At 41.6% G+C, this 144,179-nt stretch overlaps 2 protein-coding genes and 1 long non-coding RNA gene across 5 annotated transcripts in view; 1 reads left to right on the top strand and 2 right to left on the bottom strand.

Annotated features, from left to right (window-relative positions):
* Positions 1 to 68,826, top strand: part of prickle2a (prickle homolog 2a) — a 105,984-nt gene extending 37,158 nt beyond the window's left edge. Inside the window, exons 1-8 of one of the 3 annotated variants that reach the window (XM_077217637.1) lie at positions 36,897 to 37,105; positions 38,540 to 38,695; positions 52,758 to 52,871; positions 56,303 to 56,440; positions 57,462 to 57,665; positions 57,875 to 58,061; positions 66,529 to 67,464; positions 67,754 to 68,826. In XM_077217637.1, the coding sequence (XP_077073752.1) occupies positions 38,564 to 38,695; positions 52,758 to 52,871; positions 56,303 to 56,440; positions 57,462 to 57,665; positions 57,875 to 58,061; positions 66,529 to 67,464; positions 67,754 to 68,655 (2,613 nt within the window). In that variant the 5' untranslated portion in view covers positions 36,897 to 37,105; positions 38,540 to 38,563 and the 3' untranslated portion in view covers positions 68,656 to 68,826. Of the gene's footprint in view, positions 1 to 36,896; positions 37,106 to 38,539; positions 38,696 to 52,757; positions 52,872 to 56,302; positions 56,441 to 57,461; positions 57,666 to 57,874; positions 58,062 to 66,528; positions 67,465 to 67,750 lie in introns of those variants that run through there. The other 2 variants (XM_077217635.1, XM_077217636.1) reach the window with 2 other exon arrangements.
* A 4,571-nt stretch (positions 68,827 to 73,397) lies between these two features.
* LOC143724533 (uncharacterized) lies at positions 73,398 to 128,673 on the bottom strand. The gene is made up of 6 exons (XM_077217649.1): positions 128,441 to 128,673; positions 123,364 to 123,455; positions 116,569 to 116,777; positions 100,104 to 100,150; positions 82,983 to 83,057; positions 73,398 to 75,136 (listed from the first exon to the last, which is right to left on the bottom strand). Exons 1-6 carry the CDS (start codon positions 128,480 to 128,482, stop codon positions 74,924 to 74,926), a joined length of 678 nt encoding a protein of 225 aa, XP_077073764.1. The 5' UTR covers positions 128,483 to 128,673; the 3' UTR covers positions 73,398 to 74,923.
* A 1,587-nt stretch (positions 128,674 to 130,260) lies between these two features.
* Positions 130,261 to 132,695, bottom strand: LOC143724513 (uncharacterized). Its single transcript, XR_013197396.1, has 4 exons — positions 132,561 to 132,695; positions 132,213 to 132,380; positions 131,854 to 132,025; positions 130,261 to 130,943 (listed from the first exon to the last, which is right to left on the bottom strand). It is a non-coding gene; the product is annotated as an uncharacterized LOC143724513 (long non-coding RNA).
* Positions 132,696 to 144,179: the final 11,484 nt, after the last annotated feature.

Raw genomic sequence — 144,179 nt, 5'->3', positions numbered from 1 at the left:
TTGGTCAGTGGGGGGAGTACTTTGTCAACTTGGAGAAAATTAAATGTTTTTAAATGTGTAGAAATAGGAATATCATTTATTAAATTAAATTTTTGTATGATTATTGTATTGAGGTAAAAGGACAAATGGTCTAATAAAGATATTGTTAAGCCTCTCTCTCTCTCTCTCTGTCTGTCTTTCTCTCCCCCCACTCTCTCTGTCTCTCCCCCCCCTCTCTCTCTCTCTCTCTCTCTCTCTCTCCCTCTCCCTCTCTCTCTCTCCCTCTCTCTCTCCCCATCTCTCCCTCCCCCCCCTTTCCCCCCCTCTCCTTCTCCCTCTCCCCCTCCCCCGTCTCTCTCTCTCTCTCTCTCTCTCTCTCTCTCTCTCTCCTCAAACACAAAACCCACTCTGTCTGTAGAGGAAATTATGATGTTTCTTTTAAAACACTCTGCACCAATCAGGATAGAGCATCAATCACTGTGCAGGAACCAATCAGATGGCGTTCCAATCACCATGCACGAACCAATCAGATGACGTTCCTTGACAGGCATACAGAGAGACTCACAAAACAACAGAGAAATAATAAAATACAAACCGTAGGGTTGAAACAATCAGCAACACATGCAACGAGACGCAGGTGCACAGACTCATCAGACTCAGACCGAGAAGAGCCGAGTCGTGACATCACGTGCAGAGAAACACACTCACGGCACAGAACTCCTGCTTCCCTGGCCTTAACTAAATCGGGAGCAAAATCAAATCACCAATAAGGCCTACAAAACACCAAATCTGCGTAGAGGATGTTGAAGCAATCAACAAAACTACCTTCTAAGACTACAGAAGACTTCCAAGAATGAGCACGAGGAGGACCTGAAGGTTTCACTCGCCTCATCCCACGCATGACTGGAGGACCAGCGGTCTCTAACAACACCCTCTGTAACAACAGACTGGGCCATCTGACCAATCAGAGCAGAGTAGACCAATCACAACAGACTGGGCCATCTGGCCAATCAGAGCAGAGAAGACCAATCACAATCCATGTCTTAAAGCTGCGTTTCCACCAAAATTACCTGGACCAATTTGTCCCAGGAACTTGTTTCCCCCAGACCTGTTGCTGTCTGTGTTTCCACCGCGGTCTAAAGTACCAGTAAGATTAGGCAAATAGTCCAGTGACATAGGACTGCGCCTGATGCTAGCACAAAAAATCACTATCCGAAATTTGTGTCTATGTATATAGTTTTGATTCTTCGATTAAAGATCTTTTTGAGTATCTTCATCGTCATGCGCTTTACTACAGCCACCCACCATGACATAATATTAATTTCTTTTCGGTTGTAAATTTTTAAGTGCAAAAATGTAATGTTTTCCTTTTTTGCTGATACTTCAAATGTTGTCCATTTCTCACCAACATTGGCACCAGTGTTCATTAGTAGGGTTGGGTATCGGTTGGGTTTTATCCGATACCAGTACCTGCTCTGTATTTTTTAAACGGTTCCGGTGCTTAAACTGTTCTTGAACCGGTACTAAAGAAAATGAAACCACACACACTTTGTCAAAAAATAATACCCTTTTATTTACAGGGCCAAACTGGACACAATATTAACTTAAATCTTTAAACAATATAAATACAAGTAACATATGGTAATAATAAATAAACCAATATAAAATAAAAATTCACATTTACACAACAATATCAAATAAAACAATATTGTATCAAACAATGTAATAATACTGGAGATTAATAGAGATTACTACCAGGGTAATCTAATCTCGACATGGCTCCAGGTTCCCATGTTTTGTCTGCTTGATCCAGTCATGTAAGTTATCTGGTCGTTGTACTAGTTACGGCAGCGCTTAGCTTGGCGAAATTGGTATTTTGTTCCCACTGCGTCTTAGTTACGCAGCGTTGAGTGAACCTATGAAAGAGAACGTCTCTGGATACTGGTGTAACCTATGTTCTCTGAATAGGGAACGAGACGCTGCATTCGCTGCCGACAAGCTTCCTTTTTCGGCAGAGAAATCTGAGGAGCAGATGGCGCGAGCACCAATATAATATGACGACGTAAGAGCGTCGGGCGGCGCCCGCGCAATCAGCCAAGAAAATGGCGTGATTCTATATGGGCTTCAGACAATCGGCACACCCAGAGGGCGTTCTGACGCGTAATTTTACACGTGAAATGCAGCCAAACCTTGGACCGTTTTGTCTTCGGCATCTTCATTAATCCCCTCGCTATCAGCAGACATCCCAAGTCTCCCGGAAGTTCCGTGAATCTCCCGCATATTGATAACAGCTCCCTGAATCCCGCAAATTAGTAAAAATCTCCCGGAATCTAGAGCGAGCAAGAGCACGCATGCGAGACAGAGGAGACGCACGCGCACGGCGGAGAGGGAGAGAGCGAGAGACCTTGCGTGTGTGCCTCATGAAGCGCATGTAAGACAGAGAGTCAGGCACCGAAATCAAGCACCGAAATTTTCGTTCTTATTCTGCCTTTTTACTACCGTTTACGTTGGAACCGGTTTCCTATTGGCACCTCGTTTCGGTACCCAACCCTATTCATTAGACAAGGTTGCATAGAGCAGACATTTGATTTCTGTCTTTCAAAAGTTGGCTGTATACACTGCCAAAAAAAGTATACACTGGCAGTCCATACGTACCACAAACTGTTCTCTGCCAAATGCACTGTCCGTGTGGCTCTGTGGAATCAGTGACCTTACTGGGGCCCTCTGGACACCGATCTGCACAACAGAGTTTTCCTCGACTGCTGCAACATCTCCTGTGTGCAGATCAGTAGAGCAAGCAACAACATCCTATCCTCAATCCAGTAATCCTGGCATATCCAGATTCTAGTCAGACAAAATCCACAAGCATGACCTTCGACCTGCCATTATTTTTAATCCCTGAAATAACCACGATGTCAGGGGCAGAGTAGTTCATTTCTCTTCAGGCAGACAGGATAACTTCAATGATGGGAAGTCTACTAGGAAGTGCTGTCTCTATCTCCATGTCTGTAATTACTCCATATGTCCTGTTTTGAAAAATGACAAAAGTTAAGATCTTAAAAAAATCTTTCCACTCCTGTCTTTATTTCTCATCTTGCTGTGAAATTATCAAACCCTGTTTCCTGTCTTGTCTCAAATATTGTTTTAAGCACCGGACTAGAGCGCCTGCCCTCCTCAAGCATTATTTGCAATAACCTACAAACTGCAATTTCCAAATCTGAAATAGTAGACAATCTCTTATGAAATAAAGTTGAATCAGGCTTTATGATTATTGCCCCCTTTCCAAATATTTCACATCAGCCCCATTGGAGTGGCAACCAGGAAATTCTCTGGGGGAAAAAGCAGATTATAATTGATCTCTCAGCCCCACATGAATCCACCTTTCTCAACATTAACAGCCTCATTCCACTCAAAGAATATTCTCTTCACTACCATAATGTTGACCATGCTATAACAATGATCAAAAGCATTGGTCGAGGTGCTTGGCTCGCCAAAACTGACATCACTTCACCGTTCAAAGTAATGTCCATCCACTCAGATTTCAGCCATCTCTTCGGAGTGTGATGGCATGACAAATTCTATTTCGTTGTGCACTTAATTTTAGGCTGCAAAAGCAGCCCCAAAATATTTGACACACTGTCTAAAGCGATCTGCTGGATCCTATTTAATAATCACGCAATCTCATCTGCTTGACGATTTTTGAATCATTGCCCCCACAATGCAATCCCAGCATCCCACCTTCGCATCATCCAAAAAGTTTTTAAAGTTTTTTCCAAACTCCTCTCTGTCATTTAAAATTCGCCATGCACATAATTACCCAAAGTTGCCTGTCTATTTTGCAGCCCGGGCTCTCTTGTTTGCATCACAGTGGGGGCTCCCCCTCTTAAGTGCTGCATGAGCCTTCCTATGTTTATGTGTGTTTTGAGCTCTCCCCTTCGAAGCACAGAGAGAACTCTCCCATCCAAATGTAGTTAGTGTCCCCGTTCGGTCGCCTGCTGAGCTCGCCCATCCAAATTTCAGTTAGCTCCCTTGGGATCGCAGTGCGAGCCCTCCTAGTTGAAAGGTGAGGCTCCTACCCAGTCTTTCCTATAAATACTAAAGAACACAATAATCTTCACTCCAATCATCTTATCCCAGCTTCCTGTCTCTGTATCCATGCATCTCTTTGATGGTACTTTGGTTTTCGGGTCAAGTCCCAAGCTCTGGCCCTCCACCAAGGACAGCGGGCCAAATATGTTTATTTCCGGTTCTATTTAAAGAACTTGTGAAATAAATCCATAAAGAGTTCATAGCACAAGTTCGGGAGGTGCAGGTTCATTTAATCGAGCCAATCAACATCCGCTTACCTATGTCCTGCAACAGTTTTCACGTTTCAATGCGTTCACAGTTTCTTTCACGGCCATCATTTGTAGTAACCTATTCACAAACTGTTTGCTCAAGCGTAGCGTTTTCTCAGAGTTCACTGTGTAGCCTGCTCCCTGAATTGTGTAGTTCAATTTTCCATATTTATTGTGTCATTATGTCAGTATCAGTATTTGCTTTCTACCATGCACAAATAAAAATGTCACTGGACTTTTGCTGTATAATTGTAACAATGAGCACTCAAACACACCAAAGCAACAATTTCTAAAAACACACACAAAAACTGATTTTGCACGGGCACTTTGCACTAGTCAATTATTAATTCTAGGAAATAAATTATCTTCCTGGCCAAGAAAGAATAACCTTTTCCAACTTAAGTAAATAAAGTACTAGCAGGGTAATAGCATAGGTATCGCTAGATCAATATGTTTAAGTGACTTCAATATTTTTGTGGGTGACAAACACAGAGACAATAAAGCGTGGATATAATGGTTCAATAAACAAAACTAAGTTAGGCTACACACACGTAAACCAAGCAAAGATTGTATACCGAATCAAGAAAGTGAAGAAAAGTGAAGAAAGAGAGAGAGAAGAAAAGAAAATGACAAGATTACAATCAGTTAACCACAACCTATGAGAAACATCAGAGAATCAGGGTCACCTTAAAGGGGCACAATAACTTAGAACGCATCTAAAGGCTGCGAACGGGTACTTGCATTGACTTCGGTTGTTGAACAAGTCCAGAAGCAGGAGATTCTTGAGATTTTTGATGATTTTGCCAGGAGTGCGCTGAAGCGTTCGTTTAGGGTTCTTGGGGTAGTCCATGTTGAATCCAACGAAGTTAACTTAAAGATGAAGTTGTTGGAAGGAGAATGGAAAATGTTGTCTCAAAGAGATTGAGCGAAGATCTGAACTAATCAGACACTCTTAAAGGTCCTATCAGTTCACACCTATTTGGTGAGGTGACCAATCAAAGATGACTGGGAGAAAGTCCTTGTTCCATCTTACAAGAATGAAACACGGGCTTAATTTTGGATAAGTGAAAGACGGGATGAATCCTCCTGTACGCCGGAGGCAGGTTGAGACGGATTGCCAACGGACTAATGATCTTGGTGACAGTGAACGGGCCAATGAATTTGGGAGCAAGTTTATTAGAAACGGAGCGGAGAGGAATGTTCTTGTTGAATGCCACACTTTTTGACCAACGACGTGTACGGGAGGCCTAGACCGGTGGCGATCGGCTTTAGCCTTGGTGCGTGCCCCTACCTGGAGTAGAGTCTCACGGGCTCTAGTCCAAGTGCTGTGACACCTCTGGACGAAGGCGTGAGTGGAGGGGACCGCGACCACGGATTCCAGACTGGTAAAAATTGGTGGCTGGTAACCTTAACTACACTAAAACGGAGATAGGCCCATGGACGACGCTGGTAACGTGTTGTGGGCGTACTCCACCATAAACAGTTGTTGGCTCCATGAGGAAGGATTATTGGAAACCAAACATCGCAACACTCTCCCTAGTGTAGTGTTACTGAAGTGTTCCTTTTTAACGGCTCTCTCGGTTTGGCCATTGCTCTGGGGATGAAACCCTGAGGACAGACTGACAGTCGCTCCCAGAAATTCTTGCCAAAATTTGGACACAAACTGGGGTCCCCTGTCAGAGACCACGCCTACCGGGAGGCCATGTAAGCGAAAGACGTGATCTACGACTGTCAACGCTGTCTCCTTATCTGAGGGTAATTTGGGTAAGGGAATAAAATGAGCCGCCTTCGAGAACCGGTCCACCACAGTCAAAACGACCGTGTTACCCTGGGATGGCGGGAGGGTGGTAATAAAATCTAGCGCGGTATGGGACCAGGATCTCGAAGGGACAGGAAGCGGTTGAAGTAACCCATCTGGGGGTCGATTGGAAGACTTACCAGTGGCACAAACCGAGCAAGCCAAAACAAAACTGTGAATGTCACGAGCCATAAGTGGCCACCAGAATCGTTGCTTGACCAAAAAGCTAGTGTGATTGACTCCTGGATGACAAGCCACATTGGAACAATGCCCCCACTGAATGACGTCAGATCGTAATCCCTCCGGCACAAATAAACGATTCAGTGGGCAACCGGGCGGAGACGTTACCCCTTCTAAGGCCGCCTTGACATTCGATTCGACCTCCCATGTGAGTGTGGAGACAAATAGGGTCTTGGGTAAAATGCACTCAGGAGGAGACCGGCGTTCGGAACGGTCAAAAATGCGTGATAAAGAGTCGGGTTTGATGTTTTTGGAACCCGGGCGGTACGAGAGAGAAAAATCAAAACGACCGAAAAAAAGTGCCCACCGAGCCGGCCTGGAGTTCAATCTTTTGGCAGTTCTGATATATTCCAGGTTATTGTGATCAGTCCAGCCAATAAAGGTACCCCCGACCCCTCCAACCAGTGACGCCATTCCTCCAACGCTAACTTGACTGCCAACAACTCCCGGTTACCAATGTCTTATTTACGTTCGGCTGGGGATAAATGATGAGACAAAAACGCGCAGGGATGCATCTTGTCATCTGCAGAAGAGTGTTGGGATAGCACTGCGCCTACCCCAACCTCTGATGCATCGACCTCCGCCACGAACTGACGTGAAGGATCAGGGGCTATAAGGATGGGGCCTGAAACAAAGCGGCCCTTCAGTTTGGTAAACACAGCCTCGGCTGTGTCCGACCACCTGAACGTAGTCCTGAGGGAGATCAAGAGGTGCGGCTAGTTGGCTGAAGTTGCGAATAAAACGCCGGTAGAAGTTGGCGAACCCCAGAAACCTCTGTAGGGCCTTACGGGAATCTGGACTTGGCCACTCTACCACAGCCTTAACCTTCTCAGGATCCATACACACTCCCTCAGACGAAATGATGTACCCTAGGAAAGGAACAGCCTGTGCATGAAAAGCGCATTTCTCCGCCTTGACAAAAAGCCCATTCTCTAGCAACCTCTAAAGCACTCGCCGGACGTGCTGCACATGTTCCTGAAGAGAAGATGAAAAAATATATATGTCATCCAGATAGACATATATGAACTGATCTACCATATCTCGCAGCACGTCATTGATGAGGGCCTGGAAGACCGCTGGGGAGTTGGACAACCCAAACGGCATGACCAAATATTCAAAATGCCCCCTGGGGGTGTTAAAAGCAGTCTTCCATTCATCCCCCTCTCTAATGTGAACCAAATGATAAGCATTACCTAAATCCAGTTTCGTGAAGATTGACGCTCCCTGCAACCTTTCGAAGGCTGCAGACATCAACGGCAAATGATAAGTATTCTTTACCGTGATGCTGTTCAGCCCCCGGTAAACGATACAAGGTCACAGAGAACCGTCCTTCTTCCCCACAAAAAAGAACCCCGCCCCCGCTGGAGAAGCGGAAGGGCAGATGAACTTGGTTGCTAGAGAATCAGAAATATATTTCTCCATAGCCTCCCTTTCTGGAACAGAAAGCGAATATAAGTTGCCCTTAGGTGGAGACTTACCTGGCAGTAAATCTAGGGCACAGTCATAGGGACGATGCGGATGAAGAGAAGCAGCACGAGACTTACTGAACACCTCCTTCAGGCCGAGGTACTCCGCGGGCACTTTAGACAAATCCACTGCTTCCTCCTGAAACACAGAGACAGAAACAGACGGACATGCAGACACAAGACAAGACTCATGACATTCCTTGCTCCACTCCAAGACAGATCTCTGTTGCCAGTCCACTCTAGGGTTGTGACGGATGAGCCAGGGGTGTCCGAGAATGATGGGTGCAAGAGGTGAGTCCAGTATGTAAAAAAAAATAGTCTCGGAGTGGTTGCCTGGCTTGATGAGGGTGATATCTCCAGTGGTGAATGAAATAGTGGGGAGTTCTGGACCATTGAGGGCATGTACAGCAATTTTGTGTGTGAGGGGCTTGATAGGAACCTGAAGTTTGTGCGCAAATGTCCATGAAATTACCTTCAGCCCCGGAGTCCAGAAGTGCTTGACAGTCGTGGGTGTTGATTGACTATCTCAGTCTTAGCGGGAGGAGCGTAGATGTGGATGAGGTCTTCTCGGCGGAGATCCCACCCAATAGTAGCCTCATACTTACTATCGGGCTCGGCCATTTACCGGACAGTTGTTAGCATAGTGGCCAGCCCCGCCGCAGCAGAGGCAGAGACCCTGGGATCTCCGCCATTCCTTCTCCTCCCGGGAAAGCCAAGCTCGCCCTACCTGCATGGGTTCGTGATCGTAGGCGGGACTGACCGCGTCCCCGCCGCTGAAACATGGACCTGTAGTGAACAGTAGTGTACTGAACTATGGAAAAGATGACACCAGTGTGCGTGGCTAGCCGTCTGCTGCTCCCGGTTGTATGGATGTTTGTCTTGTTTTTATTGACTTTTTTAAATATTAAAAACTCTCTATTAGTGTACGATCGCCAAACACTTTTTAGCATTAGATCGGCTTTGGATAATACGCCGATCTATATTGTGAACGGGGGTGGAACAAACAATTCAACCCCCACCCCCCCCCCCCCCCCCCCACACCGTTCCTCTGTGGATTACCTGCCTATCTCTGTCGAACCCCATGCTTTCTCAGGAGGAAGAAGCTGTTCAGAAGCCGTGGCAAACAAGGTGGTCTGTTAGTAAAAATAAAAACTTTGATGACCCTGTTCCCGAACGCCGATCCTCGCTTGATTTTTGGAGATCTTGGCGTGGATTGCCGTCGGTACGCGCTTCGACGGTCTGGGGATCCCGCGTACAGGTGGTTGGTACCTGCGACTGATGTGGATGTGGATAAAGAGCCTCCGGTCAGACTTTTTCGGGCATCCCGTTTTAAAAGAGGTGTGGACGCAACTCTCCATCGGCCCTTGGCCCGTGAATCGCAGTCATTGAAAGACTCAACTCCAGTAAGGTGAGCCTTGGTGAATGCTAAATCACTAGCTAACAAATCCTTCATTTTCAATGACTTTTTTTACATCCAAGGACTTAGACATGTTGTGTGTGACTGAGACCTGGATCGGTGTTGGTGAGTCAAGTGTTTTTTCTGAAGTTTTACCTCTGAACTGTACCTATTTTAACTCTCCACGGCTCACGGGGCGAGGAGGCGGAGTAACAACTATTTTTAAAGAACATCTAAACTGTATGCGTCTGCCATCTTCCTCCTACTCCAGTTTTGAACTGAGTGTTTTTGAATTAAGTCTGAGTTATCCATTGTTATGCACTGTTGTTTATCGTCCACCCAAATATAACAAGGACTTTATTGATGATTTTTCGGATTTTTTTTTTCGGGTTTTAATTGTGGGGGACTTTAATATCCATGTGTGCTGTCCCGCCAGGCCTTTGGCCAAAGCTTTTTTAAATCTTGTGGAGTCCTTTAACTTAACCCAGTTTATCGTTAGTCCCACACATACATGTGGTCACACACTAGATTTGGTTTTGACATATGGATTGCCTATTAGTAACATCGAAGTCTGTGATGCCACTTTTTCTGATCATTTGCCTGTTTTACTTGAGATATGTATTTCTCGTGATTCCAAAGGGACTGTTCCACAACGTCGCTGTCGGGCGATAAACCTTTCAACTGCTCAATTATTTTCTGAAGCTTTTAGTGCAATTTAAGTTGATTATTCAATGCCCTCATGTGGGCTTAATGCCAAAGAACTAACTACATTTTTCTTTTTAACTTGTCAAAATATTTTGGATACAGTTGCCCCTTTCAGGACGATTCGTGAAAAAATTAGAGTTCAACCGTGGCTGAATGCTACTACTCAAGCTATAAGGCTGGAATGCAGAAGGGCGGAACGCCGCTGGAAGAAGGATAAATTACAGATCTCATTTGATATTTTACAGTATAATTTGTCTAAATATCAAAAAACTGTTAGATTAGAGAAATCAAAGAATCTCTCTAATGCTATCTGTAACAATTCCCATAAGCAAGCTGTGCTGTCCATTACTATCAATGCTATTCTGAACACTCCCCAAGCTACTTGTTTAGAGCCTTCTGCCGAGTTGTGTGACCATTTTTTACACTTTTTTATTGATAAGATTGAGGCTATTAGATCTAATATATCCCCCTCTTTGACTTTTTTATTCGTTTCCTCTGAGTGTCCTGCTGTTTTTGATCAGTTTGTGCCGGTGTCTCTTGTCTCTCTGAGGGAGTTTTTTTGTTGAAATGAAATTATCCTCATGTTGCATGGATATTGTTCCTCCACGTCTTCTAAAAGACTCATTTGATGCTATTTGTCCTACTGTTCTTGCGATTATTAATAGCAGCCTGGCCTCGGGAGTTGTACCTAAATCTTTTAAACATGCATCAGTGGAACCAGTAATCAAGAAATCTAACCTGGATCCCACAGCCTTTGGAAGCTCGAGTATCAGACCTAGAGCAGTATACTCGAATGAACGACGTTTTGATAACTGGATTGAAGATTAAGCCACGGTCTTACGCTCATGCTGTGGATGGAGAGATACAAGACGAGAGCGCGGGCCGTGATTATTCAACTGAGGCTCAGGTAACAGCCTTCCTCCATGATAAAAATATATCTATAAACAGACACAATATTGAGGCATGCCATATTATTCCAACCAGGAACCAGAAAGATAATCACGTCGTTATTGTCGCTTTCCTAACAGAAAGCATAAAATTGACCTGCTCAGGCAGGGCCGTAAATTGAAGGGCTCAAATGTTTATATTAATGACCACTTAACCAAAACAAATGCAGAAATTGCAAGAAAAGCAAGGTTCTTGAAGAAGAAAGGGATCATTCAAGCTACTTGGACTGCAAACTGCAAGGTGTTTGTTAAAATGAATGGCACTCCAGAGCAGGCTAAAGTTATGAGTATCAGAAGCATTGAGCAGCTCGAAAAGTTAGAAAGTAGTTTATAGTAGATCAAACTTCTTGGAGTTTGATCATGTAGCTCTCATATTATTTTGCTCCTACCATTGTTGATTCAGTAGCTTTTGTCATGTCTAACAATATGATTGATGTTCAATATAGTAGATGTTCTGATACTGACCAACGCATAACTGACTTTGATAAGAATATCGACCCCGAAAATAATTTTTATGATAACTTGCTTAGCAACAGTTTAACAATAATATTAAACACGAGCACGGCATCTCTATCATTCATTTTAACAGCAGAAATCTATATTCTAATTTCCAGAGTATAAGGGAATATTTAGGACAATTCAAGAAACCCTTTAATATTATAGCCATTTCTGAAACGTGGATAAATGCCGATAGGGGCATGGATTTTGAGTTGCAGGGATATGATTAATTACGTGAATAGAGAGAGTAGTTGTGGTTGGCGCTTTTTGTTGACAAAGGTATTATTTACAAAGTTGTTGATAACATGTCAGTATTCATTGATGATATAATGGAGTGTATCACAATAGAATTATGTATGGAAAACACGAAGAATGTCTTAGTTAGTTGTGTATATAGGAAACCAGGATCTAACATTAAAATATTTATAGAAAAATGGAAAACATGTTTAATAAAGTAAAGCATAAAATAAGCTATATCTGTGGGGATTTTAATATTGATTTATTAAACCCCAACAATCAAAAATTGACGGAAGAGTTTATTGAAACATTGTATAGTTTGAGTCTTTTTCCAACAATCACTAAACCAACTAGAATACCAGGTAATGGTGCCACTCTGATAGATAATATCTTTACAAACAATGTTGAAAGTAATTCTTTAAGTGGAATATTAATTAATGATACAAGTGACCACCTGCCAATCTTTGTGATTTATGACTGTAACTATAGTGGAAAAAGAGTGCAACGAAATTAAATAGAAGAGATTGAGAACTGAAGAAATTATATTTGCATTTAGAAAGGAATTAATTAAGTTCAATTGGAATGAAGTAATTAATGAAGCTGACCCTAATACTGCATATGAATTATTTTTAGACATATTCATAACTTTATAATAAAAACTGTCCAATAAAACCATATTGCAGTGAAAGGAAATATTCAGAAAAACATTGGATGTCTAAATCGATTCAAAATGCTTGTAAAAAAAGAATACTCTTTATAGGAATTTTATAAAATATAGAACGAAAAAATTGGAGTTAAAATATAAGAAATATAAAAACAAATTAATTAAAGAGAAAAATAAATATAATGTGAAAGGAATATGGAATACAATAAACCCTATTATTACAAAAGGACTTAATACATTTAATTATCCGGAATATTTCAAGGACAATGACATACAGTTGAAAAATATGGATGTGGTGGTTGACAGATTCAATACATTTTTTGTAAATGTGGGCCCTAAACTGGCCAAAGATATAAAGCACGCAGGGATGAAATACTCTGTGATGGATCAAGTGGATAGAAATCCACACTCATTTTTTTGGGGAACTGTAGAAGGCAAGGAAATTATAGGATTTCAAAAGATTGTGATGACATTGATATGTCACTAGTAAAAAAAAGTAATTGATGGAATTGTAGATCCATGAACATACATATATAATTTATCATTTAAAACAGGAGTATTTCCCGAAAAGATGAAGTTGGCAAAAGTCATCCCATTGTATAAAGCAGGTGATTCACATGCTTTTAATAATTATAGACCGTTATCCTTGCTTTCTCAGTTCTCAAAAATACTCGAAAAACTATTTGTTAAAAGGCTAGATAATTTCATTGATAAAAGCAACTTACTAACGGACAGTCAGTATGGATTTAGATCTGGTAGATTAACAAACTGTATTGAAAATAAAAAATATGCAGTAGGGATTTTCATTGATTTAAAAAAAGCTTTTGATACTGTTGATCATGAAATTATGTTAAAACAATGGAAAGGTATGGCATCAGAGGTGTGGGCTATAATTGGATAAAAAATTATATGGAAAATAGGAGTCAGTTTGTACAAATGGGTAATCACTGGTCAGTAAGCAAAGTATCAAATGTACTTAAATTTACTGTTTTTGCTGATGATACAAATGTTTTTTGTTGTGGGGACAATCTGCCACAGATGATGGAAGTGGTAACAATCGAAATGAATAGATTAAAACTTTGGTTTGATTCAAATAAGTTATCACTCAACTTGAACAAAACGTCTCAGGTTACTATTGTAACCATAGTTCCCTGAGAACAGGGAACGAGACGATGCGTCCATCGACGCCATGGGAACGCCCCCAGCGTGACTGCGTCTGAAGCATCTATGTCAACTAGTCCAATGGAAAGAATGAGCGTCACGGGCGGGTGACGTCATGACCAGGATATGATAAAAGCACATCCGGTGCAAACCGGCATTAGCTTCGAAAATTGCCGAAGCAAGCCGATCACAGGGATGCAGGAAGTATGGCAGGGTGACGCATCGTCTCGTTCCCTGTTCTCAGGGAACTATGGTTACAATAGTAACCTGAGACGTTCCCTTACGAAGGGAACTCAACGATGCGTCCATCGACGCCATGGGAACGAGAATACCCAAAGCGCCAGACTTTCAAATGCCTGAGTGTCAGCCTGTTGTCACACTGCACCAAGCACCTGGGATCCTGGGGCAGCATCCAGGTCCAAGCTGTAAAACCTCATGAATGTGAGCGGTGAGGACCAGCCCGCCGCATCACAAACGTCTTGGAGAGAACTCCAGATAATACGCTTAGAAGCCATACTCCTAGTGGAATGAGCCCTGACCACCAAATGGTTGGCCAGAAGACTCACAAGCAAGAAGAATAGTCTCGACTATCTATATGCTCAATAGGTTGGATTTTCTCGACAGAGAAGTCCGATGAACATAAGTGTCCAGTGCTCGCACTGGCACAAGAGGTTCAGCTTTTCCTGGTCCGAAAAATGGGGGAGGACAGAAACCTGCAGCACAATAGGCCTCGGAATAATGGTAGGCACCTTTGGAACATATCCATGTTTCGGGTAAGATTGCCTTGGCCATCCCGGTGCACTCAAGGCAGGTGGGGACCGAAAGGGCCTGAAGGTCTGACTCTTATAGGGACGAAATAGCTAGCAGAAAATAGTCTTAAAAGAAAGGAACTTCTCTGAGACCAAATCTAAGGGCTCGAAGGGAGCCCCAGATAGGCCTTCTAGAACTATTGCAAGGTCCCAAGCCAGCACCTTAGTGCAAGTTGCATGCCTCAGCCTCAAAGTGCCACGAAGGAAACGAGTGATCAGGGGGTCTCGACCCAAAAATGTACTACCCACCAGGGCGTGGAAAGCCGCAATGGCCGCCACACATATTATACCTTAAGCGTGGAAGGACATAGACCTGATACAAAGCGTTCTTGCAGAAACTCGAATACTGTGTTTACTGAACAGTTAACCGGATCCCACTGACGCTGGTAACACCAAGAAGTGAAAAACTCTCGAAATAGTGAATATAGTTTCCTCGTAGCGGGAGCTCTGGAGCTTAGAATGGTCTAAACAACCTCGGTTGAGAGACCACTCTCTATGAGTTGGGCCCCCTCAGAGGCCAAACCCACAGTTCCCAAATCCCCTGCCGGGGGTGCAATATTGCATCCCCTGCCTGAGACAGAAGGTCTCTCCTGATCGGGACCTCCAAGGGAGGTCCGTCGAGGAGAAAAATTAGGTCCGCAAACCAAATTCAGCACGGCCAGGGTGGTGCTACTAAATAGGCTTATTCCATCCTGGCGGATTCACTCCAGAACTCCTGGGAGCAGAGCAACGGAGGGAAATGCGTACAGACGTAGCCTCGGCCACGTCTGCACCATAGCATCCAGCCCCGAGGGGACTGGTTGAGTGAGGGATAACCAGAGTGGACAGTGCGTCGTATGCTGAGACGAGAACAAATCCACTTCTGCCTGGCCGTAAAACTCCCATATTTGCTCCACCGCCTCGGGGTGGAGTCCCCTGGCCTCAGCCCCTGCCTCGACAGGGTGTCTGCTCCAATATTCTGGCCCCCCCCGGAATATACACTGCCCTCAGACAGCGTAATTTCTTGAGGGACCAAAATAAGAGGCCACCAACGTGTTGTCTGTGGGTCAAGAACCAGAGTTTCCTCCATATAACCAAGGCGCGGGGATACTGCCGCGTGATCTTGATCGTAAGGAGTGGGTTTCCCCTCAGGGAGAACCCTCTGGTCCTGAGCCACCTCTGTAAAGGTCTCACGTACAGCAGGTCAAAGGGTATCACATTGGACGCTGCTGCCCTGAGGCCTAACAGTCACCAGAACAACACATGATGGCCCCTCAGGTCTGGGAGGAGATGTCTCAACGCATTGAAGACGACCATCATCTCTAGGCAATTCATGTGCCAAGAGAGATGATGACTCCTCCACAAGCCCTGAGCTGAGCGGCCTTCCAATACCGCTCCCCAGCCGGTGAGGGAAGCATCTGTCGAGATCACAACTCGATGGCAAAGAGCTCCCAACACCGGACCCTGGGTTAAGAACCAGTGTTTCCTCCATATAACCAAGGTGCGGAGACACCGCCGCGTGATCTTGATCATACGAAGTGGGTTTCCCCTCGGGGAGAACCCTCTGGTCCTGAGCCACCACTGTAAAGGTCTCATGTACAGCAGGCCAAAAGTTATCACGTTGAACGCTGCTGTCACAAGACCCAACAGTCTCTCTAACTGTTTTACAGTGCGTGACTGGCCTAGCCTCAGCTCTTTTGTGGCTGTTAGGATAGCAGCTACACGAACGGGCGACAGAGTGGCCCGCATCGTCACTGAATCCCATACCATACCAAGGAAAGTGGTTCTCTGTACTGGAGAAAGCACACTCTTCTTGGCATTGAGCCTCAACCCCAACATCTGCATAGGAGCGAGAACGACACCTCGGTGCCGAACCGCTAACTGTTCTGATTCCGCTAGAATCAGCCAGTCATCTATGCAATTCATAATGCATATGCACTGCAGCCTGGCGGGGCCAGAGCTGCGTCTACACGCTTCGTGAATGTGCGGGGTGATAGAGCTAGACCGAAAGGAAGTGCCTGATACTGGTGTTCTTTGCCCCAAAGAAAACCTCAGGAACCTCCTGTGCTGAGGGAGGATGGAGATATGGAAGTATGCGTCTTTTAGATCTATCGTGACAAACCAGTCCTCGGATCTGATTTGAGTCACGATCTGTTTGAGTGTCAGCATTTTGGAATTGAGTTCCAGCACCAAACACTCCAACAGACGAAGATCTAGTATGTGACGCAGCTCTCCATCCTTTTTTGGAACAATGAGATAACGACTGTAAAGACCCGACGCAATGTCGGGTGAGTACACCTGCTCTATAGCTTCCTTTGCTAACAGGGCCTTTACCTCTTGCTCCATTACCAGAGCCTGCTCGGGATGCACCACTGTGGGCAGCACCCCGTTGTAACGAGGAGGACGAGAACCAAACTGGATTCTGTATCCTTTCTCTACAATCTGCAGGACCCAATGAGAAATATTCGGCAGAAGCTTCCACGCTGCCAGAAAATTTACTAAGGGAACCAGCCTCTCGAGGCTGGTCTCTGGTGTTATCGAGACAGCCAATTCCGGAGCCTGAAACATAATGGCAGGAACTACCTGAACTGGCCGCTCTAAGGCCCCCCTCAGAGGGCGCGAAACCGATGCTGTGCCGCAGCATAGCATCAGCGACTCGCTGGAGACCGCTGCGCCCTGAAGCACCGAGGGTGGCAGGGTTGGCAGAACGGTCTCGTGAGGACCCCGAAATGGAACGGGCACCGTAAAATGAGGTGTACACCGCTCCACTTCGGTCGGGGCTGTCCTCACAGGCCTGATGCGTGAACATCAGGACCTTTTTTTCTTTTGAGCCGCAGCCTTCTCAGCGTGAAGAACGGTCCTCGGATCCGGCTTCTGCTTTGAAGGCTTTGGCTGCTGTGTTGTGTATGAGAAACTAGACGGCTGGAGCTGCTCACGCCCAGCAGCCCCAGGGGGTTGGACATAGCGAGGGAGAGATTATCTTGTATCTTTCTCTATGATTCCCATCAAATTGAGCCAGAGGTGTCTCTCAGTGACCACAAGGGCTGCCATCCCTGAGAGATAAATCTGTGGCCCGACGGAGTTCTCAAACCCCATCGGGCAAAACTCCCTCACTTCTGTCCAAATACCGCAGCAGGTCAGCCTGATATGCTTGTAGCACTGCTATGGTGTGCAAGCAGGCCCATGCTAGACCCACTGCCATATATGCTTTTCCCACTAGATTAAAAAATAGTTTTCTTTAATGGTTTAGTGAGAGAAGCCGACGCCTTCAGGTACAATACTGAACCGGGAGACAGATAGCTCGCAAGCGTCTGTTCTACCCGGGGTATTGCCCCATAGCCATACCCTCTTAACCCCCAAATATCTGAATATACATGAATGTGGGGGCTAAAAGACAAGAGGAGTAAGGCTTTTTCCATGATCTAGACAGCTCGCTGTGCAGATCGGGAAAAATGGAAGGCCCCGTGATGGAGGTGGAAAAACAGAGGGAAGGAAACTCGTTTAATCTATTTTATTTTTAGGACGAGTGCCCCCTTATTTCTGCTGGCCATAAATATTTAATTTATCTACAGCCTTAGTAAACACTTCCACCAGCTTATTATTTTTATATATATATTTTATATATATTCACTTTATTTTATATATAATATATAAACTATCATATATATATATATATATATAGGTTATATATATTTCTCATACGCTGGGGAAAGAGATGGCAAATTCACTTCCCCCATGATTGTGTCACTTTCAATGCCCAGCACATCTACCTCCTCGGAGGTAGAGCACTGAAGCATTGATTTCTCTCTCTCCCCGGGCGGAAGAGACCGCAGCGCGGGCTTCCGAGACCGGCGAGAGAGCACTGGATCCCTCGTGGAAAGGGAGGAGATAAGATCCGCGGACCCGTCTCCAACCCCGTAAAGAGATCCTATTCGCGATCCACAGGAATGCATTCTCCGCGCTGCCTCGGCAGACGCGGGACCTGTCACCCTGAGAATTGCGAGCCCGGCCACTTTCCTCGAAAAGTGACAGGCGGGAGCGGAGCATGCGAAGCGAAAGCTTCTCACAATGTTGGCAATCAGCCCCCTCGGAGGCTGATACCGCATGCTCTACTCCCAAACCCATCACACAAAGCTCGTGTGTGTCCCTACTCGTTAAATAGCGCGAGCAGGGAGAACACAGAGTTTGTGCAATTGTTTAGTTTCCATAAATATATATATCAGACAGACAACAGTAAATATAACAGACAGTTTGACACAGATCGCTTGCTGAGGCAACAGAAGCTAATGCCGGTTTGCACCGGATGTGCTTTTATCATATCCTGGTCATGACGTCACCTGCCCGTGACGCTCATTCTTTCCATTGGACTAGTTGACATAGATGCTTCAGACGCAGTCACGCTGGGGGCGTTCCCATGGCGTCGATGGACGCATCGTTGAGTTCCCTTCGTAAGGGAACTAAATTTATGGTATTTGGGAATCGTAATATAAATACAGATGTTAGACTAGTAACTGATAACCAAATAATTGAAAGAGTTTATGAATGTACATTTTTGGGTGTTGTACTTGACCATAAATTGTGCTGGAAGCCCCACATCAAATATTTGTGCATGAAGATGGCCAGGATTATTGGTATATTGAGTAAAACCAGATACATATTGAACAAAAATACATTACATACTATGTACTGCACACTTATTTAGCCATATATGTTATACTGTGTGTAAGTTTGGGGAAATACCTATAAAAGTAATTTAAAAATGACTTAAGAGCAATCAGGATAATAAATCATACTGGGTATTATGAGCACACTAATCTTTTGTTTTTTAATTCACATTTGTTAAAATTTATGGACATTGTTACATTTAAAACTGCTCAATTTATGTTTAAAGTTAAAGAAAATAATTTACCAGGTAACATAAGTGCAATGTTTAATGAAAGAGATGGGGGATTTCATCTAAGAGGATATTGTATGTTCAAACAACCTCTTGTGTGAACTGCTATTAAAAACATGTGTATATCAGTTTGTGGGGTAACCATATGGAATGGACTGGATAATGACATCAAACAGAGCCATAATATCATTCGGTTCAAAAATAGATTAAAGAAATCATTATTAGACCAATATAGATAAGCATAGATTGAAATGCAGGACTAAATCTGCAATGTGAAAGTATTGTGGTTAAGGTATTGTTGTGAGTTATGTAAGATCTGAGAAAAATGTATGCTGTAACTGCGTATTTATTTGCTTTGTAATATTATTATTTTTGTTAAATAGGGGCAGGTTTAAATAAGCTAATTGCTTCTGCCTGCTCCTTCTCAAACGAATTTTCATTTATTTATTTATTATCATTTTTTTGGTGGTTGTGTTTTATTTTGTGGTTTTAACTATTGTTTTGTATCTATGTTGATTGTTTGAGATAAATAATAAAGAAAGAAAGAAAGAAAGCTAGAGGAAATATGGCAGAATTGAAAGAAATTAACTGGAAAACGTAATAACATACATAAAACAATGGAGTTAAATATAGAGAATGATACAAATTAAATATAACTAATGACACAAATAAGGTGGCAGAAGCATTTAATAATAATTTGATAGATTCTACAAAGTCTTTGATTCAGAAAGTACCTGGTTTAAATTATTTAGTTACACCTATAATTTGGAATGCTCCTATTTAAAATTTTAGAGAACTTACTAATTATAAAGTACATAAGATTATTTAATCTATTAATAGTTCAAGGGCAAAAGATGTATATGGGATGGAAACAATGTTTTCAAAACCTATGAAGAGACACTCAAAATGTTAATTGGTCTTGTTTTCATGGGCTCGAAAACAGTAATTACACCAGTGTTCAAATCAGGTGATCACTTGGCTATTAGCAATTATAGACCAATTAGTATCCCACCAGCAGTATCCAAAATTACAGAGAAATGGATTTCTAAATAGTAAATCCCATTTGAAAAGTACTCCATCATCATTGCATCTCATTACATTGCAATTTGGGTTTCGAAAGTATCATTCTACAGAAACTGCTAATTATTTTCTTTTAGAAAATATAAAATCCAAATTGGATAAAGGAGGTGTTGTGGGAATTGTCTATCTATATTTAAAGAGAGCCATTGATACTGTCACTGTTGTCGTCTGCACTACACTTCCCAGCATCCCTCTCGTCTCCACAGCTGCACTCACTCCCACAATTACCCGCACCTGCCTGTCATTGTCATCATCCGTGTCACCTGTGCTCACCTCGTTATTGTTCATTTGTGTCTATATTTAGTTCCCTTCTGTTCAGTTCTAAACGTTGTATTGTGTTGTGTATATCCTCCGTCCGCCTGTTTGCACCCTTGTAAGCTTATATTCCGGTATAATTTATATATTATAATATAAAGTATAATATATATAAGCTTATATATACTCCGGTTCCGCTTTGGAGAGGACGCTGGCGCACATTTTGGCTGCCGCTTCTCCTGCCGTATTTAGTTTGTTTATTATTTTAATTCATTTTTAACTCTCATTTTAAACTCGCTTGAATCATTTTAAACTTTGTTTTTTTGTGTTGAAATCTTGCTCCTGGATTTGCACATGCTTATCTTGTCTGAACCGGGTCCCGGGTGTTGCGTCAAGCTCTCCTTGTGTATTGGCTGTATAACAACTTTCAAATGGCATCACTTTATCTCCTGGATTATCGCAGTCTTTTTTATATCAGGAAGTAGCATTAAGCAGTGGACTGAATGCCTGGATATCATCATGCTGAGGTACTCTTTATCTGAACTTTTATCTCTGTATCACCATGGCCGTCCAAATATCAGCGTTATACAATCTCTGCGCTCCTTGCACCTCCTCCGCCAGCCTAGTTACCTTCACAGAGGCTCTCGTCAGAGTCGTTCTGTTGCCGGTACTGGAGTTGCTGGAGTTACTGCGTTTTGGTCGAACAGCAGGCGCTCGCTGCGTCATACTTTTGTACGCCGCGGAATCTGTCTTGGAAATTTACGCTATCCAGAGGCTCTATCTCGAAAGTCGGTGGCGAATGTGTTCTGCAGCAATATGCGAATTTCTCATTTTAACACGAGGTCAATAAACAATAAAACGGCACTTATCACTGACACTATTCTCGATAAAAATACAGACATTCTGTGTCTCAGTGAAACATGGCACAATTACTATTTAAATCTGAATATGTGTGCCCCATCTGGATACAAATACATCGACGTGCCTCGAGCTTCTGGTAAAGGTGGTGGTCTGGCTGTAATATTTGGACCTAATGTATAAGTTCATGTTATTGGCGCTCCTAGTGTTTCATCATTTGAATGTCTGGCTTTTAAAATTAATGGTGTTTCACCTGTTCTTGTGCTGCTTATTTATCGTCCTCCAAAACCAATTCATGTATTTTTTTCTGAGTTTACTGAGTTGTTGACACTTCTTAGTCCACTCTGTCCTGCTATGATGTTAACTGGTGATGCCAATTTTCATAATGATAATCCTAATTGTGTTAATACTGTTACCTTTCTGGACATTTTGGATGATTTTGATTTTACACAGCATGTCACTTTTCCGACCCATAGGTTGGGCCATACATTGGATGTGGTTTGCTCTGCTGGTGTTGGTATTCAATCCCTGGATAGTATTGATAAGAGTATAAGTGATCACAGATTTATTAATTTTGACATACATGTCATGTCATCACGATCCACTTCTAGACGTATCATTAAATTCCGTAACATCAAGCACATGGACTTCACTTTCTTTTCCACTACTATTTCTGAGCTTCCTATTACTAACTCTGTAGAGCACTATAACTCCATGATATCTGCACTTCTGGATGAGTTTGCACCTGTGCGGGAACGGGCTGTTACATTTAGGAAACCCTGTCCATGGTATACTCCGGAGTTACGTCAAATGAAAGCTGTTGGAAGGCAATTAGAACGGCAGTACAAAAAATCTAACCTGACGGTACATGGGCTTATGTACACTCAACAACAGTCTGCTTACCATTCTGCTCTGAATACTGCACATAAGAACTATTATTCAAGCATCATTGGTAATGCTGCAAGTAATTCTAAATCTTTATTTAAGACTGTTGAAAATCTTCTTAAACCAACTAAGGCCACTGTTCATTGCTCTGTTGACCAGTGTAATAAGTTCCTTCATTATTTCTCTGCAAAGATTGAGGGCATATACAGCTCTTTAATCACTATCTCTCCTGTTGAGCTAGTTGATACTCGGCCTTTAAATCCTCCGAACACTTCTTTTTCGAACTTCGACTTAGTTGATCTATGATCTATTTGTCTATTCTGCTAGATCATCTGGAAAATTGGATGGGTCTTTCAGGTGCAGTATTCAGTTGGTTTCGGTCTTATTTAACAAACCGTGCCCAGTTTGTAAGATTGGGGAATTACAACTCTGATACCATGCCTGTTCGACAGGGAGTTCCTCAGGGTTCAGTGTTGGGTCCAATTTTATTTAACATCTACATGCTTCCACTTGGGCAGATCATCAAGAAACACAGTCTTGGATATCATTGCTACGCTGATTTAATGTAAATCTACAGATTTACATTACCACTAGTCCTGATGTTCACTGCTCATTAATAGCCTTACGTAGTTGTCTAGCAGAGATCAGTGTATGGATGCAGAATAACTTCCTGAAGCTGAATGGCTCAAAAACTGAATTGATGCAGATTGGTACAGTGGCAGCTACTCGTAAGGCAGAGCAGATTAGTTTAATTGTTGATTCTAGCATGGTAATTCTCACTTCACAGGTGTGGAATCTTGGAGTCATTTTTGATTCACAGCTAACTTTTGAAGCACATATAAAAAACATCTCAAAAACTGCTTTTTACCATCTGAGAAATGTTGCTCGACTTAGACCTTTTCTCTCTTTTGCAGACACTGAAAGGCGTATAACCTTTATAAGGTTATAATCTAACCTTTTTATAAGGTTAGATTATTGTAATGCCTTGTTCTCTGGCCTTCCAGCTAAATCTCTCAGAAGGCTACAGTATATTCAAAACTCTGCCGCCCGCGTGCTCACTCGTACTTCTCCTCGTGAGCACATTACACCGGTGCTTTCACAGTTGCACTGGCTTCCTATAAACGTGAGAATTGATTTTTAAATTCTTATTTTAACTTACAAGGCACTACATGGGACTGCTCCAGAGTATCTTTGTGAACTCATTAGCCCCTATACTCCATCACGTTCTCTCCGTTCTGCCAATCCTCTTTTGCTACATCAGCCTTCATGTAAACTCAAGACTATGGGGGAACGAGCCTTTTCATATAAAGCCCCGAAGATATGGAATGTGCTTCCTCTTAGCCTCAGAAATGCACCAACGTTGGAACATTTTAAAAAGTTGATTAAGACACATTTGTTTAAGACTGTTTTTTAATTGTTGTTTTGCCTTGCTGTTTTTGTGTCTATTACTGTAGCGCTTTGGGTTTGAGAAAAGCGCATTTAGAAATAAAATGTATTATATTATCAGTAAAAGTTCTTATATTGGAATTCTGGATTTGACTGAAGATGTCTTTATCTAACTTCACCACACCCGTGACAGATGCAGTAAATCATGCAATTTTAATTAATTTATCAAATTATAATTTCTAACCAGAGGTAATCAAATGGATAAGATCATACCTTACTGATAAAAAAGGTGTCCAAGTAGGCAATTATACTTCACAAATAGTTACTTATGCTGTTTGTTACTAATTCTGTCTCGAGCACCAAACACTGTTGTGCGGATGAGCGGCCGGAGTGTGTTAAGGGTTTTCTGTTAGAACGGTGTCGTGTTAGCGGCCGCTAAGTTAATAACTAATGATCTTTGCAACGGAAGTGAATCAATCAAAACTAACTTTAGCTGGACAATAACTTTATTCTAGATCTGCTGTAAAGCCAAAACAATCTCTGTTACTATAATCTCCTATTATTACTGTAAAGCTGCTTTGATTCAGTCCATATTGTTAAAAGCACTGTATAAATGAAGGTGACTTGAATTTACTTGACTTTGTGTTCTCCAAGGTTCAATACTGGGGCCGTCGTTGTTCAGTTTGCATATCTACTGTTAATTGTCAGATGTATGCTGATGATGCGGTTATACACTCACCTAAATGATTATTAGGAACACCTGTTCAATTTCTCATTAATGCAATTATCTAATCAACCAATCACATGGCAGTTGCTTCAATGCATTTAGGGGTGTGGTCCTGGTCAAGACAATCTCCCGAACTCCAAACTGAATGTCAGAATGGGAAAGAAAGGTGATTTAAGCAATTTTGAGCGTGGCATGGTTGTTGGTGCCAGACGGGCCGGTCTGAGTATTTCACAATCTGCTCAGTTACTGGGATTTTCACGCACAACCATTTCTAGGTTTTACAAAGAATGGTGTGAAAAGGGAAAAACATCCAGTGTGCGGCAGTCCTGTGGGCCAAAATGCCTTGTTGGTGCTAGAGGTCAGAGGAGAATGGGCCGACTGATTCAAGCTGATAGAAGAGCAACTTTGACTGAAATAACCACTCTTTACAACCGAGGTATGCAGCAAAGCATTTGTGAAGCCACAACACGCACAACCTTGAGGCGGATGGGCTACAACAGCAGAAGACCCCACCGGGTACCACTCATCTCCACTACAAATAGGAAAAAGAGGCTACAATTTGCAAGAGCTCACCAAAATTGGACAGTTGAAGACTGGAAAAATGTTGCCTGGTCTGATGAGTCTCGATTTCTGTTGAGACATTCAGATGGTAGAGTCAGAATTTGGCGTAAACAGAATGAGAACATGGATCCATCATGCCTTGTTACCACTGTGCAGGCTGGTGGTGGTGGTGTAATGGTGGGCATCTTTGGGATGTGGTGGAACGGGAGCTTCGTGCCCTGGATGTGCATCCCACAAATCTCCATCAACTGCAAGATGCTATCCTATCAATATGGGCCGACATTTCTAAAGAATGCTTTCAGCACCTTGTTGAATCAATGCCACATAAAATTAGGGCAGTTCTGAAGGCGAAAGGAGGTCAAACACAGCATTAGTATGGTGTTCCTAATAATCCTTTAGGTGAGTGTATATGTGCATCCTAAAAGCAAAAAGCAAGCTGCAGAAGAATTATCAGCTGCAATGGTCAATGTCTCTAATTGGTTAATACATTTATATTTACATCTTAGTGTTAGTATAACCGTATGCATGTTTTTTTTTTTATCAAAGTCTGCAAATAGAGATCAAGATCCAGATGTTATAGTAGCAGGAAGAAAAGTATCAGTAGTCCATGACTATAAATATTTAGGCATAATACTAGATTCACAACTTACATTTGTGAATCGATGCTTTTGGGAACACAAAACAAGTTAAAAAAAGTTGTGAATAAAATAAAATTGAATCTTGTAAGACACATTTTAGACACATTACAAATAATTTAACCACTTAGGCCTTAAACTTATACATTAATGCCATGATCTTTTCACATATGAATTACTGCCTTACCAGCTAAACGCAGATAGGTGGGACTACATTAAAATCAATAGAAAGATTCTATAAGCAGGCTTTGAAAATATTGAATGAAAGGTCTAATTTATATCATCATTGTAAAAATGTAACTTAATACTGTATGATATTTTTTTTTAACTGGGGAAATGTGATTACATTTGGAGATATTTTACTTGTGTATAACATTTTGCATGGTATGGCCCCACCTCTATTTAATGAGTTTATTAGACAAAATCATAACTCATCTACAAGAGCCATAACTAGAGGGGATTGTATAATACCACATAAAATAAGGAATTTTGGGCAGTCAGCATTTTCTTATAGAGCTGCACATACCTGGAATAATATACCTATAGAATTAAGAAATAGTACATCTTTTACTTTTTTTGTATTGATAAAACAGTGGTTATTGAATAATCAATCATGTCCTCATAATTTAGATTGGTGGCGTGTTTCCATCTTATATTTAAAAAAAAATTGTATTTGTGTTGCAATATGCTAATATTCTCTGATTATGGTTATATTTGCTGATTTCCAGGTCCCTGGAATCATTGTACAAAAGATCTCTTAAGATTCATGACAAGAAATCTAGGTTGTTTCATCATTGTCATATTCTTAAAAAACATAGTATTTTAAGTTTTGAAAATACAGTCATATATTCAAATATCTGTCTTTTGTTTAAGATAATAAATGGTACTGCAGGCCCTCCGTTAAAAAGGTTTATTTCACTGAGCTCAGAAATTGCAACTAGAGTCACTCGATCCACTGTCCGGGGCGAGTGTAGGATTCCTCAGTGTAAAACAGCATTCGGCAGCTCAGCTTTCTCATGTGTGGCCATCAGACAATGGAATCAGTTGCCAACGGAGCTGACCACATGTGTACATTTTAGCACTTTTTCAGACCGGGCCAAAAAATGGCTTCTTTTAAAACAAACATGCTTGCATAATGTATTGTAATTGACGTGTATGTGAGAGGGTATTTGTAAATGAATGTTGAAGAATGAATGAAGGGTGTGACTCTTTTTCTTCTTCTTTTATTGTGTTTTTTTGTGCTGTTTTTGAGAGGAATGATTTTATTAATATGTGTATCTGTTGACATCAGCCTGCCCAGGGACTACAGGTGAAAATTAGCACAAGTGCTATAACCTGGTAAAATGCATCTCTCCTCTTAAGGTTAATGTATATTTTGCATTGTCCCTGTTTAAAAATAAATAAAGGAAAAAAAAAAAAAAAAAAATTGTTTTTACAATTTTTTTTATGTTTTATGGACTTTTATTTACCATCAACCTACCAGGGACTACAGAAAATTTGCCTGAATGGCTACATCTGGCACATTTACATGATGTCTCATGTTGATTAATGTGCATTGTCCCTTTTAAAATAAAGAAAAAAGAATAAAGAAAACAAGCATCAGTTTCAGCGTTGTCCATCTGATGCATTGCTGCTCAGCCGAGCCTTGTGATGTGGCACTCAAAGTTAAAATAATTAAATAAAAACACCTTGTTTCATTACATCTATCTGTGAATGAATCTGCCTTTTTGAACGTGTAAGTTCAATGAACGGTTTAATGAGTCACTCAAAGATGGTCCCTTGCGCCACCTCAACATCTCAGGCATTTAAGTGGCACCAAATTGAGTCACCAAAATCTGCATTCTGATTCAGTCCGGTACATACTGTTCATATAGGGGGTTTCAGTACCGAACCCTACACATAGTGGCTGTACCACCCAAAGTGGGCTTCTCCCAACTTCGTCGTCATTGGGGCAACTCAAAGTCTTCACCTGATATCCTCGTTTATTACATGGCCGTGGAGGGTTAGCACAAGTATCCATCGGAGTACCTTCATTTACATTGCATGGAGGGCTAGCTTGTATTTCTTGGTCGTGTGCCAACATTCGGCTTCATAAAGAGCGACTGGGTGCACGACAATCTTACCAATAATGCACTGGTTGGACGTGACAGTGACAATGCTTCGAAGGCGTCGGTCTAACACTTGCTCAAAGATCATCTTTGAACCAACGGTTTGGCTAATGGTTTGCACACTCGATGATTGTCCAGAGGCGGGGTGGCTTGTTCTCGGACATGATGCGGTTGAAGAGGTCGGCAAGGAATACCACTCCACGATCACAGAGGATCTCATCCCTGCCCTCCTTGATTTTCCACCACTTTAATTTGCCCTGTCGTTGGCTTCCTCGCCTTCCTGGTCCATTTGTATGTCCAGCTCCAGGAGATGGTGTTGGGGTCCAATGCTGTCATACGGAATCACTTTAGTGTTGGTCTCCAGCTTCAGGTCTCCAGACCAGTAGCCGGTCTGAGCCGCATGGCCACCGCTGGTGTAGATCTTTTCTTGAAATACGTGTTGGTCATAGCCAGGGGTGTGTTTCCCAAAAGCATCGTTAGCCAACTATAGTCGCCAGTTCAGTTGTTATCAGCATAGTTTAATGAGTCGGTGTTCCCGAAAAACATAGTTCCAATGAACATTCGCAAACAGCATTGAAAGTTGTGTGTTTGGAACGACAGATCTAGATCTCGACCTGTGGTTAGAAGCAGAGTTTCTTGTGTGCATGACATGTGGACCCAATAAATCCTTATCTTGAGCAAAATAAGCAAGCTGACATTCAGTGCAATCTATATATTTTATTTATATTACATACAAAGGTCATTTACGTCTTTTAGTTTGTCAAGAGATTTAAAGTCATCTTTGAAGAGTGCGCATGTGTGAAAGTGCTCTAGTACGTTAGAACGAGTCTATGATTGAATCTGGAAATAAAGTAAAATAACTAGGAAAAATTGGAAATAGTCCTCAGATACCATGTCTGTTATTTATAGCAAAACCTCTAGCATTAATTCGATCTCAAACAGATTCATTAATCTAGTAGTTATTACTCCACCACCCGCATGAATCAATTTAACCAACGTGGTTGAACGACCAATTTGTGACAAAACGGTTTCTTTATTGTACTATGTAGTAAAGCAGTGAGTAAAGTTATTGTACGGGAAGCGTTCAATGTGGGTTGCGAGATTCCGCACATTCTAGTATGCAACTGTAATGCAGTATGTTGTTATGAAAAGGAGGAGGCGGGAACCGGCGAACATTCAAAGACTTTTAGTAAAATAAATAAACAAATACAAAAATGAAAGTAAAGACAGCAGCCCCTGTACCCCATCCGGCGTGTCTTAGATGCAGCGATTCTGTACCCCATCCGGCGTGTCTTAGATGCAGCGATTCTGTACCCCATCCGGCGTGTCTTAGATGCAATGATTCTGTACCCCATCCGGCGTGTCTTAGATGCAATGATTCTGTACCCCATCCGGCGTGTCTTAGATGCAGCGATTCTGTACCCCATCCGGCGTGTCTTAGATGCAACGATTCTGTACCCCATCCGGCGTGTCTTAGATGCAGCGATTCTGTACCCCATCCGGCGTGTCTTAGATGCAGCGATTCTGTACCCCATCCGGCGTGTCTTAGATGCAGCGATTCTGTACCCCATCCGGCGTGTCTTAGATGCAACGATTCTGTACCCCATCCGGCGTGTCTTAGATGCAACGATTCTGTACCCCATCTGGCGTGTCTTAGATGCAGCGATTCTGTACCCCATCCGGCGTGTCTTAGATGCAGCGATTCTGTACCCCATCCGGCGTGTCTTAGATGCAGAGATTCTGTACCCCATCCGGCGTGTCTTAGATGCAGCGATTCTGTACCCCATCCGGCGTGTCTTAGATGCAACGATTCTGTACCCCATCCGGCGTGTCATAGATGCAATGATTCTGTACCCCATCCGGCTTGTCATAGATGCAGCGATTCTGTACCCCATCCGGCGTGTCTTAGATGCAGTGATTCTGTACCCCATCCGGCGTGTCTTAGATGCAACGATTCTGTACCCCATGTCGTGGGGGACCCCCACCGTTAGCCATTAACCTAATCTAACTATTAAATAATTATTAAATAATGCAGTTGTTGAGGTGTGATACCATTTTTAAACAATTGACGTTTTTGTGATATTGTACAATGGTGTCACTTCTGTTGTATGATGTAAATAAAAAAGTCTGTAATACAATATTTAGTCAATTACAGAAGAAATAAAGTAATATCATAAAATAATCTAACGAGATTAATAATTACAAAATCAAACCTCAAAAGCAAAAGTCTGAATATTAATGAAACGTCTCGGTTACGTATGTAACCCTAGTTCCCTGATAGGGAACGAGACGCTGCGTCAAGCTGTGGGAACGCCTCTGCGTGTGTGCGCCATGAAGCACGTATGGAATCAGTCCAATGGAGAGACGGAACGTCATAGGCGGGGGACGTCATCGACCAGGAAACTATAAAGCACCCCCAAAACACAAGGCTGACAGCTTCTGATAGGCCTGAAGGAAGCGCTAACGGGCATGCTGGGAGTATGGCAGAACGACGCAGCGTCTCGTTCCCTATCAGGGAACTAGGGTTACATACGTAACCGAGACGTTCCCTTTCAAGGGAACTCGAGCTGCGTGAAGCTGTGGGAACGCCAATACCCACGTCGCCATAGGAGCAAATGACCGTCATGTGGGAACTAGCGCACAGAGGACAAGAGCACCTGCGCCCCAGGAGTGGAACTTAAGTCCAATAAATAGAACTTAACAAATGTATGCGGTGAGGACCACCCAGCCGCATCACAAACATCACTTAGCGATACTCCTGACAACAATGCTTTAGAAGCAGCCATACTCCTAGTAGAGTGGGCTCGTACAGTCAAAGGTGAAGGCTGACCAGCCGACTCATAAGCAAGTGAGATGGCCTCAACCACCCACTTGCTCATTCTCTGTTTAGACGCGGGACACCCTTTCCTGGGTGGCCCAAAGCACACAAATAACTGTTCTGATTTCCTCCACAGGGCAGCTCTGTGGACGTACGCGTCTAACGCCCTAACCGGGCAGAGAAGGTTAAGTTTCTCCTGATCTGATGACACAAAAGGAGGAGGATAGAAAGCCTGCAGCACTGTAGGTCTAACAGCATTAGTTGGGACCTTAGGGACATAACCTGGTCTAGGGTATAGAAAAGCCTTAACCATACCAGGCGAAAACTCCAGGCACGAGGGTGCAACCGACAGGGCCTGCAAATCTCCGATTCTCTTAAGTGAGGAGATTGCAAGCAGAAAAAGAGTTTTATACGTGAGAAATTTCTCAGAAACTTCCTCAATAGGTTTAAAGGGGGCCAAAGAAAGGCCCTCTAGTACAATGGCCAAATCCCAAGTCAGCACCCTCGTATGAACTGCAGGCCTCAGCCTCAAAGTCCCACGAAGGAAGCGAGTTATAAGTGGGTGTCTCCCAAGAGAAACTCCACTGAAAGGGACATGGAAAGCAGCTAGTGCCGCCACATACACCTTTAGTGTGGAGGGGGATAACCCTGCAGAGAAACGCTCCTGCAGAAACTCCAGCACTGCATCCACTGGGCCGTTAACTGGGTCTTGCCGGTGTTCTGCACACCAAGAAGGGAAAAGTTTCCACTTCAGGTCATATAACTTCCTCGTGGACGGAGCTCTGGAGTGAAGGATGGTCTCAACAACCTCAGTTGAGAGACCAGATTCTATGAGCTGGGCCCCCTCAGAGGCCAAGCCCACAGTTTCCACAACTCTGGGAGGGGGTGAAATATCGTACCGCCCTCTTGAGAGAGTAGATCCCTCCTGATCGGAATCTCCAAGGGAGAGCCGTCCAGATGAGATATTAGGTCCGTGAACCATACTCGGGCCGGCCAGAACGGGGCTACTAGAAGTAGGCTGAGCCCGTCCCGGCGAACCCTCTCCAGAACTCCTGGTAGCAGAGCAACTGGGGGAAAAGCATACAGACGTGACCTCGGCCACGCCTGTACCAGAGCGTCCAACCCCAGAGGGGCTGGCTGACTGATGGAGAACCACAGATGACAGTGCGTTGTCTCCTTGGAAGCGAATAGGTCCACCTCGGCGCGACGGAAACTCAACCAAAGGAGCTCCACCACCTCGAGGTGGAGCCTCCATTCCCCCGGCCTCGGCCCCTGCCTCGACAGGGAGTCTGCTACCACATTCAAATAACCAGGAAGATACATAGCTCTCAGAGACCGTAACTTCCCCTGGGACCACAGGAGGATCTGACGGGCCAACTTGTAAAGTGGACGCGACCGCAGGCCCCCCTGATGATTTATATATGAGACCACCGACATGTTGTCTGACTGAACTAACACATGATGACCTCTGAGGTCTGCTAGGAAGTGTTTCAAAGCTTGGAACACCGCCAACATCTCTACACAATTTATATGCCAGGATAGATGATGGTCCTGCCAAAGACCTTGGGCTGGACGACCACTCATGACCGCCCCCCACCCTGTGAGGGAAGCATCCGTCGTTAGCGTTACGCGACAACAAAGAGCCCCCAACACAGGCCCTTTGGATAGGAACCAGGTTTCTTTCCACATGACCAGAGCACGAAGGCAGCGCCGCGTGACTTTGATCGTGCGGAGGGGATTTCCCCTCAGGGAGAATCCCTTGGTCCGAAAACACCACTGCAGTGGTCTCATGTACAACAGGCCGCAAGGTATAACGTTGGACGCTGCTGCCATCAGACCTAAAAGTCTCTGAAACTGTTTTACAGTGATTTGCTGGCCTAGCTTTACTTGTTTCATAGCTGAAAGAATCGAAGCGATGCGGGTCGGAGAAAGTCGCGCCCGCATCGAGATCGAATCCCAAACGACACCCAGAAAAGTGGTCTTCTGAGAAGGAGATAATACACTTTTCTTTGCGTTCAGCCTCAACCCCAACTTTCTTATATGAGCGAGAACAACATCTCGATGCTGAACCGCCATCTGCTCTGTCTGAGCTAAAATCAACCAATCGTCGATGTAATTGAGGATACGAATGCCCTGAAACCTCAGGGGCGCTAAAGCTGCATCCATGCATTTCGTGAAAGTGCGGGGAGATAAAGCTAGGCCAAATGGAAGAACCTTGTACTGGAACTTCCTGTGTTGTGGAAGGATGGAAATATGGAAGTACGCATCCTTCAGATCTATCGTGACAAACCAGTCCTCGGATCTGATTTGTGACACGATCTGCTTGATAGTGAGCATCTTGAATTTTAGCTTCCCTACCGAGCGATTCAACAGGCGCAGATCTAAAATTGGACGCAACCCCCCATCCTTCTTTGGAACGATGAAATATCGGCTGTAAAAACCTGACGCCAACCTGGGAGGAGGAACCCGTTCTATAGCTCCCTTTTGAAGGAGCGCTTTCACCTCTTGTTCCATTACCAGAGCCTGCTCGGGGCCCACCACTGTGGGCAGAACCCCTCTGAATTTTGGTGGACGACACCTGAATTGGATAGCATAACCCTTTTTTACTGTGTGCAGAACCCACTGAGATATTTTTGGAAGGCTTTTCCACTCTGCCAGAAATACTACTAAGGGTACCAGTCTCTCGAGACTGGCCTCTGGTGTAACTTTAGCAGCAAACACAGCGCCCTGTAACGGCGCACCAGCAGGGAACGACTGGCTTAACTGCTCTGAGACCCTCCTCAGAGGGGGCGAGCGTCCCTCGGGAAAGTGCTCGCTGGGACCGTCTGTGCCCCGGCATGAAGGCGGGGTTGGCAGAACGGGCCCCTGAGGGCACCGAAGAAGAGCGGGCACCGTGTAATGCGGTGAACACCTCTCTCCCACGGCAGGGACCACCCTCAGCATCCTGACGCCAGTGGCGTCAGGACTTCCTCTTTGCCGAAGCCTTATTAGCCATAATAACTGTCCTCAGATCAGTTTTGCCAGAAGACTTCGGCTGAGAGTGCCGCGTCTGGTCCCACTGTTTGGAAGGGGGAGCGCGAGAGGCGACACTCTGCTTCTGTTGCGCCCTATGTGAGGAGCTGACTGACGGCCTGGACTGCTCCCGCCCAGCAGTACCGGGGACATGAATTTTAAGAGGCATAAATTTCTGAAACGCTGCCGACTGTTTCTTCTCTTCCTGAAATCTATCTATGACAGTATTGACAGAATAACCAAAAAGACCATGAGGAGAGAGCGGAGCGTCCAAAAGAAAAGCTTTTTCTTTTTCTTTCATGCCAGAGAGATTTAACCATAGATGCCTCCCTGCGGCCACCAGGGCTGCCATAGTACGGCCCATTAGCTTGGCCGACTCCTTGGTGGCGCGCAGAGATAAATCTGCAGCCTGACGCAGTTCGCGAACTACGTCAGTGCTGACCTCTTGAGTGTCACTCATATCCTTTAATAAGTCAGCCTGGTATGCCTGCAAGATGGACATCGTGTGCAGGCACGCCGAGGCTTGACCGGCCGCCGAATACGCCTTACCCACTAAAGCTGATGTACTTCTAAGAGGCTTAGAGGGTAAAAGTGGTGCTTTAAAAGAAGATGCAGCTTCAGCAGAAAGATGACTAGCAAGCGCCTCTTCTGCTTTGGGCATCGTCCCATAACCATGAGATTTAGCCCCCACAATGTTTGAATAAGTGGAAGTTTGAGGGCTAAAAACACGATAAGAGACCGGCTTTTTCCACGATCTCGAAAACTCTGTGTGGAGATCAGGGAAGAAGGGCAAGCACCGGCGTGGAGGTTGAGAACGGGAAGGCAAAAATCTTTCATCTAATTTAGATTTTTCTCTAGAATCCTGCCTTACAGCTGGCCACTCGATGCTTAATTTAGAAACAGCACGAGTGAGCACCTCCATAAGCTCCTCACTTTCGGGAGAGCGAGATGGCGAATCATCGACATCTCCCGCATCCAGAATAACAACATCCAGATCCTCAGAACTGGATAGTTGCTGTACTGGGGCCTCAGTTCGGGGGGAAGAAACCGCAGAGCGTGCTTCCGAACCCGAGACTGAGGCACTGGATCTAACAGGTAAGGGCTGAGATAGGGCAGAGCCCGTCTCAAGCCCCGCTGTTAGATCCATCTGCGATCCCCACGAATGACGTCGCCGCTCAGCCTCGGCATAAGCGGGACCCGTTCCGCGGGGATCGCAAACCGAACCACGCTCCTCAAAGAGTGATCGGCGGGAGCGGAGCGTTCTAAGAGGCAAACGCTCGCAATGCTCACAATCAGCCCCCTCGAGAGCTGACTGGGCATGCTGCACTCCCAAATAAACAACATAAGCTGTGTGTATCCCCGCTCGTTAAATAGCGCAAGCAGGGAGGAACACACTTCTTAAATTGTTGTTCGCTCGCCATTGTCTCTCAATATAATATATATATATAGTTTTTTGAAATAGTGAAACTTCTGCTTAGTGACCGACAAAAACACTTGAGACAGATCCACATATAGCGCTTACTGAAGGCAAAGAAGCTGTCACGCTTGTGTTTTGGGGGTGCTTTATAGTTGCCTGGTCGATGACGTCACCCGCCTATGACGTTCCTCCTCTCCATTGGACTGATTCCATACGTGCTTCATGACGCACACACGCAGAGGTGTTCCCACAGCTTGACGCAGCTCGAGTTCCCTTGAAAGGGAACTTTTAGTTAATAAGCATGAAAACATTGATGATGTCATAAATATTACATAATGCCACAATGCAAAAAGTCTTGAGCGTATTACAAAAGGATTAATTTAGGATTCATTTCATTTTTTGTTCTTTTATTTTGGGATGAAATGTGACATGGAATATTTTTTTTGTGAGACTTACCCTGCTACCTCAAAGTGAGTTGCCTCAAACAAAAGACATTAAAGCAAGGACAGTGAGTGATGTTTCTAGGGGAATGGCTATACACATTCTCAATGATAAATCTGTTGTGGGTATATGCTTTCTTGCTCTCGGATCAGCACAAGGTTTCCACGGAGACGTGTCACTGCGAGAGCTCCATGGCGACCAGGGCAGGAGCACTGATCACTGGAAACAGACAAAGCCAGAATCCTGCTGTTAGTTTGAATGATTAATGTGTTCACGGTCACTGAGAGCACTCCAAAGGCTCAAACATCTTTGTGTGTTCCTGAGACTGTAAAGATGTGCTTTAGAATTGAGAAAATATCCAAAAAGATACTGAAGCAACATTTTGGTGTAAAGAATCTTTGTTTTTAAGGTAGGGACTTTTAAATATGGTTTAAGCTCCTCCTTCAATGCATGTCTATGGGCGTCTTTCATCTATTTTATTGTTATATGAAAATCTTACAGCTAGAGGGCATACAGAAAACAGGAAATGAGTGTGCTCTCTATTGAAAGTTCTGACGCGCTTGATGTTTGTCATTCCATTCTTGTGCAGTTTTATGCTTTTAGTTGTTTATCTTATTGCTGGTCTCTTTACAACTGTAAAGCAGCATATTCCACAGATTAACTTATCATTTAGCATGACTGCACATCATTTCCTCAAACTGGTCTAAATCAAATGGAGACATACTGCTAAATATTAACTGTGAAAAGGACCATCATAAACATGTAAAGTAAGCCCAGTGCGTATCTTTTTGTCATTAATACACAGTGACGTGTAGCCATCACTGAGGCTTAATTACCAACTCAAGCGCAGCGGCAGTAATTACAGCTGTATTATCGAGAGCCCACTCACCGACACTGACTGACGCCAAGTGTGTGGGTTTGGATTATTTTCTCATCTTCATCATCGTCACTGAAAGCCTATATACAATTTCTTACTCGGTTCAGAAAGGATTGAGATAAACAGGAAAGTGATTTGTTTCATGAAATCAATAAATACACAGTAATTGTGAGAAGGCTACTTTGTGTTGTTTGTAAAACTCTGACCAGACACATAACCTTCACAAACACAAATGCAGTTGTGTAGTCCTGTACGGTTTCATCCCAAGTTGGATGTGGCATATTCCTACATTATGTTCTTGTCTTCCAACCAAAAATATGTCTCATTGTCTAATGCTCAGAAGACGATGTTAATAGAAAATGGCAATTATGGACTATGTTTAGCATGTTTTACACGCCTGTCTCTTCAAATGCTTTATTATGATGTAATCTTGGAAATTTGACACAGTGATACAATTGATTGCTTAAAATGGATTGTTTACCTAAACCGTGTAACTTGTCCTGTGTGCCACCATGTTCATACGTCATGGTGTTTCGGGCCTCAGTCATGTTTGTGATTTCTTATTTGGTAAATAATTGTGTGCTAAGAACACATGTAAAATAAGCAGTATTGTGATGTTATAAAGAGTCTAAAGCGATGTGAAGGTCAACATCAGTCCCTTAGTTGAGAGCTTGCTCTCATGTTGCTTTTTACACAAATAAGAAATTCTCTCTTTCCCTGTCTCTCTTTCTCCCGCCCTCCCTTTTCTTTCTTTCTTTCTCACACACACCCACACAGAAACAGTCACATCCACAGGCAGAGTGAGAGCGAAGGATGAGGCATGACACATACAAGAGAAAAGCATTTTGCTTTAGCACTGCGCTTCTCTTTTTTCCCTCTATTTCTGGTTCCTTCAGCCCTCAGGTTATTTGTTGGATGCTGATATGAAGATGCAGGTCTGTATGCCTTTCATCAGAATTGTTAAACAGGAAAGTGTTCTAGCGATCTTTGCAGCGATATCATAAGACAGGCTTCCAATATCTATTGAAATGTACAGTCTCTCCTGTAGTGAATCAGTGTATTTATTTCATGAGTTTGATCTAATAGCATGCTTCTGGAAATCATTATAGCCGTGTGGTTTTCTTTTCTTTGAATGTTGTATTCATTTTCTTTCTTTCTATCCTTGTTTTTCCTGCTAATTCTAAAGACCAAATTAATGTTCATGTGGTGCGCAAGTTTGTGATGTCACATTGACGTCTTAGGTGGTATTAAGATTGTATAATGTAGAGAAAGCTTTCAGGTGTAGAGGTTCAAAAACCAAAATCAATCAATTACATTGCACAGAGAACAGAAAGTACTGATGATGATCACAATACTCTCTGTGGTAAAATGATTTGAATTTATCATGCATGGCTGAAATGTTGCTGCGGATATGTTGATAATGGCATCAGTATTTTTTTTTTTCTCGGTTCATCAAACAGGCGCACAAATGTGTTTTTAAAGACATTTTGATGAATTCAGATGGCTTTGTCTTATACATTGCTCCAGATATTGCAAAAATAATTATTTCCATGTACCGTGTAGTTTTTGAGATAATGTATTATCCATACAAACAAAAATGTTGGTATTATGTGGAACTAGAAATTAATTAAAATATCATCACAAAATGAAAATACGCAGTTGTTTCCTTAGAATAGCTACTTCTATTTGATCTACCACTTAAAATTGTTATTTATTGAAATACCTAATATAGTCTGGATTATCATATTACATTTTTATCACTATTTTGCCATAATATTTGTGGTTACTGAAATGTAAATTATAATTTTTTTCCTGTCTAAATGTAGTGTTTCAACTATGATTGAGTTCCCTTATTGCATTGCATTCGTAAGTATTAGTAAATAAGTTGGAAGGCTACATTTCTATGCAGTCAATTTCAATGAATTAGTTTATTTCAGTACTCTGTCAGTGTCCTCACAGGGACTGAGTATTTGGTCAACTGCTTTAATTAACTGCTTTAATAAAACACCAAATTTCCCCACAAAGATAGTAATACCTGTCATTTTTGTCCTTTGTTTTGGTCCCCATGAGGAACACAGCTTATAAATCAAACTAAATGAAGCTTTTTGAAAATGTAAAAATGCATAAAGTTTTGTGTGATGGGTAGGTTTAGGGGCCGGGTTAGTGTAAGGGGAGAGAATGTACAGTATAAAAACCATTACGTCTTTGGAAAGTCCCCATAAAACATGGAAACCTAATACGTGTGTGTGTGTCTGTGTTTTCAAAATAAAAGTTAAATGCACGGAAGTTTCAGTTAATTCAGCATGGAAGTGTGTAAAACATGCTTAGATCTACATTTCTCATTCCTCTCTGTCTGTGTCTTTCTGCAGTGTTTAATGGAATGAAGTGGTGATATGGCTCTGGATATGGAGAGGACAGTCTCTAAAATCATGTTTGACTTCCAGAGGAACTCGACCTCTGATGATGACTCTGGCTGTGCACTCGAGGAGTACGCCTGGGTGCCACCCGGCCTCAAACCTGAACAGGTAACACACACTTAATGACAACATCAAAACATTTGCAAGTCAATTTAAAGGGATAGTTCACCCAAAAATGACTTTTATTCACATATGAACATTGATCAGCGAACACAAACAGAAGCTCAAATGTGTTGCGTGGCACGAGAGAATGAAACTCGCTGGTTTTCATGCTTGAGCTTCCATTTATCATGTTTGAGATCTCCATGTACATTTGCTGATCAGTGTTTATATGTTATTAAAGCCAAAATGAAATCTTTTCATCCTATAAAGTGTTTAAATCTCTTTGTAAGACTAGAATTAAACCGCTCCATTTCTATGGAATGTTTTGAAGCATCAGAGTTTTGAGTGGATAGGCTTTTAGTAGAGGGACAGAAACCTCTCAGATTTCATTCAAAACATTTTTGTTTTTATTTTTTATTTCTTCTTTCCTCTCTTACCAAAAGTCACTTTTGGGACACTAAAATGTGTTGACTTTTGAACATACAGATTTGAATGCAATTCCATATCTGAGTCCTGTGGTGTTGAATGTGGTGTGTTTTCTACTTAAGAGTGATTATTATTGCATTGATTGCTGGCGTAAAATTCTCATCTCACTAAGTCACAGGTTTGTGTAAGACAAAGACTACAAAGGATCTTTGTACCTTTTCTTTACTTGAGACTTAAACAATGACCTCAAACTTAAACTAATGACAGAAATCCTGTCTGGCACCCCAGCATAACCCCCCCCCTAACAAACTAAGATTATGGGAAACCGTTACATAAAAGTGGCACCCCAGATGGGACACAAATATTAAAACTTGTGAGAAGGAAAATACCCTCAAATAAAACCACACTTTAGCATTCAAAACAACTAAAATGCAAAAACCAATTCTAGAAAACGTCTACGGTTACGTATGTAACCCTCGTTCCCTGAGTAGGGAACGGAGACGTTACGTCGGATGACGACGAATGGGGTTTCGCTTAGAAAGCCTATCAACTTCGAGTATTTCAAAACGAGCCAATGGCAAAGAAATGCCATGGGTCTGCGGAATTTGCATGGCGCGACTCCGCCCCACCTCGTGGGTATAAAAGGAGGAAGCCGGCAGCAAGCAGATATGTTTCTTCGCTGAGGAGCCAAGACTGAGCTCAGGCGATCCCCGCGGTACAGCGGAAAGTGGCAGGCAGACGTAACGTCTCCGTTCCCTACTCAGGGAACGAGGGTTACATACGTAACCGTAGACGTTGTCACTCCGAGTTACGTCGGATGACGACGAATGGGGTTACCAGTCTAATCACGCCACCTTCTCAGCTGTCTTCCAGTGCCCTGCGTAAATCGAGATCCCTGTCGGGACTGGACGAAGGACTCCATTTAACACAGGAATACCAAGGTACACTGGGAAGCATATCCCAAGCTAGGGGAAGTATGCAATTAATGCCAGCCCGGAGGGGGGGGGGGGGACTTAGAGAATACACATGACCCGAAGGAGCTAGAGCCCAAGAGCCCAAGAGGATGCCACACTCCGGGTGGAGTGGGCAGTCACACCAAGGGGGCACGGTCGACCTTGCTGCTGGTATGCCAAAGCAATGGCGTCCACTATCCAGTGAGACAACCTTTGCTTGGAGAGAGCCTTTCCCTTCAGCTTCCCACCAGACAACAGACAAAGAGCTGGTCTGAGGTCCTGAAACACTGCGTCCTGTCAACATAGGCGCGGAGAGCGCGTACTGGACAGAGCAGTGCCAAGGCTGGGTCTGCCTCCTCCAGGGGCAGCGCTTGCAGGTTCACCATCTGGTCCCGGAAGGGAGTGGTAGGAACCTTGGGCACATATCCAGGCCGGGGTCTCAGGATCACGTGAGAGTAAGCCGGCCCGAATTCCAGGCACGCTTCGTCAACGGAGAATGCGTGCAGGTCCCCTACCCTCTTGATGGAGGCCAGAGCAACCAGGAGCGCTGTCTTCATAGACAGGAATTTAAGCTCGACTGATTGCAGTGGCTCAAACGGAGCACTCTTCAGGGCAGTTAGAACCACTGAGAGGTCCCAAGAGGGAACGAGAGGAGGGCGAGGCGGATTTAGTCTCCTCGCTCCTCTCAGGAACCTGATGACCAGGCCGTGCTTCCCCACCGACTTACCTTCGATGAGGTCATGGTGAGCGGCAATAGCGGCAACATAGACCTTCAGGGTGGAGGGAGCCAGCCTTCGCTCCAGCCCCTGTTGAAGGAAGGAAAGCACAACGCTGATCGAGCATTCCCGGGGCCTTCTCGGTGAGAAGAGCACCAGCTGACGAAGAGGTTCCACTTCAACGCATAGACGTGTCTCGTGGACGACGCCCTAGCGGAAGTGATGGTAGCCACCACCGCTGGTGGTAGGGAACTCAAACCTGCCTCGTCCCGTCGAGGAGCCACACGTGGAGGTTCCAGAGATCGGGACGAGGGTGCCATAGGGTGCCCCGTCCATGAGAAAGAAGGATCTTCCTCAGAGGGATCGGCCAGGGAGGTGCTGTTGCGAGGAGTACTAGTTCGGGGAACCAGGTCCGGTTGGGCCAGTAAGGGGCAACCAGGATGACCTGCTCCTCGTCCTCCCTGACCTTGCGCAAGGTCTGCGCAAGAAGGCTCACTGGGGGAAACGCATACTTGCTGCCCTGCGGCCAGCTGTGCGCTAGAGCATCCGTGCCGAGCGTGCCCTCGGTCAGGGAATAAAACTGGGCGCAATGGGTCGAGTCGTGGGAGGCAAACAGATCTATCTGTGCGTCCCCGAACTAGTCCCAAATCAGCTGGACCGACTGGGGATGGAGTCCCCATTCTACAGGGAGTGGCTGAAGCCGTGAGAGCTCGTCGGCTGCACAGTTCAGCGCTCCGGGAATGAAAATGGCTCGAAGCGACCTCAGATGCTTCTGACTCCATAGGAGGAGGTGGCAGGCGAGTTGTGACGTACGGCGCGAGCGTAGACCACCTTGAAGGTTGATGTACGCTACTGTGGCGGTATTGTCTGATCGGACTAGTACGTGTTGACCCCTGAGCAGCGCCCGGAAGCGGTGCAGGGCAAGGCGTACTGCCAACAACTCGTGGCAATTGACATGCCATAGCCGCTGGGGTCCTGTCCAGGAGCCCGCAGCAGCATGTCCATCGCACATGGCGCCCCAGCCCGTGGTGGAGGCATCTGTTGAGACAACAACATGCCGGGAAGCTCGTTCCAGGGGGACACCTGCCCTGACAAATACCGAGAAAAGAGACCCTCTGCACGGGGCAAAGTTTGCTCTTCTCCCAGTTGACCCGAAGACCCGAAGCACTAGGTCCCTGTGTTCGCAAACCTGATCTCGAGAGTGAGCTAGGATCAGCCAGTCGTCGATATAACTCAGGATGCGAACCCCGTGTTCCCGAAGGGGAACAAGGGCAGCCTCGACGACCTTCGTGAAGATGCGAGGAGACAGGGCTAGCCCGAAAGGGAGAACCGCGTACTGGTATGCCTGCCCCTCGAAAGCAAACCGGAGGAACGGTCTGTGTCGATGAAGAATGGAGACATGAAAGTAGGCGTCCTTCAGGTCGATCGCTGCAAACCAATCCTGGGGCTGTATGCATTCGAAAACGCGCTTGGCGGTGAGCATCTCGATTGCACCCTTCCCCAGCAGGGTGGCAATCTCTGCTCTCATGATGGGGGCATTGCCACCGACCAAAGTGGAGCGGACTCCCCTGAAGCGGGGAGGAGACCGTGCGAACTGAATCGCATAGCCGAGCCTGATGGTCCGCGCGATCCAGCGGGACAGATGGGGAAGCTCTAACCAGGCTCCCAGGAACTGAACCAGCGGGACCATGCGAACCACAGGGGTCCCCCCGGAGGGGCAGCGAAGCGGAGTAACTGGCCCAGACGTGGACGGCATAGCGGCCCGGTGTGCGGGCACAGTTAGCAACCACGCCCTGGCAGAGGGGGCCAGGGAAGAGGCCCAGGCTGGTCGTCCCACGGGGGCCTGCTCTGCCAGGGGTCTGGCGACAGAGGGGGAAAAGGGCGAAGCGGTCCGTGGATGGCACGCCGTGTCAACCGCCTCTGGGACAGAGGGGGCGAGGAGAGCACGGCTCGTGGGCGGATTCTGTGTCCCCCGAGAACTCTGTGAGCTCAGGGAAGAGGGGATTGTTTCTGTCTTTAACCACATTAGGGTGCTGTCCACCCGTGGGTGAGCAGCGGGGAGTGGAGAACAAAAGATTCTCCCAGGGCCCTCCACCGGGGGAAGGAGTGGTCCTGCTACCACCTCCTGAGAAACAACCCTCATCCCTTAGCACCCCGTCTCAGGAGCGCCGCTTGGCCCGGCGTTTAGCGGGGGGCGGGACAGGAGAGGGCTGAGGCGCCTTCTTGCGGCTTCCTCCGCGACCGGCTCTGGGTGGAGGCTGCTGCGTGGTCCGGGCGGGAGGGGCGGGAGCCGCAGGAGGGCGCCCTCGGCGGGAAACAGGTCGAGGCGTCTGCCCGGCCGGCTGGGTGGAGGCAGCAGCGGGCCGGCGGGGCAGAATATGTTTGATGGCCTCGGTCTGTTTCTGGGCAGTTGAAAACTGTTGGGCAAAATCTTCAACTGCACCGCCGAAGAGGCCGGCCTGGGACAAGGGGGCGTTAAGCAGACGGGTCCGCTCCGCGTCCCGCATGTCAGCCAGGTTCAGCCACAGATGTCTCTCCTGGACCACAGCTGTGGACATCACCAGACCCAGGGAGTGCGCGGTAACCTTCGTCGCCCGGAGAGCAAGGTCGGTAGCGGCACGCAGCTCATCAAAGAGCCCTGGGTCTGTCCTACCCTCGTGCATGTCTCTGAGCATCTGGGCCTGGTAGACCTGCAGAGTGGCCATAGCATGCAGTGAAGCAGCCGCCTGTCCCGCCGCTCTGTAAGACTTCGCCACCAGGGTCGACGAAAATCTACAGGCTTTGGATGGGTGCTTAGGCTCGCCCCGAGAAGAAGCACTCTGAGGACATAGTTGCATGGCAACAGAGCGTTCAACCGGGGGAAGCCCAGTGTACCCTCATCGAGGGGAGGAAAGGCGGATGAGACCAGCGAGCGGTCCCGAGACCCAGGGGGGTCTTCCAGGACTTCGAGATCTCATCATGCACATCCGGTAAGAAAGGTATTGGGGTTTGCCGAGGACGAGGGTCGGCGGCCTTACCCAAAAACCAATCGTCCACCCGCGAGTGCTCAGGACAGGGTGGAGGCCTATACTCAAGTCCGATGCTCGCGGCTGCCCGGGAAAGCATGGCCATCATCTCTGGATCAGACTCGAGCACAGCCGTATGCACACCGGAAGGTGGCAGCTGTGACGAGCCCTCACTTCCAGAAGACTCAAACCCGCCTAGTGATGCTGCAACAGACATGGCATCTTCCTCTGTAGCTTCAACTGAAGCACGCGGGCAACCAGAGGGTAGACCCGCGGGAATCAGCAGTTCACTAGCGGGCACCGTCATTGAAGAGGGGGGCTGGGGTCGCGGACACATAGTCGGCGCCTTGTTCCAGACCGTAACCCTCAGGTCACCCTGGCCACCAGCCGCAGGGCGGGGGGTGGATGAGGGGACTCTCACTCTTGCGAGTTCACGGAGTCTCGTCCGTAATGACGCGATGGTCATGTTCCCACAGAGAGAACATGAGTCATCCACGAGCGCTGCTCTAGCATGATCAATGCCCAAACATACTATGCAACGCTCGTGCCCATCAGAGTCCGATACCAATCTGCCGCAACCAGAAGTACACGGGCAAGACATCTTTAAAAAGACGTGCCACGTGTAAGCTCTTTTTGTGAGAGAAAACTCAAGTGTTGAAGCACCCGGGGAGAAACGCACCGACTGGCAGACCACTGCAACAGATCAGCAGGAAGCACGCTCTCGCCGTAGATCGCCGTCACACCAACACTCGAGGTACTCGTTTGTAAAGCTGACAATTCAGAGATGGCTTGTGGAGAGAAGAATACACTTGGCTCCGAAGCGAAAACACATCTGCTTACTGCCGGCTTCCTCCTTTTATACCCACGAGGTGGGGCGGAGTCGCGCCATGCAAATTCCGCAGACCCATGGCATTTCTTTGCCATTGGCTCGTTTTGTAATACTCGAAGTTGATAGGCTTTCTAAGCGAAACCCCATTTGTCGTCATCCGACGTAACTCGGAGTGACAACGAAAGGGAACAAAATGTCTGCATCTCCAAGCAAATCTTGCCATGAAATGGAGGGAGATCAAAACCAAACCCCAACCAAGGCCTTTAAAGAGGATCTTATAGATGTAATGCCCTCGGATCAGGATAGAACTCAATACCTTATTCCTAGTACAATGGTAGGATTTCAGGCTCTTTCATGTCAACATACTCTACTGGATATGGACTTAACAGGACGTTTTGATCTTAGACCCTCAATATCACCTTCATCTCAGCCCTCATTAGCAGTAACTGGATTAATGGACAGTCTGACACCTGAAATGACCCGAACACAATATCAGAGTCTAAAAGACACATTTTTCACTGAAAATGGAGTTTAAACATGCCATGGATAGTTTGACTAAGAATGTGGATACTGCATCTGTGAAACAAACAACAGAAATAAAAACACTTATGAGTAATCAGTTTGAGAACATCAGGAAAGAGTTTAATAACACACTGCATTGCCGACTAAAGATTCATCATGCAGAGCTACTGTAAGATTTCAATGCAGTCCTGGAACCAATGGCTTATACTCTGGATCTTATACGAAAGTCCACTGATCATTGTATTCAACAATTGAACACCTTTATTGCTTAGACAAACTCAAATAGTAATTTACATGATGAACTCGAAAATGAGATATTACATCTCAAGGGGCTATCTTTTCAATAAATTCAAACTTAACCAGTGCACACAACATTTTCATCAATTAGCTCTGGACATGGAGCTCTCAAGATATCACAGCAGAGTTCAGTGAAAGCAAATGTTTCTGTGCAGACAATTACGTCACCATCTGCTTCTACTGTGGTGGAAACGCGTTATTTGACAGTGAATACCAGATTACAGCGACTCTATTCAACATTTCAATGTAGACTGGGTGATTCTGAGCTTAATCCCACAAACGAATTGGTTACCACCGCTAAAAGTAGAGGATGTTTTTTTGGGGAAACAGCCCATTAAAATCTAGTTCCAACGTTTTGGCCGACGTGACAAGACTGTGATGATCCTATGATCTTCCTGGAGAAATGTCATAATTTCATGATTTGATTTGATATGATTTAAGTTTCTTGATGCTTTCTTGTCAGAAGATATGAGAATGAGTTAGCGGAGAGAGTAACGGAGTAGCGGAGTAGAGTGTTCACGTGTACAGCAGGAAGGTGAGATTTTCCTCACATGTACTGAACTTTGTGCAAACGCTGGAAGCCACAAATTGGAGTGGATGAAGTTATTAAGCTAATCTTGAAGAGTATCAATCCTCAGATGGCAAGCCAACTTCTAAGTAATGGTGTTACATCTGTTGACAGTTTAGTCCATTTTGGAAAAGGTAAAGGAAAACCAGCTACAAAATGAACAACTGAAAAAAAACATGGAAACTCAGAGTAACTAGTCCTGATTCTGCTCAGTCGAGTAACCCAGAAAATAGCACCAGTACCACAGGACTTCTCTAAAACTCCCTTCGGTTGGTGGTGTAAGGGCCTTCATGCTCCTACTTGTCCTCAGGGTTGTTCTGCTAAGATCAAAAACTATAAAGGCCAGCAAAGTTCAAATCCTGTCAAAGGTAACCATGGTAATCATCCGACTGTTAGCACTGTTAATTATATGGAGTCTGTATACTCACCTACTCCTCCTTTCTCCTCATCTCTGCACAGCAGTTGGTTGTTCCTGTAAACATTGACTCTTTGCAAGGCCAAGCTTTGGTTGACAGAGGATCTTCATATACACTGCTAAATGAAGAACAGACCCGTCAGTTCAGGCTCTGAGTGTGATAACCCATGGTTAACACACTCAACAGCTCAGACCCTGAACTGAGGGTCCCATTTATCTGGCTGACGGAGGAGCTCGGCAACCATTAGGTTGGGGTGAAGTACAACTTGCAGTGCAAACATTAACAATCACCTTACCTGTGGTTGTCCTTGCCCCACAGGAGCTTGTCTTTCCTGTTGTGTTGGGTTTAGACTTTGGGCTGGGTTTATCTTTTCTTCAGTGGGCTACAAATGGACATCCGGAACAATTTCTACTGCTTTTAGCCTGATGAAAAATATAATTTTCTGAAAAATTATGCTCACTTCCATGACTGGCACAATTCTTCACCTCTTGCTCTCTTTTCTGCTCTTCCACCACATACAACAAAGGAATAAGCAAACCATCTGCATGTAGCATGCCAAAATTTTTAATTATTTACACACATTTTTAAATATTTGATATCGATATTAAATATCGTGCTTTTCATCTCAGATGCAATCTAAACTCTCAATACATCTCAGTTCATCTCTAAGCAATACATCACACACATTACACAAAAACAGCTTTTTCGCACCTGTCCGATCCGCATCATAATAATCGCCTCTGAGATTGATCATGGAATAGATGAGGTCTCCATCTGAGTACCCCTCCTTCTCATGTCACAGTAAATGTTGCCTTAACCCAGCAATAGAAGTGTTCACTGCTAAAGAAGCAAAGGTAGCTTTAATCATCTCTCTGCTTCAAGGAATAGCACTGGACTGGGTCCATGCTACTTGAGAGTGAGACAGGCTCCATGCAAGAGGTCACAAAACATCTGAATCAGAGCTCTGCATCAAGAAAACCTTCAGCTGTTCATCACTGATTCTAAGCTTTCCCCTAGCTAACCCATCATGATCCAGTTATCTTCTAGAAAGGAGGGTGAGATTTTGAAATCGGGCAATTTCTGTCATAACATCTGCAATAGAACTGTGCTTCCCATTGTATATCTCTCCACTGCAGGTCTCCATTATGTCTCTCCATTAACATAAACACTAAACCTGGACTGTCATTTCAGTTGTTGTGCCTATGTTTATCATGACCTGCACGGGGTGTTCAACTAAGTCAACTGCCCAAGAGAAAACCTATCCACTGTCAGTATCTGAAACTAAGGCCATATAGGAATACACAGAGGACTCATTGCATTTGAGAATCATTCAGCCATCTACTTCTCCAGCTGTGACAAGTTTTTTTTTTCCTAGTGGAAAAGGAGGATGAGTTATTTGGTCCATGTATTGACTACTGTGGTCTCAAGGCTATCACCATCTAGTGCCTGCTGCCATTGAACAGGTCATATCCAAACGGGAACTTCGCAGTGCCAAAACCTTATACGTAAGGTGGATGAATGGATAACAGTCTTCATCTCCAACTTGGACATTATGTATGTATATTGATTACATCTTGATGTATTCCCCTCACTAGAGCCCCATCTCAAGCTGCGTCATTGGGTGCTCCAATGTTTGGCTGAAAATCATCTATTTGAAAAGGAAGAGGATTATGAGATCCATGGATAACTCTTAAGATTAAGCAGTGGTAGAGTCGCCTATGTCCAAAATGGTGAATGAGCAGCAATGGTTTCCGGGGTACGCTGATTTTTATAGACGGTCCATTAGAGACTTCAGCACCACTCACCTCCCTCCTTCATGGTTTTGCTTCAACACCCACAGCAGCCCAAGCCATTGAGGAACTAAAGTCTAGATTTACAAGTGCTCCTGCTCTCAAGTATCCAGATCTTGACTGTCCTTTGCTGGTAGAAGTCGACACATTGACTCGGGAGTGGGAGCGGTCGCAGTGGTTGTCCTTCTAAAAAGTTTCCTTAAGTTTTCTATTCCAGGAACTTTAATATGTTAAATATGTAAATAGGTTTAATATGAGATATGGTAAATTGTGAGGGAATCTCCTTTTTACAAAGATTTTCTATAGGATTAAGGTCTGGGCTCCGGCTGGGTCATTCCAAAATATCCCTCTTTCTTTGGTGAAGCCATTCTTTTGTTGATTTAGATGTGTGCTCGGATCATTTTCATGATGAAAGGTGAACGTTCTCTTCATTTACAGCTTTCTAGCACAGTGGTTCCCAACCCCGAGCTTACGAGCATGGAGAGGTAGCATAGAGAGTGAATGAAAAGGTCACAGGTTCAAACCAGATGAGGGTAATTACTAACATTTTATAAAAATGAAATACTACATTTACTGGGAAATCAACACAGGTGTCGTCATTTTATCTATCGTAACACAAATTACTTTATAAAAACAACCAAATTTCCCTGCATAGTGGGACCTCACAATCTATACCCAGAAGCCTTTGTGCTTGAAAAATATAATTATGTATGCTTAAGCAATATCTCAGAAATAGCAATATGTCTAGGCAATATCTCAGCAATATCCAATGGAGATTGGGATATTGCTTAATATCCGAGCACGAATGCTTGCCCAAACATACCAAATCATTTTTTTCCAAGCATAAGCACATGAATGTTCCTCCATTTTGGGAGCTTGCAAATCTGGTAATTTTTGTTGTTACATTGTACTTGCATCTTACATTTGAAGTACCTGCTTATAATTTCATATTTTACCTCAACCCCTTAACCTACCCAACAGCAATACATTTACATTTAGTCATTTAGCAAACGCTTTTATCCTAAGCGATTTAGAACTAAGGACTAAAGTCAAGTAATCGTGAAGAGGCAAAAACAATGCAAGAAGAGCTCAAAATACAAAGTTCAAGCATCGCTCAGAGTAGCACAAACCAGACAAGGGAGGATTTAAAGAAAAGGAAAGATTTTTTCCTTCTGTGTTAAGTGCTCATGAAAGAGATGAGTTCCCCTTCAGGGACTACCGCTGCGTGTAATCGCAGTGGGAACGCCCTCCAGCGTAACGCGTCTGAAGCATGAATGAAATCAGTCAATGGAGAGATGGAGCGTCATAGCGAGTGACGTCATCGACCAGGAAGCTATAAATATCCCCTGAGCACACAATACGCCCGCTTTTTGTTACTTCAGCAAGCTCTGTGTGTGTCTGAAATTTAGCGATTGTGTTTGTCTGTTTAGACAGGAGTTTCTCACTATATATATATATATATATATATTTAAAAACCTATATGAGTGTCAAAGTGACGAGCGAGCAATATAGAAAGTATGTTTCCCCCTGTACACGATACATCACGGGTGGGGATACACATCAGCTGTGTGTTGCTTGTTTGGGATTTCAGCATGCCCAGTCGGCTCTCGAGGGGGTCGATTGTGAGCATTGCGAGCGTTTTCCCTTGAGAACTCTGCGCTCGCGGCGATCGCTCTTCGAGGAGAGTGGTTTGCTGCGAGCTCCCCGAGGCTCGGGTCCCGCTTCTGTTGAGGCAGAGCGGCTGCGCTTGTCTTGGGGCTCGCAGATGGATCTCACTGGCGACGTTGAGACGGGCTCCGCCCTATCTCAGCTATCTCCAGCGAGATCTAGTGCCTCTCACCCGGCTCTGGAAGCACGCGCTGCGGCGGTTACTTCTGCCCGGGTCGAGGCACATGATGTCGAACTTAGATTATCCAGTTCTGAGGAGCTCGATGTCGAAAGTTTTGCATCAGAAGAAACTGACTCGTCACTCCAGCATACTGCTGAAGAGGGGCTGATAGATGTGTTATCTCGGGCTGTAAAAAAAAAAAAAAAATCGAGTAAAAAAAAAAAGTGGCCAACTGATAGGCAGGAGTCTAGAAATGAAAGCAAATTAGATGATAGACTTCTGTCTGCACGTCCTCAGCCTTCTCGCCGGTGCTTACCATTCTTCCCAGATCTTCACTCTGAGGTTTCAAAGACCTGGGTTAGACCTGTTTCAAATAGAATTTATACTAACCAGTCTAATGCTTATGGAAACATTTTTGGTGCAAAAGCTTCAGGGTACGTGACCATGCCGAATGCAGAGGAGACGCTCTCCAGCAATCTCTCTCCTGCTTCGTCATCTTCACTTAAAGCACCGGCTCTGCCCTCTAAGCCACTAAAAAATACTTCTGTGTTAGTGGGGAAGGCTTACTCGGCGGCGGGTCAGGCGGCTGCATGTCTACACACTATGGCCATTATGCAGGCTTATCAGGCTGACCTGCTTAAAGATGCTTGTGAGGGGGGTGAAATTTCTGTGGATATGAATAATGAGCTCAGGCAGACTGCTGATCTCACTCTCTGGGCCACCAAGGAGACCGCTAAATCTATCGGCCGGTCTATGGCATGGTGGCCACAGAGAGACACTTGTGGTTGAGTCAGACCTCTATGAAGGAGAAAGATAAGACTCTCCTTTTAAATGCTCCAGTTTCGCCTGCGGGCCTCTTCGGTGACGCTCTTCACTCTGTCACGGAGAGGTTCCAGGAAGAGAAGAAACAGGCGGCTGCTTTTCAGAAATTTATGCCCCTTAAAGTGCGTGTCGCTTTTAGAAGGTCTCTCCCTAGCTCCTTTCCAGCCCATCGAGGAAGTTTCGGAAAAGTTTCTTACGCTAAAGACTATCCTTCTTCTCGCTATCTCATCTCTAAAAAGAATTGGAGATATTCAAGCACTTTCGGTGGCTCCCTCGTGCCTGGAATTTGCTCCTGGTATGGTTAAGGCCTCTCTCTGTCCGAGACCAGGTTATGTTCCTAAGGTGCCAACTACTTTTGTTAGACCTATAGTTCTGCAGGCTTTCTGTCCTCCGCCTTTTCTGACGTCAGACCAGAAGTGACTTAATTTGCTGTGCCCCGTTAGAGCTTTAGATGCTTATGTCCACAGAGCTGCCCTGTGGAGGAGATCGGAACAACTGTTTGTCTGTTTTGGGTCACCTAAGAAAGGGTGTCCGGCATCTAAGCAAAGGATGAGCAAGTGGGTGGTCGAGGCCATCTCGCTTGCTTACAGTTCGGCCCATCAGCCTTCACCTTTGGCTGTAAGGGCTCATTCAACCAGGAGTATGGCTGCCTCTACAGCTCTTCTTTCAGGAGCTTCTCTTCAGGACGTTTGTGATGCGGCAGGCTGGTCCTCACCGCACACTTTCGTTAGATTTTATTCCCTTGATCTTAGCTCAGGTTCTCTCGTCGGTTTGTGTCTCCTAATGACACACGACGGGGATTTGGTCGTATGGGGATGTGGGTATTGCGTTCCCACTGCGATTACACGCAGCGGTAGTCCCTGAAGGGGAACGTCCCGGGTTACGTATGTAACCCTAGTTCCCCGAAGGGACGGACGCTGCGTGTCCTGCCATACTCCCGGCATCCCCTTGGGTCGCTTGCTTCAGTAACTTTAAGCTGGCGTATTGTGTGCTCAGGGGATATTTATAGCTTCCTTGTCAATGACGTCACTCGCTATGACGCTCCATCTCTCCATTGACTGATTTCATTCATGCTTCAGACGCGTTACGCTGGAGGGCGTTCCCACTGCGATTACACGCAGCGTCCGTCCCTTCGGGGAACTAGGGTTACATACGTAACCCGGGACGTTTTCAGTTGTCTTTTGAATCTTGTCAGGGATTCTGCATTACGGACGAGGGTGGGGAGATCATTCCACCAACATGGAGCCGTGAATGAGAATGTTCTGGAGAGTGATTTAGTGGCTCTCTGAGATGGTGCCACGAGCCGTCACTCATTGACCGATCGTAGGCTTCTGGTAGGGATGTAGACTCATAGGAGCGAATGAAAGTAGGAGGGAGCTCCAAATAGAAATCTGGAGTTTAAAACTACATCCAGGTTTTTAATAATAACATTTATGTACATAATAGTTCAACAGACCTATATAAAGCGATGTGCGACCTAATTCCCACATCACTTTATTAATTCTACAATAAACTTAAAGTAAATGTTCTTAATTTATTCAATCACAGCATAGACAAGAGAATACAAAATAATATTCTATACATTTTCATCGCTTTTGTTTAGCATTTCTACAAAACGAATATTAACCCTTGATCACCTGAGGCATCTTTTCCAAAATTGTATTGTCAAGTTGTTTTATGGCCGAAATAAAGACCTACACATTAATCAAGTCCCCTTTGTTTTACACAAAGCTTTCAAGTGATTTATGCAATAGTCAATAGAACAATTACAGTATATGCCCAATATGTCTGTACTGTGACAAAACATGTTTATATTTATATTTTATATATTAACAATTGTTTATATGAATTATGTGATGCATTTGCCTCTGTCTGTTTCTGCTTGCGTGAACACAGGTTCATCAATACTACAGCTTTTTCCCAGAAGATAAGGTCCCTTACGTGAACAGTATTGGTGAAAAGCATCGAATCAAACAACTCCTTCAGCAACTGCCACCACATGACAATGAGGTTTGTTAGTACAGTCATAACTCAAAAACGTTTAATGCAAAAATGCATAACAATAGCACATACTAATCGCATATACTTTTATTTTTTTATTTCATCTTGAAGTCAGCTTGTCTCTACTCATCTTAACATTAAACTTCAAGAAGTATGCAAAAGTATTTCAACACAATATGGACTTTTTTTGAGAAATATAATTTAAATATAATTAGTTAAAGAAGATTACATTCTTTAACAATATTCACACTGGATTAGTATTATCTGGGGACCTTGTGTGATTTAAAAATTAAAATTATATATGACCCGCCAAATCACAGAGATGTCGATTCGCACGGGAATAATATTATCACAGGACCTTGGTGTTCGGAGAATTATGGTAGGTCATTTGGGGGGAATTTTTACTTTATAAATTACAGACATGGTCGATTCGCACGGGCTTAAAGCTGCAGTAGGGAGTTTTGAGAAAATGTTGACTCAGCCTGAAAATTTGAACAAGCACAACTTACAGGTCCAACCCCCTTGCTCTCTGCTACACTACAGCCCTCCCTCCACAGCTCCTCCCCCACAGCTCCTCCCTCCACAGCTCCTCCCTCCACAGCTCCTCCCCCACAGCTCCTCCCTCCACAGCTCCTCCCTCCACAGCTCCTCCCCCCACAGCTCCTCCCTCCACAGCTCCTCCTCGAGAGCTCCTCCCTCCACAGCTCCTCCCCCACAGCTCCTCCCCCACAGCTCCTCCCTCCACAGCTCCCCCCCACAGCTCCTCCCTCCACAGCTCCCCCCCACAGCTCCTCCCCCACAGCTCCTCCCTCCACAGCTCCCCCCACAGCTCCTCCCTCCACAGCTCCCCCCCACAGCTCCTCCCCCACAGCTCCTCCCTCCACAGCTCCCCCCCACAGCTCCTCCCTCCACAGCTCCCCCCCACAGCTCCTCCCACCACAGCTCCTCCCACTCCTCCCACAGCTCCTCCCTCCACAGCTCCTCCCACTCCTCCCACAGCTCCTCCCTCCACAGCTCCTCCCTCCACAGCCCCTCCCCCACAGCTCCTCCCACTCCTCCCACAGCTCCTCCCTCCACAGCTCCTCCCTCCACAGCTACTCCCTCCACAGCTCCTCCCCCACAGCTCCTCCCTCCACAGCTCCTCCCCCACAGCTCCTCCCTCCACAGCTCCTCCCCCACAGCTCCTCCCTCCACAGCTCCTCCCCCACAGCGGAGACTGCCGTGAACGCGCAGGCTAGTAAGCAGGACCACCGATGACGGCAGATTATAAACAGTTACGGAACATTCACTAATAGGGACGAAACATCAACAATATGCTTTACATTGACTATTGCCTGCCCATACTTTGACTACAAACTTGGTCCTCAAATCATTATGTATTTTGCAATACATGTAACTTTATAAGGTTGCACTCTTTCTATAAGTTATACGTTAGCTACTAAGATAACGTTAAAGGATTAGTTCACTTAAAAAAAAAAACTTTTGCTGATAATTTACTCACCCCCATGTCATCCAAGATGTCCATGTCTTTCTTTCTTCAGTCGAAAAGAAATTAAGTTTTTTGATGAAAACATTCCAGGCTTTTTCTCCATATAATGGACTTCAATAGGACACAAACGTTTCGAGGACCAAATGACAGTTTCAGTGCAGCTTCAAAGGGCTTTAAACGATACCAGACGATGAATAAGGGTCTTATCTAGTGAAACGATCGGTCATTTCAAAAATAAATAAAAAACTTTAAGTTTTATAAGCACAAATGCTCGCCTTGCTCTGTTCTGTGATGCACGTTCGTGATCCTGTTCGAACTCGTTCATCCAAATGAACAAATCTTTTTTCGAGTCATTTCGTTCATTCAACGAAAAAGACTCGTTCAAAATGAACAAATCTTTTTTCGAGTCATTCCGTTCGTTGAATGAACGAAATGACTCGAAAAAAGATGCGTTCATTTGGATGAACGAGTTTGAACAGGAGAGTCACGAACGACGGTACGCGCTCGCGCTGTGCAAGAGAGGGGTGATCAGCACGTACACGAGCGTGATTGACACTGCTAAGACATTCCTCCTGGCTCTGATTGTTTTTTTCCGACCGGGAGCGGTGTATTTCTGCAAATGGCAGTAGGACCACTGGGAGGAGCCAGAGGAGCTTGATTTTTTTCACAGATTATCTGTCTCATATTCTACTTTCAGGACATAATGAAAGTTTTAACAATATTTGTTTACAAAAGCTACCTACTGGAGCTTTAAGATCACAGACAACCTCTGCAATTATTACAAATGACTAGAGGTCACCAGGTAATACTAATCCAGTGTGAATAGGGCTTCTGTTACAAGTCAGTGGTCAATTACTGATGCTAAGCTCCTCAGTTAAATAAATGTCTGTTTCCTTTCAGTCAGTCACATTCAACATTACGTCAGAGTGACTGACGAATTGGGATCTTGCCTGAGAGCCCAATCACCTTTGAGTGTAACTAAATGAGTTGGCGTACAGCGATGCTGATGTCTCCACTCCCTCCTTCGGGGAATGGGGGTCACAATAGTAACCTAGACGTTTGCTAGACAAATGTGCTTGTCAGAAATCAATAATCTCCACTGGTACTGAATGCAACATTTACATTGGTATGAGTGAAAATGAAAAGAACTCATCTAGAGTAACTCCACCTTTAGTACTCAACTTGTGTCCTGCATTACAATTGTATACATACACGAATAAACGGTGTGTTACTTTGGTCAGAAATTATCTTGTGATTTTTAAATCAGATCCCAAGCTCTTTGATAAAACGGTTGCCCCAATTTGCACTGTATTGTAAATTTTTGAAGTAAGGTCATGTTTTGATGTTTTCTGGGTGTTACAGAATCCTTATATTTGTGCCTGGTTTTTCAACTGTCTTGTTCAATAATTGTAAATTATTTACACAGGGCACTACATAGTTAAACATAAATTATAGCCAGTTTCTGGTCTTTAGGGTAATTGTAGGTTTAATTCCCCATTTGCAGTTTTAAATGCAATTGCAACTGTTTAAGATTTATTAATCTGCAATCCTAGGATCTACAAAAAAATCTATGTAAAATTGTGCTTCATAAAACAAATCACCACTTGGTGCTGTATGTTATAGAGGTTTTACCACAGGTAGATGGTTTTCTTAGGCAAAGTGGAGTAAATATTATAATAATAATATACACAAATATTATAAAAAGCATATTTATTAATAGCAGTAATCTGAATAAATAATATATGTGTAAAAAAATGTAGTTCATTCATAACTTGATCATAGCTGTTTATGACTGAAAAGCTAGGTTGCTTCTTGGCACATTAGAATTGAATGTGCAGTCACAGATGTGTGTTCATCGGTACTCTATAACGGAATTGCATGAGGCTCATCCAATAAGAATTCAGATGATCTGTAATGATGCTTGCTTACTGATGATACTTTCTGATGTCAGGTTCGGTACTGTACCTCACTGGATGAAGAAGAAAAGCGTGAATTGAAGATCTTCAGTAACCAGCGAAAGAGAGACAATCTCGGCAGAGGCACTGTCCGACCTCTACCCCTCACTATAACTGGAGCTATATGTGAACAGGTACATGCGAGTCCTGAATAACGGCAAGCCAGAGATTGGCACAAAATATAAGCGATTGGAACAGGACATGTTTTAACCGTTCATAATAATGCAGGCAGTAATAGTCTTTTAGTGGAGATATGCAAGCTTTTGTTTCTCACCTTTTGTTTATCTTAGAGATGTGCACGTAATCTCTCCATAACTGCAAGACCGGCAGTTTTTTGCATAAATTAAACATTAACTCATCGACCAATCAACATCTTTTCTTGACTAGTGAACTGGATTAACAAAAATGAGTAGCCATGCAGATGTAGTAAAAATGTTTTAGTATTTATTTCAGTAATGATTGCATGTTACACTGCATATTATAGGCTGCACAATAAAGGTAGGGACACACCAAACCAAACGGCAAAGAACTAGCGCTGATGAAAGCCGACTGTGTTGTCTGTGTTACTGTTGTCGCCTCAAAGTCTGTGCTTGAACACACCGAAAGGACTACAGGCGACTGTCAACTACCATGTGTGTTCCGTGCCTGCGTGTAACGGAGATAACTGTCTATTTTGGCAGATATATTCAACTGTATTCGTTATTCTAACAGGGAAAGCCAACTAAGATTGCATGTATGCATGTAAACCATAAACAAAGCAGTGCTTGCTTACCGTTCTGAATATCAAAACGATGACGTCGTTCTTTATTCCACTCCGCTCATGTTATGAAAATATTCACGTAGTGGAATGCTCAGGTAAGATAACGTAAAATTAGAACAGCCTTCTGTCTGTGCCGTCATGACTTCTTGTTCGCTAAACTGAACAGCCAATCAGAGTTCTCTCTCGCACCGACGGCCCGACTCCGATTCTATGTGTTGAACACACTGTTGATTCTATGCGTTGGCCAAAAAGAAAACCTGACAGCGTCCGACTAGAGCCAAACGGTGCGGAACACAGCGAAAAAATGAAGTCGGTTGGCGCTCAGAAACGGAAAAGGTGTGTCCCTGTCTTAAGGTGCAACAAGCAGCAAATTACAAAATGTCCCTCTCACACAGTGCCGAGACCAGATCAATGGTGGCGATATCGCAGTGTTTGCTTCACGGGTTGGCCATGGCCTGTGTTGGCACCCCCACTGTTTTGTGTGCAGCGTGTGTTGCGAGCTATTGGTAGATCTCATCTACTTCCACCTGGATGGCAAGATATACTGTGGCCGCCACCATGCTGAACGAATTAAGCCACGTTGCTCAGCATGTGATGAGGTAAGCTGACCATATAGAATCTATGCATCTGTCCGATTGCTGAAATCAACCTTTATTCTGTTTGCATTCTTAAACATTCCAGTGGGTGACCTGTGATATGTCAGTACCCAGAAGCTCTGCTTCAGAATATAAAATCCACATAAACTCACATAAATTGTGAACATAAATGTACACACGCATGATGTTAATAAATCACTCTCTTTTCGTAGATTATCTTCGCAGATGAGTGCACAGAAGCAGAGGGGCAGCACTGGCACATGAGGCACTTCTACTGTTATGAGTGTGAGGCTCCACTAGGTGGTCAGCGGTACATCATGCGAGAGGGTCATCCTCACTGCTGCAACTGCTTTGAGTCACTTTATGCAGAATACTGTGACTCTTGTGGAGAGCACATAGGTAAGGGACGGCCTCCTTCAATCTGCATTTTTTCCTCATCCTTCAATCCACAGAATTACTGCAAGATCAAACTAGGGCTGCTTTTACACTGCAAGTCTTAATGCATTGATCTGTGGCCGTATTCACGAAACATTTCCACTTACCACTAAGAGTTCTCCTAAATGGCAGTGAAAGTTCTTAGTTAACCCTTAGGGGTCTACGGTATTTTTGGGGTCCTTCAGATGTTTTGACATGCCCTGACATATGTGCTTTTTTCTGTTGTATTTTTGAGATAATAATTTTTATGCAGTTATTTTAAAAACAAAAAATTAAAGTTTCTGAAATAAGGCCACAAAACACATACTGAATATGTGTCCAGAAGTCTTGACTAATGGATGTTTTCGCCTAAAGATTTGCTTCAAAATTATGTGAAAATCATCCTACCTGCTCACAAAATTTAAATTAATGTATTGTTTGAATTGTGTGGATAATACACTTTTTTTAAGAAAGGCAATATGTGTGGGGGCGTGAATGATCATGAATAATGCTGTGATTCACACCCGAGAAGACACTGACCCACATTATGAGCCGCATAATGAGCATTTCAGTCAGGTATGTCACTAAGAGGGAATTAAAGAATATGAGAAATAAAGATTATATATTGCTTTTGCTTGTAGTTTATTTAGAATATAGTTAACAATTAAATATAAATGAAATTCAAAAGCACATTGAGTACACAGTCATACCTGGAAACAAATCCTGTTCAAATAGGATATATGGGCCATTCTACAGAACTGGTTCAAAGTAAGAGTTGGAAACATCTTGAAACAATGTCTTTTACCAATTTTCTATGCATGCAAAATGTATAATACCCAAGATAAACATTTCTAGTAATTGTGCAGTTAATTCTCATGCTGTATTTTCAGAAAGTTTTGGAATATTTATCCTCTCCAAAAATTTGTCACTAATAAAACACAATAATACATAATTTAATGAGAAGGCTTATATTGACCTAGTAAGATTTTTTTACATCAACCTTGTAAATATATTTTTTGCTATTTTATTAAAAAGTTTTCACGTGTAAATCCACAACAATTACAATTTTAACAAAATTTCAAGTGTAATCTTTCTTTGTATAAAGCATACATTTTATCTCATGTATTTCAAAGGTAAGGATTCATTAGTTTGAATATACATTGGAACAAAAACTATAATAACATATTAGTTAATAATTCAATATACCTCATTCTGACAAAACATGAGCAGAAATTGGCTAACAAAGCTTATTTGATGTGGCAGTAGTCTATTTTACAGTAAAAACTTTAATCCAAAACAAGTCAACGAAATCTTGTCTAAACAATCATATTTACTCTGTAACATATCGTTTTTATGATATATTAATATAGGGCATAATGTTATGTTGCAGTTTAATACATGGTTTATACAAAGATATTTTATTTTAACATATTTCAGTCGATTTTTACTCCTTAGTAAAGCAATATAGTTTGGGAAAAGCTAAACTAGTAGATGTAGAAATATCATGTTTACTAGTGTAAGTTCCTGTAGTGAACAACAGCGCATCTGTGCCGTTCATTCACACATAGAAATGCGATTCATAATTAAAAGTCTTTTGCGGTTTACAAACACTATATAGTGATTAGAACAAAGCACTTAAGAATAAAGAACTTACTATTCACAATCCTCAGCTGGATCCGTTGCTCCTCGAAAATGAAACCGAAACCAGCACTTCTGAGGTAAATTTTTCCAGGATTATATTACTATTACGTTTTATAAATAGAGTTTTGTAGGGGTACGTTCAAACGGTCTATCTAATCCGCTCAATTCTCAAGAGATATACACAGCCAAGAGCCAACTCAGCTAGTGACCTCGACAGTTTTATGCATCCCTCCACCACACCGTTCCTCACTCTCGGCTGGGGATACAGGAATAATTCTGGGTTTGGGATAAACTCTTCACTCTTCAGCTAGGGATACTGGGAATAACTCTGGGTTTGGGAAACTACTCTCTCTCTCGGCTGGGGATACGGGAGTAACTCTGGGTTTGGGCTGAACTCCTCACTCTCAGCTGGGGATACGGGAATAACTCTGGGTTTTGGATAAACTCCTCACTCTCGGCTGGGGATACGGGAATAACTCTGGGTTTGGGCTGAACTCCTCACTCTCGGCTGGGGATACAGAAATAACTCTGGGTTTTGGCTGAACTTCTCACTCTCGGCTGGGGATACTGGGAATAACTCTGGGTTTGGGATAAACTCCTTACTCTCGGCTAGGGATACTGGGAATAACTCTGGGTTTGGGCTGAACTCCTCACTCTCGCCTGGGGATACTTGGAATAACTCTGGGTTTGGGCTGAACTCCTCATTTTCGGCTAGGGATACTGGGAATAACTCTGGGTTTGGGCTGAACTCCTCATTTTCGGCTGGGGATACTGGGAATAACTCTGGGTTTGGGATAAACTCCTCACTCTTCGGGTAGGGATACTGGGAATAACTCTGGGTTTGGTCTGAACTCCTCACTCTAGGCTGCGGATACGGGAATAACTCTGGGTTTGGGCTGAACTCCTCACTCTCGGCTGGGGATAAGGGAATCACTCTGGGTTTGGGCTGAACTCCTCACTCTCGGCTGGGGATACGGGAATAACTCTGGGTTTGGGCTGAACTCCTCACTCTAGGCTGCGGATACGGGAATCACTCTGGGTTTGGGCTGAACTCCTCACTCTAGGCTGCGGATACGGGAATAACTCTGGGTTTGGGATAAACTCCTCTCTCTCGGCTGGGGATACGGGAATAACTCTGGGTGTGGGCTGAACTCCTCACTCTCGGCTGGGGATACTGGGAATAACTCTGGGTTTGGGATAAACTCCTCACTCTTCGGCTAGGGATACTGGGAATAACTCTGGGTTTGGGAAACTCTCTCGGCTGGGGATACTGGGAATAACTCTGGGTTTGGGATAAACTCCTCTCTCTCGGCTGGGGATACGGGAATAACTCTGGGTTTGGGCTGAACTCCTCACTCTCAGCTGGGGATACTGGAATAACTATGGGATTTGGGATAAACTCCTCACTCTTTGGGTAGGGATACTGGGAATAACTCTGGGTTGGGTCTGAACTCCTCACTCTCGGCTGGGGATACAGGAATAACTCTGGGTTTGGGCTGAACTCCTCACTCTCGCCTGGGGATACGGGAATAACTCTAGGTTTGGGCTGAACTCCTCACTCTTGGCTAGGGATACGGGAATAACTCTGGGTTTGGGCTGAACTCCTCACTCTCCGCTGGGGATACCTCTGGGTTTGGGCTGAACTCCTCACTCTCCGCTGGGGATACTGGGAATAACTCTGGATTTGGTTTGAACTCCTCACTCTCCACTGGGGATACTGGGAATAACTCTGGGTTTGGGCTGAACTCCTCACTCTCCGCTGGGGATACTGGGAATAACTCTGGGTTTGGGCTGAACTCCTCACTCTCCGCTGGGGATACTGGGAATAATTCTGGATTTGGTCTGAACTCCTCACTCTCCACTGGGGATACTGGGAATAAACTGGGAATGAGCTCGGAGACCTCGATCCCCTTGGACAGCACTCCAAACACGCTTATATTTTTTTACTCTATTTGATCAGTTGTAAATGTGAACTTGTGAAAACAACTGCCACAGGTAATCAGATATTATTTATTTATTTATAAAAGTATTTTTGGGCGTTTTATCGTAGATTCAAATTTATAAATCAAAATATGTATTGCATTTATGAAGAAAAGATGCAGCATCCAAGGCTCTATCGCTATTGACTCAATATCTTTGCCCTCAGGCCACAAGCTAAAAACCCTAGCCCCGCCATATCTGAACTCTGATAAACACTACTGTCATCTAGCTCTCATCTCTAGATCAGTCAACTCATGTTTTCTCTGCACCTTAACTGCTTTATCAGTTACTAAGAGATCCTGAAGTGAGCTTTCCCTCCTGGATTCTGGTGATGACCTCTGAGTTCTTTGACTCTTTAACCATTTACTGGACAGCATACCAAAAATTGATTCTTGGGATCATTTATTGCCAGGCTGAGTCTTTCATCAGTTTGAACAAGGCTGTCAGATGTTAGATTTTCATTGGACATGGGCAGGCCTGTGACATGTTCAAAAGAGCATAGTCCAATTTCCTTACTGCATTGCTCATCATTATGCAATTTTGTTTTAGCTTCCATCATCGATGACATTTCTTTTCTGGATGCTTCATCTTGAATCAGTTTACATTGCAAAACTAGTTGTGTGTCTTGCTGAAGTTGTCTTAATGCCACTGTACGTGCACCTCTCTCCTTTACGGCTTGTTTAGCAGCACTGTCTACTAGGACATCATCTTTGGCTTCAGTTGTTGAGACTTTTGTATGCTTTTACTTTTGGGGTGGTGTCTTCTTTTTTTCGTTTTTGCATACACATGAAGTCCATCAGTTGTTGGATGAGATGTCACTAGTTGGTGCGGCAAAAAGAGGCTCAAGCGTTTCCCTGTGGCTCAACAGCTTTTAGCTCTGAAACCTCTTCAACAGGTTGTCTTCACAATTGCTTTGATGTCTTAAACTCAGCTTGGAATCACGAAACCAGTGATCTTCCTCATTGCAACACCTGCATCTTCCCTGAGTTTTTGCTTTTGAGATGTCTCTGATATTCACTTTCTTTATGCTCATTGTTCATTGTCCTGTTGTTGTATGACGAAGTTTAGGGTTGCAATGCTCTGAGATTGACTTCCTGGATTCTTTCAATCTTTGCTGACCATTCAACAATTGCATGAATTCTGTTCCAATACTGTCCCTGTCATCATTCTTGATTTTAAGGCCTATTGAAATCTCTGTTTTTAGCCTGTTTACAAAAGCTGTTTTTAGGGGCATTCCGGTGTTTTTGTCAAGATCTTCATTTTCATTTAGACCAGATTTTTCCAGCCAAGTTTGTCTAAAGTGTTCTTCAATCTCGGCAACACTTTCTCCTGTATTCTGCATGCATTAGTTAATTCTAGCCCTATTAAAGCTCTGCAGGTTTCAGATTCAACAAGAAAGTTTGTTCAGCTTCCCTTCCAATTTCAACTTCACTTCTCCGGTTTTTGACAATCACAGGAACAAGTTTTACGGTTGAGTTCCTTGAAGCATGAACCCGTGTTGATGGAAAATCCTGCCTCACTGTCAACAGAGCTGCTTGAAGATTTTGATTCCAGTTGTTTGGAGAGTAAAGTCAGCAGCTTGGCATTCTCATTTAAAAGTCTTTCTTTGTCCTTTTCATTCCGCAATTGTTCAGCCGGAGCTCAAACCTTTGCTTTCTTTGCTTTATTCTCATGCTGTAATTTGTCAGTTTGAAACAAGTTGTTGTGTCCACATCCCACCTTCTGGCAGGTGCAGGACAAAAAGGACTACTGAATTGAAAAGATTATAATGTCCGCAACACTGCTACTTACTCCCATATTTTAATAAAAAAGGCAACTTTTTTGCCGTAATTTGTCAGTCTCACACTTCTGTCGATGCTCTAGAATTTGTTTTACCAAAATCACAGATAAATCATCTCTGTTAGTGTTTGTCCTTAAGCGCTGCATCTTTCCATAAGCCCTTTTAATTTCCGACAAGGCCCATGGTCCATTCTCGGAGTGCTTGATCCCGTACTTCTGGCATCATGTCATCATGGCACATGGGATAAAAGGCCGTAATCCAATAACTTGATAACAGTCCAACCAGGCAAATAAAGCAAAAGTATAATCCAACAAGCGATATCCAATAAAGCAGGCATGATGATCATAACAATAGACAAACCAGCCACGGAAAACACTCAGTAAGGCAGTAGAAGCCAGGCAATACTTTGCAAAGTATTGTGGCAGGAACATGGAACAGGAACATTTATGCATGTGGCAAACAGGATATCAACTAATGCAGACGTGTGATCGATACTTTCTCTGGAATGGGAGTCAGCTTTAGCTGTTACATAAATGTATCCTCATATCCTGTCTTGAGAGAACCCCAATTGAAACAAGTCTTTGGCTATTTTGTGTATTTTATCCTCGACAGCTTTTCGAAATGATCCATGATCATTCAAACACTTTGTTAAAAGCACTTTATTACATTGCTTTGAGCTCTTTATTAAAAAGAAGGATATGACCTTGAGCTTAATATAGTTTAATAATTAGCAGTTTAATTTTATCTTGTTCTTTAATGCATGGGAATATTTTCCCCTTTAAAAGAGAAATATTGTCCTCTTGTTTATTTATATAGCACTCTTAGAACTAACCGAAGTTGAATCAAAATTCTTTACATAAAAAGAAGAAAAAAAGTGCACACACATTGACCAATAAAACGACAGCATATAAAAACACAACATTTAACCGTTATACACTAGCAATATTAAATGAGCTTTCAGAAAATTCTTAAACATCAACAGTGATTTGGCAGACCTGATAGGTAACGGCAGCTCATTCCAGTCTCAGCCCTGTTACTGCAAAGATTCAATCGCCTTTATGTAGGCAATTTGTTCTAGGCAATACAAGGAGTCTACGCAATAACTCTGAGTGTAGATTTCTGGAGGGATTATACAGGGTTAAATGGTTTTCCAGACACAGTGGGGCCTGGTTATTTAAAGATGTCACTTGAAGACTAAGTGACTTTAAGTATTATGTACTTTACATTGAAAAATATGTACAATGTACTTATTGTGTTCATGTTTTACTGTAAACCACTTGTGCTGCTATTGAGGTGTGATACTGGTCAGATTAGGGTCAGGTGTGGTGGTATGGGTAGGTTTAAGGCTCGGTTAAGGTGAAAGGGAAGGGTCAACAGTGTAATTACAAATGTAATTACATAAATTAGTTACAGCTGTAATTACATGCAGGTATGTTCAAAATATAAGTTCAACGTAAAAACATGTATGTACACAATAAGTCCATTGTATCAAATTATTAGTTTCAATGTAAGTACTTTAAGCCACTTAATATAAAGTGGGACCAAACGTTTTGTTATTCTGATTCCGAAATGCACAAACATAATTGAAAACCATTCAAAAATGTTTTCAAAGTATGTCCAAAGTTTTAAACCATGGTGTTTTTGCAGAAATAATAATAATAATAAGTTTTTAAAGTAACCAGGAGTATAAAAAGGTGTTTTATAGTAAGTTGTGGCTCTTTGCATGTTTTTTTGTTTGTTGTTTTTTTATTAAATGTGGCCCACTTGGCCTCTGAACTTGAGTACACCCCAAAAATGTCAGTGGCCAACCCTGGTGGTTCTGGTGGCATAATATAGTGGCCACAGATGGCATAATTTTCCATACCTGGGGAGCAATAGATAGATCTATAGATCCAAGGTCAAAATCATACATTTGCCTAGTTTCTGAGGGGTTAAAAACAATAACTTCTGTTTTGTCTGAGTTCAAAAATAGGAAGTTATCAGCAAGCCACGCTTTTACCTCTTCAAGACATGCTGTCAGACTGTCATATGACTGTCAGACACATAGTGAGAATAAGACAGGAGCTAAGCAGGAACCCTCAGGCACACCGCAAGATAGATTTCGGAGTGAAGAGGAGAAACGTCTATTAGTTAAAAAAGATTTGAACCAGCTTAGGACCATGCCCCGAAGTCCAATGTAAGACTCAAGTCGAGAAACGAGAATCGTATGGTCAACAGTATCAAAAGCATCTAGTATCTAGTTTTTTCTATCTTTGCTCTATAACGAAAATTAAATTTTATCTCCCTAAACGCTCGTTGAAGACTGCAATCCATGCTCTTATTACCTCGTGCCTGGACTATTGTAACCCTCTTTATTTTGGTGTGTCAAAGTCCCAAACGGCCCGCCTACAGATTGTTCAAAACGCTGCGGCGAGATTCCTAATGGGGAAAAGGAAATTTGACCATGCCACCCCCCTTTTGAGATCCCTTCATTGGCTACTGATGAATTTTAAAATTGAATTTAAAATGTTAATACTGGTGTATAAATCTTTAAATGATTTAGGACCTTCTTATCTATCTGACTGACTTCATTTCTATTCTCCCACTATAAGTCTTAGATCTGAAACGAAACAACTACTTCAGATACCTAAAACCCGGCTAAAATAAAGGCAAGACCGAGCCTTTGAAGTGGCTGGTCCCACACTCTGGAACAAGCTCCCACTTTATATTAGATCAACTTCCTCTCTGTCTGAGTTCAAGTCTTGTCTTAAAACCTATTCATTTTTTGTTGCTTTTAGCTTACAATGATTATTCTGCTCTGAACTGCTTATTATTTATTTCATTTTCTATGTGTACAGCACTTTAGTCGGCCATCGGCCATTTTTAAACATGCTTTATAAATAAACTGAAACTGAATTTTCTGTATGCAAAATGTAATTTCTTTGGGTGTGATTTTTGTGGTAAATTTTGAAATACCAATACTGATTTTCCACACACTACATTTGAAGTCGTAATTAGCAATAAATAAATAAATAAAGATTGTTATTGTCTTTTGTCTGTAATGTTTTTAAGGTATAGACCAAGGTCAGATGGCATATGAAGGTCAACACTGGCATGCCACTGAAGAGTGTTTCAGCTGTGCCCGCTGCAATCAGTCTTTGCTGGGTCGTCCCTTCTTGCCGAAACAAGGTTTGATCTACTGTTCCCGTCTCTGCAGCCAAGGGGATGAGCCTGAGCTGTCGGACTCCTCAGACTCTGCTTTCCAGAGTGCCCGTTCCCGACAGTCACACCACAGTGGTCAGATTGGCAAGGATGGGACAAAAGGGAAGGGTGAAGGTGTCCGAAAAACATCATCTGGCCCTACACAACTAGCTGGTGATGCGGAGCCTCTAGCTGTTCAAATGGATTTGCTGAGCATCTCAAGCCCAGCACCCAGCCGCACTCCCCATCGCACACCAACAAGAACCCCAAGTAGAACCCAAAGTCGGTCTCCAAGCCTCAACCGTGAGCAGCCAGTTTGGGTAAACCGGGATGAGCCTTATTCTTATGAGTCTCAACAAAGAGATTCCTCCACATCTCCAAATCCCCATCAGCTACGAAGCCAATGTAGCATCCGTACCGCTTACCCTCCTTCTCCCAATCAGCCACCCAAGATAGTGAGCAGTCCAGAGTCTTGGTCCAAAGAACCACCTGGAGGTAATTCCAAAAAGCCTCCAGTCATTGCTGCTCTGAGGGGGCACTCTTTCAATGAAAACTGGATGCACTATGGCCAAGAACCTGAATTTAATGCTCCTAAGCTCAAAACACAAATGAGCTTCAATGAGGTATCAAGCCGTAATTCTGGATTTTTAGACAAGCGCAGTATCAGTGTGCAAGGTTTCCCCCGAGAGATGCGTCCTCCATTGCTGAGGAGCAGGCACCAATTTGGGCCAAGCTTTGGTGAACTTACGCCACTAGAACAAACACCAAGAGGTTCTGCTGACTCACTGGCCCTTTCATATACTACAGGTGAGCTTAAATTCAGTTCAATAAAAATACCATGATACTTCATAGTGACAGGGATATGTCAAAACAAGAGATGAATGGTGTATTCAACTGTCACACATTTCACATGGTGTACCCTACTTCTGATCTTACAAATACCATGATACTCCATACCACTGCCTGACAGGGGTATGTTCAAAAGAAGAAAGTAGTTGTTTCATTCAAACTTAACACATTTCACACGTTGTACCAATATCTGATCTCTCCCCATTGTATCTATATCTGATCTCTGCCCATTGTTTGTCTTCAGCAGGAAACTCTTTAGATGGGACTAACAGGCGTCAGGAGCACTTCTCTCGATTTTCTATGCCTGACCTGAGTAAAGACTCTGGAGTAATTGTGTCTGATAAAGGCACGATGGGTACTTTAAACTCATCAATGCAGTTCCGCAGCACTGAATCTCTGAGCTCTGTCCCAAGACCCCTTGCTGATATTGGCATGCCTGTCAGAGTAAGGTACCCTCCTCCACTATACTGGGATTCGCACAGAGGGATAAGTTTTGAGGATCCAGTCGAAGGTCGCATTGGTCTTGCAGGAAGCATGTCCTGTATGCAAGAAGGCAATGCCCAAGCAATGACACCACGGCCAAGACGTCCTCAAACACAAGACTCTCCCAGACAGCAGCGTCAGCGACAACGTCACCACCACAAGAGTCACAAAGGTCAAAAATATCACTATCGCTCCCGCCGCTCTCGGTCAGACAATGCCCTGCATTTAGCTACAGAAAATCAGAGTTTCGCTGGGGAACCCATTCATAGATTTCACAATGACTTTGAGCGACCATCCTCATCAAGAATGTCACACAATCTCTTTGGAGCTAATTATGGGTATCGACAACAGTTCTTTAGGCCATGCCCTCGAACCACATCGGACCTCACCTTGCAGGATCCTGGAGGTCCACAAATTGGACAGTGTATGGGTAGGTATGGAGAAATAGCTGATGATGAAGATCAGTTTTGCTCAACCTGTTCCTCTTCTTCAGAGGTGTCTGATGATGATGGTTACCTTATGGGTGAAGTCATTCCACGACCAGTGCAGCTCCGATACTTTGACAATGAGGAATTGCGGCATCGCTATAGTCCTACATTGACGGGTGGTCACACCCAATTACATACACGCAAACGGCGAAAGAGCAAGAACTGCATCATATCATAAGCAAATGGTAATGTGAGTATCTGACTGTGTGTATGTGAGAGTGGGTGAAGTGAGTATGTGAGAAGTGAGTAGACACCTGTACATAATCATTTAATTGTCAAATAATTCAAAATTCTATCACCTTGCAGTAATTGTAGTACTTGTTTAGATGAAAATACAGGTATTTCCTCATGTTTACACAGGCTCCACAGTAGGAACTTGATCCAAGTACACCTTTTATTACAGAGAATCTTTTTTTCCCTTAATTTGATGTCCTCCTTTATTTTTGATAAAGTCTCAATCTTTTTCAGCATGGAGGACACCAGTGTTTCTGGAAAAAAAATTTTTTCAGATGCTCTTTCCATTGGAAAGGGGTTCCATTGGAAGTCAGGCAACACTTTGCCAGGTCATTTTTAATATTTATAGAATCACTTGCATGATTTTGCCAGTGTGCTGTGGATTGTTATCATGCTGTAATATTTTTCTTTTGCCCAACATCTTCAAATCTTGCTTTTTTGTTCTGAAGGGCAAGGATTTCTCCAAAGAGATTGATATGGGGCAGTCATGGCCTAATGTTAACAGAGTTGGACTGGTGACCCAAAGGTTGCTGGTTCGATTCCAGTACCGGCAGGAATATGACTGAGGTGTCCTTGAGCAAGGCACCTAACCCCCAATCGCTCCCCGGGCGCCACTCAAGGCTGCCCGCTGCTCCGGGTGTGTGTATCCACGTTTGCAGTGTGTGTGTCTTCACTACTCACTACTCTGCTCCTAATGTGTGTGCACTTACTTGGATGGGTTAAATGCAGAGGTCAAATTCCAAGTATGGGTTACCATACTTGGCCATCACGTGTCACTTTCACTTTCACTATTTTCACTATACCGTACAATGTCCTTGGAGCTGCCACAGAAACCCTGATTTCCATTTATAACCCCATTTTCATGTCTAAAGCATTGCCCTTCTGCTCTTCAGAACTAAATTGTAATTTTAAGATAGGGGTGTCCAATCCTGCTTCCGGAGGGCCACCATCATGCAAACGTAGCTCCTGCCTGGAAGTTTCTAGTAATCCTAAAGATGTTGATCAGGGGATTCAGGTGTGTTTAAATAGGGCTGGAGCTAAACTCTGCTGAAAGGTGCTCCTCTGGGAACAGAATTGGACATCCCTGTTTTAGGATGTTTAGTCGGACTATGGCTCATTAACCTGTTAACCGTTTCCAGAGCGTCGGCGCACTGAAGCGGTTTTTTTTTATTTAGTTCAAATTTACTATCAGATTTAATGTTATACCTTGGCAAACTATACATCATTAAAAAGATATAATACTCAAGATTCAGTATTTGACCACTATTGTATTCTGAGAAACTTATAGTGACAGTTATGTCTTAATTTGTGTCAGGAGTTATGAAATGGAAAAATGAGTCGATACCTTTAATATGAATTATGAGCGTCAGCTGGTCCATTCATAAAAAACACTCCAAGCTGTCGTCATGACAGCGATTCGCAAAACATCGTCCCTCAGGGCTTTAGCTCAAAAATGTGCAGACTTGGAGAAATACTGATATATTCTCATAGATTCACATCATATTTCTATAGACAGGAATAATATTTGTTGAATTTATACCCAAATGCGTCGATGTAATCATTATGATCGCTTCTTACTGAGATGTGCTGTGTTTTCAATTCATACCAATAGCCTGAGGGCGCTATATGCACAATAACAGTCCATATATGGATCACGAAGAAGACCCATAGTCATGTGACATTCCAGGACGTCGCTGATACAGAAAGTAGCTGACAGAGATCGCTGTAACATGCAGATAAAGATGTTTTGAAGACAATAAACATGATTGCAATGATATTTGAGTTACCTGTGTTCTTCAAGCCATGCCAGGTATTTCATAATAATAGATTATATTTATAATGCAATGCTAATCGATATAGATTTCATCATCGTGCAGAACACTATAAATAATAAATTTTCTGTCGGATTTTTTTTTATCTGAAGCCAAATTAGATCACAGAAGATTATTTAAAACACTCGACTTGCGTTATAAAGTAAGTTTGGAGCACAAAAATGGTTTCAATCTCATAAATGGTCGTGTATTGATGGTGTGCTAAGCTAACATGCTAGCTAGCCCAGGTGCACCTGCCACCAGCAGTTATTGTTTTATGATTTTCTTACTGAAATGTTTCAGTGCATTTGATACCAGTTTCAAATATTTAGTGAGAACTTTGATAAAAGAAATTAGGGTTTGAAACCCTATGAATAGCCTGTGAATAGCCAGTCGTTAGTAGCCATAATGCAGACAAAAGAAATGCATATTTAGAGCCATAACCAGTCTGGAGAGGTGTAAATGTGTGCAGGGGAGACTGACTCTGAATGGGGCTCGTTTGCACCACAAAATAATAGAGACAATAGACTGATTAGATGACTCAGAAGATGACTAAACATCAGTTTGCATTTTAGAGTCTAATCAAAATAAAGTAATTTGACATGATCTTGAAAAACATTTAACTAAAAACATAGTTTTAGACTTATCATTTTCAGATTTTAAATATAAAATGGTCACACATATGGCTTTAGCTGCAGTGCATTTCTAGATTGCTCCAGGGCCAACTTCAATTTTATTTTTATGAAGATGTTTCATGAAAGTAAATTTCTAATAACTTTACAAAACTTTGAAGCTATTTAAACATTTTTTTTTCATTATGACAATAATTATTTCTACATTTACAATAAACTACTAGGTGTCAGCTTTCAAATGAGATCATACTTGTGCTTTTAGTGCAAAGGGTTCATGAACTGTATCTGTTTAAGTTTGGGTATGCCATTTCTGGGGATTTTTCAAAAGTGGCCTTGAAGGTTAACAGGTTAATGCTGCAACTGTGTTTTGACTAAAATTTAGTTGGTCACAAACTCCCTGTATCCTTTTTGATCTTTGTGAAGTGTCACAATCAGATTTTTAAAATTTTCTGTCCAATCTTCTCCATGTAGAGCCAATCAGTCATGCAGACAAATACAACCCATAAGTCCTAAATTGAGAAAGGTTTGGTGTTCACAGGTCATTTTAAAACAAACTTAATGCAATTGGGTTATTTCTAAATATCAGGTTCAGAAATATCAATGATGACAGATGATGTGTGTGTGTGTGTGTGTGTGTGTGTGTGTGTGTGTGTGTGTGTGTGTGTGTGTGTGTGTGTGTGTGTGTGTGTGTGTATAATCAATACTCTTTATCAAAATTTTGAAATAATGTAGAAATAAAGCAGTTATCAAGAGGTGATAACATTTCTAATCATTTTACAATTAAGTGATATTTCACGGGGTGTACTCACTTCTGTTGTGTATTATATTTATTTCCTAAATATCCAACTATTGGTTGAAATCCAATTCAGGCATGTTTCAGTCATTGCATAAGTAACACTGTAGGTAATGTGTTCTGATCTGAAATCATGTGTTTACTGTGACTGGAGATTGCACAATGATCAAACATATTAATTTATATTTATTGGAATTGTACATGGAATTGTATCTATTGCTAAGAATATGAATTTTGTTCTGTTGAAACCTGTGCAATAACAACCTGCTATATAACTTCATTTCAGGAGAAGGAAAGAAGTGACGACGCGGTGTGCATTTAACCTTCAGAATTAGGATATGGATTTTTAACTTACTTTGAAATTAACTTGCGTTACTCTTGAAACAATTTGGGATTACTGCTCGGCATATTCCATAAACTCAGTGCATAACAAATTTAATTACAACCATTTTTCTATCCGTTTTTAGATTTTCTTGGTTGTGAGTATAATTCTAGTTAAGTCTACACTCTCCCCTTTCTTTTCCCTTAATTTTTTGTATAATTTAGTGGCAATACGGTTTTCTATAATCCCCTCGCTGCTTACTGTTAATTGTTCTAAATACAGTAATTTCCTGATATGCGCTCTTCATGGTTTTCAACTTGTTTTATTAATGTCATTCTAAAATTAAACTTCATAAAATGTTTATCATTTTGTTGGGCAATGTTGGTTATGGTTTTAAATGCAATATTCTGTCTTTTCCAAAGTCATTTACAAATAATATCTTAAAATTAAATGTTTTCCTAATGATAAAAACAATATATAAAAATAATGTAGTATTGTAAAGGTTCTGTAAATATTGTCTTAAATATTTCTATATTTTGTATCTTCAGATGCATTATTTGTATCATATTATAGAGTGTAGAAACCAATGGTGACTGCATGTGTATCCCCCTTTCATGTCTTGTATGTGAATTAAATAACTATTTCAACAAACAAACAAAGCCTTTAATTAAGCCTCAGATTAATACCATTGTGATCTTTTAAAAATACTATTTTATATTATATTTTCTGAAATATAATCTGTTGTTGGGTGTAAATTACTACTTTTGTGCTTTTTAAAATTCCTTCAGTTTCAGATAATCCTCTCCATTTTTTCACAATCTTGAAGTCGCCATGAATATGCAAATTAGCCCCGCCTCCACTCACATCAATTCAGAGATCCACTCGCTCAACTTTACTATAGTAAATGCTGCACAATGGCAAGTGGAAAAACTGGTTTAATTCAGCCATTCATGTTAGAAGTAGAAACTGATTCAGAAAAATTAGCGGAAGAGTGAATTATACAGGCTCGTCTACAAGTCGATGTATCAGAATGGTAATGTGGTTTATGTATCGCTCTCTTCAGCGTCAGACGTAAACTGTAATTAATATTGTGAGCCACGACAAATGAGGGAGGCAACGAGAACAAAAGCGAATAGAAAAGTTTTAATTAACAAAAATAACATTTACAACTCATAACTAAATAAGAAAAAACAACACTACGGAAAACATTCCGCTCAGAAAATAACGTAAATAAAGAATAAGCTACGTAATTAACACAAACACAAAATACACGCTCCAAAATACAGGCCTGCAAACATACATTCCCAAACTAAACTAATACATGAAGCAAATGGATAATAAACAAATAAAGCAGCAACCCAAAATAACAGAAGACAAAATGTTAACCGAAGAGAGTGAACTCAGAGAACAATCACCTTTTATGATCCTCTGCAGGTGTTTCACATTACGATTACCTCTAAGCTACCCGCTATAGTAGCACGGGCCAAGAGGCATGTCACAATATGATAAACCTTTAGCTTCACTACGTTATCAAACAGCTAATCAGGTGTTGCTAATGTTACACAAACCATGTTCCGGTTCGCCATCTCAGAGTCGGACCGCTGCCTTCTAAACATCAGCATCCTTAGAAACGCTTTTGAAGAAAAGTATAGGTCATCATAACATCGTAATATATACATCATATAGACAATTCACCCGTTACTTTGCTCAATGTACCCGTTTTTTCTCCATATCCACAGAATAACCAGGATGACCTCCCTTGCTAGTTCGCTGTTAATGATATGCTTAAGCCCGGCGGCACGTTGATCTGATTGGTTGCCAGTTAGTTTGTGATATCACCAGAAATTTCAAACCGTGTCCTTTTTTCTCTGCAGTTTTAAGGAGAAAACAATCAGCAACGGTGTTGACTGATGAATTTGCACATGGTTTGTCTTAAAGCATATTAAAAACAACACATAAACATATACACAACATTAAACACTTGATTTTCATCACAGGGGGACTTCTTTTTTTTAATTTATTTTTTTACAATCCTGTACGTTTGTGGAAGACCATTTTTATTTGTAATACATGTAGACAGACAAAATTCAAGACACAACAGCAAGCTTAATAGCAAACTAACATTTCACTTAATGCTTTATGTACAACTAAATTCATTATTCTTTACTCTGTCTTCCACTGATATTTGAGGCTTGTTTCTCAACATGGTGAAGATCTTATAGTTACAGTTTGCAAACAATATACAGGCAGAAAACATCAATGCAAACATGAATTATATATTCATACTTAAATATATTTTTACTCTGGGTTCACATGGGTTAGCTTGAATTTCATTTTAAACATTTTGTAAACTTGGTAATGACCATTAAAAATGTGACTTTTCTAACTAGTTTTGTGGAATAACAGATAACTGGCACAGCCTCTGATTATCAACAGAATAAATACAAGGTGTAATTAAAATTAATTTAATTGACAATGTATATTAACCGGGTCAATATCGTGACAGCTTTCTAGCATTAGGATCAGTGCTGCAAATCATTTAAGGAAACGCTGATAGAGCTATTAATAAAGAGGAACATTTTTAAAGTTGAATGGATAGCGTGAATAAGAAGTTAGTAAATAAGTATCTGCATTCAGCCTTGTGTTTGCAGTCTTCACTTGATGGAATGTATTTGGGAGGTGGATGGAGTGTCCAGCTCTCGGGAATCATACTCATGGATGAACTGCTCCATGGCCTTGATGCAACGCATGCCAATGTCCCTCAAGTTTTCATGCAGAGACAGCTGAATTGGCTTCTCCAAGGATGGATCCTTGGTCACCAACATCTTCACAACCATGCCAAATGTATCACAGTCCTGCCGATACACCTGTATGGATTATAAACATTGATTACTCAAAACATTACAATATATATTAATTCAACTACTTAATTTTTCCACCAGCATTTTTGATTTTAAAAAGCTGCCAGCCTTTTTTTTTAAATCATTTTCACAAAATGGTTATGGCCCTCAGATTATATTGTTGTATGAATATCTGAACATGCACTATATCAAAAGAAAGAACATTTATTAAAAATAAAATAAAAATAAACATTCTATTCTAGTTTCATGCATTCTTTTGATCAATTCTTGAATGTGGGTAAGCTATATAAAAATGTCATCCTAAAAGCTACAAAAACCACAAAAGCTAGACTTTGCCTGAAACTGCACAAAATTCCCTTTATAAACCCAGTCAGAGGAAGATTGTGTTCACATGCGTCTCCACCCTGAAATAACCATATATGAACTCACAACACCTCGTTTTACTATGCAGATCCTCATCTGCACATCATTTCCATGTGTATTCCCATCCACGTGATACCATGTTTAACACAAGACATTAGGAAAATATGAGATAAGGACTATGTGCCGTCACATTACATTACTATAAATCATTCAGTATCCTTTCCTTTTTTTTAGAATAAATACATAAATATTGTATAAAATACATGTGGTATTTTAGAACGTTTTCAGATAAGAGTTATTCTCAATCTTTTCCACTGGCAAAATAGTAGGCTATTTTTAATTGCTTTTAGGAAAGAAAATGTATGCAATTTTGCCTATAAGGTTAACATATATTTTAGGATGGTTTATTTTATTTTTTAATGAAAACCGATAGACCTTTTTTTTTTTTTGCAGTGTCTGACTCAGCGTGTCACTGACAAAACATAAATATGCATATCTTACAGTTTCCTTCAAATGATATCCTTAGATATATACAGTAGATTATACAGTACAATATATATGAAAAAGGTTATCAGTCTGTCTGTGCACGACATCAGCAGCACCTGCGTGCAGAAGAGGTTTCACAGCCTACTGTCATCGGACTTATTCAAACCGGCCAATGGACCGTTCCATCACTGCGCGAGTCCTTCAGTGTTTCTCATTATACGGTCTATGTTGCTAAGCCATCTGCTTAGACGTAAAAAGTGTGCATCATTGATCATTATTCGCACTAAAATATTTTCCCAGAACATGAGTTCTGCCATTTAAAGCGGAATTATCACGCGTCAAACAATCATTGCTGTAGTTAAAACATTAAACCACAGCATTCCACAGGAAAAGTGTTTAAAAGCAGCGCACCCAGTACAAATATTTCTATTTAAATTAATAGACAAATATTGTAACTTCTGGATAATGACTTCATGTAATTTCAGTGCTTAACTTTATTAATAAGTGGCATATTTAATGTAAATGTGTATATCAGATGTAAAATAGAGTTTACTTTAATAATAGAGTTTTAGTTTAATCGTTCTGTTTACTTCAGACACTGTAATTTGCTCTGGTCCCCTTCCTGTTCGCCGGAGTGATGAGATACTGTCCTCAGTCAATGGCTGGCTCTCTAACTGGTGTCCACAAAATAACAGAATTTATAAACAATTTATTTTTGCAGACCTGACCTGTTGAAAAGAGATGGTATTCATCCCTCCTGGGATGGTGCTGCTCTTCGCTCTAGTAATATTGCACATAGTCTTAGAGTTGAACCTTGACTAACTGAGACCCAGGTCAGGAAACAGACAGACTGGCAGTTCTGCAGCAGAGCGATGACCTCTCCAATCATTATCTAGTCTCGTGTATAATTCATTTAGCCAAGGCTGCAAAGCCGACTCCCTGTAACAAATATGGTAGAACTATCACTTCTACCACTAAAGATTGCTTTATAAATAATCTTCCTGATCAGTTTAATCTACTCAGCATCCCAGATATCTTAGAACTGGGGTGCCAACAATGGCTTAGCGCAAACTGCTATAAAAAAAACTATAAAAAGTTAATTGATTCATTGAATCTTGAGAAGGAATGCAATAAAGCATCTCACCTTTAAAAATACCCAAAACGCCCCTTTCTCTCAGCATTTTTGTAAGCAAAGTCCATCACAATTTCTGTTATGTCCATCTGACCTGCACGCTGGCTCTCAAAACTGAGAATCGCAAGTTCGGAAAGTCTGTCCTGGCTCAGGCAGGTTTTTATTAGTTTCAGTTTAGAAAAAGACGTGTCGCCACTTGCCACTTTGACAAGGATGGTTAAAAAAAGCTTTAGTGTAGAAGCCATGTCTGTGCCAATTGGTAGAATAGATGTACGCATTAGAATCAGCAGCTCTGCCAGATCTTTAATTGTGCCCATTTCAATTTTTATTATTTCTGACCAGGTGGAATCGTCTCGCCATTGTACCCAAACCTTTAAAACGTTGTTTGAGCTGGGAAACAGCAGTATCGATGCAAGCATAAAAAACCTCTACTTTGAACATGTTCTCGGGGTCTGTGAGACGCTGGTCCTCACTGATTTCAGCGAAGTTGTGCTTCACAAGCCGTGCATGTTTATGAGTGAAATGGCAGCTGATGCCCCAGGATGCAGCAAGGCCTTGTGCTGTGCTTTTGATGTCCTCAAACTGATCTCTTAGCAGTGATGAGGTGTTCAGGGTGTTTTCCAATAAGGCTGCTTGAATAGGATCCACATCTTTCTCCTGCAGTACATGTGAAACTACATTGACCCTCTCCAAAATTTTTTTCCTGAATTACAAGCATCATAGTGAATTCAAATGTTTCTTGTGATTTGATAAGTCCAGTCGCCTCCCTATGTACTTCTGATTTTTTTGACTGCAGAGCAATTTGGGTCAGTGCCTTTAGGATGTCAGCATAATGAAAATGTAGTGCGTGGAGAGCATTGTGTTTCCCATTACGTGGGACGAAGTCTTTTCAGTGTTGGCTTCAAAAGCTGATTTTCCAACATTTTCCCACCGTTTGATGCTTTGGCAGAAGAAAACATAAAGTCTCTGGACCACGTCATTGAACGTCCTGGTTGTGTATGCAACCCACCATTCCCTGAAGGAGAGAACGGAGGACGCAGTTGACGTCGACTGAATGTCGACTGACGTCTTCTTCGTACTACTATTTAATAAAGCCAATTCAACATTAAGAGAGCAGCCCGAAAAATGCAACTGGAAGAAAACAAAACTAGAGGTGTTTCGCTCTTTTGTCGACAGAGAGCACGAATGCGTACAGAAAGGTCTTAAAAATTGCTAGATCTGCTTATTTTTTGACTCTCTTAGAAAACAAATGGGTATTTATTTGATACAGTGGCTAAATTAAGAAGAAATAAAGCTTCAACTTCTGAAGTTTCCAAACAGCACAGCAGTAATGACTTTATGAACTTCTTTACTTGCAAGATTGATAATATTAGGGAGCATTGTAGTGTCCCTGGGGAAAAATTCTATTCATTCGTTGCTATAGAAGAGGAAGAATGGTCCAAAATAGTTAAATCATCTAAATCAACAACATGTATGTTAGACCCTACTGACTAAGCTATTGAAAGAGATGCTTACAGAGGTCATAGATCCTCTTCTCAATATCATTAATTCATCTTTCTCTTATTAAAAAAAGACAACTTGATCCTACATAATTAGTCAATTATAGGCCGATCTCAAATCTACCTTTTCTGTCAAAGATACTATAAAAAGTAGTATCTTCACAACTATGTTCCTTTTTAGAAAGAAATGGTATCTGTGAGGATTTCCAGTCCGGATTTAGACCGTATCATAGCACTGAGACAGCTCTCATTAGAGTCACAAATGATTTGCTCTTATCATCCGATCATGGTTGTATCTCTCTATTAGTGTTACTTGATCTTAGTGCTGCATTTGATACTATCGACCACAACATTCTTTTGAATAGACTTAATATTATGTTGATGTACCACAAGGCTCAGTACTAGGACCGCTGCTGTTCACTCTATACATGCTACGCTTAGGAGATATCATTAAGAAGCATGGAATTAGTTTTCACTGTTATGCTGATGATAACTCTATATTTCTTTGCGCCCCGACGAAACTTTCAAATTCACAAAATTAACGGAATGCATAGCAGATATAAAAAATTAGATGACTAGTAATTTCCTACTACAGAATTCTGAAGAAGTAGAGTTTGTAATTATTGGAAAAAAATTAGTTAATGCGTTCATGACCTCAAGGCTAGATTATTGTAATGCTCTACTGGGTGGTTGCCCTGCACGCTTAATAAACAAACTACAGCTGGTTCAAAACGCAGCCGCTAGAGTTCTTACCAGAACCAGGAAGTACGACCATATTAGCCCGGTTCTGTCAACACTGCATTGGCTCCCTATTAAACATCGTATACATTTTAAAATATTGCTGATTACTTACAAAGCACTAAATGGTTTAGCTCCCCAGTACTTGAGCGAGCTCTTAACACATTATAGTCCTTCACGTCTATTGCGATCTCAAAACTCCAGCCAGTTGATAATACCTAGAATATCTAAATCGACTGCTGGCGGTAGATCCTTTTCCTATTTAGCACCAAAACTTTGGAATTGTTTGAGAAGCAGACACAGTCTGTCAGTTTGATTTTAGAGTAAAAACACATCTCTTTAACCTGGCATTCATATAGAACACTATACATTTCTATTATTCAAATCAGTTAAATGATTGTTTGGTTGCATAAACTAGATCAGCCGGAACCAAGAACACCTCCTATAACACCTGATGTACTTGTTACATCATAAGAAGAATGGCATCTACGCTAAGGTTAGTCTTTCTGCTTATTCCAAGGTTTACTGTAGTCAGCCGGATCCAGGCCGTATCCAGATCAGATGGCTGACCTACGCCTAGACACGACCACACCGCATGATGTAGTCAGCCGGATCTGGTGATGAAGTGACCAATGTAAAGGAATGTATGGGTTATGCAATTACCTCTGTTTTTTTCTAAATGAAGGAACAAGGGCACTCTCTAGGTTTGCTACACTGCTGATTTATCGGAGTATTAGCTCCTTCAGTGGAAAATATCAACAAAATGATAAACGCCCCCAGTTAATTGCACCAACAAATGTACCTGGAATGGTACCTGCTTAAGCACCATTTGCCATGCAGTAAATTGCCATTATTCTATAAATGCTTCAGAGGTCGTCACTCCTGGGTTCCTAAAGCGTCAGCTATGTTCTCTACATTCAGAGAAGACACTTTGCTCAGGCAAACAGTATTTTCCTTAAAATATAAAAATCTACTTTACATTTTTTATCAAATTATTTATATGGGGATTTGCTTCAGAGAACGTTTGATCAGCGTTACATAAAAGCATTACATACAAGGTTACATAAAACAACCAATGCCAATAAATGTGAATTTTGCTAAGAGAACAATTATCAAATAATATGCTCCCTTGCTAAAACCGTTATTATTTGTGTGTGGAGAAGCAGGCAGTCTTGTAGAAACTCTAGTTATGTATGTGTGTTTGAGCTGCTAGCTTTTATCGGATCACTTCAAAATAGCACCTACTGCCTCATCCGTGGTAACCATAGAGATAGCGTGTCTCTGTGTGTGCGCTGCGGGGTTAAATTACCATTCCGCATGTATCTGAGTCATCGCATCATGAGCTCTGCTGTGCAGTTTCTTGAAAATAGAATGAATGACTATGATTACAATGAAAACACACCATATAATAGAGCTAGATTTAACTTGTGTAACTCACTGAAGACACAAACTTGCCAACAGGTCTCAAAATAAAACTATATTCAGAATAGCGCTACTCTTGCTATTTCTGCTGCATGTTTTGCTGGGAAAACCATGTGAATTTTCTGTTTGCATGTAATATGAAGATGATTTTCTACAATAGAATGCATGACGGATGTGTACAGGGCAGCTCTGTGGCCCGATGAGCCTCTCTAGTACGCAGAATCCTGTAGATGAGTGGAGTGGAGGAAAGTGGAGTTCAATCCATGCTCACAAATCCACTTCTGTTTCTGGCTCACACCCCCGGCCTCAATCACCATGCACAAAGTGAACCTTCACTACATTGTGTCAACATTAATTTTACATTACAGTCTATGGTGCATCTGCAGAGATTCCTCCATGACAGAATGTTTTTGCTGCCATTGTTTTGCTCATTTTCTGTAGATTATTGAACTAATTGTCGTTGTCACGGAATGGACATGCAGATTAGCAGAGTGACCAATGCACAATTAATCATATTATTAACGTGATCACAGTTTCTGTATTTCACGGTTAAGATGGATTGTCTGCATTACTGGAGTACTAACAAGAAAAAAATCTAGAAAGATATATTGGTGTTTATTCTCATTATGGGCTGTGTATAAGAATGATAGACTAACATAAGCGCTTTAATCCTTGATTTGTACATATTCCTCACTCATTTTTGCTGTGGTTCACATTGAACACAGCAGACAACATGTTGTTACAATCCATTTAATGCAGGAAGCATCACAAAAATTACACACGGCTTGAAACACGGTCTGTTACCCCTTACGGAAGGAAAATACATTTCCCATATGAATGATCAATGTATTAAATGGTTAAATAATAATATATTGTTTTAATATATTACAATATATTGAATAATACATAAGGAATTGCTGCTTTTCATATATGGAAAAATATGTGAAAATATATTTACTAATATATCATAATGTATGTCATTTTATATTCAGTAATACACTTCATAATATAGGTATATATGTATACGTGATCCGACATGGCACTGCATGTGTAATATATTGCAGATATATTTACTCATGCAACATAAACACACATAGAGGAATATATAATGTAATATATTTCTTATCTTCAAGCTAGTAACAAAAGCACAAGTACATCAGCATGTACTAAAGAATTTAGCCAAAAGACTATCACTGTACTGAGGAGTGATTTGTCATTACTTTTAATAGATAGCAATTATAATCATAATGGTCTTCGGCCAATCATCAGCGTCACCACAGGCTCTACTCTTCAGCACAATTAACCCCAAAAACTCAGACATACCAGAAAAACTTTTAAAATTAAAAAAAAATAATAGAGCATTGAACACTAACAGATCTCCCCCTATATTAATATTGAGCAAAACACATCAAATAACACTTAATCTGAACATTTACTCTCTTAGCCAGAAGCAAAGCATGCTGGGAACTAGAAATCTGTTTTCACATTCCGAGAATGTGTGTGTGTGTGTGTGTGTGTGTGTGTGTGTGTGTGTGTGTGTGTGTGTGTGTGTGTGTGTGTGTGTGTGTGTGTGTGTGTGTGTGTGTGTGTGTGTGTGTGTGTGTGTGAACAACACACATTCACATTTCAGTGGGAACATGTATGTGCAGTATATGTACACAATAAAGGATAAAACTTTGTGAATATAACATGTCATGCTATTTTTGTATTCATTTATAATTATTTTATATGTATTAATATATAGCCATACATGGTCAATGCCTATATTGCAGTATATTGAAAAATATAAGCACTAGTTTCTCATATATGGAAATGTATTATGTAATATATTGCATTTTATTTTGCAGTATATTCCCATATATTTTTGTTCTGTAAGGGAGGCTTGATGCAAATTAAACACGCAGTGGACATGAGTGTGTCTCTCGAACTGTGTGATGTAACAGACAACTTGTTTTCCATTGTGGTTCTGTTCACACAGCGGGGGTCTCTCTTGTATATAATAACCAAACTGTGTGTGAAAGTAACCATATTAAGTGACCCTTATACTGTACAAACTGTATAGTCTGTCCCCTAGACCCATAGGAACTTCTCTCCATTTTACATTCGCATGGGGACCAACTTTTTTTGTGTTCGTGTTTTCCGAACATTTGGTACCTACAGTACAATATTGGAAATACCTTGACTACACACACACAAACACAAATCCATTTACCTCCTCTATCTGCTCTTGTTTCTTCTGTATGGCTCTGTTTCGTGCTGCATTTCTCTTGCTGGCCTTCTGTGACACCTGTAGGGGTCACAGTTAAAGTCATCATCAATCTTTAAATCCAAAAACATAGATTTTAGAATTATATATGTTACAGTTATTAGCAACTATAAAAAACTTTTACAATTGTAATACATTTTAATGTCATATGTTTACATACCCATGATAAAAGCTATAATTCTGCACACACAGGAACAGTAAGTGATTGTAACACAAATGTTCACATGTTAATATAAGTGGAATGAGGGTAAACACATTTGCTGTCCATGATGGAGAGCTGAAGCATGAGACTCGACTCAAGCTCTAATATTTCCCTGAAAATTAAACTTTAATGTTGGCTATTGTCACAGGCTGGTTGCGGCAGAGATGATGCTGGATCTTAATCAACTTCAACAGTCTTTATTGAAAACAAAATCAAAATATATCTGCAAGCAGCCATCACGGGGCCAAGCCGTTCCAATGGTTCCATGGGTTCAAAAAGTAGTTACAAATACTTTGGTTTCAAAACTTTAAAAGAAACTTAAATAACCAAAGTATTTGTACTTTGTTTTCTTACAAGATATCCTTACTTCTTAATGCAAGATTCTGAATGTGATCAGCATGATGAGACAGGGGCGGACTGGCCATCTGGAGCACCGGGACTTTTCCCGGTGGGCCGCTGGCCAATGCGGGCCGGCCCGGTACACACATAAAATAAAATATAGCCTACCTATATATAAAAAATGCCGGAAATCATAATATTACATTTCTTTTCTAAACAAATGGATGAGGGAATCGATCGCGCGGGCGCGGCCGACAAGGAGTGTGTTTCGTGTGCATGCATGTGAGTGTATTGCCCTCCCTCCCTGTTAAAGGGATACTCCACCAGTTTTTCTTATTAAACTATGTTATTCCCTTAACTAAGACGAGTTGATACATTCCTCTCTCGTCTCAGTGCATGCACTATATCGCTCTGTATTGCCGCAAAACTATGTTAGCACTTAGCTTAGCCCATGCATTAAATATGGGCCAAGCAGAGAAGCGACCAAACACTTCCACGTTTTCCCTATGTAAACACAGTTACTCGAGTAGTGTAACTTGACCTGGGCTGGTGACACAAAATAAACCATTGCGCTTTTCTAAGCGTTTAAAATTGATGACTATATTGTATGGCGGAATACCATAACAAGTGCTTTTGAGCACTTCGACTTGGCGCAATAATATCTTCACTCGTGAAAAGTCCTCTTACCGGCTCCCGCTTCCCCTCCCTCTGACATTTCCGTCAATACAACCAACGTGACATGCGCCGGTAGTAGTAGTTCAAGCGGAGTTGACGAAGTAACAGGTTGTTGGAAGCTAGTTTGTGTACAATAATGGTTAAAGCGTGCATCGTAAAGGGTTGTGAAAATAAGGAGAATGTACATAGTGCTGTCATTTTTCACCGAATTCCAACACACCACATACAGCGGAGAGCTTGGTTAGCTGCTTTGAACAAGAATCCCAAAACACCATTGATGACTCTGAAGAAGTGGCGTGTTTGCTCCGAACATTTCACAAAGGAGGACTATACCTGCACAGGTCCATAAGAGCTAATTCCTCCTCCGTGTACTCGGGTTCAAACAGATATGGCTCTGGGTCTTCTACAAAGAAGTCATAATCATCTACAAAGTCCGCCATTGCAAATGATCTGCAGTTTGCTAATAGCACAGGTAGTAAAAGTCACGTTGGTTGTATTGACGGAAATGTCAGAGGGAGAGGAAGCGGGAGCCGGTAAGAGTACTTTTCACGAGTGAAGATATTATTGCGCCAAGTTGAAGTGCTCAAAAGCACTTGTTATGGTATTCCGCCATACAATATAGTCATCAATTTTAAACGCTTAGAAAAGTGCAATGGTTTATTTTGTGTCACCAGCCCAGGTCAAGTTACACTACTCGAGTAACTGTGTTTACATAGGGAAAACGTGGAAGTGTTTGGTCGCTTCTCTGCTTGGCCCATATTTAATGCATGGGCTAAGCTAAGTGCTAACATAGTTTTGCGGCAATACAGAGCGATATAGTGCACGCACTGAGACGAGAGAGGTATGTATCAACTCGTCTTAGTTAATGGAATAACATAGTTTAATAAGAAAAACTGGTAAGAGTATCCCTTTAAGTTTGGTCTACTCCATTGCGTATCTTGAAACACGCCCTCTTTCACGTCCTGGAAACACAGCAAGCCAACGCCGATGAACTAGCGCAGATGAAAGCCGACTGTGTTGTCGCCTCGCATCGCCTGTGTCGCGGGAAAAAAGCCGCACTTGAACACACCGAGAGAACTACAGCCTACTGTTAGCTAGACTGCGTGTTCTGCGCCTGGGTGTAAATGAGACAACTGTCTATTTCTGCAGATAAATTCGTCTATATTCGTCATTCAAAAAGAGAAACCGACGCCGCCGGCTGGCGGCTGCAGATACACACCGTAAACAAAGCAGTGCGTGCTTACCATTCTGAATATCAATCCTGCTAAATACTTTCTTTATTCCACTCCTCTCATGTTAATATTTAAATATTCGCCAAGGAACACTCAGGTAATATGACGTAACATTAGAACAGCCTTCTATCTGTGCTGTTTTGACTTCTTTGCTCGCTGTTTTGTTATTATTCTCGTGCAGTGCACTGACTCGTTCACTATGCTGAACAGCCAATCAGAGTTCCCTCTGTCACCGACATGTCGAATCGGCCGAAAAAAAGCTGACGAGGACCAATTTCAGCCGACGGTTAAAAAAAGCATTAGAGGTAGATGCTGTGAAATGCTTCAAATTAACAGATTATACATTTGCCGCGAAGAGTAGCAGTTCAACAGACTCTGATGGCTCTAGCTCCCCCTGACTAGCTGATATGCTGTCTTGATAGTTTTATATTAATAATGCTGTGTGTCTTAATGTTCTTCTGTTTGTTTCCCTTTGGTTTTGCAAATATGACCTAATATATGTTGTGTTACTTAAAATAAATGTTTAAATAGCATTTCTTTTTGTATTGTGTTATATTTTTATGCTATAAGTGGTGTTAAAAAATATTCTGCACATTAATGGGCCAATGTGTTATGATTTGGGATGTGGTGGGCTGCTGTGGGCCAGAAAGTCCAAGGCCACTTTTTGGTCCCAGTCCACCCCTGTGATGAGATCAATGGGTTCAAATAGTAGCAAAAAAATAAATACTTTGCTTTTTTATATAAATGTACCACATGTTTTATTTAATGAGTTCCTTCTCAGAAAGACACCATGTCTGGAACAGAAGCAACTTTTCCACCACTTTTTACAGACATTTTCAATCGGTCCCTCTCCTTGTCTGTAGTCCCCACATGCTTCAAAACGTCCATCATTGTCCCTGTACCAAAGCAAACCAACATCACCTGCTTAAATGACTGGCGCCCTGTTGCTCTGACGCCCATCATCAGCAAATGCTTTGAGAGAGTAGTCAGAGATTACATCTGCTCTGTTCTACCTCCCTCACTGGACCCACTGCAGTTTGCATACCGCAATAACCGCTCCACTGATGATGCTATTGCATCTACAATACACACTGCTCTCTCCCACCTGGAAAAGAGGAACACATATGTGAGAATGCTGTTTGTAGACTACAGCTCAGTGTTCAACACCATAGTGCCCTCCTTGCTTGATGTGAAACTCCGGGCTCTGGGCTTAAACAGCTTGCTGTGCAGCTGGATCCTGGACTTCCTGTCAAACAGACGCCAGGTGGTCAGAATAGGCAGCAACATCTCCTCACTGACCATCAACACTGGAGCCCCACAGGGCTGTGTTCTTAACCCACTCTTGTACTCCTTGTACACATATGACTGTGTGGCAATTCACAGCTCCAACACCATCATCAAGTTTGCTAATGATACGACGGTCGTAGGTCTGATCACAGACAATGATGAACCGGCCTACAGAGAGGAGGTGCTCACTCTGACACACTGGTGTCAGGAAAACAACCTCTCCCTCAACATCAGCGAAACCAAGGAGCTAGTAGTCGACTTCAGGAGGAACGACAGAGAACACAGCCCCATCTCCATCAATGGTGGAGAGAGTCAGCAGCTTCAAGTTCCTCGGTGTCCACATCACAGAGGAACTCACATGGTCCGTCCACACCGAGGCCGTTGTGAAGAAGGCTCATCAGCGCCTCTTCTTCCTGAGACGGCTGAGGAAGTTTGGAATGAACCGTCACATCCTCACACAGTTCTACACCAGCACTGTAGAGAGCATCCTGACTGGCAACACTACCGCTCGCAACCGCAAAGCCCTGCAAAGGGTGGTGCGCACTGCCAGCCGTATCATCGGAGGTGAGCTTTCCTCCCTCCAGGATATATATGACAGGCGGTGTGTGAAGAAAGCTTGGAGGATCATCAGAGACTCTAGCCACCCGAGCCATGGACTCCTCTCACTGCTACCATCAGGCCGGCGGTACCGCAGCATCAGGACACACACCAGCCGACTCCATGACAGCTTCTTCCCCCATGCCCCCACTTCTAAACTCTTGATCCCTCATGTTCAATAAACATAAACAGTCTAACTGTCAACACAGCACAAAATAACCTACTGCATTTACATAATAAATATATATATATATATATTTCCACCTTATGTGTATCTATTGTATGTATAAATACCTCTTTTTATATTTTTTGTATATTGTTGTATATTGTACATTGTTGTATATTGTACATTGTTGTATATTGTTTATTGTATATTATTTATTGTTTTGTTAGTGTATATGGTACTGTGAGTAATTGTGCACACATTAGATGTGTAATCTATGTAAATCTGATGTTTGCTGTTTGCTGTAAATTGTTTACGTCCATCATGTCATGACTGCTATGTTGCTCGGAACTGCACCTAAGCATTTCACCCACTGTTGCACTTGTGTATATGGTTGTGTGACAATAAAAAGGATTTGATTTTGATTTGACTTAAGGCCACAGTACCTCTTGCGGTCTGGGCACGTGCCACACAGGACTCGAACCCACGACCGGAATGGCTCAGGGCTCGTGGCACGTGGGTTAGCAGCTTGCGCCATTCAGAGGACGCTGACTTACCAAGCTGCCGAGGAGAGGCTTCAGTGCAAGAATGAGCACACAAAAGCACATTAACCAGATTAGCATGCTAAGCTAGCTTAATGCTAATGTAGCTTATGGTTAGCCTGATAACTGAAGAGACACACATTAGGGCTGCGTGCCAGTCCACTTTTGGACACCCACTTGCGAACTTCCCCTCGGGGTTAGGGTTAGTGAAGTGGACGAGGGAAGTTTATATGGACAGACCCTCGCTCTCTCGATTTTGACGGAGGGAGCGAGTCTACTTCATATGTACACTTCAGGCAGCTCCATATACCACAATGCAACACGATTCTGACATCACCGCCAAGGTTATTTGCATAAACGAAAACTGAAACCAAGACTGTAGTAAGTATACTAATGTCAATATGTACTAGTAGTAAACTTGTAAGTATACTATTTTAATACCGCTTGGGACTAAATTGGCCCACTTTTAGTATATAAAAGTATATGTTTAAGTGTACTATACGTGTAACATTAGTAAACTTTAAGTGCACAACTAGTTCATAATTACGTTTCTCATTTGTACTGCAAGTGAACTTGTGGGTATACTAGTAGTTTACTATTTTAATACTTGTAGCAAATTTTTTGTTTATGAAAGTAAACTTTGAAGTATACTCTCAGTAAACTACTAGTTTAGAAGTTTTATACTACAAGTATTCTTTAAGTGAACTTAACATTATACTTATAGTTTACTAAATATATATTATTACTACTATGTTCAAATATTATTTTTTATACTTGAAAAATACCTTTAACTGTACTTTAATTTTAAAAACATTTTATTAGCTTCATGCATCCTTTTTTATCAACACTTGAATGTTGGTAAGTTTCATTAAAAAAGGCAACATTTTAAACAAAAAAGTTAAAAAAATCTCATTTTTGTCAAAGACTACGCCTTGATCTGATTCAGAACGATGATCAAAACACAGATGGAGTCGATCGAGTCCAACACCCCCAAAGCTTCACAGTTGTTTTCTCTTCATGTGTAACGCTTCATTTCATTTGGAAACATTAAGCAGTTTTGATTTACAGGCTGTTTAATGTTTGATGATCATGTTATTTTACATTTGAGTGAGCAATCTTCTATCACTTGTTTCAGCTTCTTCTTCTTCTTCTTCTTCTTCTTCTTCTTCTTCTGTTTTGATCCGGAGATTCTGTACTAGAAGATGTGTCATAGCGCCCCCTACCGTATAACAGTGAAAACATGGATAGCTGGAAAATTCAGTCAATGGTGAGGAAAGAGTAAAGTAGAACTAAAATTCAGATTGGCAGAATTAGAAACATATCTGTTTTATATCAATATTTTCAAACAATGTAAGTTTCATAAGACTGTATATGAAAAACTATGTAAAAAAAAGTATATTTAATAGGCTACTCGATCAAAAGAGTTAACACAACTACAAGCCAAGTGTACTTTGAATACTTAAATATACTTTTAAGTATATCTCGATCAAAAGATTGAGTACAAGTATTGGCTAAATATACTTGGACTTTTCTCTGAGTATATGTGGATGTATTTTTATCATTGGTTGTTGCGTTAAATCTTACCCAGATATAATAGTGCTATTTTCTGATTGGCTATTGTGTAGCTCGACGAACAACACGAGAGGAGACGCGCTTGATTCCTGCCGGTTCCACAGTGAGAGCGGCGCGGACAGAGTTTTGGGCATATTAAATATATTACAAATAGTTTTTCAGTGTGAGAAATACAATGTGTGACACTTGAGAGCCCTGCTAAGCGGCTGTTCATAAAGGATGCATCTGTTGCAGTGGAATGGGAAATAACACAAGGTAATGACTAATGAGACGCAAGTTGGACTTCTTCTAACTCAAGCGCAGCATTCATGTGCGAGACGCGGATGCAACAGCAAAACAAGTCAAGCACAAAAACATTAATGTAATACTACTACTGTATGTTTGAGATGTCATGTTTTCATGAATGTTTACAGCCTGACAGGTGCTGTTATTATCTTTGTTTTTACAAAACATTTACTGCTAATAATATTATTGTCCATGTGGAGACATTTCCCCACAATGTAGGGAATACCAGGACACACACACACACACAGTCTGGTAACACACACTTACTATCTTTGTGGGGAATCACCATAGACATAATGGTTTTTATACTGTACAAACTGTATATTCTGTCTCCCAGTGGCGGTTCTAGACCATTTCAACTGGGGGGCCAAGCTGGGGCCAGTTGTGCTGTTAGAGGGGCCAGTTACATAATATAGACCTTATTGTTGTCATATCATTTTCTGCACTGCACTGCAGGCATTAACAGGCAAAATACCATGTTTATAATCATTCAACAATGCATTTGCATTTCCATTATATTTTTACATTTGCATTACATATTCAGTATTAGTCACAGTAACTGTAATTGACATGATGTCCTTCTTTCTCTTCATGTTGGTGAGAACTATAGAGCAAAAGCAATGGGGACCAAGAAGATTATTAATTAATTTACTGAAAATAACTGACTTGCTGGGTAACTACTAACCGTTTACAGGGTTCCTGCACACTTTTTAAAGTCAAATTTAAGGCTTTTAAAACCTGAAGAAATCAAAATTCATACTGTAGATTAGGGGTGTGCAATATCGACAAAAATATATCTCAATATTTTCAATGTTTTGTTGATGATTAGATGATATTTTACTGATTGGGTTTTTGTGCTGGTTTAGGCCTGTTGTTGATAGCAGACTCACAAAGATATTCATATTTTTTAATATTCTATGCAGTGGTCAGTTCTCAGCAGGGACCGAAATTAATTTTTTAATTAATTTTTAATTAATTTAATTTGCCACCTTAAATTGATTTCCAGGGGCATTTTCTAAATTTATATAGTTATGAATCACCTTTTATGCCAAATACTAACATTCAAATTATACAGTAATTATACTTATTTATACAATAATACTTAATTATACAATAATTATACAGTACCACTGTTACCAGTCAAATTAAATAATTTAATCAAAATCCATCTTTGCAGTGCAGTCTAGAGGTGACACAGAAATGGGATAAATATATTTACACTCCATTTATAAATGCATAAATAAAGCTATGAGATTTTTTTTTAAATCAATATTTAAATATGAAATGATTTCTAATGTTAATGTTTTAATTAAAGGGTACTTTAAATATGAAACTAAACCCGCCAGTAGGCGGCAGCAAGTCACTGTCTTAATAAGTGAGTTGAGGGATTCATTCATTAAACCGATTCGCTCAAACAGCCGATTCATTCGGGAAAGGAGCAAGTGATTCCTTCAAAATGCGGATTTCAGTCAATAAATCATCGCTGTCTGTTGCATTGAGACTCTGCTACGGTTTCATTTTGAAATTCTAGTCGGCGAAATAAAGGGAAAACAAACAATATTGACAATATTGTGTCTAAAAAGTAACGCCCAATGTTCACTTATTGTTAATTTAACTGTTGTATAACATCAATATCACAGTTGCAATTGTGCACGGGAAAACAGCACTCTTGCTGATCTGATATTCTAATATGAACATAATATGATATAAATATAAGACATAAACTAATTTGGGGACATAGCCTACCTATGAACCGCACACAGCAGTGAAAGGACGAGAGATAAACGCGATGTCAGCTCACAGTGCCTCGTATACAGTTAAAACATTGATTACAATATCATAATAGACAATACACATCGCACACCTCTACGCACATAAAGAATGAACTTACAACTGAACTGACATTTACCAGCTTTCTCCTTCTCTCCTCTCTCGCGTGCAGGAGACAGGCGTTATTCTGCCGCGATTCCCGCGAATGTGATGCGAATTGTCACGTGAACAAGCAAATCCACAAAGATAGAATAATAAAAAAAATAATACGCATACAACGAACTACGATAGCAAAAAAAACAGTTTTGTAAAAATTATTTCACACTCCACATTTAGGGGGGCCACAAGGGGGGCCGAGCTTGTTGTCACAGGGGCACGGGCCCCCCCGGCCCCCCCTCTAGAACCGCCACTGCTGTCTCCTTACACTAACCCAACCCCTAACCTATACCCCATCACACACAACTTTCTGCATTTTTACATTTAAAAAAAAACTCCATTCAAACTCCAAGTCCCCATTAGTCTGTGTGCATTCAGGTTAAAGTCCCCACCGAGATAGAAATATATGTACACATTCACACACTGCATAAATATCTCCTTATTTAATCACACCGGCATCACAGCAGGTTGTGTTGGCTGTAGTCAGATGAATTTAGCTGGGGGTTATTCGTACGTACCAGTGTCACTCTGCTACATTGTACAGCTGAAAAAAGTAAACTAGGCATGTTTAACAAGATTTCATTTTTAATATGAATTAGTTTGTCTGAATTTTTCATCGTTTTTTCTTGTATACTTTTAAGTTCCATTTATTTGGTGCTTTGTTCAATCTCAAACCATTATTTTATTTTTTATTATTAAGATGTCTGCACAAGAGTTAAAAAAGCAAAACTATAATAACCTTGGTCACCGCAGATCTTGTCTAATCACCACCACCACAAACAACTCTATGAAATATTAAAGGTGCATTGTGTAATATTTCTGCCCCCTTCTGTGGAGGTCGACATATTGTGAGGTCATGTTTCTAGCGTAGCCGACAGCGAACACACAGCGCTACAGAGCGCGTTTCCTCACTACCTTGAAAAATAAGTTTTCAGTGGTGTATAAAGACCTTACTTAATGAACCGTTATATTTGTATTAGCTTAGAATGAGCAGTTTCGGTCTACACACACCGCGGGTTCCCGATCATTGAAATGTGCCGACATGTTTCTACGGTGGCCCTAAACGGACAAACGCGTTTCGTTACTATGTTGTTCTTCGTGCAAGGAAGCAAGCTTAGTTCAGCGAATAAAACACTGACACAATGATGAGTAACAATAATATTCGCAATAACATATAGTTTTACTGAATAATTACGTAAACATAATTTCTTAATTTATCCTTGTAATAGGGATGCACCGAATGTTCGGGAACCGAAATAAGTAAAAATACCGAATAAATTTTACCGAAAAATTACGTTTTTGATGACGCGATCAAATAGTAACCAGCGTAGAGTGAGAGGCGCGCGCTTTATAAATGCAGCACACATGCAGGGGGCAGATCACAGAAGAGAAGCTCGTCTGATGGCAGACGTTATACTCTTACTTGCAGCACTAAAGCGTCTTTTAACCCTCTGTAGTTGACAAACGCGCCGCCGCGTTTTGCTGGATTTCTTTCACATAGCAGCAAAATAGACTTAAATACTCCGTCATTTATGGTCACTTAAATGCAGACTTAAGAAATATGAAAAAATAAACTGTTAAATGTCTATTTGTGTCCACTTACAATCGAAACAAAACTGTCTTTTGTAAAATAAACGGTGTGCTTTCTGCCTCTGTCTCGGTTAACTTTTTTTCTGGAGCACGTCTCTAAACTTAAACAAAACTCAGCCAATACTAGTCACACAGGCAAAGGCAATATATCTTTATAATCATTTAATTGTCTACTTTTAAATGATCTAATTCAAAACGAAAACAAATATTCTCTGTTTATGTAATCTGTCTGAAAAGAGAGAGATGTCAGTTGTTCTCATGGGAACTCCTTATCTGCTAATCGCCACGGAGAGCGCGCGCTATATTGAAATGATCCGAGGCAATCCATGCAAACCTGTCAACGCCCACGATAAAGTGTATGTAAACCGCAAAAGTAAGCTTATGTCTAGGACAGTTATTCATTTGTTGTGGGTTCATCCACATTTTTTTTGCACTTTTCAATGCACTTTTTTAGTTGCATTCTTTCAGCAGTCAGCAGTTATAGGCCTAACATAGGCTATTCAAGAAGGGGGGCTTCAAAGATGGCCAAATAAAAATATATATTTTTTCTTTTACTAATTTATTTATTTTAAGTTATATTGTGCTTTGTTTAAATAATATGTGTTAAATACAACAACAAAAAAATGTTCTCTGAAAAGCAAGACAAAATAGTAAAAAAGCATATTTTTACTATTTAATTAAATGCAATGGTGAAAAAATTGGCAAAATAAATGGAAAAAATTTGAAATACCGCGTTCGGCCTTCGGCCAAGCGTTTCATTATTATTTGGCTTCGGCTTTGGCCAAGAGTTTTCAATTCGGTGCATCCCTACTCACAGTAACGTGCGGTGAAATCAATGTGGCATATATGTTCATATATTCATTCAGTTAATGTAGCAACCCAAGTTCATATCAGGCATCATCACATCGCTGCCTGCATACAGCAAAGTCAGTCATATGTGAGGCTAATGCACAATCAAATCTAATAATCAAATGAATGGACACATCTATCTTATGACTTATACAACAAAGAAATGTTTTGTGCGGGACACAGTAAGAGAGGGAGGTGGCGCGTTGTCAGCGAACCGACAAGCAGCCTAGTCACTCCTTCAAAATGCGCAAACGCGCACAGACAGCCACACACACACTATTGGTCTGGTCACTCTGGTGACGGCGCACCAGGATTTGAATAGACTACAGTCAGAAAACATTGTGTCAGCAGTACAGCTTTACAGTACAAAAACAGCTTAAATTCGCTCCTACAAACTGCGCCAGGCGCACACACCGACACGCAATGAGCGTCTGGCGACGGCGCACCAGGATTAAAAAAAGAGAACTACAAAACAGCATTTAACCCTTACGAAATGCACCATAATCGCACAGATAGACCTACAGTACAAATATGGCAGAGGTGACCGCGCACCAGGGTATGGAAGAGAGAACATTTTGGTGTCAGCGCACAGCAAGCCTATAACTGTTAGCCCACCATCAGACAACAAACACAAGCCAATATAAGGGTTTTAAAAATAATAAATAAATGAATAATTTACGTTTTAAAGGGGGTGCTTACTTTTATTTGTAGACGAAACTCCTTTTCCTCGATTTACTGAAGCCTATATGTAAAACGCATTTGCAGCTGCACAGCTAACGTTAGCACAGTGAGCGTATGGCTCGCTCTTAGGCTGTGCTGCGGCAACTGCACATCCAATGGCGCGGGCGCCTCTGACGTGAATGGAGCAGAACAGACTTTCCTCCTGGCTCTTATTTCCATTGAAAAGGAGAGACTCGTGAAATTGAGAAATACACCCAACAAAGAGGACTTTTACAACAAAGTAATTGACATCTTTGTCCAGAGGGATAGACGCATGGACTTTCCCGTTAGCGACCACAGCTCTTTTTCTTCATAGGACGCTTCCAACGCTAGGCGCCGCTAGATGCTAAGTAGCTTGAAGCGCGGAGTGAGTGAGAGCGAGTGGATCACGTGACATGAAGCACGCTCGGTCTCTGCCTCAGGGTTGATAATTCAAGACAGCACGAGAACTGACTGCGCATGCGCAAATCTACGTAAACTACGTTCTATGGACCAAAGAGGCACTGCTAACCTCTGCCTCAATGGCCATGGCCTTGAATTTTCTGCATGAAACAATGATTTTTAGGAGCAAACAATGGCAAAAGGAGTATATTATATGTGTATTCCTGAAAAATTGTGTTACAAAAATTAATATTTGGAATAAAATAAATGCAATTAATAATGTGGTGAATTAATAAAGCTCTTGGAATTAATAAATGTAATGTCAACATTTCCTTTGGTGAGGCACTGCCTACCCTGCCTACCCTGACTGCACGTCCCTGCCTACTCATTGCTGAACTCTATATATATATATTTTTTTATGTAAACAGCTCAAACACACCTATATACATATAGAACGATGCATTAAACAATTTCGTATGGGAACAAAATAAATAATAAATCAACCCCATAGTGGATTCTAAGTGATCAAGGTTTCACACTTTCCAATTCAGCAAAGGTGCCGCCAGTAGTGGGCACTCATGCACCGTAAGCAATGACGTACATCCGAGTGAACGAGACGGGGGGAAGTTAGCAAGTGAAGGGCATGACAATTTTGGACTGGAACGCAGCCTTGAAAGAATGGTATCTGGTTAGCATGCTAACCAAATAGTATGCTAAGCTAACTAGCAGAAGGCTACAAATACAGGCTAGGTAATATTTGGAGACAAATATCTCAGGAACGGTAGTGAATATCACAAATCCGTTCAGTCATTTATGTGCGGCTCGATCCAAAGATCATCTGATCAAATTTTGAACACAATTGAGCAAAATTTGTAGGAGGAGTAGTGAAAAAACTGTTTTGATTTTGCTTCAATATGGCAGACAGTCACGTTTTTGCAAAAAAAACGTATATTTTTGGTACACTAGGTGTTCTTAGAGTTCTTACCAGAACCAGGAAGTACGACCATATTAGCCCGGTTCTGTCAACACTGCATTGGCTCCCTATTAAACATTGTATACATTTTAAAATATTGCTGATTACTTACAAAGCACTAAATGGTTTAGCTCCCCAGTACTTGAGCGAGCTCTTAACGCATTATAGTCCTTCACGTCTATTGCGATCTCAAAGTTCTGGCCAGTTGATAATACCTAGAATATCTAAATCGACTGCTGGCGGTAGATCCTTCTCCTATTTAGCACCAAAACTCTGGAACAATCTTCCTAACATTGTCCGGGAAGCGACACAGTCTGTCAAATCTAGACTAAAAACACATCTCTTTGGCTTAGCATACACATAACACATTATAGACTTCTATAATTCAATGTTAGGCTGCATAGTTTAGATCAGCCAGAACCGGGAACACTTCCCATAAATCCTGATGTACTTTGTACATCATAAGAAGGATGGCGTCTACGCTAATATTAGTCTCTCTGTTTATCCCGAGGTTTACCGCAGTCCGCCGGATCCAGGCCGTATCCGGATCTGATGAAGGACCTGCGCCTGGACACGACGACAACGCATCCCTGAAGTGCCACTAGTCTTTCCCTTGTGAAGGCCTCCTTCCCTTTACCTCTGTACTGATAAAACGTTGTTGGGATAATTCTGGCTCATGTGGCTAAGCGGAAGCAATAAAAAAGTATTTATTATAAATTTTAAAGCCCAGACAAGTAGTTTGTTGAGGGTTGGTTTGTAAAGAAAGACTACACGCCTGTGCACATTCAAACACGCATCCCTATAGACTAAAAACGTAATGAGCATGTGCACATCGTCTGCGTTTTCGCAGGTTTGCGTTTTTGATTTTTGCGCAGAGATAACCTTTTTTTCTACATTTTTCAAGGCTTGCACCTTGGAATCTATTTCAGGGTTTGTGTTCTCGAGCCACAATGCACTGTTGTTGTGTGGATGAGCGGGCAGGAGCGCGTTGAGTGTTTTCTGTTAGAACGGTGTTGTGTTAGCGGCCGCTAAGTTAATAACTAATGATCTTTGCAATAGAAGTGAATCAATCAATCAAAACTAACTTTAGCTGGACAATAACTTTATTCTAGAGCTGCTGTAAAGCCTAAACAATCTCTGTTACTGTAATCTCCTATTATCACTGTAAAGCTGCTTTGAAACAGTCGAGATTGTTAAAAGCGCTGTATAAATGAAGGCGACTTGACTTAATCATCTAATAATATTATCAAGTGTCTATATGTTATTTTATCAATTGTCAGGGTTTGTTTTGTTTGTTCTATGAATGGCTCAGCTAAACAGGCTGAGACTATTAACTACCATTATTCATTTTAATTATACTAATATCTAATTAAAATGTCAACAAATGTATAAAACTGATCAGAGATCTTGGTAAAACTCACAGACACTTGTTCATTGGTTCTCAGTGCCTCCTCATGATTCATGGGTTGGCAGAGATCAACGCCCCCAGTGGTAAACTATTGGAATTTCGAAGTGTTCCGAAACATTTATGACGTAATGAAACCTCGTTTACTGAAATCACGTAACTCTGGCAGTTTGATACACTCTCCGAAAAATTGATTCAGGACAAAAGATTTGTAAAGGTTTCAAAGCTTCATGAAGCAGTGTTGAAATTGCCATCACTAGTATTAATACACTTTAGCACATTGCTAGCATGTTTTAGCATTTTGTTAGCATGCTGTTAGCATGCTTTAACATGTTTTAACACATTGCTAGCATATTTTAGCTCATTGATAGCAATTGCTAGGCATTCCTAGTATGTTTCAGTGCATTGTTTACAAGTTGATAGTTTGGCGGTTAGAGTTTGAAAAGTCGTGGCCCATTTCACCATTCCGTCAATGTAAATCTAGGGGATTTTTTTTTTTTTTTGTTCTAATTCTTTGGTTGAGGAAAGTCATAAGTCAGATCAGTTTGAAAAGATATAGCACACTAAGTCATAACAGTCTGAAGATTTGCCCTTCCCTCGCTATAACTTTGTAAATCAGATGTAAATCTCAAAATAATTAGAGTTGTGTGGGATGGGAGTAAGTTAGGCGTGATCTGATGTGACATCACAATTGTGTTGCATTGTGGTATATGCAGCAGCTTGAAGTGTACATATGAGTCAACTCGCTCCCTCTGTCAAAATCGAGGGGTGGAGGGTCTGTCTATAAAACTTATATTATACAAATAGTCTGTAATCCAAAAAGCCACAGGAACACTCAGGAGACAGTTTTGACAACCATGTAAATTAGGTGACACCAAACAAAGACCTTCTTCTTCCTTGGTGTTTTAAGGCAGTTGGCATCCAAAAAGTTGCATTACTGCCATATGGTGTCTATTAGCTTGTCACTTCATACTTATATTTGTCTTTCTAGTCCAGTCCTGCTTAAAAAAAAAACCACAAATATTGCCTCCCTTGTTCACTATATCCGCATTCTAATATACTTTTTACATTATACTTTCCTATACCAATTTCTTGTAAATGATGTTTCAACTCTTGTCTTTCTTGTGTAAATTTCCTGCATGACATAAAAATGTGACTGTTTCCTCCTCTTGACATTCATCGCATTGTCCTGTGGGATGTTTTCCTAACATACGAAGAGTAACATTTAACTTACAATGTCCTATCCTGAGTCTATTCATTACAACCTGTTCTTTCCTTCTATTCTCATCTCTCTTGAGATGTCACTGTATCACTGTAAAGCTGCTTTGAAACAATCTAAATTGTTAAAAGCGCTATATAAATGAAGGTGACTTGACTTGACTTGACTCTTATAATGCCTACTTTATTCTGAATCATGTATAAACTTCCTTTACTTTCATGATCCCATTGATGTTGCCATGTTTCCTTTACCTTTTTCCACACTAGACTCTTCCCTTCTGATTTTGCCAATTTAATCTTAATGTCAACATGCTCTTTCTTTGTTGCCTTTTTTGCCAATTTATCAACTTTCTCAGGTTAGGACGATTCTAAGGGCCCACACACTTTTGGGGCCCCCAGAGATCGATTTTATTAATGGAATGGGTGCGGTAGGGGGCCCAACCTCATATTCTTTCATAGGGCCCAACATTTCTAGCGGCGCCCCTGCCTGCGTCCACTTGATGAAGCGGATCACACTTTAAAATGGTGGTAGGGATTCACTGATGGGAAGTGCGTAGGGAAGTTCTCGAGTGTGTGTCTAAAGCAAAGAGGAATTAAGCCGAGGTTATCCTCAACCAATTACTGATCTGAGCTTCCTGCACATCTGCATCTCGTTTACGCTCATATAAACTCCCAGTTCACTAAGGGTTATTTACTTCTCTGTGTTCCAACCCTTGCTTTGTTACCTGGTTTTGTACTTTGCCTTTGTTTGCTTCGTTTTAAGTTATTGCATGAATTTGACTTCCTCTTATAGACCTCTGCCTGTATTACGATGCGTTTTTTTCTTTTGCCCAATAAACTCGGCACTGCAAATGAGTTGTCAACCTCTTCCATGTTACAGTGTGGAGAGTGCAAAGCACATAGACTTTGCATAGACAAGCATAGTGATGAAAACATTAAAGGTCCTAGTGCTACTGGACTAAGTGTCATCACTCCTGGCATCATGCTCAGTCAGTCAGATTCAACATACATTTACACATAATTTGTTGATAGTTTAACTTGTATTGAATAAGAAAATATTTCTTTAAGTGTAATGATAGTGAAATAATACAAGGAGTTTCTGGTCTCTTACTGTGAATGGCAGTGATGGTCTGTCTCCAGAGGATGGCAAGGGAATGTCTATAAAAAGGGGAGGGTGAGAAAAAGAGGAAAAAGTTAGAAAAAAGAGAGAGGCTTCTTTAAAAAAATCTGTGTGGTGTCATTTTGAAAAATATGCCTTACAGCATTTGGGCTTTTTTGTTATTTAATGGTGTGTACTTGGACGCTTAAATGCATATAAGCATGTTCAACTACTCTCACTCTCTCACTACTCTCACATCACACAAGAACACCTTCAGCTCTCCATCACTCACACACACACACACAAGCACATTTTCTCTCATTATATCTCACTTTTAAGCAACACACACACACACACACACAAAAGCAGTGAGTCATCAGGCACATAACTGTGTGAGATGGAGGGGGAGGAAAATCTTCTCAACATACCACATCTGATTTTTAGCCAACTCAAAAACAGGCATGCACGTCTGCATGCACATGCACAAAACTTTTAGGAGGAGGACGAGCTGATGTGACCGAGTGGAGGACGAACTGATGTGACCGAGGGCGGAGGACGACCTGGTGTGACCGAGGGCGGAGGACGACCTGCTGTGACCGAGGGCGGAGGACGACCTGGTGTAACCGAGGGCGGAGGACGAACTGATGTGACCGAGGGCGGAGGACGAACTGATGTGACCGAGGGTGGAGGATGACCTGGAGTGACCGAGGGCAGAGGACGAGCTGGTGTGACCGAGGGCGGAGGACGAACTGATGTGACCGAGGGCGGAGGACGAGCTGGTGTGACCGAGGGTGGAGGACAAGCTGCTGTGACCGAGTGGAGGACGAGCTGATGTGACCGAGTAGAGGACGAACTGATGTGACCGAGGGCGGAGGACGACCTGGTGTGACCGAGGGTGGAGGACGAGCTGCTGTGACCGAGTGGAGGACGAGCTGATGTGACCGAGTGGAGGACGAACTGATGTGACCGAGGGCGGAGGACGACCTGGTGTAACCGAGGGCGGAGGACGACCTGCTGTGACCGAGGGCGGAGGACGACCTGGTGTGACCGAGGGCGGAGGACGAACTGATGTGACCGAGGGCGGAGGACGAGCTGGTGTGACCGAGGGTGGAGGACGAGCTGCTGTGACCGAGTGGAGGACGAGCTGATGTGACCGATCAGAGGACGAGCTGCTGTGACCTAGGGCGGAGGACGAGCTGCTGTGACCGAGGGCGGAGGACGAGCTGCTGTGACCGAGGGCGGAGGAGGACCTGATGTGACCAATGGTGGAGGACGAGCTGATGTGACCGAGTGGAAGACGAGCTGGTGTGACCGAGGGCTGAGGACGAGCTGGTGTGACCGAGGGCTGAGGACGAGCTGATTTGACCGAGGGCGGAGGATGAGCTGTTGTGACCGAGGGCGGAGGACGAGCTGCTGTGACCGCGGGCGGAGGAGGACCTGATGTGACCAAGGGTGGAGGACGAGCTGGTGTGACCGAGGGCTGAGGACGAGCTGGTGTGACCGAGGGCTGAGGACGAGCTGATGTGACCGAGTGGAGGATGAGCTGGTGTGACAGAGGGCGGAGGATGAGCTGGTGTGACCAAGGGCGGAAGACGAGCTGGTGTGACCGAGGGTGGAGGACGAGCTGGTGTGACCGAGGGCGGAGGATGAGCTGGTGTGACAGAGGGCGGAGGTCGAGCTGGTGTGACAGAGGGCGGAGGTCGAGCTGGTGTGACCAAGGGCGGAGGATGAGCTGGTGTGACAGAGGGCGGAGGTCGAGCTGATGTGACCGAGTGGAGGATGAGCTGGTGTGACAGAGGGCGGAGGATGAGCTGGTGTGACAGAGGGCGGAGGTCGAGATGGTGTGACCAAGGGCGGAGGATGAGCTGGTGTGACCGAGGGTGGAGGACGAGCTGGTGTGACCGAGGGTGGAGGACGAGCTGGTGTGACCGAGGGCGGAGGATGAGCTGGTGTGACAGAGGGCGGAGGTCGAGCTGGTGTGACCAAGGGCGGAGGATGAGCTGGTGTGACAGAGGGCGGAGGTCGAGCTGGTGTGACCAAGGGCGGAGGACGAGCTGATGTGACCGATGGCGGAGGTCGAGCTGGTGTGACAGAGGGCAGAAGTTGAGCTGGTGTGACCAACGGCGGAGGACGAGCTGATGTGACAGAGGGCGGAGGTCGAGCTGGTGTGACAGAGGGCAGAGGTGGCGACTGAGGGAAGGCGGAGCTTGCCGGAGCCAAAGAGGGGGAGAGGGCTGTGGACGGCCCACAAGTCCACAGCAGAGGCGTGACAAGGTCTGAAACAGCCGAAGGTCGACACTGGAGTCGAGGGAGGAAGGAGCGCGGAGGCCAGGACGACGAGTCAAGATGGAGCTGAGATCTCCGAGGCTGGAGGCGGAGCCACGGGCTGGTATCGCCCAGGACGGATTGGCTCCTCGCAGGTCCAAGGTGGAACCCCACACCAGTGAGAGGAGGTGACACTGATGGACCAATGGTAGACCAGACAGAGAATGAATGTGAGGGATCAGCTTATATAGCAAACACAAACGAGAATAATTAATAGAACACAGCTGAAACCAGCGATGGGCGCTGGAGATGCCGAGTGCAATGAATGAATGATTTTAAGAAGAGGATCTATGACCTTTCAAATAAATGTAATCACACCGCTCTGCTTTATCTCTGTGTCTGATTTAAAGTGGACAGAATGTTAGATCCAATGAGCTGTAATTGATGAAAATAACCATCATTTTTATCCTTCTGGCCAAAAAATGCACTGCAAACATCAATGAACGCTTAAACTTGTCAATGCTGGCAAATGACTAGCAAAAAAAAAATATATAGATTTTTCGATCATTCGTTTTGTGGTCAATTCGATATCTATTCTCAAAAGCCACGATTCGATCTTTTTCCCCTATGTATTTCCACAAACATAATAAACTGATTGATGTTAATCTTATTACTAGTCTTCCCCACTAGATGTCATCCACTTATTTACCTAGCGTGTTGTTAAAGCGGGGATCTGTCATTCATTCAGTGCTGAACGTGGCGGATGCAGACACGGCTTTCAGCTTGAAAGATATTTCAAACAGTTCAATGAACTGTTACGTCATTGTCCTGATCGGACATATTCTGCAAGGTCACGAAAGTTTATCATTTGCACACGTTTTCAAGCCTTGCCAACTTAATGATTAAAGTACAAGAGAACTCGCACACGCTGTGTGAGAAATGTTGTGCGCACACACACCCGAAAGGCACACAGCTGCACGTATAAATATTCTCTGTTTATGTAATCTTTAAAAAAAGAGAGAGGTGTCAGCCGATCTCATTATCGTTCTCTCAGCTCATTATTCTGCTAATGTGACACGCCCACGGAGAGCGCGCGGTATTCAAACGCAAATGATCTGAAGCAACACATGCAAAGTGTCAACGCCCCTCATAAACGCGATAACACAACAAATGTAATCATCAGATTAATGTACTATTTCTTCTTGCGAGGCTGTGTGAGGAATAATCCTGGGACATTGACCTCAGAACATGTGCTGGTTTATTTTCATTTCGAGGAGCAACGGATCCATCTGAGAAGTAAGTTTTTTATTATTATTGTTCTAATCGCGATATCATAGTGTATGTAAACCGCAAAAAGACTGTTTAAATATGAATCGCGTCTGTGTGTGAATGAACTGAACAGTTTTTACCAAACCCTATTGCTATACTGAGATGAGTGAAAATCGACTGAAATATGTTGAAATAACGTTAAAATGTCTTTGTATTAGCAACGTATTAAACTGCAAATTAATATTTATAGGCTCATAAAAACAACAAGTGATATGCCTGTGTTACAGACGAAATATGAAAGACAACATTTCGTTGACTAGTTTTGGATAGATTATTAACTGTTTACTGTAAACTAGACTACTGCCACATTGAATAAGCTTTTGTTCACCAATTTCTGCTCAAATGTTAAATATATTAGGCTATGTTTGTTTTGTAAAAAATAAAGTCATCAACTAGGATGCTATTATAGTGTTTGTTCCAATGTAGGCTTTATTCAAACTAATGAATCCTTAACTTTGAAATATGTATGATAAAATGTATACTTTAGTTTTTACAAATAAATATTACACTTGAAATATTGTTATTTTAAATGTTGCTGTAATTGTAACCTTTTTAATAAAATAGCAAATAATATATTTACAAGGTAGATGTAAACAAAATCTTAAAAGGTCAATATAAGCCTTCTCTTCAAATTATTTGTATTGTGTTTTATTAGTGACAAATTTGGGGAGAGGATACATATCCAAAACTTTCTGAAAATACAGTATGAGAATTAACTACACAATTACTAGAAATGTTCACCTTGGATATTATGCAATTTGCAAGCAAAAATACAAGTGGAAAAATACTATTTTTTTATAGATGTTTCCAACTGTGAACCAATTTTGTAGTATATATATATTTCTTTTCTTGTGTCCTTGTATTCTTTCTTGTGGCTCAGTGACACCTGTGAAAAGCTCATTATGCAGGCTCATTAAGCAGGTCTTTTGTCTTCACAGGTGTGAATCAGAACATTATACATGAGTCACGCCCATTTCGCATATTGCCTTTCCAAACAAAAAGTGTTTTACTAAATTTAAATCAATGTATTGGTTTATGTGAATGATTTGGCAGAATGATTTTCAGATCATTTTGAAGCAAAAATCCTAGGCGAGAACATCCATTAGTCAAAAGTCTTGTGGACACATACAGGTCCTTCTCAAAAAATTAGCATATTGTGATAAAGTTCATTATTTTCCATAATGTAATGATAAAAATTAAACTTTCATATATTTTAGATTCATTGCACACCAACTGAAATATTTCAGGTCTTTTATTGTTTTAATACTGATGATTTTGGCAAACAGCTCATGAAAACCCAAAATTCCTATCTCAAAAAATTAGCATATTTCATCCGACCAATAAAAGAAGTGTTTTTAATACAAAAAAAATGTCAACCTTCAAATAATTATGTTCAGTTATGCACTCAATACTTGGTCGGGAATCCTTTTGCAGAAATAACTGCTTCAATGCGGCGTGGCATGGAGGCAATCAGCCTGTGGCACTGCTGAGGTGTTATGGAGGCCCAGGATGCTTCGATAGCGGCCTTAAGCTCATCCAGAGTATTGGGTCTTGCGTCTCTCAACTTTCTCTTCACAATATCCCACAGATTCTCTATGGGGTTCAGGTCAGGAGAGTTGGCAGGCCAATTGAGCAGAGTAATACCATGGTCAGTAAACCATTTACCAGTGGTTTTGGCACTGTGAGCAGGTGCCAAAACCATTTACCAGTGGTTTTGGCACTGTGTGCAGGTGCCAGGTCGTGCTGAAAAATGAAATCTTCATCTCCATAAAGCTTTTCAGCAGATGGAAGCATGAAGTGCTCCAAAATCTCCTGATAGCTAGCTGCATTGACCCTGCCCTTGATAAAACACAGTGGACCAACACCAGCAGCTGACATGGCACCCCAGACCATCACTGACTGTGGGTACTTGACACTGGACTTCAGGCATTTTGGCATTTCCTTCTCCCCAGTCTTCCTCCAGACTCTGGCACCTTGATTTCCGAATGACATGCAAAATTTGCTTTCATCCGAAAAAAGTACTTTGGACCACTGAGCAACAGTCCAGTGCTGCTTCTCTGTAGCCCAGGTCAGGCGCTTCTGCCGCTGTTTCTGGTTCAAAAGTGGCTTGACCTGGGGAATGCGGCACCTGTAGCCCATTTCCTGAACACGCCTGTGCACGGTGGCTCTGGATGTTTCTACTCCAGACTCAGTCCACTGCTTCCGCAGGTCCCCCAAGGTCTGGAATCGGTCCTTCTCCACAAGGGTCCGGTCACCTCTTCTCGTTGTGCAGCGTTTTTTGCCCACACTTTTTCCTTCCCACAGACTTCCCACTGAGGTGCCTTGATACAGCACTCTGGGAACAGCCTATTTGTTCAGAAATTTCTTTCTGTGTCTTACCCTCTTGCTTGAGGGTGTCAATGATGGCCTTCTGGACAGCAGTCAGGTCGGCAGTCTTACCCATGATTGCGGTTTTGAGTAATGAAACAGGCTGGGAGTTTTTAAAAGCCTCAGGAATCTTTTGCAGGTGTTTAGAGTTAATTAGTTGATTCAGATGATTAGGTTAATAGCTCGTTTAGAGACCCTTTTCATGATATGCTAATTTTTTGAGATAGGAATTTTGGGTTTTCATGAGCTGTATGCCAAAATCATCAGTATTAAAACAATAAAAGACTCTCTGTGAGAGTACCGCTCCAACCCCGGTTGAGGATGCGTCCACCTCGACAACAAAGGGAATCTCGGGATCCGGATGAACCAGGATTGGAGCGGTTTGAAAGGCTTCTTTGAGGTGCTGAAAGGCGAGTGTGGCTTCTGAGGACAAGGACAGAGACTTGGGCCGGCCCAGGAGTGAAGAAGTGAGAGGAGCACTGAAGTGACTGTAGTTCCTTATGAATCTCCGGTAGAAATTAGCGAATCCTAGAAACCGCTGCAGATCCTTCACCGTCGAAGGAAGGGGCCAGTTCTGGATAGCTTCCACCTTCCTCTGGTCCATCCGTACTCCGAACTGATCGATGACATAGCCCAGGAACTGGACTGAGGTGGCGTGAAACTCGCACTTCTCCCGCTTGAGGTACAGTTGGTGGGCTCTTAATTTCTTCAGGAACAGAGAGACGTGATGTTGATGTTCAGACAGAGAAGATGAGTAGATGAGAATATCGTCTATGTAGACGACCACGAACCTGTTAAGATATTCTCTGAAGACCTCGTTCATGTACCCCTGGAAGACGGCTGGAGCATTAGACAGTCCGAAGGGCATAACCCGGTATTCATAATGACCGGAGGGCATGATGAAAGCCGTCTTCCACTCATCGCCTCGACGAATACGGATCAGGTTGTATGCACTTCGTAAGTCGAGTTTAGAGAAGATGCGGGCTCCACGCAGCTGCTCCAGAGCTGCTGGGACCAGAGGAAGGGGATAGCTGAACTTGACGGTTTGAGAGTTGAGGTGACAGTAATCAATGCACGGCCTCAAGCCTCCGTCCTTTTTGGCCACGAAGAAGAAGCTGGAAGCGGCAGCGGACGTGGATGGACGAATGTACTCTTGCCTGAGGGCTTCCTCCACCTACTCCTCCATGGCCTTCTGCTCCGGGATGGACAGAGGATAGACACAACCTTTAGACGGAGTGGCTCCAGGTAGCAGGTCGATAGCGCAGTCCCATGGCCGATGAGGTGGTAGTTTGGTTGCCAGTTGTTTGCTGAACACATCCTGGAACGCACTGTACTCTGCGGAAATCTCCACCTGGTGTTGGATCTCTGGACTCTCAATAGACGTGGAACAAACGGGAAACTCAGGGCTTCCCTCTGAAGAAGAAGAACTCTGATGAAATCTTTTTACCGTCGATATGCAGGAAGGAAAACAGTTTTCACCCCAACGAAGGACCTCCCCGGATGTCCAGTCGATGGTGGGTTGGTGTTGGACCATCCAAGGGCGTCCCAGGATGAGCTCAGCAGTCGACTCCTCCAGCACCATGAAGGAGATCTCCTCCGTGTGAAGGCAGCCAACGCAGAGCTTCAGTGTGGGGGTGACATAGCGAATTCGACCTCGACCCAGCGGTTTACCTTGAATGGTGTAAACTCGGAGATCTTGGAAGTTTCGTTGTTTGCGGATGTTCAGTTTCTGGAGGAGTTGCGTGGATATGAAGTTCCCCGCGGAACCAGAGTCGAGGAGGGTTTGTGCTGAGACACATACATGAGAGGTTAATAGGTGGACAGTAGTACGATTCAGAGGTGCTATCTTGGGAGGAATTTGAATAGTGCTTACCGCTGGGCGTTGAGGTCGAACAGGCCAGGTGCTGATGAGATGTTTATCACCCCCACAGTACAAGCAGAGGTGATGTTGAATGCGACGCTGCCGCTCAGAAGACGAAAGATGAGTGGAGTCTACTTGCATAGGCTCGGGTGCTGGAGGAGGGCATGATGGAGCCGGAGGCGGAGGACATGCAGCGGAAGCAGGGTTATTGCAGGCAGACAAATGTTGGGACACCCGAATGGTTTTCTGAATGAGACCTTCTATTCCAATGGAATTTTCAAACACCACGATCAGCTGGCGGATGTCGGGGTTGAGACCATGACGAAAAGCTTTTATCAGAGCGGTTTCATTCTAGCCACTCGACGCCGCCAATGTACGAAACTGGAGTGCATAACTGTTTACTGAGGACGCTCCTTGACGGAGATTGAACAGCTGATCGTGCACGGAGAGATCGGATGCAGTCTGACCAAAAACTTCCTTGAAATGCTGCACAAAGTTCGATAAAGTTTTCACAACAGGAGAATTTGAATTCCACAAAGACTGGGCCCATTGGAGCGCTCGACCGGATAACAGGGAAATAATAAAGGCCACACGGGCTGAATCGTTCGAAAACTGGTGAGCTTGCATCTGGAAGTAAAGGGAAATTTGCAGGAGGAAACCGCTGCAGTCCTCCGCCTCTCCGGTGAATGTCGCTGGTCGGGCCATGGGACTCGCAGAGGCAGCTGACGAAGCAGCGGATGTTTGCGGAAGTGTCGGCGTGCTGAGTGGATGATATCTTCGGAGACGGCGGGTGGATCGGTAGGTGGTGAAGAAAGTAGCGTTTGGCGAACTGCCTGGACGAGTTCAGCAAACGGATCATGAGATGGATTCTCCACGGGCTCCGCTGAATTCTGCATGTTTGGTCTGGTCTTCTGTCACAGATGGAACAGGAGTCAGACAGGTGGTAAGTGATTAGGTTTATTTTCACAGGTTTAGCAGAAGCAGGCAGAGATATGGTGAGTATGATGACAGATGATACTTTGTTAGGTAACTTAGCTGATGAATAAACAAGTGTCTCTTTTGCAGATGCAGGGTTCCAGGAACGGATGCAGATGAGGGGCTGAAGACTGACGATGAAGGCTGAAGGCAAGGCTTGTATAATGTCCAAGGGAAGGCAGGTAAGTAGCGGGTAAGTAATGCAGGAGAGTCTGTGGGTCATGTGTTGACGAGACCAGACAGTGAGTGAGTGAAAGGGAGCTGAATATAAAGGGAGGTGAGGTGATGATGTGCAGGTGATGGTGATCAGTATTCCGGGGATAGTGAACGAGAGGGAGGAGTGAGTGAATGAGTGGGAGGAGTGATTGAAGCTGGTGGAATCCTGACAGTATCCAGATCAGATGGTGGACCTGTGTCTAGACATGACCAAAACACAGGCCTAAATGTCAGCAGAGACTGTGTCTACTAGACTCTCCCCTGCGAAGGCCTCGTCGACACGACGGTCACCGGCACTGATCCTCAGCAGAGACACAAGAACCAGACCGGTCCTCAACACAGACCCTATGACCAGCTTCGGCTCCAGACCAGAGTGATGAATCGCTCTTCAAGCAGAAGGAACTGGATGAACATTTGAATGCTACTTATCCCAATCTGAATTCTGACGTGATGCTTCGTGAATCATAATGACAGCATGTTCATTCGTTGGCCAGAGGAGAACTGAGCGGCTGATTCTGGGTTCTCCCAAGGGTTTTTCCTCCATTCTGTCACTGATGGAGTTTGTGTTCCTATCACTGTCGCCTCTGGCTTGCTTAGTTGGGGACACTTAATATTCAACAATATTATTTACAAATATTTTAATGACAGTGTATTTATTGAACAAAAAATAAATTCTCTTATTTAGCAAAATAAACTGAAAATAGTACAAACTTTGCTAAAGTGTATTAGTATTAAAAGTATTAACTTAGACATAATTCAAAAAACATTATTTTAGTTATAGTTTAGTATTTCTATCAATACTTTGTGCCTTTTCCCCTGTGTGTGGGGTAAAGTCCCACTTTGCCACCGCATACGTTTATAAGATTTTTAAACAAAACAAACTTTTATGATTCATTTTCACAAACAATCTGTTGCTCCATCAATGTTCAATACATACATGTACCGTATTGTTCCAAATATACGATTTTTTTTCTTGAAAATACATCAGAAAAAACATGTCATTAATACACCAGCAACATTAGGGAGCGCCCAATATGTATAAAACAGAGTGTGCTTCCCAGAGGACTGATAAACGAAGTAGAGTCATCAAACAAGTCTCATTAAGCAGCCAGGAAATAGTGTGTCAGTGTGTAACGTTAGAAGATGGCGAGCCCAAAAAACTAACCCCTTAAATCCACTGGATCCGTCTACGGCGCGGAACGTCAGCGTCGCGGATGCCGGAGCTAATCGCGGCCATTATAGTCAATGCTCTTAAGTCCACCAGCTGCGGACGCAGCGCGTCTCAGAAGCATCCCAGAAGCGTCTCTCCGCTCCGCTCCGCAGAGAATAGGTAGCAGGTCTATTTTCGATGGCGCTGACGTTCCGCGCCGTAGACGGATCAAGTGGATTTTAGGGGTAACAGTCAAAGAAAAGCTTACCACAGTTCTAAAAGCAGCCGCTTCGAAGAAACTGACAGAAGAAATGGGGGGCTGCCCATAACCAGAGCCGTCATCCAGCTGAAGGAACTGGTTATCGCCAAAGAGTTGAACTTACACACCAGCGGGGCAACTCACACCAGCGGGGAAATTTTATACAATCTTGCTGTTCATGGGTCAATTTGACCCATATTGACAGCTGTTCAAAGGCAAATGTGCAGACCCATAATACAAAACACTTCTTTGTTGTATGTCAGAGCTTTTCAACTCTAGTCCTGAAGTGCCAGTGTCTTGCTGAGTTTAGCATCTTTTTTATTTTCAAAGTTTGTGAAAATAAAAAGTTGTTTTACCAGTTAACTGTCTTTCCCACTTATTGAGCATAGACTTGAATATGACTTTTCCAACTTTAATTGTTATAGATCTTAAATATTTCAAAGCAGAGACTTAAGTTTTGTATCTTTTTAAGGGGAACATTCCACAGATTATTGTAAAAGTCAAAACAGTTGTAAAGTAAAGTTTTAAAAAAGTTATAGAAGTTTAAGTTTATGAAAATATGAAAATATCTATTTTTATATTTTATATAAAATAAATATTTTACAAAAGATGCTCAACTCTAAAACTTAAAGAAAATGTTAGGTTGATATCTAAAAAAAAAAAAGAAAAAAAAGAACTTTCAGTAAGTTTTTTTTTGGTGCAGTAATAAACGTTTCCACTAGATGGCATCCAAACTCCACCGGTGACCATTGAGGACTCTTCGGTTTCCAAAAATGGTTTGAGTGATCTGAACCATATCTCTAGCTGGTTGTCCTGAATCCTCAATAAACAAGCTACAGTTAGTGCAAAATGCAGCTGCTAGAGTTCTCACTAGGTCAAGAAAATATGATCATAACACCAATTGTATAATCTCTACACTGGTTACCTATTAAGTTCTGTATCAATTACAAAGTATTGCTACTTACATAAGGCCCTAAACGGTTTAGCTCCTGTGTATTTAACTAATCTTCTATCCCTCCACAATCCATCACATTCTTTAAGATCACAACACTCTGGGCTTCGGGTAGTACCTCGGATATCTAAGTCCACTAAAGGAGGGAGGGCGTTCTCACATTTAGCTCCTAAACTCTGGAATATCCTTCCTGATTATGTTTGGGGCTCAGACTCGCTGTCCCAGTTTAAATAAAAATGAAAGATGCATCTCTTTAGCCAAGCATTCATATAATGCATCTCATAACATTATACACCAGTTATATCAGATCAAATGCACATAATTATCTTTGCTTAATGTTATGAACAGCAGCTATGCCGATTATTTTCTATTTGCTTGTCTGTTTTATCTCGGGATGCCCATCCTGAGGTTGTATCAGTTAGGTGCAACTGTTCCTTTGGTAGTTTTCCTCCCTGCCACTAGGGGGAGGTTAAGAAGGTAACCATTGCTAGCTTACTCCTCTATAAAGGAGTGAGTAAGATTGTAGCCATGTGCTGTAGCAGGGCTAATAGTTCATCTATGTTCAAGCCACTGTGTTTTCTCTATTTTGAGGAACATCCTTGTTCTTTCAATTCAATGTAAGTGACGTTTTGGTTTTGTTTCTTGGGTTGTGTATGTTAGGGATGGGCAAATGAAGCCTCATGAAGCACTGAGGCTTTCCCCTGCTTGTTACGGAAAAGATTCAAAGCATTAAGAGTGTTGAAAACAGCGCCATCCTGTGGCAGGTCAAATATATACCAGCCATAAACCCGAGAGCGCAGCGCCATTGTTTTATCTATTAAGCACAAATACAAGCCTGACAACTCTTAATGTTCAGTTTTCTGATAATATAGTTCATATATTAAAGTATGGAAATAAATTAAATGTAACAATTATATTAATACTAATGATAAAAATACCAACAGAGTTGCTTGATGCAAGTAAATGGTAGTCTAATTATTTTATGGTTTCTATGTTTTTATGTTTATATGGCAGAATGGGTTAGTAAATGGACTTAAACTTCCAAAAACCTGTAGAGTATTGATATGAGTTCAAACATTCTGACACTCAAAGTGAAGCATTCACGTGACTAGAAAGAAAGTGAGGCTTCGTTTTTCGTTGATCACTTGTTTCTCTGAAAACAATACGGGCTCCAGCACGGAGCTTCATGAGAAATTGCGCTGCAAACTCGATACATGCTTTGAAGCTTCAGTGTCGTATGTAACATCACTAGTGTGTGTATATGAAAGTTTTCTGTTTGGTCTGATTATCGTTTAATGTTGTTTGTATACAGAGGGTTTTCGTTTGTGGGTGCAAGGGTTGTACCAATCATCAACCCTGAGTTTTGTAAAATGTAAGGCCTACTTAATCATGAATAATTATATGGACTGATTATTCATTTGGACTATGCATGTTCCTTGTAGGGCTGGACAATAATTCAATATCAATATATATCGCGATATTTTTTTTTCGATAACGGTGATATGATTTTTAAACACATTTTCGATATTTCAATATACATAACTGAGGTTAGGCGCGCAGCCGTCAGAAAGAGCAGAACACAATTGGCTACTTTCGTGATGACGTTCACCACAGACACGCGGACGCAGCCAGTGCTCAGCTCAGCAGGAGTAGCGGATCTCCAACGCGGCAAGTTTCAGCTACTGAATGACCTTAATACAAATGTGACTGAACGAGGTTCCACAAGTGAGGAGAAAGCAGACGAAATAGTTGATAAGAGAGGAAAGACTAATTCAGTGGTATAAATTCAGTGGTGTTACAGTGTTACAGTGTGGTTTAAAATGTGCCGGAGAGTGACTGCCGACTAGCAGCGGGAACACATCAAACCTGTTCCACTATCTGAAGCACTTCCACCCGATAGAAGCCGCACAAAAACAACTTTAACCGGCACAAACGAAGCACAAACAAACAAGACTTTTTGCGTGCATTTGGAGCATGTGGGGGTGCTGAGTGACCTCAGAATGAACAATACATATGACTTTAATATCTAAGAAACCGAAACTTCACGCAGTGATTGACAGGGCGGGAGGGGACGTGATCGGCTCGGATGCATTTTCAATTTGCACATCGAATTTTGCTACATTCATTGCGGGACATTTAATGAAAATGCAATCGCAAGTGTCTTAACTGTGAGTGTAAATGCAATTAAGAAAAATAAAAATTTAAATGATCATTTTGCTATATTTTTTGCTTGAACATGTTTAACATATCTAATCATATCTGTAATACATTTTAATTTTGCAACTTATAAAACGTTAAAATATGTATTCAATTTACATATTAAAACTAGTGTATGAAATGGCAAATGTAAATTATATAATTGAATTTTAATTTTGCAACAAACGTTGCAAAAATGTAATGGCAAATGTAAATTTAAAAACAGAAATGCATTGCCATTTTACTTATTGTACTGTCATTTTGCATATTACTTTTCAAATTGAATATTGCTACCCATATGCTTCCATAAGTCTTGTAGCAGGTATTGAGAAGAGAATATTATTGTTATGATGGTTTATTTCATTGGTTCATGTAGTTTGTTATGGTGCAGTACCGAAAGACTCCAGCAGGTTTCATAGACTTGGCCAATTCATTCATTTATGCTGGATTTCCAGAAGATTGAAGGTACAGACATCTGTTGTGTGGATTCTTGGCAGTTTTTCTGAGCTTTTATATTTTCATATCGATATCGGAATTATATTGTATCGACCGAAATTAAGAAATATATTGTGATATAAAATTTGGCCATATCGTCCAGCTCTAGTTCCTTGATACTTGTTCTGGAATGTGGACTAGATTCTGTATATGGACGCTAATCATTATGGGCTCCTTAATCCCATCGAGCTCATTGATTCTGCCTTAAAGTATTACATTGTTTAAATTAGTACATTTTAGCTAACTGTGATTTTTGTATGTACATTTCTGAAATAAATAACTTAGACAGTTACCTCTGATAACCGATCACTCTAGGGCCCGTTTACACATACATGGTTATTTTGAAAAGCGGAGACATTTCCCTTCGTTTACACTCAAACGGAGAATTCACTTCTGAAAACGATTCTTTCTAAAAACTCCGGCCAGAGTGGAGATTTTGGAAAACTTTGTTTGCATGTGGCAGCCGACGTCACAGTATGCGACAGAACTTACACCTGCGTCAAAAGTGCGACCTCATTGTTCAAAAGAGAAAGAGGAAGTGATTCGTTGCTGTTGTTGCTATTTTCGGGATTCTGATTGGCTAACGTGGGCTTGAGCTTCTCGTTACACTGCCACCTACAGGTTTGGCATGCTCTTGACGGCATATATACATGGACTCGTGTAAACGAACACTTTTCTGAAAACTGACAGGTGTGCACAATATTATTTTTGAAAAAGGAGAGGGTGAAATGTCCATTCATGGAAATAGCAGGCCACGCGTAAACGTAGTCTAAATTGTAATGCAGACTCAAGCATTTTCTGTAAAGCTGCCTTGAAACGATGCGTATTGTGAAAAGCAATATACAAATAAATGTGAATTGAATTAAATGTATAATGTTAAGTGTCCCATGGGTGTCGGGTAGGGGCAGTTTTAAAAATAGTGGTTAAAAACTTTTTTATAAATCACATTCAGATATTTATTCTTTGTAATGTGTGAAAAGTATTGATATTAAAAGTTAAATATTTGAACCTTATTGTAAGTTTCTTTTTTCTTCTTCTTTTTTTTATAGTGTGAATTTTGGGGAATGGGTTGAATCCAATTACGGTCAATTTGACCCGTACCATACAGGCTGTAACCAGAACTCGAACAGCGCACAAGGGTTAATACAACTGGAAACATTGTATTTAACATGATCACAATGTAAAAAAAAATGTAAGTCAATTATAAAGTATTAATATTCACAATTATTCAAACAGAGCATACATTAAGCCATATAAAGTGAACAAAGAACATTTACATCATCAAAGAACATTATCACTGACTTCAGTCTAGCACGAGTTTAAGCACTGTCAAAAATACTCCTGTTGTAATCACTGAAGCTATCTACACTGTGAAATGAATCTCTTACTTCTACATCTGCACTTGTTTATGATGAGAGAATTTGTGAGAGTGCTGGATTCAGTCAGCGAACGCACGCATTGAACAAAACTCCAGCGTTTCAGCGATGACTAATCCGAACACCTCTGATTGGCCACTGCAATCATAAGCTCAACAGAACTGTTCACCGTTTGATTGGTTATAATGTGAAATGCTGTAAAACATGTAAAAAGTATAACCCAACATGAGCAGATCTAAATGTAATGCTGCAATCAACAATTTAAATTTCATTTAAAAAATATTTTATTAGATTTAATTTTATTGTGCATAGGCACTTTTGGCCCAAGTCCCCATTGATTTTCGACTTGTGGCCCTGCCTTACACACACTCCTCCTAAGATTTACTTGTAATTAGAGACTAGACCTTGAGAAATTCTGTAAAGCTACAATGAGGAGAATGCAGAAAGCTATATCACTACCTCCTAGTTTTAAGACGGATCCAAGGACATTTATAGTCTGGCTAACGTCAGACCTAGTCTCATTGAGACGTGGGTCTGGGAACCACATGTTCATTTTCTCGTATTTGAGGCGTGGTCTACGAATGCCCAGAGCCGTTTATTGGGTGCTATGAATGTCTATCAAATGCATCTGTACGTAGCTCATATACCAGATGACGTATGTAGAGCGACAGAAATTAGACGAGGAAGAAGACGATGGGTCAGAGATTTATGTGTGCACGATGGCGTTCAGCGACTATTGCCGTTTGTGCAAGACAAACATGAGGGTAGAAGGTATATATGGACACTCTACAGACATGTTTTTATCGAAAAAACCACCGAGTCGTCATTGTCTTGCTGCTCCCTCCCCGTTCTGTGATTGGTCCCCTCGCTGAGGCGAAAATCTGGTCCATGGAATCCAGGCTGCCTAGCAGCGTGAATAAAATCGAGCTGCACGCAAGGCAGTATGCGGAAACCCAGGCTAGGTCATTTATACACTGTATATAAAAATCAGTTGAACCAAAATTTGCAACAAACAGATACACACAATGCAGCTAACCTGTGGTGCCGGGTTTGATGTGTTGTCTAAGTGCTGTGAAGGAACTCTTGTCCAGGCCTTTATTGAACCGCTGTCTGGGAGGAGAAGAGGCTCTGGACCTACGGCTCAGCTGTAGGCTGGTCCAATGACCTCTATGATGCCTCTGGTACCTCATTGCAAAATTTGGACGTTGTAAAATACGCTCCTCCATAGTCCTGAAAAACCTGAAGCTAAGAAAAGGAGAAATTATTATAAGATTGTTATCTAAACAGATTTTTGCCTAGATTCAAATTCAGGTTGCTAACAGTTATTAATTAATAGCTACAGTGCCCTCCACAATTATTGGCACCCCTGTTTAAGATGTGGTTGAGGACTTCTAAAAATTCTCCTTTTTTTTAAACAACATAGAACCCAAATGCAAAAAAAGAGAAAAATCCAACATTTTATTTAAGTACATTACTTTGTTGGTAAAAAATAAAATCACACATTTAGAAATAAAAAACTTGAAATCATGTGTCGCACAATTATTGGCACCCCTACCAATTCCGCTGAAAATTTTAATTGATTTTTTTAAAATACATTTTTCTGTAGTTGCTAAAGTTGGTCAGGGTATCTAGGAATTTTTAATTAGTAATTCATGACTTCCTTTTTCCCTGGGGTATAAATATGACGTGACACAGAGGCCTAATTCTCTTACCCATTTGTCAACATGGTAAAGACAAGAGAACACCCCATTCAAGCAAGGCAGATGTGTGTCGACCTTCATAAGTCAGGCAATGGCTACAAGAAAATAGCCACTCGCCTTAACTTGCCCGTATCTACAGTCAGAGGAATCATTAAGAAGTTTAAAACAACTGGAACAGTGACAAAGAAGGCCGGAAGAGGTCCCAAGTTTATCTTGCCACAACGCACAGTGAGGAGGATGGTAAGAGAAGTAAAAAAAAGTCCTAAGCTCACTGTCACAGAATTGCATCAAAGAGTGGTATCTTGGGGTCACAAAGTCTCCAAAACAACCATCAGACGCTCTCTACATGCCAACAAGCTGTTTGGGAGGCATGCAAGGAAAAAGCCTTTTTCTCACTAACACTCACAAACGTAAACGTCTGGAGTTTGTTATGCGGCACTGGGACTTCAACTGGGATCGTGTGCTTTGGTCAGATGAGACTAAGATTGAGCTTTTTGGCAACCGTTTTGACCACAACATTCTTTTAAATAGACTCAAAAATTATGTTGGCATTAGTGGAATTGCATTAGCATGGTTTAAATCATACTTATCTGACCGTTATCAGTTTGTAGCAGTAAATGAAGAGATGTCTTATCGATCAAAAGTTCAGTATGGCGTACCACAAGGCTAGACCAAGAATACTGTCTAACACATGATGGATGTTCTGTCAAGTCTTCGTCATCAGTTAGGAACCTGGGTGTGCTCTTTGACACCAATCTTTCATTTAAAGCCATGTTTCTAGCATATGTAAAACAACATTCTTCCATCTTAAAGTCTGGGTAACAAACACTCTAAGTGGGTCTGGCGTAAAACAAAAGATGAGTATGCCGAAAAGCACCTCATGCCCACCGTGAAGTATGGTGGAGGATCTGTGATGCTGTGGGCCTGTTTCTCTTCCAAAGGCCCTGGGAACCTTGTTTAGGGTGCATGGCATTATGAACGCTTTGAACTACCAGGACATTTTAAATAAAAACCTGATGGCCTCTGCCAGAAAGCTGAAGATGGGTCGTCATTGGGTCTTTCAGCAAGATAATGATCCAAAACATGGCGCAAAATCTACATAGAAATGGTTCAGCAGTCACAAACTTAAGGTCCTCCCATGGCCATCTCAGTCCCCAGACCTCAACCCAATCGAAAACCTGTGGGGCGAGCTAAAGAGGAGAGTGCAGAAGAGAGGACCCAGGACACTGGATGATCTAGAAAGATTGTGCAAAGAAGAATGGTCAAAGATCCCTCTCTCTGTGTTCTCCAATCTTGTGAAATGTTATAGGAGGAGATTAAGTGCTGTCTTGTTGGCAAAAGGGGGTTGTACAAAGTATTAACATCAGGGGTGCCAATAATTGTGGAACACATGATTTCAAGGGTTTTTTTTTTTCTAAATGCTTTTTTTATTTTTTACCACCAAAGTAATGTACTTAAATAAAAGGTTGGATTTTTCTCTTTTTTTTTGCATTTGGGTTCTATGTTGTTTAAAAAATAAGGAGAATTTTTAGAAGTCCTCGACCACATCTTAAACAGGGGTGCCAATAATTGTGGAGGGCACTGTATTTATTACCCTGTATAAGCACTCTACACTGGTTTTCTATGGTAACTTTTACCAACAAGTATATCAAATAACCAAAGCAGTGTTGGTTCTGATAGGCTCTGACTTGTTTTCAAAAAATCAAGGGTGTAATGTTGATACATACCCATTGTCTACGCAGTTAGAAATCAAACTTGATTTCCACACTACTTCATGGCAACAACATTAAAATGAAGCAGAGTACTAGAGCTTCTTCTACAGGGAGGTTTTTTAAGTGGTTCCAGCCAGGTCCGTGACAACAGTGTAGTTTAGGGGTGTGCAGCGGAGCCAATATTTGTATCTGTAACAATCTCAAAATGATTCGTATCTGTATTCGTATAAAACCTGAAGTGGGCGGGGCTTTACCCGGAAGGTCTTTCATTCAAAGACCATTATGTCTATGGTTTTAGATGTCTGTTTCCTTTGTACCAATTATTAAACAAATATGACAAATTTTTATTATGATTATAACATTTATTTAAAAATATCTTCTAACTTTCAGAGCCGGTAGCCTTGTAAATATGCAGTGCTAAATATGTCTGACTTTGCCAGTCGGAGATCACTAAAAGTAATGTTAAAGAGGTGTGTGAACTCGCAAGTACGATGTCAGGCACCGTAATTTGCTCTGGCCCCCTTCCTGTTCGCAGGAGTGATGAGATAGTTAGCAGATTGTCATCACTCAATGGCTGGCTGTCTAAGTGGTGTCCGCAAAATAATATAGAATTCATAGACCATAGAAAAAGTTTTTGGGGCAGACCTGACCTATTGAAAAGAGATGGTATAAATCCCTCCTGGGATGGTGCTGCTCTTCTCTCTAGTAATATGGCACATAGTCTCAGAGTTCAAACATGACAGTCTGGGGCTCAGGTCAGAAAGCAGACAAACTGGCTAAACCGACCGTCTGCTAGCGGCCTCGCGTCACCAAGGTCAGATAAATCCCATCACATAGAGGCTTTTTCACCTAGATATCATCATATAGAGACTGTGTCTGTTCTACGAATTAGGAAATACAAAAAACTCCCAAACCCATTTAAGGGTAAAAATTTAATTGATTTTCAACTAATTAAAAAAACAGCTATAATACAGATGAATAAATGATAAATCTCGGGTTGCTGAATATAAGATCCCTTTATTCAAAAGCATTTATTGTAAATGATATGATTACAGATCATAACCTAAATATGCTGTGTTTGAGAGAAACCTAACTAAAACCAGATATTTATTTGAAGCAGTGGCTAACGATATTAACGAGAAATAAAGCTTCGACCCCAGATTTTTACAAGCAGCACAGCAATAATGACTTTATGAACTTCTTTACTTGCAAGATTGATAATATTAGAGAGAAAATTATAACTATGCAACCATCTACTACAGTATCGCATCAGACAGTGCAGTGTAGTCTCACTGACAAAAAATTCGATTCATTCGTTGCAATAGGAGAGGAAAAATTGTCTAAACTTGCTAAATCATCTAAATCGAGAACATGTATGTTAGACCCTATACCACCTAAACTATTGAAAGAGATGCTTCCAGAGGTCAAAGATCCTCTTCTTAATAACTTAAAACTTTTAAGCTGGCTATTATTAAACTGCTTATTAAAAAAACACAACTTGATCCTACAGAATAAGTCAATTACAGGCCGATCTCGAATCTCCCTTTTCTGTCAAAGATATTAGAAAAGGCCGTTTTGACCACAACATTCTTTTAAATAGACTCAAAAATTATGTTGGCATTAGTGGAATTGCATTAGCATGGTTTAAATCATACTTATCTGACCGTTATCAGTTTGTAGCAGTAAATGAAGAGATGTCTTATCGGTCAAAAGTTCAGTATGGCGTACCACAAGGCTAGACCAAGAATACTGTCTAACACATGATGGATGTTCTGTCAAGTCTTCGTCATCAGTTAGGAACCTGGGTGTGCTCTTTGACACCAATCTTTCATTTAAAGCCATGTTTCTAGCATATGTAAAACAACATTCTTCCATCTTAAAGTCTGGGTAAAGGCAATTCAGAGATTTGTTTCTAAACTGAAATGTATTGCTGAAAACACATTACAAAGACTGTAAACTATGTATAACTCAACTATGTATAACTAAAGTTACCGTTAAACTATTTTTTTCTTCTTTTTTTCCAGTTTTTATGTTTTGTTTGTTTTGTTATAATTATTGTAGGTAGTCCAACATTACTCTACTAAATTTTGCAACCCTCTAACGTGATTTTGTTTATATGCATCAGTCTATTAATTTGTACTTTCCGTCACTTCAGAGTTATTACTGGCAACCAGGAAAATGTTCTTAAGGGAACCACCCTGGTGGCTAGTTCCTATAACTGAGTTCCTAGAACTACCCGGTGAAGACCCTTTTGTTTGCCACTTGCCCTTCCAGGAACTTTCACTCGCACTTGATTATAAAACGGTGGATTAAATATACACGGGTGGAAACTCGACATATTGGACTATTAAAAAGGCATTTCCAGAGGTCTGTTTTATGGTATGGAACAGGCTTGTGCAAAATTCAGAATTGAATTGAGAATGACTCCTGAATTCTTGAATTTGAATTGAATTTGAATTGATGTCAAAAACAGGATCTAGAATTACAGTTTGAATTGGAATTAAAGGCAGCAGAATTCCAATTCAATAAAAATTCAAAGAAATTCATGTATATGTATATATATATATATATATATATATATGTATATATGTATGTGAAGTGTTTAACAATGAAGCTTTACAGTATATGTCAGATATAATGATATTAGTTTAAACTACTTGTACAGATTACATTAACAGGAAATGTTTTCCCCCATCAATGAATGTTAAAAGCTCTAGTCACAGAACAAATAATTAAGTTTGATTTATTGTAATTTAGTGGAACATGATGGACATTTACATTTATTCATTTAGCTGACGCTTTTATCCAAAGCGACTTACAATTGCTATATGTCAGAGGTCGCACGCCTCTGGAGCAACTAGGGGTTAAGTGTCTTGCTCAGGGACACATTGGTGTCTCACAGTGGATTCGAACCCGGGTCTCTCACACCAAAGGCATGTGTCTTATCCACTGCGCCACCACCAACCCTGGACATGACTCCATTTCTCCAGTTCCCAAACAATTTGAGGTGGACATTTGTTTGAGCTTCTTTTCTACACAATTTGATGGTCAACACTGGACTTTATAAGTTTCAGAAGTCCATTACAACTTCAGATTGCAAACGTTTATAGATTTGACACCTGTAATAACAGCGACATGGAAAATAATAGCAGGCCTAAAAGAGCCTCAATTCAATTCAATTCCAATTCATGAATTGAATGGAGGCCAATTATGAATTTTGCACAAGCCTCTAAAGAATAGAGCTTCCATACCAGTAACCAAGAACTCTATTCTTTTAACAGTCTAAGGACTCGTTATATATATTAGTCATTTGTGTGTCAATACATATGTTATTTTTCTATCAGTTGTTTTATTGTCTTCATTGTTTACACCCAACACACAAGTACTGAAAACACTTTCCCTTTTAATTGTTACCTCTGCCGATAGGGCTGCGTGTTACAAGGTTATCTGCTTACTTACTGAAGACTAAAAATGTACTGTTTAATGTTATTTTTTAGTTTTATTTTTCTTTATTCATTTTCATAATAATTTCATAATGTATTTTGTGTCAGACTATGTTTGTACATGTGTGCTGAGCAGAGAGCTGGTAGAGTTATATTTTGCTTAGAAGTATGCATGTTCATTTAGCAGAGATGTTCCAATGATGATTATTCTTCAGATGTGTACAGTTGGTATGCTCTTTGCAAGTGAATGTTGAATGTTTCAACTGTTGCAAATATATATCATTTCTATACCACTAATGTATACACTGAGAAATAGTTTCTTAATGTGGAAAGTGGATTGTACCATGTGCATTAGCTGTACATTTCACTTTTAGACATAAGCTAAATGTTTTTCTACCTTACAAGGAAGTTGTAAGTCTCTCTGTGATGTGTATATAAGCTCAATCTTACTGTACCACCTCAGAGAAACATAAAGGCATGATGGAGTGAGAGGAAGGAGAAACATAGAGATGATGGGGAAAGGAAAGAGAAACCTGGAGAAACCATTTACAGCTAGCATGATGGGATGAGAAGATAGAGAAATCTGGAATGAAGACCTCCTCTCATCTAGCCTTATTCTTATATGCCTGTTTCTCTCTGTCTGACACATGATACATAATAAAAAGGAAATCTCTTGCCAAAAGTAACTGGTGTAGCTTCCATTATTCAACAATAATAAGGATTTTCAAATCTACACTTACCCTCAAACAAACTCGGCTATGTCACATAACCTGATTTCTGGAATACCACCCTGTTCCAGAATGTTTGTTATTTTTGATCTATTGTTAATTAAAGTTGACTGCTGCAAATAGGGTTAATTCTTCTACTCTTCCTTCTTGCAACCAACGATGACAGGTTCGCTAAAATGACTCAACTAAGAGAGTAGTCAACATTATATTTCAAGAGTTTGCAGATTGTATTTTTGACAAATTCTTACCGAGAACGAAAATATTTTCCCTCAAACCTTGGCCGATAGAGGTGGGTGTACCGTGAGGGACTCCTGATTCTCTGGATATGTCTTTTCTTGTTCTGAAAAATATAAAAATACTGTTTTAAATTATATTCAGAAATGCAACTGATAATCATCAATTGAAGAATCCTAGTTAAAAAAATGTAGCCTCCGTTAATAACTTGATAACCCTGGAACATAATCCTCCTCTCCATCTCATAATCCTCCTCTCCATCTCATGACCCTCCTCTCCATCTCATAATCCTCCTCTCCATCTCACAACCCTCCTCTCCATCTCATAATCCTCCTCTCCATCTCATAACCCTCCTCTCCATCTCATAATCCTCCTCTCCATCTCATAATCCTCCTCTCCATCTCATAATCCTCCTCTCCATCTCATGACCCTCCTCTCCATCTCATGATCCTCCTCTCCATCTCATAATCCTCCTCTCCATCTCATAATCCTCCTCTCCATCTCATAATCCTCCTCTCCATCTCATAATCCTCCTCTCCATCTCATAATCCTCCTCTCCATCTCATGACCCTCCTCTCCATCTCATAATCCTCCTCTCCATCTCATAATCCTCCTCTCCATCTCATAATCCTCCTCTCCATCTCATAATCCTCCTCTCCATCTCATAATCCTCCTCTCCATCTCATAATCCTCCTCTCCATCTCATAACCCTCCTATCCATCTCATAATCCTCCTCTCCATCTCATAACCCTCCTCTCCATCTCATAATCCTCCTCTCCATCTCATAATCCTCCTCTCCATCTCATGACCCTCCTCTCCATCTCATAATCCTCCTCTCCATCTCATAATCCTCCTCTCCATCTCATAACCCTCCTCTCCATCTCATAACCCTCCTCTCCATCTCATAATCCTCCTCTCTCCATCTCATAACCCTCCTCTCCATCTCATAACCCTCCTCTCCATCTCATGACACTCCTCTCCATCTCATAATCCTCCTCTCCATCTCATAACCCTCCTCTCCATCTCATGACACTCCTCTCCATCTCATAATCCTCCTCTCCATCTCATGACCCTCCTCTCCATCTCATAATCCTCCTCTCCATCTCATAATCCTCCTCTCCATCTCATAACCCTCCTCTCCATCTCATAACCCTCCTCTCCATCTCATAATCCTCCTCTCCATCTCATAACCCTCCTCTCCATCTCATAATCCTCCTCTCCATCTCATAATCCTCCTCTCTCCATCTCATAACCCTCCTCTCCATCTCATAATCCTCCTCTCCATCTCATAACCCTCCTCTCCATCTCATAATCCTCCTCTCCATCTCATATTCCTCCTCTCCATCTCATAATCCTCCTCTCCATCTCATAATCCTCCTCTCCATCTCATAACCCTCCTCTCCATCTCATAATCCTCCTCTCCATCTCATAACCCTCCTCTCCATCTCATAATCATCCTCTCCATCTCATAATCCTCCTCTCCATCTCATAATCCTCCTCTCCATCTCATAATCATCCTCTCCATCTCATAATCCTCCTCTCCATCTCATAATCCTCCTCTCCATCTCATAATCCTCCTCTCCATCTCATAACCCTCCTATCCATCTCATAACCCTCCTCTCCATCTCATAATCCTCCTCTCCATCTCATAACCCTCTTCTCCATCTCATAACCCTCCTCTCCATCTCATAATCCTCCTCTCCATCTCATAATCCTCCTCTCCATCTCATAATCCTCCTCTCCATCTCATAACCCTCCTCTCCATCTCATAATCCTCCTCTCCATCTCATAACCCTCCTCTCCATCTCATAACCCTCCTCTCCATCTCATAATCCTTCTCTCCATCTCATAATCCTCCTCTCCATCTCATAATCCTCCTCTCCATCTCATAATCCTCCACTCCATCTCATAATCCTTCTCTCCATCTCATAATCCTCCTCTCCATCTCATAACCTTCCTTCTCCATCTCATAACCCTCCTCTCCATCTCATAATCCTCCTCTCCATCTCATAACCCTCCTCTCCATCTCATAATCCTCCTCTCCATCTCATAACCCTCCTCTCCATCTCATAACCCTCCTCTCATCTCATAACCCTCCTCTCATCTCATAACCCTCCTCTCCATCTCATAACCCTCCTCTCCATCTCATAACCCTCCTCTCCATCTCATAACCCTCCTCTCCATCTCATAATCCTCCTCTCCATCTCATAATCCTCCTCTCCATCTCATAACCCTCCTCTCATCTCATAATCCTCCTCTCCATCTCATAACCCTCCTCTCCATCTCATAACCCTCCTCTCCATCTCATAACCCTCCTCTCCATCTCATAATCCTCCTCTCCATCTCATAATCCTCCTCTCCATCTCATAATCCTCCTCTCCATCTCATAATCCTCCTCTCCATCTCATAACCCTCCTCTCATCTCATAATCCTCCTCTCCATCTCATAACCCTCCTCTCCATCTCATAACCCTCCTCTCCATCTCATAACCCTCCTCTCCATCTCATAATCCTCCTCTCCATCTCATAATCCTCCTCTCCATCTCATAATCCTCCTCTCCATCTCATAATCCTCCTCTCCATCTCATAACCCTCCTCTCCATCTCATAATCCTCCTCTCCATCTCATAATCCTCCTCTCCATCTCATAACCCTCCTCTCCATCTCATAACCCTCCTCTCCATCTCATAATCCTCCTCTCCATCTCATAATCCTCCTCTCCATCTCATAATCCTCCTCTCCATCTCATAACCCTCCTCTCCATCTCATAATCCTCCTCTCCATCTCATAATCCTCCTCTCCATCTCATAACCCTCCTCTCCATCTCATAATCCTCCTTTCCATCTCATAATCCTCCTCTCCATCTCATAATCCTTCTCTCCATCTCATAACCCTCCTCTCCATCTCATAACCCTCCTCTCCATCTCATAATCCTCCTCTCCATCTCATAACCCTCCTCTCCATCTCATAATCCTCCTCTCCATCTCATAATCCTCCTCTCCATCTCATAATCCTCCTCTCCATCTCATAACCCTCCTCTCCATCTCATAACCCTCCTCTCCATCTCATATTCCTCCTCTCCATCTCATAATCCTCCTCTCCATCTCATAACCCTCCTCTCCATCTCATAATCCTCCTCTCCATCTCATAATCCTCCTCTCCATCTCATATTCCTCCTCTCCATCTCATAACCCTCCTCTCCATCTCATAACCCTCCTCTCCATCTCATAACCCTCCTCTCCATCTCATAATCCTCCTCTCCATCTCATAATCCTCCTCTCCATCTCATAACCCTCTCCAACAGAGGCCAAAGAAGGGGAGCCGCCAGGTTGAGCGCTTTTCTACAAATATTTGTGTACTGTATGTACAATAATGGAGGTATTGGCAAAATGTCACCCGTAGTAAGTCAGTCTGGTCACAAGGAATGTACTACAATGTTTGGAATATGAAAGAAACCCATTTGGTGGATTACAGTGATTGTTTAAAAAATTTTTTTTTTAAATGTGTGTACTGTATGTACAGTAAGGGAGGTATTAGCAAAATTTCACCTGAAGTAAGTCATTCTGGTCACTAGAAACGTACTAAAACGTTTCGAATATGAAAAAAAACCCTTTTGATGGATTACAGTATTTTTTTTTCTAAATATAGGCCTATTTATGTACTGTGCATACAGTAAGGGAGGTATTGGCAAAATTTCACCTGAAGTAACTTACTAACTAAACTACAAGCTTTGAAATTTGAACATGTCTGTTTTAAGATTTAAAGATAATTTTAATTACAGTTTGTTTCGATCGCTAAACGACAGTGAGCACAACTGGAGCTACATGTGCAAAACTCTAACTACAGTCAATGTAAAAAAAAATGTAAATAAATCATCTGAAAGAATGTCACTCTTTTCTTTGAAAAAAATATTACTTTGTATGAAGTCACTAAAATAGTTCAAACTGTAAAGATGACTGGCAACCAGGTCAGTGTTATCTCAGTGTTATCTCAGTGAGGGTTGTGTAGTGTTTTTACTCTCAGTGTGTTCTGACTGACAGTGTGTGTTATCTCAGTGAGGGTTGTGTAGTGTTGTTACTCTCAGTGTGTTCTGACTGACAGTGTGTGTTATCTCAGTGAGGGTTGTGTAGTGTTGTTACTCTCAGTGTGTTCTGAGTGACAGTGTGTGTTATCTCAGTGAGGGTTGTGTAGTGTTGTTCCTCTCAGTGTGTTCTGAGTGACAGTGTGTGTTATCTCAGTGAGGGTTGTGTAGTGTTTGGTTGCACTGAGTCTGTTTTGAGCCATGTGTTAAGAGTTGTGTTGCTTGGAGTGAGTTTTGCAGGTGATGTGAGATGTTTAGCTCAGGTGACTGTTGGTAGTGCAGACTGTAGTTAGAGTTTTGCACATGTAGCTCCAGTTGTGCTCACTGTCGTTTAGCGATCGAAAAAAACTGTAATACAAATAATACGTTTTAACGCAATTTGTTGAATTTGTAGACGTTCCCTTAGACATCTAAGGTATAAAGCATATAAGTCAGCATTCTCAGGTATAAATATGCAGCTATAATGCACGTCAGGTTATTTTAAATGAATATTTCATGTCGATATACACTGGTTGCAATCTTTGTATTGATTTATATTCTTTGTAAGACTGTCGACTTTATAGAATTCTTTATACAGTGGCAAAAGAAAACGAATGTCCGGCGAATATCTAACCAAAAACTAACTTTACCGCGCTCCTAAACCGAAATATGTATTACTCTACGTCATCCTAACAACATATACCGAGAATATAAATATCAATGTTTCCGGCCCTGGTCATATTTGTTGTGAATAGGAAGATGAACTAAACAGGAAGGTATAAACTGAATGATGCTGTCCTCGCGCAACGCTCAAAAATATCAAACAAAACGCACTCGCAATTAAAAACAGTTTAAGTAACACAACTTCCAAAACATTACCTAACGTTCTGTTTCTGTTAGGCGTCGTTTCTGGGATTCTATATTTAATATTGAATATGCAGTTACATTCTGAACCCTAGAACAGATAACTACAACAGAGCTTGTAATGATGGTGTTGTTGCTGATGTTCAGGTGCGAAATGAATCATTCATACCGGTTTACTGCAAAGCACGGGATCTCCTGTACGCCTGTCCATCCTGTCCGAAGTTTTCCCGTTGAATTGATCGATTATTGTGTTTTCTTAAAATGAACACGAGCTCCGCCAAAATATTTTCTAACTGGACTTTCACTTTCACTTTCTATTTGTGTTGTCGCTGCTGCTGCCATGAGTCAGTTGCATTGTGTTGAAGTCTGACGTGCTCTTCATTTCTCTTCCAGTGCAAACACGTCTGTTTTCAGCTGTCCTTGCATATTTAAGGACGGGGCCAAACATTTTCTGGCACGTTGTTTGTGCTTTAAAATAAAGTTAAAATAAAGTAAAAAAAAAAAAAAAAGATTATGTGGCTCCATTTTTTTATGTGTGTGTGTGTGGGGGGGGGTATTTATTCATATTTATGAATATGAATCACATACACTAAATGGTTCATTCCCTTGTTCCATTGAGATTAATCCAAAATGTTTTATTAAGCTCTAGTTTTTTTTTCTAAGTCTAAATTTATTTTATGAATGCGTTAGGATTATTCAATTCAATTTGATGGAATTTTACTATTAATTGAAATGCATCAATCTTTTTTTATTATTATTTTTGAGTGTATATATTTTATTTATGTTCTGGAGTCCCCTGTTACAAATATTCAGTTGTGTTTGTTCTTAGTTTAGTTTTCATGGACTTTTAGTTTGTAATTATGAGTTTCCTGTGTTCTTTTCCCACATCTCCACATTGTTAGGGTTACTAATGTCATTAGTTTGTTTAGTTCAGCCGTGTTACATTATTACCTCGTTTGTCAGCATGGGATAGTTCACCCAAAAATTAAAATTAGCCCATGATTTACTCACCCTGTATCATCCTAGGTGTATATGACATTCTTCTTACAGACGAATACAATTGGAGTTATATAAAAAAAATGTCCCAGCTCTTCCAAGCTTTATAATGGGTTTGAATGGCTGCATGTCTTTGGAAGTCCATCAAAGCGCATCCATTCATGATTAAAGCGCCCCACACGGTGGTTAATAAAGGCCTTCGTGAAGCGATCCGTTCGGGTAAGAAAAATATCCATATTTAAAATTTTATCAACTAAAATAACTAGCTTTCGGCAGACGGCAGTACGCATCGTTTCAAGCCAAAAGAGTAACACTTGAACTTGACGCACAACATAATGACGAGCGCGGTTACCCAGCCCTGTGTGTTTGAACCGCGAGAGGCGTCAAAGTTACCACTACTCATACATCGTAAAGTGTTGCTCTTGTGGCGTAAGTCGACTTGCGTACGGCCGTCTGCCGGAAGCTAGTTATTTTAGTCGATAAAGTTTTAAATATGGATAATGAAAATAAAAAATATGTCACAAACAGAACTCTGCCAAGCATTTCTTTGTGAACACCTTTGTTGTAGAACATTTGCATTTGGATCCCTTTGTTGCACTCTGACAGACATGCACTCTTTTTGCTACACTGTCAGAAAAAATGTGCAAAATTTGTACCTTCAGGGGTACAATGGCTTGTCACTGGGGCAGGACCCTCAAGGGTACACCCGTTGTACCCTTTCACATGGGTACATATCAGTACCCTTGCAATATGTACCTTTCAAAGACAAATATGTACCCCTGGTGACTAAATTGTACCATATAAGGTGCAATTTTGTCCTTTTAAGGGTACTGCCCCAGTGACAAGCGTTTTGTACCTTATGATGGCAAATTTGTACTCCATACAACACATTAAAAAGGCCAGAATGCTCTTTATCATTTATTAAACATTCAAAATTATGACACTCACATTTTTCACAGGATGAATATTTTAAGCACTATCACAATGTGTCATAACTATGCATATATTGAGCAATTTTACTTTTGCTTTTTTCAAAATTAGTACAATACATTTACCTTTTTTTATCATGCAATAAAACATGTTAACATCAAGAATCACAAAGAAATATATTTTTTCCCCCAAATCAGTACTAGATCTCATTTTAAGATTTTTTTTTTATACTTTCAAAACGGTTTTGAACATCAAGAATGACAAAGCCATCTTTCTAGCAGTACACGTTTCATAAATTGTAATTTTATACCCTTAAAACAGCAAAATCAGCAAAACACATTTCACCAAACCCAGTACTACACATTTAATTTAAACTTTTTAAACATTCTTAAGGATCACAAACAATTTATCATCCGAGTATGTGTCAAGGGCCTGAAAGTCCATCTCTTGCCCTGGTTTCATAATACTCCATTCAAAGTCAACTTCGGATTAAAAGTTATTGGAAGGGGCTTGCCACCCAACTCAGTAATCTTTGCTATGGCATGCTGCAGGAAGGTCAATGTATTCTTCATGTAGGGTGGATAAGCCAAGTTGAAAACATAGTAAGCACTGAAGGCTGCAATTATCCCTTCAACTCCTATTCCCCTGCATAGCTCCACACTAACCACTTGAAGCCTCTTGGAGAAAGCCATTTTCCAGTCAGTTTCTACCAATTGTATGGTTGGGTATGGAGTATCAGCATCAAACTGTGAGAAGGAAAGAGAATGGGGTCAAGGGGTCATAAAAAGAACATTATTTTGTGTATTTGGTTTAATGCATTGCGTTTACGCGGTTTTAGGTAAAAAAAAAAAGTCATTATTTTACACATACTGTACATTATTGTTGCTTCTCTATGCCCCTCCTTTCTGAAACACATCGATTTTTACAGAGCTCATCGTTCAGAAAAGCACGGTGTGCTCTGATTGGCCAGCGATCCAGTGCATTGTGATTGGCCCGAATAGTAGACTAAAACTAAAACAATTCAGATTACTAAAATACGAATAAAACTAAATGGCATTTTATTCAAAAGACTATGACTAAAACTAAATAAAAATTTGCTGTCAAAATTAACAATGGCATTGTCAATGGAGGGACAGAAACCTCTCAGATTTCAGATTTAATTTAAATATCTTCAGTTGTGTTTTCGAAGATGAACAATAATCTTACGGTTTGGAATAATGCGAGTAATTGACGACGTTTTTTGTGAACTAAGCCTTTAACGTGACAGGAGATTAATAATCCACAACTGAATTTAATAATGTAATTATTTTCCCTATAGCTTGTAATTACATTATTTGTTCTTATTTGATAACCGTTTACTTTAATAAGTTTGAGAATGTTTTACTCTACACTAGCATTTTTTTAAATAATTTATTTATATTGTGATATATATCATTATCATTATCGTGAAATAAAATTACTCGTATCGTGATATGAAAATTTTGTCATATCGCCGAGCGCTAGATCACAATTTCTCAAGGATATACTGTATGGAAACTAAGCACACATTTTCAACAAATGTATTTGTTGAGCACCTATACTTTTAATTAACAAAACTATCAGTCCTTAAAGTTTGAAAATAGATCATCACAAAACCGCTATGTTTTATGTCAATACCTGGTAGATCTTCTGCAAGCATCTCTTCTCTTGCTTCTTTGTAGATTTTGGCTAATGGAGCATTTCTTTGAACAAGCTCAAGCACCTTTGGCACAATACTGGTAAAGCCGTTCTTGTAGCGCTGGCTTAAGCTGACAGTTGATGAATGCATTCAGTCAACTTCATCACACAACTGAAAATAGACAGAAATAGAAAGTTAATCATTCACTTGAATGCACATATATTTGTTTACCTGACGGTTTAGAAAATTACAATGTTTTTACAAAAGAGTTATAACTGTAAATGATCATTTTAACATACTTTTTGCTTACATCAACATTTAAGCTGAGAACTGATATAAAATCAGTGTTATCACTGACCCCTGAGGGTGTTTTTAAGAAAGGGTATTTCTTAAGTATATCCTCCACAGTCATCCCATCTCTTATCTTCCTTCTTCGCCATGCAAAAGTTCGCTGCATTCGGTCTTTGACCACCAAGGTGTCTGGTCGCTTCTTGCTGTACTGGATATGCAGGACATACCAGGATACCTGAAAGATTCAATTAAAACCAATTGGCCCCTTGGAAACTCTTATTATAAAAAAAGAAATTATATTTTATATTTTATAAGTAAAATATAAGATATCAGCATCAGGCATAAAAGAAAAAATCTATATCGGTCGACCACTAAACATAGGACAAATAAACAAAATAGTCAATGTTATACTTGCATTTCTGTAGTTGAAGTCTGTTGGTGGGATTCTGCTGGCACTGGCTCCATTGTTAGAACCTCCATCTCATGTACAAATTTGTTGAACTTGGACTGTTTTTTAAAGGAGCCTTGAAATAAATATGAGATCATGTTCTCTTTCTCTGTGAGGCCACACTCTGTTGTTTCCCCAACCACCTAATTTTCTGGAAAAATGAAAGAATGATCAATGTGAGCTTGAGGTTTTAACAGCAACAATAAAATCAATGTCTTTTTAAAAATAACTTTTAAACTTACAATGGAAATACATCAGTATACAATATTACTTTAATTTAGAAAAATACACTCTCAGAAAAAAGGTACAAAGCTGTCATTGGGGCAGTACCCTAAGGTACAAAAGCTAAAGGTACCAATATGTACACTTGAAGTAATGTACAGGGAGTAACGGTTAATAACGTACCTTTTTTCTGAGTGTATATTTAGAAGCAACTTATTTAAATTAGCAGCTCAAAGACTAGAAACTTTTTCACGAGTTTACCATTTATGATAAATGGTAAACAAACTTAACGTTACAGTAGATGCTGACACACGCCTCGATCTCCGAGCCTCTCAGTTGACTGCTGCTTACATAGTTCGCTCGTGATGACTGACAGGACTAAATGATTACTCTCATGGACTAACGTTTACCACGTTATTTAATATGTAACGTTACTAAATAAAACGGATATAAATCAACTCACACGGATGATATTAGTAAATTGTTTAATTCCAGACTGACTAGGAGAACCGTTAAAATAGAAGCAGGCCACGCGAACGCTCGCGTCCGGGGAGAACACGGGTAACGTTAGGTTAGAGTTGTAAGACTGATCTGAACTGATCAAAGCTACAGCTTTACAATTGTTGATACTTTAAATAGTATTTTCTTTTATAGAACGAGAAAGCTGTTTTTCATGGCCAGAGAAACAGTCTTTCTTGAAAGTCTATAAGAAGGATAACTCCTCTTGAGATTTGATAAAAGATCCTACGGTCAGTTTGCTGGACAAACAGATTAACCCTCCCTTTAAAAGGAATATTACGGGGAAAACAAAAGGTGGTGGATTGTGTTTCTACATTAACGAAAGTTGGTGTTCAGATGTAACAACACTGAAGAAGATGTGCTCTCCTAATTTAGAGGCACATTTTATAAACTGTAAACCCTTCTACTCGCCTCGGGAGTTTTCCTCTTTCATTCTCGTGAATTTATACATCCCTCCAGACGCGTGCGTGAGCACGGCACTACAACAGCTGGCTGAACAAAAAGCTGAAATGGAACAAAGGTACCAAGACTCTCTTTTAATCATTCTTGGGGATTTTAACAAAGCAAATCTTTCCCGTGAACTACCAAAATACAGACAGCATGTTACATGTCCCACAAGAGACAGTAATATACTGGACCACTGTTACACCACAATAAAGAATGCGTATCACTCCGTCCCACGAGCAGCTTTGGGGCTCTCTGATCACTGTTTGGTTCATCTCATACCGACCTACAGGCAGAAACTGAAATCAGCTTAACCTGTAATAAGGACTGTAAAAAGATGGACTAATGAAGCAGAGCAGAATCTACAGGCCTGCTTTGATTGCACTGATTGGACTGTTTTTGAAGCTGCTACCAACAATCTGGATGAGCTCACCGATACTGTAACATCATATATAAGTTTCTGTGAGGATACATGCATTCCTACCAGGACATTCTTATCATTTACTAATGATAAACCATGGTTTACTGGGAAACTCAAACATCTTCGCCATGCCAAAGAGGATGCCTACAGAAGTGGGGATAAAATCTTGTATAACCAGGCCAGAAACAGATTGACAAAGGAGATCAGAGTTGCTAAAAGGAACTACTCTGATAAACTGAAAAACCAGTTTTCAGCCAACGACCCATCATCAGTCTGGAATGGCCTGAGGAACATCACCAACTACAAGTCACCATCCCCCCGATCTGTGGACAATCAACACCTGGCTGATGATTTAAACTCATCTGCTTGTTTAAAAGCCTGCGCTGAACAACTGGCCCCGGTCTTCACGCAGATCTTCAATGGATCATTGGAGCAGTGTGAAGTTCCCTGCTGCTTCAAACGCTCCACTATCATTCCTGTCCCCAAAAAACCCAAAATGGAAGTCGTGAAGTCATGAAGTCGTTTGAAAGACTGGTGTTGGCCCACCTGAAGGACATCACTGGACCCCTGCTGGATCCCTTTCAGTTTCCTTACAGAGCAAACAGGTCTGTGGATGATGCAGTCAACATGGGACTGCATTATATCCTACAACATCTCAACAGACCAGGGACTTATGCAAGGATCCTCTTTGTGGACTTCAGTTTGGCCTTCAATACCATCATGCCTGATCTTCTCACAGCCAAACTGACTCAGCTCTCCATACCATCCTCGATCTGTCAGTGGATCACCAGCTTCCTGACGGAGCGGCAGCAGCGAGTGAGACTGGGGAAACACACATCCAGGACTCTCACCACCAGCACTGGTGCCCCCCAAGGGTGCGTTCTCTCCCCACTGCTCTTCTCCCTGTACACTAATGACTGCACTTCTAAAGACCCCACTGTCAAGCTCCTGAAATTTGCAGACGACACCACTGTCATCGGTCTCATCCAAAACGGTGACGAGTCTGCTTACAGACTGGAGGTTGAATAGCTGGCTGTCTGGTGCAGTTATAACAACCTTGAGCTGAACACGCTCAAAACAGTGGAGATGATCGTGGACTTCGGGAGGAACAGCTCAGCACTCCCCCCACTCACCATCATGAACAGCACTGTGGAAGCAGTGGAGTCATTCAGGTTCCTGGGCACTATCATCTCTCAGGACCTGAAGTGGGACAATCACATTGACTCCACTGTGAAAAAGCCCAGCAGAGACTGTACTTCCTTCGCCAGCTGAGGAAGTTCAACCTGCCACAGGAGCTGCTGATTCAGTTCTACTCAGCTGTAATTGAGTCTGTCTTATGCACTTCCATCACTGTCTGGTTTGGTTCAGCTACCAAATCAGACATCAGGAGACTACAACGGACAGTCCGGACTGCGGTCAGGATCATTGGTGCCCCCCTACCATCCCTCCAGGACCTGTACTCTTCAAGAGTGAGGAAGAGAGCAGGTAAAATCATCACAGACTCCACTCACCCTGGACACCACCTGTTTGAACTGTTACCGTCAAGACGGAGACTCAGATCACTGGCCACAAGAACATCTCGGCACAGTAACAGTTTCTTCCCACAGGCCATCTCCCTCCTGAACAGTTAACACACCTCCCAAGGCATATGCCTTTAAGTGCAATACTCCCACTGTTTAGTGCAATATCCTACAACTCAGGTGATACTTACATGTAGATTTATTTATTTATAATATTCAAAACACTGTAAATATGTTCATAATCTGTAAATCTGAAAATGTCGACTATTCTGACTAAACCCAACTGTGATACTTTTATTCTCATATATTTATATTTATATTTTTAGGGCCCAAGCCTTGAAAAGGCGAAGGCCCTATTGTTTTCCTAAGGATTATTTATTATTATTAGGGTCCAAGCCTTGAAAAGGCGAAGGCCCTATTGTTTTCCTAAGGATTCCTCTTCTTCTTCTTCTTCTTCTTTTTATTATTAGGGCCCAAGCCTTGAAAAGGCGAAGGCCCTATTGTTTTCCTTAGCATTATTAGGGCCCAAGCCTTGAAAAGGCGAAGGCCCTATTGTTTTGCTTAGGATTATTAGGGCCCAAGCCTTGAAAAGGCGAAGGCCCTATTGTTTTCCTAAGGATTATTTCTTATTAGGGCCCAAGCCTTGAAAAGGCTAAAGGCCCTATTGTTTTCCTTAGGATTATTAGGGCCCAAGCCCTGAAAGGGCGAAGGCCCTATTGTTTTCCTAAGGATTATTTGGGCCCAAGCCTTGAAAAAGCGAAGGCCCTATTGTTTTCCTAAGGATTATTATTATTAGGGCCCAAGCCTTGAAAAGGCGAAGGCCCAATTGTTTTCCTAAGGATTATTATTATTATTATTATTATTATTATTATTATTATTCTAACGACTATACGGGCACTTTTGGGGCTCTTAACGTGCTCGAAAACTCTTGAAACTTTGCACACAGGTCAGAACCCGCGGCCATCAGGGCCGGGCTGAAGGTGGTACCCGGGCGTGGCAGGGGGGCTCGACAGCGCCCCCTGGAACGGGGTCCGAAAACTTGGTCCATAAATCAAACACGCTTGCATGTAATAATATGAAACTCGGTACACATATAGATCTCATCGGTATATATATCCTTTGTACTTTTACTTTTTACCCCAGCCCAACAGGAAGTCGGCTATTATGGTTTGTTTGGAAGCGTATGCCCCTGGAATTCGATATACTCCTCCTAGAGAATTCAACCAATCGCAACGAAACTCGGTCAGCATGATGTCAAGACATTGAGGATGAAAAATTGCCAGGGGATTTCTGATATCTCGAACGGTTTGGCCGTGACGAGGAAACGGATTTATGGCGAATAATGGAAACAGGAAGTGTGTTATAACTTCAGCATACATTAGCTGATCTTAATGAAACTTCAGCAGTGTGTTCGTTGTAAGAGGCCGATCACATGGATGTGACTATTGTGAGTCAAAGTTATAGCGCCACCAACTGGCAGAAGGAAGTGTGTCACTTTCAAAATGCTTTGAAATCACCCTCTTATTTTTACCCGATTTGCTTCAAACTTGATGTGTATAATGTAGACACTCGCCAGATGTAGACCTGTGAAAGGATTATTGATATCTTAGATACTGGTGCCATGGCAACGCATCAAACTTTAATATTCTTTTTGGATGCTTTTGAGACTCTTAGCATGCCTGAAATTGCTTAAAATTGCATGAAACTCGACAGACAGATCACATTTATTAGCCTGTAGACATGTGCAAAGTTTCAGAAATGGGCGTGGTGCAGGGACTCAGTAGTGCCACCTTTTGACAAAAGTGGGGGGGTTAGTTTTATAGTTTTACCTACAATCATAAAACTCGGTACGCATATTGTTCAGATCAAGCCGGACAACTTTCTAATTAACTGTCATTAGCTCAGACCAAGAGGAAGTCAGATATTTTGGTTTGAATATGGTCATTTTCTCTCTCTCTCTCTCTCTGAGCCAATATGGCAAGCCGTTTTAACATTTAATCATTTTAACCTACTAGTCTCTATTTTCATGCTTCTAGTACTTATTTTTTAGATACTAGTATCTATTCCATTAAGTACTAGTACTTATTCATTAGCGACTAGTGCTTATTCTTTAGTACTAGTGCCTATTCTTTAGATACTAGTGCTTATTCTTTAGATATTCTTTTGAATACGTATAAGTAGCTAATGAATAAGTACTGGTATCTATTTAATAGGTACTAGTATCTAATGACTTAGTACTAGTATTTATTGAATAAATACTAGTATCTATTAATAGGTACTAGTATCTAAAAGGTCATTTTCTCTCTCTCTCTCTCTCTCTGAGCCAATATGGCAAGCCGTTTTAACATTTTATCATTTTAACCTACTAGTCTCTATTTTCATGCTACTAGTACTTATTTTTTAGATACTAGTATCTATTCCATTAAGTACTAGTACTTATTCATTAGCGACTAGTGCTTATTCTGTTTAGAATATTAAAAGTGCTTATTCAATTTTTATGCTTATTTATATTTTCAGAGCAGAAAATCCGAATTTTCTGCTTATTCAATATTGCATCTAAAATGGAAGTGACTTGACGTGTGTGTGTGTGTGTGTGTGTGTGTGTGTGTGTGTGTGTGTGTGTGTGTGTGTGTGTGTGTGTGTGTGTGTGTGTGTGTGTGTGTGAGAGAGAGAGAGATTGTGTCTGTTACAGTGACAAGAGTTTAACCCTTTAAGGCCTTGTTTTTTGGATATATATCTTTTTTTATTAAAAAAAAATTACATACAACCCATATCTTTTAAATGTATTGTTTGCTTTAAATTAAATTAAGATTGTATGTTTGGTAATTGAACCTAAATAAATTTAAAATTAATGTGCTATATTTCAGATCAATATATTTGTTTTCCTTCATTTTAATCAACACTAACTTTATTCTCATCTGAATTATAAATAACTTATTTCTGTATAAAATAAAAAATCCCGAATAATCCAGACCAACCAGAGCGCACTATTTCTACAACATCATCAGTGCTGAAGCGGAACTACCAGAGCCGTTCGGCAGATAGCCAGCAGATATTTTGTGTCACGTCGTGCACAATAACCCTAAAGGCACCAGGGTGGCGGTGCCACCGGCTTTTTATATATATATATATATATATATAAATATAGCTGTGAGCAGCGATGAAGGGCCAAAGTCGGCGGTACCGCCACCCCCTAAAGGCACCGGGGTTGCGGTGCCATCGGCTTGGGCCCGTAATCGCTGCTCGCAGCTATATTTATTATTATTATTATTATTATTATTATTATTATTATTATTATTCTAACGACTATTCGGGCACTTTTGGGGCTCTTAACGTGCACGAAAACTCTTGAAACTTTGCACACGGGTCAGAACCCGCGGCCATCAGGGCCGGGCTGAAGATGGTACCCGGGCGTGGTAGGGGGGCTCGACAGCGCCCCCTGGAACGGGGTCCGAAAACTTGGTCCATAAATCAAACACGCTTGCATGTAATAATATGAAACTCGGTACACATATAGATCTCATCGGTTTATATATCCTTTGTACTTTTACTTTTTACCCCAGCCCAACAGGAAGTCGGCTATTATGGTTTGTTTGGAAACGCATGCAATGGAATTCGAAACACTTTTCCTAGGAAATTCGTCCAATCACCACGAAACTCGGTGTGCATGAAGTCAAGCAATTGAGGATGAAAAACTGCCAGCGGATTTTTGATATCTCGAACGGTTTGGCCGTGGCGAGGAAACGAAATTATGGCGAATAATGGAAACAGGAAGTGTGTTATAACTTCTTCATACATTAACTGATCTTGATGAAACTTCAGTAGTGTGTTCGTTGTAAGAGGCCGATCACATGGATGTGACTCTTGTGAGTCAAAGTTATAGCGCCACCAACTGGCAGAAGGAAGTGTGTCACTTTCAAAATGCTTTGAAATCACCCTCTTATTTTAACCCGATTTGCTTCAAACTTCACTACTATAATGTAAACACACGGCAGATGTAGACCTGTGAATGGATTCTTGATATCTTAGATAATGTTGTCGTGGCAACGCATCAAACTTTAATATTCTTTTTTTATGCTTTTGAGACTCTTAGCATACTTGAAATTGCATGAAACTCGACAGACACATCACATTTATTAGCCAGTAGACATCTGCAAAGTTTCAGAAACGGGCGTGGTGAGGGGCTCAGTAGCGCCACCTTTTGTCAAAAGTGGGGGGATTAATTTTATCTACAGTAATAAAAATCGGTATGTGTATTGTTCTCCTCCAGCCAGACAACTTTCTAATTTACACTCAATAGCTCCAACCAACAGGAAGTCAGATATTTTGGTTTGAAAATTGTCATTTTATGTCTCTCTCTCTCTGAGCCTACGTCTCTGTGTGTGTGTGTGTCTGTGAGTGTGGGGAGGGGGGCTAGATTAACCATTTCACTGCTGTTTGGTCTGGCCTAGACCCCGAAGCCGCCGCCAGGCGCCGCCATTTGCGCCATTTAGAATTTCAGCCGCCGCCAGCCAATAATTTCGTAAGCCAAATTGAGCCGCCATCTGATAAAGTTTGGCTGAGCTGGCTAGAATTATTTGCATCAAATAATAATTCTATCACATAGAGACATACACACACGACACGAATATATAAACAATACACGAGATCTATTTTCCCACTGGATTCATAACAGCACAGTCTTGTGCTCGTTGCTACGATACACAGACTCACAGTGAATTGACGACCAATTAAAATTGCTCGTTTTCCGTACAGAAGAAGCGATGCATTTTTTTCTCGCACTGAGGTGAAATGGCGGAAAGAAGCAAGCAAGGTAATTTTGATCTCACTTCTCACATACTTTGCTAATTCCTACTTACTTTTTTTTTAACTTAGGCCTAGCCAGACTTTTGTTAAATCTTCAGGGCACGGTTGCACAAACACCTGAATCAAAGATATGATGTTATGAACCAAATATTCTGGAACGGAGAGATTTATAGCACTGAACGTGATATTACTGCAGTAACAAACCACCGTTTCCACATTGCTAATTCACGACGCATGCTTCAGTGTACATTGAAGTGAAATGTGCAAAACTTTGTCCAAAATAATACTGATAACAGTGTGTGTTTATATTAAGGCGAGACACGGCAGGCAAAAACATCGTTTTTTTTTTACTGGTCAATTTTGAGATTTTTGGATATTTGTCTTCCATGTCTTCTTACAGACTTGTGGTGAAAAAAAGTCCGAAATACACATTTAGGTCTTTATTTTACTACACTTCGTCTGTTTGCGTCTGTAGATTTCTCATAATTTCAACAAAAGTTTGCGTTCTTAATCAACATAACGTTACTTCTCCGCGATCAGACTACAAAATAAATATGTACATACGTTGTGAAAGGAAAATCTGGTGTTTTCTTTATTACATTGTATTGCATTTTGTAGAAATATAGTGTAAGCCATGCATTGCTTGGAAATATTGAGATCTAGTAAATCAGTATAACATAGACATCTGTAGACATGAAGTGGCAGCTTCAGCCATTTGCAGCTATGAAAAGTTTGGCGGCTGCAGCAGCCATTTAGGTTTTGGCTGAGCCGGCTAGCCAGCCAATAACTTCATCAGCCAGCCATTATTCTCAAAACAAATGGCTTCGGGCTCTAGTCTGGCCTGCATTAAAAAAGAAAATAAATGTCTTACGCCTTGTATTTTTTAAATAAGTTGTATTAATAAGTAAAGGCATATAACCAGTTGAATTGTAGTGCATTGAAAATAGTTTTATATAATTAGTTTATTAATTAAATTAACTTGGTCCATAAACTTGGTCAGAAAATTTGGTCCATAAATTAAACACACTTGCATGTAATATTATGAAACTCTGTACACATATAGATCTCATCGGGCCAAACAACTTTAAGCCAGCCCAACAGGAAGTGGGCTATTTTGGTCTTAATGTGGTTTTTTGGCAAAATCAGCCTCTGATTTTTTACCCACTCCTCTTAAGTGGTTTATTCAATTCCCACCAAACTTTTTCAACATGATGAAAATACATTAAAGAAGCTAAATTGTGAATGGCTATTGAATATCTCAAATTGTTTTGCTATGGCGAGGGATTAAAGTCATGTCAAAAAAGTAAACACTAAAAGCCTCATATCTTCTAAAAAATTAATTATACACCATTTATTTCTAGATAAAATTACACAAATATCAGAACTAAACCCATTTTATTCTTGTTTTCAATTTAAGTATAATGTACAAGTTTAAAAACAGCCAGAATGTGCTATTCAGTTAAAAAATAAATACATCAAGTAATACAAAGGGCTATACTGCCCTCTTGTGTCCAAAATGATATCAACTCAGTACATAAAACTTTTTTATCAGGTATGGCTATTGTAATTAAATATAAATATATTAGGTATGTGGCTGTGAGGATCTTTTCCCACGGGTTAATCGACGTTAGACACCAGCGAGGCCTTTTAAATCGCTTATATAAAAGTGAAAGTAAAGTATAAGGACGTCCGCACGGACATTTATAGTGGTGGCGCTCGCAGTGCGCTCGAATGAATTTCTATGGAAGTAGAAATGAAAAAACGTTCGCTCTGTTCTGCTCGCTCGTCGCCATGGACGCGCACCGTTATGAATGCCAGTGCAGCCGCATACTTTTAAGTGTCACTTTAAAATTAGCACCATATCGGGGGCCGATTGTTTCCGGTTTTCAGGTAAAACACAACAACAAATGAGTAAATGACAGATTCGCTTAACTAGGCGCTTTTACACAAAATATTCCGTCATCATTTTTTTCAGTCAGCTCTTCACTCTCGTGATTAATGAATTTTGACTCCGGTTGCTGATCTTTGCTGCAACTTTCGTTCAGCTCACAATTTAGTAAGCAAACACGCTTCAAATGTGTTTTTATTTTATTTTTGTGTATACATGTGTGTATATATATATATATATATATATATATATATATATATATATATATATATATAGCTTATGTTTCAAATATGAGTTAATTAACAATCGTTGGAAAGAATGATACTTTTAAACATATCACTAAACCGTCATTAGGTGTCGCCAGGCGACCGTCTTAATGAGCCAGTCATTGATTCATTTGTTCAAACGATTCGTTCGAACGGCTGAGTCATTCATGAATGAGACAGATTATGGATTGGTCGTTGAATCTTTGAGTCAACCGATTCGTTCAAAATGCTGAATCATTCAGTAATGAGAACGCGTTGCTGTGAGATCCTCGATGGTTCTGCTGTGATCTTTGTTTAACTATTTTCGCTGCTGAAACAGAAAAAAAGTCAATATTGCATCTAAAATGTAAGTGATTTGACGTGTGTGTGTGTGTGTGTGTGTGTGTGTGTGTGTGTGTGTGTGTGTGTGTGTGTGTGTGTGTGTGTGTGTGTGTGTGTGTGTGTGTGTGTGATTGTGTCTGTTACAGTGATTGTTTAACCCTTGTTAAAGTTTAGGCCTTGTCTTTTTGGATATATATCTTTTTATATAAAAAAAAAAAGCATACAACCCATATATTTTAAATGTATTGTTTGCTTTAAATTACATTGAGATTTGTATGTTTGGTAATTGAACCTGAATGAATTTTAAATGAATGTGCTATATTTCAGATCATATATTTGTTTTCCTTAAATTTTGAATTAACTCTAACTTTATTCTCATCTGAATGATAGATTATTTATTTATGTATAAAATAAAAACACATTTGATTTTTCTTTTTTAATCAATGTAGAATGTGTAACTGAAAAAATAAACAGATTAGGGCTCTGTTCGAGGACAAGAAATGAAAACCAATGCAATATGATGAATGTCCAAAAGATTTTTTTGCTTTTAAACTATGTGTGTGTGTGTGTGTGTGTGTGTGTGTGTGTGTGTGTGTGTGTGTGTGTGTGTGTGTGTGTGTGTGTGTGTGTGTGTGTGTGTGTGTGTGTGTGTGTAAGAGATTTTGGTTGGGTGACAGTTGTAGTTTAGCAGTACAGTTTGACAAAAGCACAATGTTGTGTTTTATTGCGATTGTACACAAATATAAGTAAACACTTTGCAGTTTGAATAATGTCCTGTATGAACAAAAGGACGGAGTATGTTTTTATGTCTACATTGTTCAATCACGCCTCACACACACACACACACAAACTATTTTTCTAATCAGATCAGGCAAATATTCTGTCTTGGCACACTTCATATAACTTTCAAACTTGTGTACTTATTTCATGTGTCCATTAAGTCCATGAGACCGTAGGGTGTCTCATTTTTCATTTTAGGTTTCAGAAGGTTGCTCACGCATACTTTGTGGTTGATATGTGCCCTCAATGCACACTTTTGCAGAGCCCACACCAATGCAAGCTCTACAGCACACATCTTCTCAAAGGTCAAAGCGGGGTTACGTTATTGCCCGTCATGCACAGTAACCCCAAAGGCACCAGGGTGGCGCTGCCACCGGCTTGTTTATATATATATATATA

Source organism: Siphateles boraxobius, unplaced genomic scaffold, assembly GCF_051911475.1.
Source record: "Siphateles boraxobius isolate OS27281-9 unplaced genomic scaffold, OSU_SipBor_1 75, whole genome shotgun sequence".
Lineage (NCBI taxonomy): Eukaryota > Metazoa > Chordata > Actinopteri > Cypriniformes > Leuciscidae > Siphateles > Siphateles boraxobius.
Note: the sequence above shows the minus strand (reverse complement) of the source record. Positions and strands in the feature narration are given on the sequence as shown.

What these genes read in the sequence shown, in the direction of transcription:
- LOC143724533 (XM_077217649.1), bottom strand. Translation starts at nt 128,482, where the DNA reads ATGGACAGGCGTACAGGAGATCCCGTGCTTTGCAGTAAACCG. An exon ending in CCGTGCTTTGCAGTAAACCG is followed by an intron (nt 123,456 to 128,440) that starts GTATGAATGATT and finishes TATATTTTTCAG; the next exon opens with AACAAGAAAAGACATATCCA. An exon ending in GGAAAATATTTTCGTTCTCG is followed by an intron (nt 116,778 to 123,363) that starts GTAAGAATTTGT and finishes TCCTTTTCTTAG; the next exon opens with CTTCAGGTTTTTCAGGACTA.